This window comes from Ammospiza nelsoni, chromosome 8, assembly GCF_027579445.1.
Source record: "Ammospiza nelsoni isolate bAmmNel1 chromosome 8, bAmmNel1.pri, whole genome shotgun sequence".
In the NCBI taxonomy this organism is placed as follows: Eukaryota; Metazoa; Chordata; class Aves; order Passeriformes; family Passerellidae; genus Ammospiza; species Ammospiza nelsoni.
Window position 1 is genome coordinate 24,431,753 of NC_080640.1, and position 121,896 is coordinate 24,553,648.

The 121,896-nt window shown below is 39.0% G+C and overlaps 1 protein-coding gene across 3 annotated transcripts; it reads left to right on the forward strand.

Annotated features, from left to right (window-relative positions):
* Positions 1 to 47,435: 47,435 nt before the first annotated feature.
* On the forward strand, positions 47,436 to 121,418 carry RET (ret proto-oncogene). 3 transcript variants are annotated; one of them, XM_059477169.1, is made up of 21 exons: positions 61,049 to 61,093; positions 61,550 to 61,626; positions 87,893 to 88,144; positions 89,724 to 90,017; positions 90,478 to 90,719; positions 91,776 to 91,977; positions 92,435 to 92,634; positions 96,839 to 97,097; positions 98,265 to 98,390; positions 99,189 to 99,299; positions 101,791 to 101,910; positions 102,525 to 102,784; positions 103,879 to 104,026; positions 107,224 to 107,331; positions 108,837 to 109,051; positions 109,152 to 109,274; positions 110,949 to 111,019; positions 114,752 to 114,889; positions 116,792 to 116,891; positions 117,774 to 117,921; positions 119,804 to 121,418. In XM_059477169.1, exons 3-21 carry the CDS (start codon positions 88,138 to 88,140, stop codon positions 119,959 to 119,961), a joined length of 3,030 nt encoding a protein of 1,009 aa, XP_059333152.1. In that variant the 5' UTR covers positions 61,049 to 61,093; positions 61,550 to 61,626; positions 87,893 to 88,137; the 3' UTR covers positions 119,962 to 121,418. The 3 variants fall into 3 exon arrangements, with proteins under 3 accessions (XP_059333150.1, XP_059333151.1, XP_059333152.1); XM_059477167.1 differs by lacking the exons at positions 61,049 to 61,093; positions 61,550 to 61,626 and adding an exon at positions 47,436 to 47,611; XM_059477168.1 differs by lacking the exons at positions 61,049 to 61,093; positions 61,550 to 61,626; positions 119,804 to 121,418 and adding an exon at positions 47,436 to 47,611 and having other exon boundaries at positions 117,774 to 118,767.
* Positions 121,419 to 121,896: the final 478 nt, after the last annotated feature.

The window sequence follows — 121,896 nt, forward strand, 5'->3', positions numbered from 1 at the left end:
GATGTAAAGAAGCCAAATCCAATCTTCTCAGCATCAAAAGAAAACATTTTAGGCACATGTTCAGAGAAATCCTGCTCCTAGACTTAGAGCCAATAGGAAACACTTGTCAATGACTTTTTGATTTATTTTCTGCTTTATTAGTGCCTCCTGATGACCCACTTGAAAGGATCCTTGCTAAGAATTTTTTGGGCAATGCTGGAGACTAAAATGAAATTTGGCTTTTCTCTCTTTGTCTTTAGTATGGCTCCCAAAACTGCACATATTTCTGAGCTGTCTGTTAGTATAGGATTTGGGCACTATCTATAGAATTTTACAAGAATGACCATTTCTGGCATATGTAATCTCAGCAAATTAAAATTTCCACTAATAAGAGCCAGAAAACAATTATAATAACAGTCTGTTTACAAAGCTGAGACTCTCCATATCAAAGAGACAAATTGTGACTTTGTGAAGCTGATAATAGCGGAAAAAGTTTGGCTATAGCGTAAAACAGGAGATTATGAGGAGCTGTTGCCATTTAGAAAAATATTTCCTTTCTGTTCTTTACATGAGGAGCTGTAAGTAATCAGTATCTATAAAAATGGGCCTTCCTGTAGTTCTTTGCCAAGGTGGTTCACTTGCATTGCTGTTGTACCTGCTCACTGTAGGTCTGTGGATACCCTTTCTGTAGCACCATTAGCAAAACACGCTTAACCCAATTAATTTAATCTATTTCCATCTGGAAAGTAAGTAGATAATGTGTGGAGGGAATGAACTTCTATCAAGGCATAATTGAGAAGTGCCTCACCATTTCCTCTGTCTATAATTCTATCACAAATTTGAAAAGACTGGTTTTGCCTTTTGTGCTAATAGAGGCACAAGTAGTTGTCCCTGTGGGTTTGAGAAGTGCTTTAGGATATACAGTTGATGCATGCATGTTGGAGCATGTTCTGTTTGCCAGGACCTGTTTCAGAGAGCTGCTTGTCTGGCTGCACCTTGGGGAAGGCCAGGTGCCCAGGCTGAGCTTACACAGCCAGCTCCATCTGGGGTAGCCCCACACTCCATGCACAGTCTCTGTCACTGCCAGCTGCTCACCCTGCTCCTCCTGTGCTCTGGGTGTCTGGATCATCATGTCCTGAACGTAGAACAAGGGACCTCATCCAGCCTAAGAACTAATCCATCTTACCTGGCCAGTTTGTGGTTCAATCAGGCTCCTGATCCAGCCATGTAATGGTGGTGTGGTCATCAGTGTCAGCCCAAGGTAGGAGCAAACTGGAAACAGGTGCTAAGGCCACATTCTGCATGGCAGCTTATAATGGTGTTTGATTAAGATAACTTTTTAATCCTAATCATTACTTTTACACTTTCCTTAAATACTAACCACGTTGAGTACTCTGTCATTTTGCTTGGATCTCACAAAAGCCTTTTATTATCTTTGTGTTAATGTGCATTTAATTAAAAATAATGATGCAGGTGATTGCTATGGAAGTCCCCAATGAGAGTGGATATGATCTGTTTCACTGGAGTCATATGTTTCCTTCATGCTCTTTTCTTGCACTAGTGAGATTTGATTTCCTCTGATGCTTAAATCCACATATTCAGATGGGTCTATTGCTTCCCCCCTGCTGTTTATTGTTTTTTGGTATTTTTTTAATTCCACTGAGGCTGTTTATGTGTTTGTTCAGTGGTTATATCTGAAGTTACTGAATTTTTCCTTTATGAGTTCCAGTGCTCTGTTGTGAATCCCAGAAAGGAAGCAGGGATGGGCTGCCTCTATTCGGAACAAACTGATTGTTTTTTAATATATTTTTCCCTGAGTGCCTTCCCTGTGATTCCATACAGAACTCTCCAGCATTCAGCAGAAAAACAATTTCATATTTCCTTGCATTTCTCTGCCAGCACTGCCCTGGACTCTGACTAATGCTAACCAGTGTAATTATCTGTGACTTTCCTCCTCAGCTTTCCATTTCCACTCAGGCCACAGAACGATGTTCTCCAATCCACAGCAATTATGAGCGTGATATATGAGACAGCTGAAAGAGGGTATTGAGGATAAAAAATGAGAGAGTAAACAACAACCACTGCTAAGCCAAATGCATAGCAAGTCTCAACTTACACTCTCTTCAAAACTGCTACCAAAATCATTGAAGATTCTGCCTGCATGTCCAATGCTTTGATATTTATTTTTTAGTTATTAATTCTGTGTTTGGACTTGGCCCACTCTGCTAAGATATTTGAAACACATAGTTCTGAGTTGTCTTTGCTCTTTTGCTCGTGACAACCAGGGCCAGCCTGGGTTTTTCCCCAACAGATGGAAATGAGGTCCATGTTTATATAAAGATATGTGGAGAACCATGGGAAGGTTTTGTGTGAGTATGTCCTGAAATAACATCCGCATTTGATAACTGGGGATATAAGATAGAAGGGGTGGTGGATTTCTGCCGAGGCCCCAGGAAAACATGGTTTTGCACTTCTTAAAAAAGGGGGTCAGGAGTCTGGGTAGTTGATGTCTCTTGATACCGCGTTTGCTGGATGCCAAAGTCCTTTGAAAGCATCTCCTGCAGGTCCCCTTCAGCTCAAACTGTTTCTAGCAAGGGATGCACAGATCCCGGAGGATTAATTACCAATCTCAGATAGTCTGTACTCCTTTTTGCTTCCGTTTGTGCTGAATTTTACAGTTTTGTTTATCCATTTAATAGAAATATGTAAGAAAGTTTTCTCAGTTTCTTTTGTGGGTCTCTGACCTTTGCTCTTGCTGTTACCTTTTCATGAGGAGTCCACAGGTGGAAGGCAACACAGCTGAGGTAAACAGGCATATTTTATGAAGAGATTGTGCATATACTATATGTGCCAAATAGGTGGGGTATAGAATTTGCTGATCTCATAGAAATACTGGAATTATAAGGTATACATATTGAAAGATTATTAGCAAATTATGGCAAAACAAGTAATGCAAAGGCCACTGTTTATTGAAATAAACATGATTTGCATTATTATTTGGATATTTGTCTTGTTGTGGGAAATACAAAAAAAGAAATGTGAGAAAAGCTGGATATTGAACAGTAAAGTGTGAGGTTCTCTTTTTTTTCTTAATTTCTCATGCAAAGCTTTACATTTTGATCTAATTTTTGGTTTCTTTTACCTTTTTTATTGTATTGACATAGAGAGGGTTGCAGTCATTTAATTGTACTAATCCCTTAATTAAGACACCTCATACTCAATTTAGCTGCATATCTTCTTGATCCAGGAGTACAAATATGCCCCTGAAAAATAAGTTCTCTGTATTTTTGGCTGTTGAAATAAGAGCATGATTTTCAGAATTGTTAGGTATACTCTGCTATTATCATAAAAAATCCTTAGAATGAGAAAATACAATAAAAAGAGTAAACCTACAAACTCCTCCTTGTTAAGAAATACAACTTTTAAAAAACCTAAATCTTAAATTTTTTACAGTAATTTGTGGAAAGACTTCAACCTGGTTGAAATATTCTGAATAATTAAGAGTGGTGGCCCAAAATTATTTTAAAATGCCATCTGTTTTGCAGTACATTTTGGAGTTTGATTTTGCCATTTGAATTCCAGAAATAAATGGTATCTAGTATCAATGGCATTATTTGATATAATGTTCCAAAACATGAATATATATGTGAGAGAAATTATCTACTTGTATTTCTAGTCTTGATTCCATTTGAAAAAAGTTTAAAAAAATTTAGACTTCTTAGTTTTTTATGCAAAATACAGGTTCTGTTTCTTCAATGTTTTTAATTTAAATCTTATTATTCACCCTAAGTCTGCAAGTAATATTTGCTGCAACAGTGCCTGCCAGTTTGGATTGCCTTCTGAGCTGTGCTGCAACAGAATCAAGTGTTTGGGCAACATTTAGGGAAATAATGAGTGGTTTCCATGGGCTTAAACTGTGACTCACTGTGATCATCAACTCAAAGAGCTCCATTTTAGTGTCTTAGTGACATTGGTCACCTTTGTGATTCGAAGGAGATTTGAGGATGTTTGTAGTGAGGTCAAGAGATACAGTATACAAAAAATATTGATACTTTAAGCTCTTAAGCCCCCTGTGTACACACAAGTGAGTATTTCACCTCTAACTCTGTGAATGTGCCCCCAGTCTCAGTGGAGAAAGATGTGACTGGAGAGCTGGCGATGGAGTGAGCACAAATGAGCTGCTGAATGAGCCTCTCGAGTTGGAGGGTACCTTATCCCAGTTTTCCAGGAGGCTACTGATTTTGTTTGCCTGCAGAAACAGGAAGATTGCACAGTATTTAATGATGCTCTGAAAGTTGTTTTGCAAATGTTAAACCCAGGACCAAAATTCTGCTGCCTCATTTGTCGTGTAAGGAATTAAGTGTTCATGAGCTGCAAAAACATCTACTGCTCAGAGACAGTATGGGAGTGTAACAGCAATAAAATTGAATTCTGTGTTTAATAGTTTTGGAGAGACAAAGGACATAGTGTGTTACAGTCCTACTTTAGACCTATGTTTAAGTTCCACTTTTTAGCACCCTTTGAGTTAGAATAATGTTGTCAGTTCCACTGAAGCTGAAAGTAGCTTTTGTGGGTTTCACATGGAATTAATAGGGCACACAGAAAGTCAGCATATGCAAGATTCTGCTCTTCATTTTTTTTCCATGAACAAATAAGAGTTTCTGCAAAGAAATAAGAAAATAAACTGCACTTTATTCAGTTACCTCAGGTTTTCTTGTGTGAAGAAACAAAAAGCATACTTGTATGCCCCTTATCAATTAGCTAACTCTTACTTTTTCTTGAATCATGTCCATTAATGTCTGGTTTAGACTTCTGATTTTATTTATTTATTTATTTATTTCCAGGCTGAGAAGGTTATCCTGTTGCATTGTAAACAACCACTGAACCTTCAGAAGAGATTTCTCATCTGGGCTGTTTTGCTGGTGAGTTGCTTGAAGCCTGATGCTATAAAGATAATAGAATTAGGAGACCTAGCAGGCCTCATTATTTTTAATTACTATTGCTGCTGCTCACACACTACATGTAATTCAGTAAAGCTGGAGTGGAGTGAGGGGGGGACACAACAGCTCTGCATTTCAAAATGGGCCATCAGAAGCAGCAGTTGTCAAATATTTCTGTGAATTATATGTTTTTCAGATGTATTATTCTAATAATATATTGAACAAATCTCAGAAATTCAGTAAAGAAGAGAAGACAAGGGAATGTGGGCCTTAAATAGGTCAAAATCTAAGTACCTTCAGCTCGCTTTTTGGTTCATTTATCAAACCAAATCAATTGTTATTATTAGCCTATTATCATCATCCGTCCAGTGAGCTGGTTTCATTTCAATCAATATTTCTAATTAAATTACATCAAATGTGGGTTTAAATTGTAGCAACTTAGCTTCATGTAGGCTAAATTTATATGCATATCTTTATCCATTATTTTCATTCTCTCTTTATTAATTTAAGGTATTTCTTTACAAATAAACAGTGAGCTGCTGTATTGAAGCAGCTATACATCAGAGTTGAGAGTGGACCACCTGCTATGCTGAAATGCCATTTGTCTTTTATTTGTATGGACTATATGCTTTAAATAACTCTGAAACTGTCATTGAATTTTCCAGTCACAACCCAGAGACACTGAGGACCAGTGCTCTGGGCCATGGTTTTCACAGGCTCCTTTTGGCTTGTAAACTCACCATTTATGGATACAAATGACACAAATACCACTCCTTGGTAGTTTCTTTTCACCCTGCAAGTATCTGCTCTGCTCCTTCAGCTACCCAGCAGTGTGTGCCTCAGTGCTCTGATTCCCCTTGGTTTGGTACTGCTGCTTTGTGAATGCAGTGCTAAAATCAAAAGTGGAGTTAGTCTTGCTTTCGTATCTTGCAGTGTCCAGAGCAGGAATTTTACAGCTTTTGAGAGAACAACAAAAATGCACTTACTTAATTTGTTGGGGTATTTTTTATTATGGCTGCCCATTAGAAGGCTCCGTGGATTGTCCTCTTCTTCCTTCCCATTAATACAAATACAGTAACTGTTGAGAATAATTGTTTTGCTTCCCTGCAGGGATTTAGACACTAGTAAATCATGCAATAGCAGTTTCCATAAGATGTACTTTCCAGAATGATCATGTGGTTTTAGTTGAAGCATTCATGCCTTGGAAGTATTCAATATCTGTGCGTCTGTGCTAGTTTAAGGCAGCAAGGCAAGTCTTACCTTTATTATGTTTTTCATAAACGTGTGTGTGGATGGGTGTTTGCACGCTTGTTTATGCATGTGAGTGTTTGTATATAAAAATCAGAAGTCTTTCTCTGGTGGCCAATGAAGAGATTACTGGGTGAAGCCTAATCCTGTTGCCAGTGTATGGAAGTCAGTCTGAACAGTGAGGTCCACAAGTTTCAAGGCATGTTCAATTCCTTCTTCACAAAGTTTCTCCTTTCTCTTTCTTCTTAGGTTAATGTACAATCTAACACACCCACAGCCTAAATTAGGCAGGTCTCAAGAAGGAAAATATTTGGAAATATATTTAAAGCACCTGTTCCTGTGCCTCACACCACCTCCTTTTGTGGGATGTTTTAAAGGATTTATAAAGTTCTTAAGAATGCTTTCCTCCATGGTATAAAACATTCCTTGCAATAAGAACTTCACCAGTGCCTACAGTTACTCTGCTATCACAGATGTTACAGGTGTTTGTTAAGGATTGATTCCTGTCATAAGACTTTTAGTGTTGTATGTATTTTAGAGTACTTTCTTCATCCATAGACATGAAATAACAGCACTTTCTCATCTGATTGTGCTCTGTAATTTAGAAAATTATAGTTACTTGTGTGTGAATTAATCTTAATACTCTAAAACCAGAATAATCGAGTGCTTAGTGAAACATTTTCCCTGTAAAATTTGATTAATGATTTTGTCTAAGCTGTTTAAACATCTATTTTGCATATTCCAAACATATTCCTTATACTATCTGGTATATTTAACTGAGCTGTTGCTGACATATTGTATACACACCAAAACTGATCAAAATCCTTCCAAAATATTGTGGGGTGTGGGGAGAGAGGAGGGCTCTATGAGGATGGATGGAGTATACTGAATACTTAAAGAATATAACATGAATGCTCCAACTGTAGCCTTTCACTCCAATTTCAGTTGTTGCATCCATATGGACTCCTTCCCTCATTTCTCCCTTTAATCTGCTGATGGGATATGTGAGGTGACTTCTGTGACAGAGGAAACCTGTGAGGCTTCTGATACGTGTAAAACCAAGGTCTTCTCTGTAGTGATAGCCTAGGAGAGTAGCACTTCACTTGCAGGTCAAAAGAAGTATTTTGCTACTGAAGTTGTTGATGTTTTCTGCAATAGCTGATCCCTCTAACTCTTGTCTCTCCATCAGGGGGTTCCTTAGAATATATTGTCCAGGTGACTGAATCAAATGGAGTCAACACAAAAACCAGTTATTTGCTCACTGAGCAAATTTTTTTTTTTTTGTGAGTACTGAAGCTGTGCAAGAAAAATACTTGATTTTTAAAAAAAATAATTTTTGGTATACAGATCTTAAAGCACATTCAGAAGAAGAGTTAATAGAACTTTTCCTGACTGATGTACTTACAAAGAGGTCATGGCACCGGGCAGATGTGGCAATGAAGACAGCAATATAAGGACCTTTGAAGTATAGGTTTGGCATAGGACAAAAGACATATGGTGAATCAATCTTTGTCCAGTTAACCATGTGGTGAAACTGGTGGCCTGTTGATGTACTTGTCACAGTATTCAAGACTAGATAGGTCATTTGCTGTCTTGCACTTCACAACGCACAGACATGCTCCTCTGAGCACAACTGAAATCCTGCATTTGTAAGGAAGGCTGGTGATATGGAATATGGACTGGAGTTCAGTTATGTGGTAAAGGGACGTGTAGAGAGAGTCATGACAATTTTAGTATTTCATGTGATGCATCTTTCTGGGAAAATAGCCACACAGTGACTTGTGCAGCATTCCCATTCATATCACAGCTGAATAAAATCATGGCAAAGTAAAGTTTTATAAAATTTCATTCTGTGTTGTGAACAGAATAAAATACTAGAAAATAGTAGAGACAAAAATGAATATTAATCAGAGAACGGATGTTCAGTATATGATGATTTTCCCATTCGTTTGCTTCTGCATTTTTTCCTTCCAGGCTTTCAGATGCTGGGGTGATTTTAGGTGCATCTTTATTTCAGAAGCTATTTAAATACAGATTTGCATGTTTATTTGTGGCTCGGGTTAATTAAAGGTCAGTTTTGGGAGGGATTAAGGGGTACCTGCAGTTTCCATGGGATGAACCTCAAAAAGATACCAGTGATTTATCTATCCATATGTGTGTGTGTGTGTGCATATAAGGTATGGTACTTAAACATCTATTACAGAAAACAGCACCCTGGGGATGTGGGTAATAGATCATTTTAATGTATGAATAGGTTACATCCCTAACTACTAGTTGGGAAGGGTTACTTCTTATGGGAAGGGGGCTAAAGTAATTGGCCAAGAAAATTTATAGTGTTGCAATTCAACAAAAATATTGATTAGAAGATGAGGAACTCCATTTTTATAAACTTAATCAACACTGATTGTTTGATTTCAGCTAGTAGTCTGTCAGGGAGAAATAAGAGCTTTGAGCTTGGAGTGGTGCAGCGGGGGAAAGGAGCTGGCAATATTCTAGGAAAAAAAAGTACCAAAAAACCTAAATCCAAAAGCACTAATGTAACTTTCCAGAAGATTCAAAGACTAAATATTTAAAAGGGAATAGAAACGGGTTTTGTTTGCACTGCCATATATTTCCCTGACTGGAAATTATATTTCAACAAGCAACTGCTGTGTTTATTGGCTTATATTTTATTTTGCTAATATTCTGCTAGTGTCCTGTATTTCCATAGTAATAATGTAATAATCTGTTCCACAAAGTAGTAGGTTGCCAAGATCCATTTGGAGCCGTGAGTGCTGTGGCCAAAGGTCAGTGCTGGGGGAGCTCTGCTGTTCAGTGTGCAGGTGCCACTTCCATCACAGCCATTAAGCAGGAAACTAAAATCAATTTCACTGCATCTTTGCAAGCTGGCAAACGCAGGAGTCACTTCAGCAGAAAAAATACCCGACCTAACTGGCACACATGCCTGGTGGGCCTTTATAAAGAGTTGGAGAGGACCTGAAAGAAGTTTTGGAGAGCCTGTAACTCTGGCTGTCTCTAAAACCAGCTGTTGTATTGTCTCTGCTGCCACCACTCAGGTCTTCTCTGCTGCATTTTTATACTGTGTTTGAAGTGACTTGCCAGCAACAGTTTGATTAATGCAGTGAGGTTTACAGTGGGACCAAAATTGTCTCAGAGTGTGGGCTTCTGATCCTGGATTTAAAATTACAACATGTGGCTCCTCCTCAGTATGTGATCCACTATGACTGTATGCTTTCATTGCCATGCTAGAGATTCTGTACTACCTCCTTGTTGAAAAATTGACTTTCCTTCCTTCACTGGTATCAGAGAGAAGACAAACATTTAAGAAGCTTTTCCTCCTGTACTTGAGATGATTTATGAGGAAGATGACAATGCTTTTCAGGTAATTTAGTGAAAGGGCACCCAATTAATCAATATCAATTTTGAAAAATCAGTTGAATACCAATCATTTGCCATAAAATCTTTGTTACTTTAAAGTAAAAGTCTAATTCTTGGTGAATTTAACAATAGGGAATTAAAATCCTCAACCTGTTTGGCCCATGGGTACAGTTCAAGTTACTGTTTAAGATTGTGTTTGGTTCTTTATATGAATTAGTTTGGGGTTTTTTTCAGAAAATGGTATCCTTATTGCTTCCATTCATCAGTGATAAACGAGCACAGTGGTATATAAGGTTCTGAAGTACCTGTGAATGGCTCAGCCTTCCAAGATTCTGTCATACATGCCATAAGTACTCATCTTTTACCCGAGAGCCTCACGTGCTTTGAGGGCCCCAGGCTGAAGGAGGTTCCTGCCTTGGCACAGCAATCTGGAGCAAGAAGGAAGCTGGAATTTTGCCTGGAGGTCCTCTCCCTTTAAAACAGTCCTTGGCCTGGGGAGTGATCCATGGCTCCAAAGAGGAGTGAGCAGCTGCTGCTGAGGAGCACCCTGTGGGACAGGGGCACTCTAGGATGTGTCTCACCCACCCTGGCTGCCAGGAAAGCTTCTCCCTGCTCTCATGGGCTTTCTTGGTTGTGGGGTCACTGCTAGATCACTTCAGTTTCTGTTTCCTTCAAGCTTCTCTTGGGCAGGATGACCACTACCGAGTGCTTTTACTTTGACATTTTCTTTAGAAGCTATCAACATCCCTGGAAATAACATCTGTCAGGGAGGTGGCAAGCTGGGAATTGGGTGCCTGCCCAGCCATAACATAACAAGGCCACAGGGCACAATTGACTGCAGTGAACAAGGAAATTTCTGAGCCATTGATCCACAAGCCCATATAATGTGTGAAATTGGAAATGTAGCCTGTCAGAAGCAGCTGGCCATATATTTTTAGATTATCTTAAAGAACCAGTAACCTTAACTGTTGCTGGGTAGAAAAGAGTCTGTTTCTTTTTTCTGAAGACTGTTTTAAGAGGAGTTTTGGTTGGTTGTTGTTGTTTGGGGGTTGTTTGTTTTGTTGGAGTTTTTTTTGTTGGTTGTTTTGGTTTTTAAAAATTATTTTCTACTGGTAATGATTGTAGGATTTTCTTTCAAAATCATTTTAATGGACCAGCTTCTCTTTCATATCACATAGCTTTGTGCGAGCACTTATACAGACATAGTTGTTAACGTGAGTGGTTTTCATGAGAGGCCATAACATGAGAGGCCAGCACTAAGAAGCATTTTGCAATATATTTCTGGATGGTAGAACTAAAGACCTGGAAGTACAAGAAGGAGTGCTGAGACCAAACTTGCAATGCCACCAAAATGAATGTGTAACTGCATCCTTAGGAGAAGTCTAATCTCTTTCTACTTACTTTCTTACCTATGCTTGCAAGTATCTCTTGGCTTCAGTGAAATTATTTCTGATCAGCATGTATGTGAAACCACCCTAGAGGCTATCATATCTTCCTCTTTTGTCAGTTTCCCCTCTTTTTGAAGGGTTATTGCTGTTCTGTAATTCCTAAAAGAGTTTTCCTACTAGCTGTGAAAAGTTTGTTGGAATCTGCAGCATGCCTGCTTTAAGTAGTTTCTCATTCTGTGGATGGATTTTTCTGTCTCATTTGCCAAAAGAATATAGGAAATAAGGTGGCTAGGCTGGGACAGCGCCTTTCAGCACAGCCACCCCCTTGATTAGTCCATTCACTCCTACTGAGCAGTACAACTACTTCTTTCTTGAAGCTTTTTGTCTTACTAGGTAGGACAAGAACATTAGCTATTCAGAAAATTGAATGTTGCCATCTCTACCTGTGAAGGAAGAGACGTGAATGCTGTTTGGGCATTGACTGCATTTTCATGGTTGCAAACCTCTTCAAGTTTAGGAGATTATCTTCTGTGCTCTGTGCCAGTCTTCTGCCAAAGCCCTGCAGTGTACAAAATTTTATTCTTTGTCAGCTTAAAATCAAGGTAATGAACCCTACCTATAATTTTCTTTTTAAAGCTATACACAATTTGAGAAGTATTTCTTTATGATGGGTATAAAATAAATTTGAAGCAATGTTTCACAAATTACTATTTAGTAGCATCTCTCTCTTAAGGAAAAAACCCCATCACCTTTACTACGTGTTTAGTGTCAGTAATGGCAATTGCACAGAAGTTTTAAAATGGAAGATTTTCCATGACCCTCACTAAAGAGCAAGCAGATCATTCCTGTAGGGCCCATTAACTTTTACACAGATTTGAGAACAAAGTGCAGTTAAAGACCTTCCATTTGTCTCTGAGATGAGAAAAAAATTAGAGTTCTGAGTCACCTAGTAGCTTAAAGAGTTGGCCAATGTAAAATGAAACTAATGAACTGTGCTGCTGTTTTTGTAAGAATTAAAAACTGAATCAGATCATAAGTGTATATAGATTTTTCTACCATATCTTATAAGTTTCCCTACTTTTGGTCACTGAGGGCAAATGTTTTTTAACTGGTAGTCCTGTAAATATTCTGTATTCTTGGTAGCAAACTAATTAACAAGAAAAATATACAAAGTTATGACCTAATGTCCCACTTTATTGCTTATCCAAAGCACATTAAAACCAGTTTCACAAGAATTAGACAAATCCAACGTGTCTAAAGTTTGCTCTGAAGAGAAATATTACTGTTTAATTAAAGTTAGTAAATTTATTAAAAAAGAGAAGAAAAATGTCAATGAGATAGCCTCTAAATGCAATTATTCATTCAAATGGGAATCTTCTAATATATATTAAATCTAGGATAAATAATAGGAGAAAGAACCTTTGGCAAGAAAATTTTGACATTTCCTTCATTGTGTACCAGCAGTACTCATACTCCTTAGCACATGGAGGGAAAAAAGCTGTACTTCTAAACATAAAAATATTTACTGCAATTATAATCTAGATAGAAAATCAACAAGACACCCATGGAGTTCCTTGTAATTTTATTTAAATTTTATCTTCTAACTTTTTTAATATATGCAGCCAAGCTGAAGCTTATTTGTGCACATCTCTACCCCATAGCCTTTAGTACATCTATAAATATTAATTTTAATACTATCTCAGTGTTTCCACTATTGCTGGTTCTTGTAGCAAATTATGTTCTTCATAAATTACATCATTTTTGTTATTAGCCTCATATAAATAAGTAGATTTGCCTGGATTTTAAGATGTTCAGTTTTGCTTGAGAAATTAAGTGGTAATACTCATTTTTATTATTTATCCCTTTTCCAATAACATATCAGACATTTTGCAGATGCAGAGCAAAACTACTCCTGTCCTCAAATACTTTATAACTTAGACTCCATTATTTTCAATTTTAAGCTTCTCAGAAAATATTGAAGTAATTTTTCCAAAATAAAACATTTCAAACTTGATTCACAAATTCAGCTAAAGACTTTCTCAGAGCTAGCTGAGTTCTGATAGTAAGATTATTTCTAGCATGAGTTCAAACACAAATAGTGATGCACAGGGCCATATGCAGTTTTTGCTGGGTTTTCATATTATCCTATCCATTGGCATTGCACTTTTATTCAGGTGGTCAACAGGGCCTGTTGAGCCTTTTTTGATGCTTTTATATATATATGTTTATTCTTTCATCCTTATAATCCATATCTTTGTTCTTTGAAGGACAGAGTGTCAAATTCCAACAGCCTTACAGGAAGAACATCTAATATATGTCAGATAGAAGAGAGAGGTATGTGGACCCTGGCTAAGATATTAATTTATTGTTGTTTCAATGATTCATCATTCTGTCTGATCTTGCCCTCTTAGAGTCCATGTCATTAATGAACATCGGCATGACACAAAATCAAAACTAATTTCATTTTGTAAGGGACACCCACAGCTGTGACTCTTGCTGTAAATATGATCATGTTGTTTTTCTGTCACAATGATGAGTAGATGTGTGTAATGTTAATAAGATAGCCTTTCTAGCAGTGATAGGGGAGAAGGAGTTCAAACTGAATTGTGTAAAGCTTGGAGTTTATATGAACGGGCCAAGAGAGAGATTTCTAGCTATTCATCATTCTAAGATAGTTCACAAATCAGGTGGAGAGTTCTTTGCTTAGTTTGAAACTGTTGGATTAGATATCTAAAAACCTAAAATCAATATTTTGAATCATGAAGGAAGCCTACTATAAGGCTTTTCTACACCAGAGTAGGAGAACAGCTCTGGAATTGTGCACAGTTTGGGGCTGAAATGAACAGTTGGAAGCAATTGCTTCTGTTCATTATCTAATTACAGCATTTCCATTCTTTCTCTCTGTTGTACCTCAACCAAAGGTTGGATTTTGAAACCTTTGTGACTATTATCAAAAATGAAAAGCCATCATTTTGACAGGCCAGAATTAACTATTTCAGTACCAACCACTTCTTGTTCTCAGGTTATTGCTGCAAACAAAAACTAGCATTAGTCTCAACCCTTCATAGAAAAGAAAAGAAAAAAATTCTAGGAAGGAAAATTTTCATTTTTTTTTTCTGGAACTCATAGAGTTTAGAGTTCTCTCATAGACATTACCATCGACACATTTTATCTAGGCCATGAAAAAGATGCTCTTGTTAAGCAGTTTCATTTTCTCTTCAATGTACTATGGTTTTGTCAAACAAGCTGTTGATTACCACAATTAAGACAAGCAGAATAACTCTTTAGCTTCTAATATAAACAGTAATTACCTAATATGTCTGAGATTTGAAAACTGATACTAAAGAAAAAGTTCTGGATCTGTGGTTTGTAGTTCTGGAGTGGTAGTCATAGTCTTCATTAAAAGTCATTCTTGATCTTTAAGTGTTTAAGGATTGGTTTTCTAAGTTTAAGCTTTCAAATATGCTTAATAACTGAGTAGGAAGAGAGGATGGTGATCCAAATGGCATAATGGTCTACAGAGCCCTGAAACTTTCAATATAATCTTTAAGAGTATGATAGAAGAGGAAATGTGAAGGTAGAGTACCATCATGTAACTTGTTCAGTTCTGTACTGGCCTTGTTCCATTAGACTGGCTTCTGGAAACCCTTTAATTTTCAGCCTGATCCTGATCATAGGTGTTCACCTCAGGACAGATGCATTACCTCTCTTTGCAGGCTTCTGAACACTGTGGCTGCAGGCTGGGAAACTGGGAAGCACTCTGTAGTCCCTGTGCCCAGCACCTCAGTGGGGAAAGAAGCACCCAGGTATCTCTTCCCCTGCTGCCTAAGCTGTGCCCATGCCCATCAGCACCAGCAAACAGTGCTCTCAGTTAAACAGGGGGAGTTTTCTCTGCCTTTGGTAGTTACTGTTTGGGCAGATGCTCATGAGAATGTTTAATATATTAACCACTATTAATCCTTATTTCTAAGGCCAGCTTTGAGTGAGAAGGGGAGATTAATCCCAATCTTCTAGTGGTCTTAGCTTGTACTTCACAGGAATCGTTCCCATTTTTGGAGCATAGTACATAGGCATTTTTCAGATTCCCTTGTCTTCCTCTCCCATCTGATTCATGTTTTCAAGATTACCTTTGCTATTCATGAAAGCCTCATACAATTTTGAGAGAGAATTTTTAAAAAACAACAAAACAACATAAACTCAAATCCAGCAATATGGAAAGATTTTTACTGTGTTTGGTATGCTTTTGGGTGAGACTGTAAGCCACTGCAAGGGATTCCTATTTGATTCTTCAGCCTTGCCAGGACAGGGAATGACACTCTTGCTTGTTTCCTTTGATGAGGCAAGTCCATCACTCTGCACTGTCTCTTTTTAACCTGAGAGCCTGAAGATGAAAATAAAGACCAAGAGCTGCATAGCACCCTCCTGTTCTCCCATGTCACTGTGTCAGACACAGAGAATCAAGGGCAAAAATCTGGCAGTTTGCAGCAGGCAGCTCCCCAGGCACTAAATCCACTTGCATGGGCCCATGGCTGAGGTGGTCAGCCTGCTCTGGGAGCTCCACCTTACACACAGCTAGAAATTGTTCCTAAAGCAATTTCTAAGTCACTTGTGTTTTCATTTGGGACATATTGGCTATTTGAAAATATTTTTATTTCATTTTTTCCCTTTCTCCTTGATCCCTTTGAAAGGTCTAAAGGTGAATTAAGACTGTAAAGCTCTAGACAGCCAAAAGCAAGTTGTTTTCTGTTTGAGGCACTGCTTGTCATGAGAAAAATCCAGATTGCTTGTTAGTACTGAAGCTTGAACTTCAGAGGAAACAATTACCCTTGTTAAAAGAACTCTGTTTAATGTACAGTGTATAATGAGAGGACAACAGGGAGGATCATTTCACTACTTAATGAACTACAATTAAACTTTAAGCAAACTTTTGTCCTCATTTTCACCAGTGTAACACAGGCCAGGATTCTCCTATTACTGAACAAAATATGAAAGGTATAGTTCTGCAGCTGCTTTGTTTCTGTGGAAAGTTTCCTGACAGTGAAGCACTGTGCAAGAAGCAGCTGCAGAATCAGGCCCTTTGTACACATGTACTCGTAGTAATCTTTAAAGAAATAGAATGGGACAGCTATATGGCACTTCAGCTCAAAGAAAAATCCAACGTCTTCCATCTGCTCCCTGATCTTGCAGCTGCATTGAATTATGATGTGCTGTCACATTTATAGGGTGATTTCATCAACTGATTTATTTAATTAATTTAGATTTAACATTGTACAAAGGGTATGTGATAAAGTGGTGTAACTCTTTCCTCAGCTACCACAGCAGCCAAGATTTATTTTGAGTATCCTCTGCCTCACTGTGTCCTCCCTTGTGCTTTTCAAGCTGCAGCCAAGGGAGAGTTCAAAATATCTGGTTGGACCTAAAGCTGCTTAACTAACAGTGCTGCCATGGGGCAGAAATGGCAACTTGAATCTTGTGCTGTGATGTTAGAGTAAAACATCCATATAGTCTCTCCACCAAAAAATATCACCCTGTTGTATCCCCAGTGACTCCTGAAGGTGCACAATGTTTCATGTAGAAGAACAGAGGCACCTGGGGCCAGGTGGATCCTTGAGGTCTTAAAAATTTCAAGATATGCTTCTTTAATACCCTTCTTGGATATAATCTTGAAATGGCTTAGCCTGCACTCTTTTACTTTGTTTCTGTAGAATAGTGAAATCTGTAGGTGCTAATAGATAAAATCAGTAGCATTATAAATCCACAGTTGTGATTTGGTGGCATGCTGGTTGCAAAATAAGGGACTCTTTCCTGTGATGGTTTCAATAGTTCTAGTGCATTTATAGAATGCTACTACATAATGCAGATATGGGGAAATCAGGGCACAGGTTTTGGCAACAGCTGTATGCAGACTCTGGAAATCATGATCTCTGTGCTGAAAAACTTTGTATCAAAAAGGTGAGATAATAGAACAGAGGTATTCCTTATTAAATATACTCTGGTATACATTTATATCTGTGTGTGTGTGCAGGAGAGTGAGAAACAGGTGTTTAATTACTCTTCTTGGCTGGGTGGACAAGTCTGAGAAACCAGAGGAAGTCACTGTTTCAAAATTTTTTGTCTTACTGTTTCTCCAGTGCTCACTTTGAATGAGGGCAAGGGCTATGCTGAGTAAAACCCCAGAAAAATACCAAGAATTGTTTAACTGAGTCAATGCAAAATATCTACATTTCTAGCACTTATTTTGTAGTATTGATCATGCTGCAGTTATGAGCCATAAAAATTCAATTATTCTCATATATAAGAAAAAAAATCAATTATTTTTGGTGGAAGAGAGAGTGAAAACAATCAAAAAGGGACTGGATATTTATTACAATGTATACAGAGTAGTAGTCTGGGCATCTTTTTTGTACGCCTGCTTTATGAAGCCAGAGACTATGGAATTATCTTCTGTGTTTCATTTTCATTTGTCTTGCTTTGTTTTTCATAGTCCTGAAAAATATTCAACCTTTTGCACTGTATTTTGCTGATTGATTTTCCTATAAATGAATATTTGCTAGGAACATAGAGTATTTCCATGGAATGGGACCGCAGAAATAAATTTTTTTTTTGTTAGTAGCAAAACTGTAAAACAAAAGCTCAGTTAAAATGCATGTGCTTCATCTGAAAAGCTTCGAAGTTCTGTTGGCTGTTCTGATTTCACAATATTGGATAAAATCAGTACAAAGGGAAAAGGATTATTACAGAAACTAGGCTTGTTTCCACAATGCTAGAATTAGGATTGTGACCCAAGAACTTTAAGCAGCATTCAGCAAATAAAATTGAGGAACACCCCAATAGTTTCTGGTATTAGATAATCATAAAAAGGAGTCATCATGTGGTAGTTTGAAAAAAAATGAGTCAAAACAGTGTAGGAACTATATCTTAATTTCAGAAATGATCAGAGTAATTAGAATTGAGAATGTCATTGTGATAACGGCTCAGAGTTTTTGGGAGTTTATTAATCAAAAGCTGGAGATGAGAGGGAGAAAACAGCACAGCATGTTCAGTAGTACAGAATCATGAGCTACAAATAAATTACACAGAAGATCTATTTTTGTAATAATACCCATTTCTAATTATTTTTTACCTTGTGTCTACAGCTAAAAGTGGGTGTTTGTGTCACAATCAAATCACCTTTGCTTCTCTGTCAGTATAGTTAATCTGAGTAAATAAAATTCTACTTCCCCCTTCCCCCACCTAGAGTTTGTGTAATTCTTATGTTGCAACAGACCCACATGTAATATCAGAGTTGGTTCTCTGTCACTACTGCACAGATTAACTGCTGTTCTTATTGAGCAATTCACCTTTTGGTTCTCCAATCAATACAAACGGCTTGGCAGGGATGCTGCTGCCTCCCTCCACTGCTCTCTTTCTTTTCTGTGATTTCTACAGTGGATATTGCTTGTCATGGACCCATGTCCTCGTTCCTCTCACTGAGGGGATTATTTAGGCTGTCCTAGCTGAATACATGTGAAATTAAGGATTCTTCCTTGTAGAAGACATCTCCACTAAGTGCTTTTAAATCTGAAGCAGGATCATGTGAGTTGGTAGTTATGGGGAAATATACTAGAAAATACGATGTTTAGCCAGAAATTTTATCTATTATTTTTGAATGAGGTGTTGATTTTTATGGGTGTATCATGTTTGGCAGATTCCGCCAGGGCTGTACTAAAATTTTTGTCAGTTTTACTTTTTCCTTTTCTTCTTCCTGTTAATGTTCAGCTTGAAAACTATCACCACTTGCACCACTTCCAGACTGAGCTGTGGTTTGTCTAGGAAGTGAAAATGAAATGCTTCTCAATCAGAAGTCTGATCTCCATATGGTTTCTCTCAACATTAATAAGAAGCTAACAAAAAATCATCCCCTTTTGTCAAATGCAGAATGTTTGACTTTCATATCCACTTTTTAATTAGAGAAACATGTCTGAACCTGGGAGATCAAGCAGTTCACAGACAGCAAGTTAATCCATCACAAATCTAACAAATCCACATTTAAAAATAGTCTCAATGCTATCCCTTGGTCAGTAACAAGCATTATGTTATTACTTTATTATTAATGTTCTTTTCCCAGTAGTAGTCGTGTGAGATGTCTTCATCAAACTGGACATGATCTGGTGAATGATGGGAAATATAATATTGGCCCTAGCCAGCAGAAGAGAGAAGTAGCAAAGAAACATTTTATTTATCTTTACTTACATGAGGCAAAATAATGTTGAGACATTTTGTGAACAAATCAAAATGTTCTCTGTTAGACACATTTACAGATTCAATTTTTTTACCCTAAACCACTAGAGAAGCTTATAGAGAAAAAACTTGTTGAAAGTTTTCTTTATTGAGTCCATTAATTGCTGTTGGATTGGAAAGAAGTAATAAATTGCTCCCACTTCAAAAAAGAATATGTCTGCTGGGATAATCTTCTGCTATCCCAGCAGAAGACTAGATCATAGCTAAGAAAAATTTCTAGAATCAATGCAGTGAATATTAGTGAGAAGCAGAAAATATTTGAAATCACTGCTCATTGATGCGGGTTAGCATCTCATTAGGTAGCAGATTAAGACCTTGGTCACAGTAATATCTTCCAAGATGAAGTAAATGATACAATGTGTGCTTACTGTGCAACTTCTTACCAGACTCCTCTGAAGAGAAGTTAAGATCCCTGTTTGAGCTCTCTAGTGTACATTTTCTAGCAGCACTTTTCTCTTTCCAGACACCATTTTTAAGCATCCTCGCCACCCAGGTAGACTCCTTTTTCCACTCCTAGCCTTTTCCTGTCTCTCATGCTCTTTATGGCTATCTTCTGACTCCTCCTGCATTTTATGCCCTATATCCTTTCTATTCAGTGTTAGCCTCTGCACTATGTGATCACAGTTTTGGTCTGCCTTCAAAAATCTCATCTCCCATTGTCAGGCTTTTTAATTCCCTAGCTGGTTATATATCAGTGGTGAAGGGGCCATCATCTTTCCTGAGAAAAGTACACCTTTCGTGGCCTGTAGCCATGTGAAATGGTAAAATCCTTTTGTGTGCCTGCCTAGGCTGTAAGCATGCTGCACCTAAGCAAAAGGACTCCAGGCATCACATCAAAAACAAGAAGAATGCAGTGAGTGTTTTGGTCATTTGAAACAGATGAACAGATCATGAGCAAAAACACCCTCTAACCAAAATCAAGAGTAAATGCTGTGAAAATTGTGAACTACATAATGTTGGAAACGCTTAAATATTACAGTTTTGTGGATCTTTCTACTTGTTTGTCAAAAACACCATCACTATGTCTCCAGAGATTTATGTGATCTCTTGTCTCTTTTTACCCTTACTGGCTTTTCTTTGACTTTCATATTTGAGCCTTTGGAAGAGTACATAATAAAATTCATCCCAAATTGCTAAGATTTGCTTGGTTTCACATGAAATTATATGAAACCTCTGCGTTCAGCATAATTTCAACCTGTAATCGTAAATCTGCTCACAGTCACTCAGCCTAGGATCACAGAGAAAATTTTAGAGGGTCCAAATGGAGGTTTCATAATTAACCTGTCGGCAGGTTTGGGTTTCATTAAAAACAATTTGAACAGTTCTTTTACAGAAGCATGCATGAGTAACTGGCTAAAAGACCAATCAGAACTGAGTTGTGCTATCACCAGAAGGAAGATATTAATTTTGTCTACTGATAATGGAACAAAATGCTAGTAATATTCACCACTGGTCTTCTTTTTGGGCAGAACAAGTCATTTAGTGGTACTCAAGATCAGGATTTTGGCAACTAGACTAAAAACTTGGAGAAAGTTAGCCAACACAGCACAGATCCTATACTGTATAAAGGCCCATGAGAAGGCAAAAAATGCACCATAAGCTATCAAACCATGAGCATCTGTCTGTGAAGCCAAAGAAGACAGCAGGTTAATGTCGTGTGTTGAGAACTGCCTCCTACAGAATTAGCAGAAGCCATCAAGGCTGGAGCTCCTCTGTCGAAGCATTCATGGCTTTTTGATCAGTATTGAGAGGAGCATTAAAGAAAGAATAATTCTAAAGACTTCTCTCTGTTAAGAGCTATGCTGCCATTTTTTAAAATTAACTTTTTAAGAAAATGACAGGACTGTGAAGGCCAAAATAGCTGATATCGTTTAAAAATGGGGAAATTATTAAAGCCATGAATAGAATTTGAGAAATTGTCATGAAACTGCAGCATTCTTGCAGACATATTGTCCATGCTCAAGATATATGACAGGACTCTGGGCACCTATGTGTAATATATCTTAAATGACTTCCTAGAAAGGTCTTGCTAAAAATACTGCTGTCTGTCTTCATAATTGAATGGCTCTAATATGTGCCTTTTAAAATGCTTATGCCCAGAAATTTTACTAAGGCTACTATAGTTCTAGAAGTTCCTAACATGTGAAAAAAAAAATCAAGTATTTTAATGTGTTATTGATTATAACATGATATATTAATTCAGAGTGTCCTTCTGAATTTTTATTTCTTTAGTGAATAAAGGGAATTTCTTTTAAGATATTTCTTTTATACTTTTCATGAAGCACATGGAAATATATGTCTCTTGATTGAGAATTAACTATTCTTAAGACTTGATGAGTTTCTTTGAAATATCTATGTGCTATTTTCCAGTCCTTTACACTAGGTATTTAAGTAAAATATTGGAAGAAGGCATGATGGTTTTAAAGGAGGAGGAAAAATCAATAGGCAGCTACTTAGAGTATTGCAGTATGCAGATAAGCAGCTTTGCTAAGTCTGATCTTTGCACAGCAACATCAATACAACTTGTAGAACAATGAACTTCAATACAAATGCTGTGGAGGGAGAGTGGGGAAATGCCTCTTATGAACAGAGCTGTAAATGGTGTTAATGCATGCTGACAAGAGCCTGCTTGAGTAATTTACTGTGTTCAAATACTTTGCAAACCAATTCTTAGCAATAACTGCTTCAGAAAAAAGGCCTGGAACTGATGTGGCCTATTTGTGTGAAATGGAGCCTTCCACCACTACATAACTGACATGTGTAGAAAGGCTTCATTTCCACAAGGTGTATTAAGAGAATTGGGATTTTTTTTAATTGTATAGAATTTAAATGTCTGTATACAAAAGAAAAAAAAATTCACATGTTGTAAATATTTCAGTATAAAAGATTTGAAGTATTTTGTGAATCATAGCTTCTTAAGTGTGTGCCACAAGGATTATATTGGCATGTGTCCTGGATGACTGCATTACACTTATGAGTGGTGAAGGCATGACTAAGTTATTGGTTACACTAAGGAAAGGATGTGGTGAGTGAAGAGTTTTAAGTACCTACTCCTTATGCCTCAAAAAGTAATTCATTGCATATCTGTAGGGGTATAGGATATAAGAAAATAAAGATAGTGTGGACAGTAATCTCACCCCTAAGGAGTTGCAGCTGGGCCAATTAGCAAAGATTAGGAGCAGGCCTGACTTTAACAGGCCACAGCTGTAAGCAATGAGAAGATGCTATAAAAGAGTGGGGTGGCTGGATGAGAGGGGAGCTGGAGTCAGTGCCTGCTTTGTGAAGAAGAGTCAGTGCTCTGAGGAGATGTCCACGAGAAACACCAAGAAGGTATGAAACTTTTATGATAAGGAGACAACAGTATAGAACCCTGCAATAAGATGGCAACACCTACCTGGCTATTCATTCAGCTTTCTAAAATGCAGTGGTGACAATGATCTAGCCTTCAGACTTTCCAAGCACTAAGGGAGCTGAAGTAGTAATTACAGATGTAAAAGAAAAATACTTCTGTCAAATTTCTAGGTTTTTTGGGAAGGCTGGCTTCTAGGAAGTTCTTGGGCAACCCTTTGGAGAACTTCAAGTGATCGTTTGTCCTCACACCTGTGTCTGGAAGGTATAATTAATGCTTTGTAGACTCCTGGTTTCTTATTTCTGAGGAGCATCTCATAGTTTTCTTACTGAGTTTTCCCTGTCTTTTAGTATGTACATAGAGGATTAATACAATCCTGGTGATGGCTGGTTTGAGTTGGTCAAACAAATTGTTAAAATAATCACTGGTCTCTGAACTAGTAGCTAGAAATTGACTTCAGAAAGCTCTGAGAGTCCTCATAGCTGCTGCCTCCTTCTCTGTAACTTGGAGCGCATGTCTGTTGTTGGGTGGCAATTGGGTGTGCAATTCTTTTTCCCTGCCCTTGTTTTGTTACTCCACAAGTCCACTGGCAAAATCAGATGACAAATCAACCTCTGGTTAATAATATGAAGAATTAATTTTCAATTAAGGAAATCCTGGACATTCTGGTAATGTCAATATTTAGTTTTAAAATGCATAGCTAGAAAATCTATGGGAAAATAATATAATTAGGGTTAAAAACCAAACAGTATAAGTATGGGAAACAGTGATCTGAAGAGTATGCACCTTGTTTTGATTCCTAGAGAAGTGCGTCCCAGCAGAACCTTCTGACTGTTAAGTAGATGAATTAAAAGTGGAAAGAGTAAATATGTTCACTTTTATGAAAAGGAACTGGTAAATGTTTTTGCTATTTACCTATTTCTACACTTTATGATCATGAATATCACAGTAGTGGGAAAAAGTGGAAGTGAATGTCATTTTAATTAAAAACTTAACAAAAATTGACACTTCATTGCAACATAAGCGATTTCAGCTACTCTCATTTAAATGTTCAGATCTGTTTTAATATCTCATTTTTAGATAATTGTAACTTTCTCAAGATTGCATGATTTCATACATTGATCTTCACCCAGAAAAAAACCCCAAACTTTTAGCAAGGAGCCTTCAGTGTACAAAGGAAAAAATAAAAGGCTATGGTGATGTAAGATGCCTGAGATCAGATCCAGGAACACAACTTGGTATCTCTTTCAGTCCTTGCAGGTCATTTATTGCATCATCACCTTAGAGGCACTAAAGATTACAGTTTTTCTGGCCTGATGTCTCCCAAATGTCACTCAAAAATTCTTCTGTGTCCAGAAGGTAAGGTAAGCCCCAATTCAAAATGCTGGAGGTTTTAGGTTAGTTTTTGTTTATTTGTTGGGGTGGTTTGTTGTTTCTGTTTAGTTTTTTTTTTTTTTTTTTAATTTGTTGTTCAGAAGAATTTATCATAAGACTTTAAACTAACGTGATGGTATTACAAAATGGCCAGCTACAATTTCAGCTCTGTCTTTCCAATCCTGTGATACCTCAGAGTCAAACACATTAATCGTACATGACAGGAAGAATCAAACTATTCTTGTTGCCCTTCTGTCTTTCCTGGATACTTAAAAGTCTATCCAAACTTTAATGCACTGAAATCTTTACTGTTATATTTCTTTTATTGTAAGTGTTTTTAAAATAATGGACTTACCAAGAGCTGAAAGAGCTGGTATGGTTGAGAAATGCACTAAAACAGGCAAGATGCTTTCTGCAACGTTTGGTACCCTTTATATCACTTTCTTTTGGGGACCTGAATTACATAATTTAAGAGAATTTAAAAATATTTTAGTATTTCTGCTTCTAGTAAAGTTGTATGAATATTTTTGCTCACGGTGTCTCTGTTAGCATGAAAAATATCTAACTTTTCTTGCCTCAACGTAGTTTTTTCAGCTAGCTGCCTATGAGTTTTGGTTTTGCCTCACTGACCTTTGTTACTGGCACAAGTTGAAGCTCACTGTATAATTTTTCCCTAAGGGTGAAGCATTCAGCTCCAAGGAAAATTTCTTAGCCAGTGGGAAAGCCACACAACTCTACTTGCCCAACTGCAGCAATGGTGCGGTACATCTGCTCAAAAATCCACTCCCATGCATTTTGCAGGTCTTTTCAATGACAATGAACCAAGATATTGCTACTGTGCACTTTGATTGTTTCCTGCACTTTTCTCTTCTGTAGTGGGAGGTGTAAATCTAAATGTGACTTTCAACATTCTCCACTCTGTCTGATGGGGATTTTTTATTTGTCACATCTCTGCCCTCTGTGACTACAGTGATTTGTTTCTTCTCTGTCCTTCTGAGAGTAATGCTATGTGATGTTGATTTGAAGAACTGGCAGAGAGGCCAGTCGTCCATTTATCTCGGGGAGGACATTGGAACTAAATCATTACTCAGCTGCTGAAGTAAAGGAATTGTGCAGGAGCTGCTCAGCAGGGAGGACTGCAAGCTTGTTCCCAAAACAGTCTGTCTTACTGAAAAGTCACTGCTGTGTGAATGAGGCCCTGTTCATCATCCAAATAAGTGAAAAGACTTTTTTTCTGATGCATCTTAAGTGCTTACTAACATGAACCTCTCAGAAAATAGGGTGTATATTTCCAAGGGAAATGAGGGATCATTTCTGATCATCATTTTTGCTTAATTCACAATCTCTGGACACATTTGGAAAAGCTCTACTTCATGGATGTCAATTTGAGGTTTATGAAGCTGTGATGCCAAATGTAGTGTTTCTGCAGTAGGTCATAATTCAACATTCTGAGTACACAGCAGTGTGCTGTTGATGCTGAGCCCCAAGAGAGGGGGTGGGCAAAATATCTGAATCTGATTTCCAGGACTGACTTCAGCAAAGGAAAATGTAAATAAACTGTGAGCTTTTAAATCTTTTGCAACAAGGGTTGCTTTCCTCTTTATTCCTCTTCTCCTGTATGGGAAATAGGGCTTTTTCTGCATGTTGCTGCATGCCATCCTTTAATGATTCCACTTCTAAAGACTTTTTCTTCCAGATTTTTCATCTATTAGGTTTGCATATGCAGTATTATTTAATCCCAAGAAAAAGTGGTTGATTTTCATAGTTTTAAGATCTGAATGTTGTCGTATTGGGGTGTCTACTTACCTTTTGATTAGGGAATGAAGTTTCCAAAGTTTACATGTTCAGTTCCTCTTTCCAAACCTACTGGGTACATCTATCTCAGATGCAGTTATATTTTGAAAAACTACTACTTCATATGGAGGAGAATAAACAGCAAATAGCCAATGATTTATTTTGCCTCTTGAGCTTCAGTGTTTGAAGATATTTGTTATCTGGGAACAATGACTCAGGTAATGTAACTGGAATTATTAATGAATTATGGATGATTTTAAGCTCTTTTTATTCTGTATTAGTAAGAAAAAAAAAAAGACCAATGAGACCTTTAATAAAGCATAAGTTTAATTGCCTGAACTTCATGAGGAGCATTCACAATTAACATATGACAAAAGCATTGAAATTGGGGGTTCCAATGTCAGAAGATTACAAATAATGCTTCATAATATAATATCTCCTCAGCAGTTTGGAAAATGGACATGTAAATATGCTAAACATATTTAAAAGATGTGATGCCAAAGAGTTATGATGAAATGCAAACCCAATGCACAGGCTTGGTTCACCAGCATTGGCTTTTTTATGTATCAGCAAGCTGAGTCAGATTTTGGAGACATTTAACTTTATGCTTATTGTTTTGAGGGTTGGTTTTGGGAAAAGAGTAACAATATTCTTTTTAAATGTGGTCTCAGTACTTAAATTTTGTAGGACATAGGACAAGTAATTTTAATTTTACCATCTACATTGTTCTCAGTAGTGTTTTCCATACTGCGTTTGCTAAGCAAATTCTACCTGTGATAAATGTAAGCAGAGAGGGATGGAAAAATATTCAGGATTTGAAACTTGTTCTGCAATGATTTCTCACCTCATCATCATTATGTTTTTTGAGAACTGTCTCTGAAATGGAACTCCCTATAGAGGCAGTCACTTATATGCGTTACTAACTCATGTTACTTGATTTTTCCCAAGATAAGAAATTGGGGGAGGAACATTGCTGCTTAAATTTTATTCAAACTAATCAATCAGAACAGAAAATGAAGACATTACTAACATTCAAACTGCATTTTCACATACCACAGACATGTTTTTTATTATTATGACTGTGTTAGCAGTCAGACTAGACATAGACTCATTGCCAATTAATATAAAAATTCCTTTCTTTGATTTACTAGGAGAGACTGAAGGGACAGAATTGTTTTATTTTAGTTAATGCATTTCCTTTCCCCAGGCTTCACCTGATTGAGGTATTTGCTCTCTGTAGGTCAGTGCATTTTAAAGTTATTAATTACTTCACTTCAATCTATGATACTTAATTAAAGCTTTAAACAAAAATAAATTGGTTATGTTTGGTGAAAACGTTGTCAGTCAGATGGGATTTTAGCACCACAATAGAGCCGATACATTTGTTTTGTTCATAGCGATACTGAATGACCTTGAAGTGTTCATCTGGCCAATGTGGACTCTTTAAGATAAGAACCCAATTTCTTTTCTTCTCTTTACCTGGGTTAGGATTAACAGTCTGCATTATCAAAAGGATATTAGTACATGACAAGCCTACAGATGTTTCTTCCTTTACTTTGCTTGCTGTCACTTAGAGCCAGCATGAAGGCACTGTCAGCAGAACTCACGTATTTGACTGCAGCTCTGGCTGAACAGAGAAGATGGTAGCTTTAATACTTACCCTCCAAGATCTGTTATTGCATTTCTTAAAGTTTCATTGTGTGACTGACCGAACGATGCTGTTGTTCTGTTGCTCTGAGAGGCAGAATTCTGAAAAGAAAAAGTTATTAGATTGAAACAGGCATTTCCCTGCATCCTTAGAACAGAGAGCAACCAGATTAAGAGTTAGGTATTAAGCTCTTCCAACCCTCTCTCCTTTGCTGGAATGATTAAAGTCCAGAGGACTTTGTAGCTGGTATCATTTAAAACCAGCTGGGCAAGTAAAGCATTTTCAACATGCCACAAAATATTCTGCCCTTTTCTAGACATCAGGGATAGCTACTCTGCTATTTCTATACTTTTCAGTTGCCAGCCAGGACTAGGAACACATGTACTTTCTGTAATAAAAATAGAAACATTTCAGTAAATAACTCTATTATAAATTACATTTTTATCCCAAATTCCGCATTTAGGCAAGATACCATGATGTCCTAGTTCCCATCCAGTTGTTTCCCTAAGGTTAATTCTCTGTGAACAGAACTTACTTTTGATATCCTAGAGAGACTTTTATACATTTTGAATAACCTAGATGCTGTTTTCTTTGGAATAACTACTATGGTCTTGTGAGGTGCTTCCTCCCATCTTCCTCCCTTCTGTAGTACAAATGCACTCCTTTAAAGGCAGCATATGAACCAAAGTTGTCTCCTGCTTATATAAAACCAAATGTTAAAAATGAATTTTAAAAAGGTCAATGTTTGGGCTATGAGTGCCAATCTGATATAGATGTTACTCAAAACTGAACACAGGCAAATGCCCTTTTGGCCAAGATCGAATTTAGCTCTGGTTTAATATCTGATTTATCTTACATTTAGCATTTTCTAGGTTAAACTTAAAAAAAAATGGTATGTAATTTTCAGTAACTTTTTTTGTTCTGTGTACTTTTGAAGTTTTGGGAACCAGCTTTTGAGATGTATTTGAGTATGTATTCACTGTAAGTTGAAAACTCTTACAACTCCAACATTCACTAGTCTGTAAACAACTGCATGGTATCACAGCTTGCTATCCTGCTGATCCTGAAAGACAAACCTTCTCCTTATACCCTGATATTTTCTGTGTGTATGATCTTCACACTGGGAACACTCTGGAGGTTCACATTGTCAATATGTACCTTGCTGTTGGAAAATGCTGTCTCTGGGCTCCCGGGACTGCTAATGCTCAGGAAGCAGGCTGAGCTGAAGCACTCACAGGCACAGAGGAAATACAAGGCAAGGAGCTGAAAGAGGAAATGGAGAGACAGAAAATGCATGAAAATATTACCCTCAAAGTTATATATTTGTGTCATGTGGAGCCTTTTCTGCACAGATTTGGCAGGGCCTTTAGTGGAACCTATAGCTCTCTGGCAGGAGGAGAGGCATAATGTCAATTTGTCTGAGTCAAAGAACCAGTTTAGTGGAGCATGAATCTGCAGTGTACCTGAAAGGCTAGCCATGGATATACAAGCAGAATTTCTTGTTTATATTCCCTTTGCATAAGAGAGATTTTCATAGAGATTTTATTGCATTCAGTAGAAATTCCTAACACAGCAAAGTCTTGCACAAGGTATGCAAGTCCATGGCTTCATTGTGTACCTGGCTGAGTTACTGAATATTAAATATTGTGTGTCCATGGAAGCACTAAGAAAAGAGGCACAGAGACACATAAACCTAGGTATGTAATTTTTGCATCTGCAGATTTTTCTTTGGTGTTGAGAATATAGTCTGCTTTATTTTTTCAGAAAATATAGGAAGTTGGAAAATAATATAAGCACCATACAGTAAGGAAAAGCAGACAGTATGCAGCCAGTCCAGAAAAATTAAACTCCTGACTGTGAGAACTTTTAAAAATTGTAAGATATTTGTAGTGGTTCAGCCTGTGCAAAACAGATAATAAATTGAAAAGATGTTGCTCAACAAAATCTTGATCAGTTCAGGTTTGCAATTATATTTGACTCAGTAAGTACATGACTCTGGATCCTTTCTACCTGTCACATCCTCTGACAATTACTTTACATCCCTTAGTGTCACAAGGTCATATCTTAAATTAGTTGATAATGACTTTGCTAGGGTCATATCTTGCATTTTGTAACCTGTTTCCTATTTTGCTTCTCTAGGGTGGACCTCATGATACTGTGTAATGTTAATGAATTCCCTTCAAATTTAGAATCTCGACCTGTTTGGTTCATAACAGTGGCATTTGGGTGTTTATGAACACCATAACCCAAGTGACATGTAACAGGGAAATATAGTGAGGCTGTAAAGAATTTGGTTTCATTAAATATCTTAGATATCACTGAGACTTTACTTTTTATTATTTGATTCAAGACCTTCAGATTGCCTAATTTAAAATTTACATAGGTAAATTTTATTAGTCATATTCATTTTCCCCATGCAGTCAGTGCTTTACCTTTCCATGACTCTCAAACCAGGGAAGCAGTAATCAGTTTGTGAAGAATAATACCCTCAGCATATCTGAGAGAGTCACATGCAGAGGGCCTCAGTTATTTTAAGCCCATGCTTTTTCCCTAGAAGAAGTAGACCTGCTGTGAGGAAGTTGATTGTTATGGGAAGTGGATGCCAGTGGACAGCAATGTGGGTAAAGGTGTTAGGAGAGCAGCATGGCCAGGTATTTCTCCATTCCCAGGGTGCAGGAGCAGCACTGCTGCTGGCCAAAGGCTCAGGTGAACACTCTGGTGTTGCCCATGTTCTGGCTGCTGGCTTTACAAATCCCACTGTGTTGACAGAGGGGTCAGTCCTCTGAAGGTGCTGACATATGATAGGGGCTGCTGACATTACCAGGGCTCCCCGAACAGAAGGCAATATGTGGGTGTGAAGTGGGCTTAGGGAACATAAGCTCTGTACAAACACTGTGCTCTTTCTGCAGGTTAATCAGGTCTTTAATAAAAGACCATGAAAATGTCAGCAGTCTGAACAAATAAACCAGAATTGTAACTGAGCGTTCATTCAAACAAAGAAATAGAAACCCTTTTTTTATTAATGTTGTTCGCACAGAGAGAAAATGGGTTAGAATTCTACTTAGAAAATGTGTATTTCAGAAATATTAGCTATAAATTTCATAACAAAACTCAATATACATTACACATTAATCTTAGAGATGATCACCCTTTAGGCCTGCAGTGCTTATTTTGTAATGAAAAAATTTTCTTGGTAAACAGATTAAATAAATAGAAGAATTAACTAATTAAGCAACCCTCAGTATAGGATTGAGAGATGATAATGACAGGAGAGAAAAGATGATAATTTTTTGCATAAAGAAAACGGCCAATCATTTATACTTCTGGTCAGAAATATAAAATGCACTTTAGCCAACCTTTTCTTGCAGGTAGTGGTGAAACACAGTTATCCATGGAATTAATTTTTTCTGAATACTGGATGATAAGACTGAATGGTGAGTGGTCTTAAAAGATGCCACTATTGTATCCTGAATTCTATATTAGAGATAACTAATTATCTTTCCAGTTAGTCTAATACCCATGACACTAAGGGGCTGGGGGAGGTTTATGTGTGTTGGTTTTTTGTGAAGGTTATTTTTTTAATCATATGAAAACTACCTGACAAGCTAGTTTGTTTGCTTGCTCTTCTTATAACACTTCTCTCACTATTTTTTAAGTATCGTACTAAATTTTCTTTGGGCTTGCTTACCTGCAAAATAAGGTTACTATACTGACATATGTCGTAATCACTGGAAAGTAGGTTGAAAGACAGGAAAGCTATGGACTTTGTACACTGCAGATAGGTGGAAATAGAGTTGGTAAAGCAAGATGGATTAAATTGCAGTGAGGGACATTTACATTTAGGGTAAGGAAAAACATCCACTCTTTAATATGGAGGAGGTGAAGCATTGGAAGAGAAAGCCTAGCCAAACCTTGTAATTTTTATTTTTTTCCAGAACTGGTAAGACAAATATTAGGAATGACAGTCATATCTGATCTTTCTCTGGAACTGGGGATCAACTGTGTAACCTTTGTAGAAGAATGAGTGTGGAAGGAATCATGCATCACCTATCTAAAAAGACTGATGAGGAAGTCAGTATGCACTTCATCATATTTTACTGTATGAAATGGTTTCTGCCTTGTTTTTTTTTCTTTCTTTTCATTGTTTCCAGATGAAATGGAACAGGGTTTCCTAGACTCTATCATTCTATGGATGTCAAAGTTGATCATACCTGCATAACCATGACCACATCTTCTAGATCCTCCCTGTGCTCTCAGATTTGCCTCTATTTGTATTTTTCAGCTGGAGGTAAGGTTAAAAAGAAGATTTATACTTAGTAATGCAAGGTTAAGTCTATCTGACATCTTGTTTTGGCAAGGCTTCTCCTCTTACATATGCTCAGCTCTAAGCTCTGGGTTTTTTTGTGTTTTTTGACACAGGTGTGGTGTAGTGCCATCGTGTGGATTCAGGATGGGTGGAGGCAGAAAACTGGCTTGAAGGACAAAAGCAGGTGAGGGGTGAGTATGCAGGTACTTTGAACCACCACAGCCAAAGAAGTGGCAGTGTTATTCTAAAGTATCAGGTTCTGAATAGCCAGTCTTCCAATATTTCTTGAACAATGAGCATAATTCCATCTAGTAAACTGTAGAAGTAATAAAAATATATAATTGTAATCCAGAATTTGTCACAAGCAAAACTAGATGAAGAATTCTTTGTAAATGCTCTTCTCCTTTCCTAAATGCCTTATTTTGTTGCATATATATCATGCCTATTGCATGATCAGTGTAGGCTGGTATACTTGCAAAAAAGTTTTGTTCTTTGCATGATAGGCTCCTAACTAAGCTCAGCAGCATAAATAGTGTTGATTATGCCAGGACAGTGGAGTCCAGAATGGGACAGAAAAAAGAGATAAACAGTTGTAATGGAGACTATCAGCTGCTTTTTACATGGAAGCAACTAAGTCTGGAATGGGGCTTTGCAAGTAGTCTCCTAAACTGGACGATATTTTGCAGAATATATTAAAGAAAAAGACATAGAAGACATCACCAAGTGGTATGTGAATTAACATATAATGTGATACATTGTGTTGTAATTGCCCATGGAAGACAAATGCTTTATTTTTTGCCATGTAGAAAATAGCAATGCATACTTTGAAACTTTGTAATGAGTTAAAATAACAGTCTGTAATTCATGCACCAACAGCTTAAAACCCTTTAATGCCTACATGGTTAGATGGGTAAGCTGCTGTTGGGTAGCTGATTCAGCTTGCTGAGTTTGGACAAAAGCATAAGCAAGTTTTCATCATCATTAGTCTTTGCAGAAAGGTGTTTGAGTGTCTAACAGAGTTCCTGTTGGGTACTGTCACTGTCATGAACATATTATCCAGACATTAATGTTGATAGCTTTGCCAGTGTGTTTATGAGAAAGGCCAAAATCTGAAGAGGCACAGACTAAACTAAGTCCTTCCTTCCTTCCTTGTTATGTCCTCGATACTGTACGTGAATAGCAAACCTGTTATTACCTCGGCAGTGCCTGTCTTATGGATTAATAGCAGAATTTAGCCTCCCTGCATGTTAACATGCACTGCTCTCTCAGCAGCAATAAATTCACACAAAGGTACCAGCAGTTCACCAAAAACATTGAGTCCTGTGCTCTTTTGTTTCACCTCAGGTGCACTATGCCTGAGATTTCATATGAGTGAGTCTGCTTGATGACTGGTACAAGAGAGAAGCCACATTGCTGCTTTAATTACTTATAATGAAGGATCACGGGATGGTGATGTCATCATCTTAAGGCTGGCTATGTCTAAGTGCACTGCCAGGAAGAGGAAAGTTGAATGATGATTTATGTACCTTGGACAAAATTCAGGTAAAAACCACTTCAAAAATGTTAATTATTTGAGGTCATTTTCTATTATATAGGATCTGTTCTTTAGAATTTCTTCCAGGTTAATAGTGTTCAGCCTGAGCTGGTTTCACAAGAAAAAGCATCAACTGTGTGGGGGGAGGGAAGAGAAAGAGACAAAGGGTGTGATTTATCGATGTGCACTTTGCTATTTGTGACTAACAAAGAGATGGTTCACAAATGTCTCAGACTCAAAGCTGTGATCTGTCAGAACTGCTGAGCTGGGGAAATACTACCACTAAGTAAAAATAGATTGGTCAGCAGTTGCTGACTTATCTGTAAGCAGGTCATCCCATACTATCTGCATGTGCAGCAGGCAGACCATGTGTTTTTGCTGGGTTAGGAGTAAGCTAACTTTGTTGCTGTGTTGTGCTTATCAATTAATGGTTTTAATTAGTCACATCATTGACTAATAAAAACCCTCCCTGATTGATTTTTTTTTCCTGATCTGGCTTACACTTGCTTTATTACGAAGTGATTTTTCATTTGAAATAAATATTATCAAAGCGCAGAAGGTTTTTGTCACTTCTGAGGGAGTGGAGGAGTAAAAGTGTGCAGAGGCAAAGGAATACTGACATCTGTCTGGAAAAAAGATATTAAAGGTACTACTGATAAATCCTAGTCTGATAAAAAATATTTGAAGGCTCTGTGAAATAGTTGTGAGGGTCTCCACATTTTTTTGAAGTCTACTGCCACTTGCAGAAAAGCAACCTTTTTAAATGATGAAAGGGATTTGGTTTAATACTATAAATATTGTAACACTTCTCATATGCTTTGTGATAATGTTGATTGCATAATTTGTAAACACTCGTATATTTACTAAACAATAAATCTAATGCTTATTTAGTTTTCTTAACACCTCAACTCCAATACAGTTTTATATATATATATATATGTGTGTGTGTGTATATATATATATATACACATCATAGAATCAGAGACTGTTCTTAATTGGAAGGAACCCAATCTTGGCCCTACACAGCACCATCGCTAAGAGTCACACCATGTGCCTGAGAGCATCAACCAAATGCTACTTGAACTCTTGAAAAAGCAAACTATTATCACGGGTAGTTATGTGCATATAAATTTGTTCATCATAAGCCTGAGGCAAGCTTTGCTGTGGTTAGCAGATCCCATCACAGTAAACAAGTGGTGGCATTGACTTGGCTCATGAGATCCTAATCCATACATGTATATGTCATTATAGCTATAGTTACAATATCTCTGGAGTGGTAAATACACTGTATGTGTCACAGGAATGAGCTTGTAGAATGTCTGGAAACACTGGAAGAGCATCCTGACTAAGCTGATCAAGACTTGCAGGGAAAATGGACTGAGCTGTATAGTACATGTTGGGTTGTAGGACTTTGGAATGCTAGGCTGGAAAGTGTGAGCCTTGCATAAGAGTCTAAGCAAAGGAATTTCTCCTGGCACATGGACCAGGATCTAGTTTTATTTTTCTTCATCTCAGTGGCTTTATATTGTTCTAGCATTTAATAAGTTTATGTTTCAGTGTCTGTCATTGACCATGTTGGCTGTTTCCCTTGATTGAGAAAATGTTCCTGCTTGCTTGTCTTGAGAAAAAAAAATTATTAGACTAGTGACCCAGAGCACCAACAGAGTAATGTGACTGCAGTTCTCCAATGACTATTGTGGGTTCATCTGCAGGCCCAGAAATCTGACTAATACCTGCAGGATCAGAGTGAATTACACATTTATGATTTTCAGAGAATAGAGATTTAATGAGAAAACATGAAACTGACTGAAGATGTAGCAGCCTGTTAACTGATTGTGAACCAGGTCATGCAGTGGGTGTTTAGTGGTGACTGTGCGCTGCAGGGAATGAGCAATGTACACAGCTAAGCTTACCTGGGGCTCCCTGCCACCTTCCAGCAGACAGGTAAAACTTTCCTTTGAGTCCTCCTGCCTGTCAAATACTGTGGCCTTGGTGTGTATGTACTGACTCTGAACCCTGTTCCCAGCTAGTGACTCTGGACAGCTCACTTTGTATCACAGACCACCTCTGGGGTCTCTAATTGCAAATGTGTTTTTCAATGACTCCCTTTTGAGATGAATAATAATAATGATAATGGAGAGCATGTGGTTAATGTTCATGCAACACTAAGAGAAACAGACATGAGTTATTTCCATGAACAACTCTGTATTTCTATTACAGAAATATAAATTACAAGCTTATTTTGCACTGGAGCAACAAAAGCAAACTATGTTCTTCTAATACTTGCAGTGAACTTTTTTTCTGGCATCGAGATAGAAAGTAGTTGAAGCACTTTTGCTGCAGCAGCTATGCAAATAAGAAACACTCCATGCCTGCTAAGATATCATAGCTCTGCTTTTTGGTACCTGATGGTTTAAATGTCTATTGTTAGCCAAAGGTTCTTGAGCCAGTAGCTAATGAATTGCTTTCTGCAAAGGAGTAATTCTAATACGTGTGCAATATTTCCAGCTCTGAGTCTTTGCTAAGCTTTAGATCACCCTTATGCAAAAACAGTGAAGCAGGTGATGTGCAGAAGGGAGAACTGTCTCTGCCAGACCCTGTGCTTCACAGCATGTCCACTCACACACTGGAGACACTGAGCAGCTGCCTCAGCCGGCTCTGAGCTCAGCTGGCTGGTGACAAAATCACTGGGGCTCAGTACAGCTCATGAAACCCTCTCCTACTAGCTGTGGAGTCAGCATACACTATGCAGGGGGAAAAACGTTGAACAGGAGACACTTTCTATTTGGGGAAAACATTTACTCTGTTGTCTTTACCTCTAAACTCGGTCAAGAGTCCTGTCCCAAATGTTGCAAGCTCTGACACCTGGGACTGGCTTTAGATGCTGACTAAGGAGATTGCAGGCTGAGCCATATGTGAGCTGCTTGCTGATTTGTATTGGGTCATGGATGGGAGTGAAGCAACTTTCCCAGGTTCATTGCCCAGCTTGGAGCAATAAGGCCACTACTGTGGGCTCTATCAACAGCAGCTCTGGGCCACTCTGTCTGCCACTCTACTCTGTCACTTGTAGCCAGTCTGTAGCAACCAGTGCCAAAGGCTAGAAATAATGTGGGCTGGGGACCCTAATTTCCTCAGGAAGCAGATCCTGGTGAGCCCTATGCAAGTAAGACATCTAAAGTCAATCCTGACATTTCACTCAGCATTTGTGCTGGAAAGGTGGCTGTTGGACAGGACACTGACAAGGACTGAGCTTGTCCTGCCCTGAGTGTGTCCTGAGGAGCAATCACTGCTCCCATGCAGTGAAGCATGTCCTTAGTCCAGGTCCCTTCTCTGTGCCCCATGCAAGCCCTTGTGCTTTTATGTCTGTATTACACAGTCTTCAGGGAAGCACTTGAACACTTGGTTGCAAAAGATTCACACGCAGACAGAGAAATTACACAGAGAGGTACAAGATGTAGACAAGAAGAATGTGAACCTCAAAGTTCAGGGAGGAAGTTGAAAGTACAAACAGAAAAAAGTTCAGAGGACAAATCTTTAGTGTGATCTCATAGTGGAGATGTTTAGAATTCCAACTCATGTAGGATTGTGTAGTGACATTAAGTCACCCTGCTTAAGTTCTGAGTCATCTTTATGAAGTCACTGCAGGTTTCTTATGGCAATAATCAATAAAAACTTCTTTACAGTCTTATTTCAAGCATTTTCTGGAGGGAAAACTATTTTCAGGAGTTCTCTCTCATGGGTAATGACAGGAAGTTTGAAGAGGATAGGTGTATTGCTTACACAGGTACAATGGCATTTCAGGATGTATTTAAAAAGACTGGATTAGATTCACAATGAGTGCACAGAGCAAATTAACTTTGTCAGAAAACATCCAGCAAAAATAGTTTGACTAATAGTGTAGAGCAAGACTCCTATGCTAACAGCCACAAATTTGGGATCTGTGGGACACTTAGGTAAGGTTACATCTTTGACATCCAAAATGGAATATGTTGAAGGCAGTAGGTGCTTTAAGGTTACTTCTGGGTTGTGATTTGAGGTTCTTTGTTTAATAGCTTAGAAGAAGCTATTACTCTTAACTTCACGCTCTGATAATGTGGTTCAAGTTGGTTTGTGCTAGCGCCTCCTGTCATTCTGTGTCTGTTTAAACTTCAAGTTCCCAGTGACTTGGAAATCAGTTCTGACAGAGCAGGCATTCTTGTTTCCAGTCTTCTACAAAACAAGATGTCAGCAGGTGACAACCAGTGTTTCCTTAATATAGTTAACAAGGTTCAAAGGACCTAATCCATGGCCCTTTCTTGTGAATGTCTTAGTATTCTGACACTGTTTCCCACTAGCACCTTAGGCAGTGGGTATTGAGGACTGTCAGCTTAATGTCTGACATTGTACTTCAATGTAGATTGCTTAATTTCATGTCCTCTAATCTGTGGAATCTTGTTAAGAATTATTGTGTTAGGCATGCAAAATAAAGCAGATTCACCGAAGGCAGTACCCGCTTAGCTTCTTGGAAGACTCTATTGAGCCAGTCTCAAGTACTTTTGACCTGTGCTGTTCTCTTGTTTCCTGGCCAGTGGCATAGAAAGCTATGCATGCTTTATTTCAAACAGGCAAGTTTTTGTTTCATTTGATTTGACATTAAGCATCTTTTCCATGTAGATATACAGCAGCCTCTGAAAAAAGTGCACACAACACCACCTCTACAACAGATCCCAACAGAGCTGGGATTGTGGTCAGTAAAGATAAATTCCCTACACAATAATGTGTAAATAGTTACTATTACATAGGGGGAACAAACTGTATTATACATTATCCTTTATCACTTTAAGCTGCTTCTGTGATACTCCCACAAATTGTGGGGGCACCTTCAGAAGACCCAACCTGCCAGTGTGGCTGAGGACTGCACTGGCTGCACACGCCAACACTTTGTATGTCCATACCCCTACAATTCTGCTCTAGGACCTTAATTCTTAAAGTCTCCATGATTGTTGGTTAGAGGCATTGCTGCTTTTTAATATACCAGACATCCCTTTCATTCAGAGATGCCTTATGCAAAGCATTTGCTGCGGAATCAGTATAAAAAACTTAAGACAAAACCACCTTCCCCACGGGAGCACTTCCTCAGTACATGTTGATGAAATATGTCAAGACTCTCTAAATTGACTTCCTAGGTTCACTGAATGGTTTCTCTTTCAATCACAATCTTTTGTCCTGTCTGTGCCTTAGTTGTATATATTTTGTTACTCCTTCAATGGTTGATTTATTGGTGGAGAGACCAGCTGTGCCTAGTTTACATGAACTGTGATATAGGAGGCCTGAAAAGGTCTGGTTTAACTTAGAAATATTGGAGCTGTAAAATTGATGATTGCAGGTTGACACAGCACTGATTTACCTGAGTTCTGTTCACCTGGATCAGTTCAAACTAGTTTCCCCCAGGTGTTAACTGACCAGTGTAGAAAGTGTAATGGAAAAAAAAGCCATTTGAAGTTGCATCTCGTGAATTTTGTTTGTCAAAATCTAAGGGACAAAGGCAAATATTTCCAAGTTTTCTCTTCCAATTATTGAGTGGTGACCCTGCTCCACAACTATTGCCCTGCATCAAACACCACTTTGTGTGGCCTTGCTTGTACTCACTGAGCTCTTAGTTTTGGTTAAATGCTGCTGTATGTGCTAACAAAACTGAAACAGCTGTGTTGAATTGCTCTGAGTTGCAGTGGTTAGAAACAATAACTGTTTCCATCATATATGCAGCTCCAGAGAAACTCCAAGAAAGACAGATATCTCTGAGCTAAAATACAGGGTGCACCACAGCCCAAACAAATAGAAACAGACTCTGAGTAGCTGAACTGCCCAAGATAACTTAGAAAAGAAACTGCCTAACTGTTGATAATAGGAGACACACATGACTGTCAGCTCATCTCGTAATACACATAAATTAAAAATATGATGGTAACCTACTTTTGCTTAGCTGCTTTAGGTACTTAAAGTTTCTCTTGTCTCTCTCCCCTGGGCTCTGGTTCCTGCTCTTTAAGTTCATGCAAGTCAAGGCACAAAGGAATAGTACAATGAGCTTCTAAGGGTTTATATTATTTCTATGTATGTGTGTAAAGGTAGGCATAATTTCACTAAAACAGAAATAGATCATTCCTTCTATCTGAAAATGAGAAAAATAACTATGAAATTGTCTTTGGTGATTTGATTGCAACACTAAAACAAAAAAAAAAAAAATCCAAAAAACTCTGTTATTTTTAACCTTTTAAACATATATTTTACACTGGTAAGAGTTCTGTTTACTGTTATCTCGTACTGTTGCTGTTTTTACTAGGGAAAGTGCAAGTCAGAGCCTTGTGCTATGTAATGGGTAACTGGGCAGAGACCCTGTCTCCTCTCCTTAAATAAACCCTTTGTAAGATTTTGCACTTACATATAGGTAAGTGTATCTTGTAGAAAAGAAATGGTGTCAGTGTATACTATGGAAAGCTGCCATGACCTGGCATTTTGAGCAGGGACCTCAGGGAAGAGAGGTTTGTTGCCATTTCCTTGAAAAATCAATCCACATCTGCCTGTGCATTAAGCCTCTAACTAAAAGAACTTGCACCCTCAGCACTTTCTGAAGACTTTGTGCTAAATCTCCAGAGTGGTCCGTTTGACCAACGTGTTCTCCACTGTACAGAGCCTCAGGGCCATGCAGGATGCTGGAGGGTCAGGGACCTCATGCTACAGGGTGAATCCCTACTGGGCTGGCCAAGACTTAGCCCCCCTCATTTTGCTTTTTAATTGCCATGATGATTTGGAGAAATTTCTAGTCCTTTTAAAGTTCAAATTATGATCAAATTCTAAAGTTAAAGAAAAGATATAAGTTATGGCATTGTTTTTGCTGTGTGTTATTCTTGTTTTGGGACTTGTCTTCTGTTTGTTGCTTTTTTAGGAAAACAAGGTTGCACTAATATGCTTGGCATCTTGGTCATAGTTACCAATTGTAATGAGTACAAAAGATTCTTTTCCTTTTAAATAGTTGTTTTCAGCCATTTAAAATCTTGTTGTAACTTATGCAGCACTCAGTGTGGCTCCATGTGGTATAATCCTAAAATTTTAATTTTAAAAACCTTTAGGAAATTACATACTGGAAAAGCCTACGTTAAAGAACAGTATCATAGTATTAGGCACTCAAAACATAAATTTTACCTTTTCAATCTGTATTAACCCCCTTTGTTCAGAGTGTTTGTACATGTAATTGTATGTTCTTGCATTTACTGGACTCTGGGCTTACTCAATGCACAGGAAAAATAAGAATTCTTCATTAGTCTCAGGCATGTTATTTTGAGGTTATATTTTTGGGTTGAATCCTAGGAATTCACAAGTTCCAGCACTAGTTCTGACATATTTGTGGCTGTTCCTGAATGAGACTTGTAAGGCATATCAGTGAGCAAATAAAAAATGCATGGGGCAATCTCAGTCTGAACATTTCCTCACAGGCAAGCTCTTGATTTCATTTTTAATGTAATGTTCTTTAAATGTAGAGACCATGTGCATGTGTAATAGAAAAACACATCCTGTTAGATCAATGGAACACGGGGGCAAATGTGCCTCTATAAACCATGGTGCAAATGAAGGTGTGTGACCTATCTGAGTGCTCTCTTTATGGCCATGATACCATATATTTAAAGTTACAGTACAGTGGGAATCCAGATCTCTGGAATTACCCTAGGATCATATTTCCTGGTTTCTAGTGATTACGATTTAGTAACATATGGTGCTGAAAGTAAATCAGATTATGTAGATCATTTTACCCAATACAGGTTAACTTCGAGGTGAAGTCCCTTGTAAGTCCTGATTCTGATATTTTTATACTAATTCCTATAATGACAAAATTAATTGTTATTCCATTGATTGTGATCTTCTCTTCATTAACTTTGGTGTGCCTTCGTGCTTGAAACAGAATAATGGTCATGATTTTGTCAGTTCTTCCCCGACAGCATTTGACCTGATGATTTTGGAGACTGAAAACTCTCAGGTCACCATTTCCCCTGATGGCATTGGGGCTAACCCACCAGTAACATGAGTTATGGTGCCTCTATTCTGAACCTATGAAAGTTTGAAAGAAATGAGGCCCTCTCATTGTCACCATGGCATGTACTGAACCTTACTGTGGGTGGCAGGAAGGGCAGCACTGCTGGGGAGTCTCTTGGCTCCCTCATGCAAAGCTGGCTGTGCCTTTTCTAAGTAGTACTGAGACAAAGTTAGACCTGACAACATTTTGGAGCTTAGTTGTTGAACAAGCATAGGAGATTTGATACTGCTCAAGAAAGACCTACTTTTTTCAGTTGAATTTAACTGCTTTTCATACGGAAACCAAAATATTTACATATTTTGAGTTAGTTTCTCTACCTAATTAGTTATTTCTAAAATTATGATATTTGAAATGTCTTTTCTACATTTGCAGACTACATTTGCTTTTCAGGTTTGAAACTTCTAGGGTTATAGTGTGGTTATGTTTTCAAGTTCTCTGCAGCCAAGAGTAATAAGGAATGAAAAACTAAAGCGAAAGCTCAGCTTCACAAATATTTACTGGTCATTTAGGATGTCTCACAGCTTTATCTGGCTGTTACTATTTTTAATTAAGTTGGTAATGGAGTGTTTTTTAAGGTCACCAGCAAACTTCAGAAATAGTTGTAGTGGGTAAATCTGACTGTGCCTTGGACAGAAGCACTCTCCAGCACATTCACCTCCCCCAGGTCACTGTAGGGGTACTGCAGCTGGCAGGGAGCAGGAAGCTTGCCTTGGTCATAACCCAGGCTGGAACTTCATGAACTTTATGAACAAGTAGGGAATTGAGGTTACACATCTCTCATGTGGGCTGTTATATTTGACACCAAATTCTAAGAAACTAGGATGAAAATATTTTATTGTTATGATCACAGTAGTGTATTATCTGCTGGAAATGGACCTGGAGAAGAGTCAACAAAGGATGTTTTCTATTTTGTTAGCTGGTTTTAATTTATCAGCTGCCAGTTTCAATGTATTTCTCAAACTTTTGTTGGAAAAGTATCTACCCCCTACCATTCAGATTCTGATGGGGGCTGTGTGAACATCCTGATGTGTGATCATAACATTTCCAGGCAGATCCCAAATATTTGTTTAAAAGCTAGAAAAATCCAGCCTTCAAAGTTCAGAACTTTACTGCTCATACTGATGTGAAGAGATTCATTGTGCCAATATCTGTTCATATCTCAGGGAAATTAATGCCTCTTGAGTAATGGGATAAATGTTGAGCCTCAATGCCAAGGTGCCTGTGGGTTACAACTGTTGGGTGTATGTTATAGCATGGTTCCAGGCAAAAAGGATTGTCTCTGCAGATGAGATAAGCATGAGTCATCAGGCCTGCTGCTGTCCCTGCTGCTAGCTGGGGATATTCCTGCGGCGGTGGAGCGGCAGCTGCCGGCACAGCTCTGCTGGATGCCCTGCTAAGGCACACCAGGGCTGCAGGCTCTCTCACACCAGGCAGTGCTCATCATCACAGCCAGAGGTTCACATCCTCATGCACTCACACTCCTGCAATCCTGCTGCTCCACAACAGTACAGAAATCAGAACTTGGGATTTCACTCAGTTTGGAACTTACACACTGTTGTACTTTCAGTAATGTATCACAGTGACTTACACTCCAGATGCCTTTCTGACATAACAGCTGCATCCATGGCACCTCCAGGACAATCCTTAGAACAATGACATGAAAACCGAGCTTTTATTTCCTGTCAGTTTTAGAAGGCTTCTGTAACAAGATAGATGCAAGATGACATGAGATTCTGAATAGAATTAAAACAAAAAAGCACCTGTTGTTTGCAAATATTGGGAGAATTTATTTCCTCTCTGCATGGAAATGCTCCAGCATAGTTCTCCTGTGCTTCATGGAAACCTGCAGCAGCAAAGGCAAGCATTTGAAAATTTCAGATAAATGGTTAGAGACCTATTTTGGTACTGACTTCTGATGGCACCAGACATTGTGATTTATGATTTCATGATCATTTTGATAGTTGAGTTGAGGCTTTCAGTCAAACAATCTGATGGCCAGGAATCAGGCATTTTTTGTGGATTAATGTATTTTCAAAAAGGCTTTGTGTTACATTTACAGTGACACAAACTACTGTTGTTGGAGGAACTTAGAATTTTATTACCTAGCAGCAGCAAGGTCAGATGAGGGCTTTCCTGGTGCAGCTAGCTCCCAGGAGGGATGGTTTTGTCAGGTCTCCAAAGGACATTGATTCCTCCTGGTCCTGGCCCAGGCTCATAGTCTCTTCTGCTTTCCCTCATACAGCATCTTCACTTATGCCAGTCCCTTATCACTGTTTTCACAAGAATCCTGGTTTTGCCTTGAAATCTATTTATTGGACAATCCAAAGCTCTTGCTTAAACTTCTTGTTATCAGGACAGTCTGTGGCACTTTCTCCACAAGAATAATGTCTTTCTCCTGACTTGAAAGAAATAGCTTCTTGGTTCCCTTCTCTAGGTGACAAGCTGGAGACATCTCCTAGCACAGGTTTGCTGCTTCTTCATGGTAGTCAGTGTTTCTGGCCAATTCATACCACTTTTGGATGAGTATTTTGGGAAAACACACTGCTTTTAGCTCTTTCAATGCTCTTAACAAAAAATTAAATAGATAATGTGGATCCTGTGCAGTTTATATGTTACCAATATCTAACAAATAGAAAATGAAGAAATTGACAGAAGGATAGGAAAATAAAGCCCAGGGATTGTGGAAAAACGTGTATATAATAACTTGAATTAAGTATGACATGCAGATAAATTCTTTGTCACTGTCAGGATCAAAGTTTAATCTGTCCTTTTACTATTAGATCTGCCTCAGGAAGAATATCTGTTCAGTGCCGCCGTAGTTTTAACTGTTTGAAAGACCTGACAGTTTGATCAGAAAATAGCATTGAGTGTTAATAACCTGTTTTTGTAGTTTTAAAATACTATTTTTTTCCACATGATCAATAGCAGCACCTCAGACCGAGTTTTTACAGTAGCCAACCTCCTAGCATGGGGGAAAAAAGTATTTAAGTCCTGAACTGATCAAGAATTGGATTTTAAATACAATATTCTAGGATGAGTTTTACCTGAAAATATTTCAGTGTTCATGCCTGAGTGTTTGGAAAACATGGAAAGGTAGAACAGTCCTCAAGTGTCCTGCCCTGATGCTAAATGAACATGATCTAAGACTGGTGATGAAACCAAGAAACAGTTATCAATCAGCATCAGTTTCAGGAAGCATTATTGTATCGAGACATCTCAGGGTGCCTTTATAAAAGAAAAACCTACAATAATTTAATAGCTCAGCCTGCTGTGCCAAATAAATGAGTCAAAGTGGGGGGGGAGTGGGGAAGAGAAGGAGTATGAGCCACAGTTTCACAATTGCACTAGCCTGCAGGAAAGTGTTGATTTACATCCAAAGTATTTCTGCTGGGAGAGTGATGGGAGATGTCACTGCAAACCTTGAGCTTTTCTGGGAAATTAGGGACGCCTCAATTTTTTTATTCCCCATTTACAAGCAGTGATTTTCATTCAGTTTTCAAAAGGCCTTCAGACAAAGAAACCAAGTGAATGACGTGAAAGTGTATTTTATGCACAGTGGAGCAGAAGTTAGCTGTTGGAAGGAGATGGTTGCTATAGGCTTGTATGGCTCATGTAAACTCAAGGGCAGATGGTTCACAGCCTGTGTTGGGACTCTTCAAGGATATGGAAACCAGGCTGGGCAGGAAGGGTTTAAGTTTTTTTCTCCTGAAGTTTGAATTTCAAGTGGAAAATTTAAAATGCCTCCGTTTTGATAGGCTTTTGCAGGGTATGAGAGATGCTGCAGTTATGTTATTTTTGTCTTCTCTGTGGTAGGCTATGTTTCCTGGATATACCACTATGTTTCCTCAATATACCACTGCTGAGCATAAAGGCCAACAGCTTCAGGAAGAACGGTGGCTAGATTAACATTAGAGACATGACCACAGTAGCTGGAACACAGAAGACACCTGTGTTTGGTCCTGTTTTCATCTGAGTTGTCCAGTTTTTTCCAGGTGTGTTGTGTGTCAGCTACAGTCCTCTGAAAACACATAAAACTGCTTAGCTAAAAAGCCTGGAAATCAAATGAAAAAATTATTCTGGTGACCTTACTTCTGTTCCTTGCATGACGAACATGATGGCATCTAAAACCAGTTTTAGTGTGCTGGAGCAGAGCCTGAAGCTGGCAGAAGAGTACAGCTTTGGCTTCAGTTGCTGAGATGCCAGAAGAGATTGTAAGTCCTTGAAATTCTTCCAAGAAGTCACTTTGTCCTGGATGAAAACTGGCATTTATCAGTGCAGATGATAGTGGTGTATTTTAGATGGCATCAATATTGATTTGTATACTGCATGAGCTTTTAAATATGATTTAAGATAAAGCTTAGCTTAACGTAAGACATTTCTCCACAAAGCATTGATTTAATGTTAATGTTTTATGTGTTGCTTTCTTTGCTATAGACTTTCCTTTGGTTCACAGAGACTTCCCAAGTAACCTTCTCAGTTCTCTATTTCAGGAACTTGCAAAAGCCCCACACACACTTGACACGTAAGTACTCGAAAGTTTAATTTATACTATCTGACAGGCAGCTTCAAAAGCAATTAATTAATGGTGGTCATTATTGTTCATCTCAAATGCATTATTACCCTTCTAGTTGCTTCAACTTGGCTTATTGTTTTCCCAAGCCTTATGAAGACCATAGAAGAAGATCTAACTTGATTAAGATCTAACAGAAAAGTTACAATAGGTTAGTTCTTTTACCATTCCTCTAGGGTAATTTCTGATACTTTGCCTCCTAAAGTACTAGGTATTGTAAGCACAGTCCTTACTAATCTAGAGAGAGAATTTCTTATTTGACTTCTATTTAAGTAACCTACAGCAATTCTTGCTAGGTGCAACGGCACTGAGTATCAGTCTACTCTGTGTGTCTACTTGACCTTGCTTGGGCGCTTCAGAGTGTGAAGGCTGGGGAAGCCGAACGCTGTAGCTGTTGATCTGCGTCTGAATCCTGACGACCAGATCTGTGGAGCAGCGCGGCTGTGTGGAAGCAGCATCAGCTTTCGGGAGAGGAGTAGAGAACATCTCCTCGGCAGGTTGGAGATGCCCTGACAGGGGAGGGGCTGGGAGAAGGGCAGGGTTTGTATCAGCTGGCAGTCGCTGTGGCCCCTCCAGAGCCTGCGCGGGCGGGGTGCCCGCGGGTGCCGGGGCTGTGCCCGCGCCATCCCGGGGCTGCCCGAAGCTCCGGCGCGGCTGCGGCAGCCGGGGCAGGGCGCGGGCGGGCCGGGCGCTGCGGCGGGGCCGCCGGGCGGAGGCAGCCCCGGCAGCGGCGCAGCGGGGGCTCTGGGCGGTGTTTGTGAGCGGCGGCTTTTTCGGAGCGCTTTTCTCGGCGAGCCCGACCTGTTAAAGCGTATTTCAGCTTTGGCTCGGTTAGATTTCCCACCCCCCTCCCGCTTGCGGTTTAAAAGTGGCGTTTCGCCGCTCAGCGGGACGCGTGCGTTCCGGGTTACTTTGGTTGCCTGCCAGGTAGCGCACATCTTCTACAGCATCCTCCTACCATCAAGCAAAAATTGTCTGCTCTCCTAAGGATTAATTATTCAACACGTTTAATGTGTTTCGGCTGACAGGGAAGACGGCCACTCGGGTACATCCTGGTGCCGCAGCGCCTGTCCCCGCTTTGTCTCGCACCTGGTGTGTTTGCGCGGCTCGCCTGCCTTCCTCCCCCCGAGCCGCCGCCTCCCGCTCCTCCCGCCCGCGCCCCGCTGCTGCCCGCGGGGCCGGGGGACGCGGCCGGTGCTCCGGGACCCCGCGGGGCCTCCGCCCGGCCCCGCACCTTGCCCGGGGGATGCGCGGGGCGGGGCCGGCGCTGCGCCCCTCGGCGGAGGCTCCGCGGGCGGGGCGGGGCGGCCCGGGCAGGAGGGGCCGGGGGCTGGCCGGAGCCGGGCGGTGCCGCCGCCCGGGGAGCGCGGGGGGCTCGGCGGCGGAACGGGGGCTTCGCTCGTGACTTCGCTTCTCCCCGCAGAGCCCGAGAGGAGCGGCGCCGCTGAGGGAACGAGCCGCTTTCTTCCCGGCCGGTGGCGGCGGGGCGGCACCGGACCCAGGAGCACCGAGGGAAGGACCGGCGGAGGAGCATCCCGGCGCGGGCCGTCCCGTCCCTGCCCGGCTCTGCCCGGCTCCGTGCGTCCCATCGCGGCCCGCTGCCGCCGGCCCGAGCCATGGGCCGGCCCGACTGAGAGCCCGCGGAGCGTCCGGCAGCCCGGCCGGTGCTGCCCGGAGCGCCGAGGCGGGGCCGCAGCGGCGGCGCGGGGAAGATGCGCTCGGCGGCGCGGCCAGCCGGGTTCCTCCTGCTCTGCGGGGGTAAGTACCGCCGAGCCCGGCCCCCCGGGAACTTTGCGGGGCTTAGGTGCCACCGGCGGCTCGGGCCGGCTCCCAAAATCTTGCCACAAATACAGACAAGATATAAATGATCCTGATACGTTTTCTTCGTTTTTTTAAAGCTAAGTTAGAACAGATGTGAGTTTGCTTTTCTTTGAATTTATGATGTGAAAGGGAGAATATTAAACTGTATTCCCATTTTAAGTTTTTAAAACACGATTTCTTCTGTGCTCTCTCCCAGAGCTGTTTGTATCGTAAGACAAAATGCGTTTTGGATTGGTAAATGAAAATGACCACAATATGAATAGTGATTGGATTGTAACTTAGATGATGCTATCCACAGATGTCAAGTTTCTAAAGCAAACAGAAAATCCATTATATCTCTTTTTCTTCCATATGGCTTTGTTTGCTGATGGATTTCTGACGTTTACATGAATAAATCAAAGTTGTATGCTAGAGAATGCAGTACAACCTTGCACATTAAAAATGCACTGTACTTTTTTAATGAAAAAAAGTAAAGCCCAAACTAGTTCACTGGTTGGTCTAACAGTGAGTAGAGTGCAATATTAATTCTGCCCTTGTGATTCCTCACAAGCGTGTGATGTTTTCCTTCTTATTATTAATTCAGATTAACTGCATTAATTTGCACCATTTTAAACTACTTGCTGTACTTGCAGAGATTATACAGCTCCTATTTAATTTTTTAATTTTTTTTTTTGCTATGCTAAAATACTTTCAGTTGTTCATATTTTTTCTTTTCTTAATACCTTGTTGTTAGGGCCTGATCTTTGTAAAATTGCACTAGTAGTGAAGTTTAGGATATAAGGAGATAAAATGTGTAGGATATACTGCATCTAAACACACATCTAGTAAAAAAAAATAAAGTGGGTTGTATCCCAAGACATTTCACTGTCAGGAAGAATTAGCCATACTTGTATTGCTAATGGATGATCTATCATGCCTACTTTGCTTTTATCTTCGGCAAATCCATTTTCTTTAATGTTTTTGGCAGAATTAGGCGAAATGTAATTTACGTAAGTTCTTCAGCTTGAGGGGTATGTTTTCATTAGCCAAAATGATTCACATGCATTTGCTTGAAGATGACTTCCCGTGATTTCTGTTTAAGCTGGACAGATGAGCTTTCTTTGATTCATGCTGTGATACCCCAGGTTATTGCACATCCTGAACTGTGTTAGGAACTCCGGAGCTGCTCTCTCAAATGGCTCTTTTTCCCCCCTGCACTATTTCCCTTTCAGTTGGACCACCATTTGATTTTACTTTTAGTTGTACAACTTTACATGAATTTCATTCTGAAACTCTCAGATGGGAAAGGGGTTCTCTCTACTGAAGACAGATATCTAAACCTAAGTATCAGACCTCAGCAGTTGGAAATAGTTTCAAAGACTTTTTTTTTATTAAATGTAGCCCTAAATTGTTAACTTTGAGATCTGCCAAAAATATATTTGGAGGAATATTACAGGAGCTAATTTATTTGGGTAGAGTAGGCTGCCAAGTAGGTTTTTTTTTGTATACTGCTTGCTTATACTTAAAGTTGCAAATATTTTGCTTATGCCCTCAGCTTTGACTACTGAGGCTTAATATTTGGTTCCTGTTAGTTTCTGCTAAAACTGTGGGGAAGAAAAGTTGTGTACATTTATGCCCACACTTTAGGGTAATTGTTTTCATAGTTATTTCAAGAAGTCCAGTGTATTAGCAATGTTCTATGGGTGTTTGTTGTTAGAGAAACACTGCTTCACATTGTTGAGGTGTGTGACACTAATTAGCTTTTATGCAATAAGAGCTGATTTTACAGCAGGGGTAGGATGAAGTGTTATGTCTTGGAGGTACTAGCAAAGCCCCTGCCTGCACAGAGTTGCAGTTTAGGAACACAGCTCTCTTAGGAGTGATGGTGCATTCCCCTGGTGGGGAGCACAGTGAAACTTCAGTGGGCTCCATCCCGGGTGAGAGCCAGGGATTCTGCAGTGGTAGCTGGCATGCTCCTGCCAGGTGTTGTGCAGGAATCTCTTTCAGCTGGGCCAGGCCTCATCATAGAGGGCTGCCACCCGAAGTTAACCTGCAGGGATACCCTTGTACTCAATTGCTGTGTGTCTTTGGTTTATCTAAAGGTTTTGGAAAGCTTAGAACTGCCGTAGTTCATAAAACATGTGCTCACTACAACCCCAAAGGCATTTACTAAATGAGCTGGCGTAGTCAGTCTGGTGAGCGTGCTGTTAGTGGAAAGGATTAGATTTGGTTATTTTGTACTGGTGGGCTGCAGGAAGCACACTGGACCAATTGCTCTGAAGCAGAAAGGCGCAGCCGTGGCGCTTTTGCACCACAGGCAATGTGTGGGTCTCCTGCAGGCACTGTCCTCAACGTGCACTAGCCTAGAAATAGCAAAAATAAAAGGAATGTTTCTTCCCAAATTAAGACTTCTGTCTCTTTTACCAATCAAAAGAAATGCAGGGTTTATTATGGAGTGTGCACATGTCTTTTTCCAAAGTTTTACACCTTGTCAGTTGTAGGACTTCAGGATGTTTACTTGCCTGGCTGTTCGGTGCTGGAGTTTTGATTCTGAAAGCTCACTGATATCACAGGAGGACCTTGTGCAGTTAAATGTAGAAAAGAGTGCCTGTGGCAAAGACTTGGTAGGATTGTCTTGTCTAGAAAGTAATTTTTGTTATTAAAGGGAGTACTTTTGATGAGATAATTTCTTTTCCGTGAATAAAAAACAGTTTGTAAGCATTACATTATGCAATTTTTTTTTTTTAATTGGAAGGGAAACCTGCTCATGGAAGTAATCCTACTTCAATTATGTGCTCTTGAATGCAGATTATTCAAACTTTTTTTTCTAGTTTATTGACTGTGATATAAAACTTCTGATGAATGTACTAGTTTTGATATTCATTTATGGACTGTTTGGGATCGATTCTTAGAGTGCATTTCCCTGCTGCTAGGATTGCTGCTCATGTTTTGACTGGTTACAATTTAGTGCAAGTCCAGGCTCAAGTCATGCATCCAGATCCAGGGCAGACCAACTTCAGAAACCAACTGCGGATACTGACATTCTTCTCCTCCAAGTGTGGATTATTTCACATAATATTTGTATTTCATGATAGAAAATGGGTGCTTTCTCTAGGAAAAGAATATCTATGTGATTCTGTCAAAGTAAAGATTTCCTGTGTGCTCATGCTTTTAGATCAAACCAGTGCTGATGAGGTCAAATGGTGGAGCACAGACCATTCATTGACTTGTGTCAGGAACTGGCTAGGACAGACATAATTTTTGTGCCTGTTTTTTTTTAAACAGTTATCTGTCAGATAATATATGATCAGGATTTTACATTGTAAAGTAAAAATTATTCTGTTTTATTATTACCTTGACTATGGGTAAAGGGAATCTGTGAAGGACCATGAGAGGCACTTCATTAGATCTTATATGTCTTAATCAGGAAAGATCAGAGTTACGTGGTAATTTCACACCTTGCTGCTCTTTTTGATAGGAAAAGAGGTATTAATCAAAATCACAAAGTTCCTTCCTATTTTGTTGTTTTTCTCTGCCCAGAGGTTCATCATCTCACCTTGTGGCTCTTCTCCAGGTGGCACTTGTCCTGTCTCTGGTCACCTGCAGCTGCCTGCATTGGACTGTGAAAGTGCTGCTTCACTCGCACAGCACTCACCAGGATTCATCCCAGTGCTCCTACCCGTGAAGGAGCCTGGGCTCTCTGTGGCCCTCTAGGCTTGATGTCTCCCCTCATTTTTCTCCCATTGTCAGGTCCTTCACCTTCTAGTTTCTTCACAAAGGAAATTTTGCAGTGAAGTTCACCTCCTGCAGCGTTTTCCCTTTCACGGAAAGTAATTTACTGTATTGGGTTTTTTTTTTAAATTCATGCTAATTGGATCCATATTTGTGTTATATTTAGTTCCCTTCTTATTGTTATGTGCTGCCTTCTCAAGGTGTCAGGGCAATATGTGCTATTGGCTTGATTATTTCTGCCAGTCAGTTGCAGCCTTGGTCCTTGGCTTCATTCAAGGATTTTGCTACTATCACAGAAACAGTATAAAGGAAATGAATTCGAAGATAACAAAAAGCCAGCATTTTAATGCTTAAAGCTCATTTGTTAGTCTTTGATTAGCAGACAAGATTTCTCATAGCATTAACATCAGCAGTCAGTCTGAACAGCAGTGTGGGTTCAGCACCTGAATGCAAGATACATATTCAGTAGCATGCCCACCATCGGTTTTCTATCTCTATGTCATGTCACAGTCTGTTACATTTTTGTTTTTTTAACTGAAATGACAGACTGGCTGGTGCAAACCCATGTATTTTGTTAATTTTAATTTTTTCCCTTTTCCCCAGTTTGGCCCCTGGCAGGAGGGAGAGGATTTGTTCACTTGTTGCTGTACTTTCTTGCTTGGCTTGGCACTGCTGGTCCCGCTCCTCCAGGCTGCTTTCTCTCCCATAAAGCAACCTAGAAAACACAGATAGGCCATGGGTTGGAAGGAATCCATACTGAAGAAGCTTGGTGTTTTCTGGAGAGCCTTGTTGTGTAAAGGTCATTTAGAGCCTGTCTGCAGTGAGGAGAGTGTTTGCTTTGTTCAGACATTGGCATCCTTCAACTTTCCGGCAGAGCTGGAAGTGGTGCCAGCTGGTGATGGACTGCAATTATCTCTTGGTTTTGAAATGTAAAAATTGCCTGACAGTGCTTATTGAGCATGGGTATTTGTTTCAGGAGCAGTGCAAAACTTACTTGAACACGGGTGGTGGTTCCTGTGGGAGCAGGGTGGATGTGAAGGGCATCTTCTTCCAGGATTGAGGCACGTTCATGCTGTGGTCTGTTCTTAGCTCTTGCTTTCTACTTTTGTTTGGTTTGGCAGAAGCAAAGCTTAAAAATTCACCAAAATGTTCTAAAGAAACTTTGGAATTGTTTATTTTCCAGATGATTTTTCTTTTTGTAACTGTCTTGTATTTTGGAAAGCAATCAACTGAAGCATTGCAAGGATAAATACAGCAATTACTGCAAGAGAAGGACAGATTTGAGGTTTGCATATTAGTTTGGTTAGATCAGGGTTCAAATTCAATTGACAGCTGTGCTACACATTTGCTCGTTGCCTCACACTCTCTCTCTTAGTTTTCTGTAAAGTACCACCACCAGTTACTTTATCCTTAGAATATCATGTGCCTTGTTGATTGACTAATCCAGTTCCAAACTGGGTGATACTGGAGCTGATGCAACACAGGGAAAACACAATGGGAAACCTTACAGAATCTCTAGAGTGATAATGCATCAATGAAAAATAGCGTTGGAGAAGCTGTAGAATGAAATCTATTCAAAGGCTTTATTTTCACAATGTGGTTTTTCTTTTATCCGTGACATATACTGAGATAATCCGCAATGTTTTGGCAAAGTCATTATGAGCCCTTTAACAAGTTTTCATGTAGATATGTTGCTAATTAATAAAGTTATTAAGAAAATTTTTTTAACAAAATAGGAAATCAGCTGAGGTGTGAAAAACCAGATGGATTTTGATCCTTTGGGAGCTTAGGATTTTTTTGAAATTTGTCTATAGCCATCTCTTTTTTTCCCCACATAAGAAGAACACAAAGCTGTTTTTTTTAAAGATTACTTCATAAAGATGACTAAATAGTTTCAGATTTCTGGATCTTGAAATGAGACCATAAACATGCTAGGAACATTTTAACCTAAGAGATGCTCTGTAAATCTGCTGAAACGAAGATGATCATCAGTGCTTTAGAGCCTAAGGGAAAATTACAGTGATTGCAGTCAAAAAAGAGAATTGGAAACTTTGCTGGGGTAATTGTGCCAGAAATGTTGTTTGACTGAATTAGTTTAGAAATTTGGCTGATTGTAAATCAGGTGATTGTAAAAAGAAAATGGATGTATTACTCCTAATGGCTGTCTAATGGCTTTTCAGTGTATGCATTTAGAAAACTAATTAAACAATATATTTAACTGATATAACAAAGTTGCTTGTGTTGCTGTAATGGGTGGTTGGGTTTTGGTTGTGGTTTTTTTTTTTTTATTTAATGTCCATTATGGCTTTTTTCTAAGTGAGACAAATTTCAATCTCAGATAATAAAATTAAATCTAGCTTTTCCTCCTAATTCAGAGGCACCAAGTTTTCTGATACGGACAATTCCATTATCTGTTGTTTTCACTTGTGAAATGGAAAGACTCATTTTGACATGAGTAGACCAGAATTTCATCTATCTCCAAAGCCCCTTAAAGGCTAGTTTTGCCACTGAATTAGAGCAGGCATCCTGTGGTCCTGTCAGTGCCATTCTCAGGGTGTCTTGGAGATGAGACTTAAATCTCCCAGTGGCTTAAAGCCACAAGCAATGCTTTCTCTGGATTTGGGAGGAGTAGAAGTTTGGGTCATTCTCTACCGTTCCTGCATAAAGAGCTGACTGATACTTACAGTTTGGCCCCTAACAAGGATGATGTAGAGCAGCTTCCTTTGACTCCCTTAAGAGGTGTCAAAGGAAGTGTCACCTTAAGAGGTGATACTTCTGCACTGGTTGGCTTCTGGAGATGTTTTGTCTTTGTTGATGAGGTCCCCTTCCATATCCTGTCATCTTAAAGTAGACATCGAAAAGGATGTAAAAAATATCAATGGTTCACAAGATGTTGAGAATGGATTTGATTCTCTAGGTTCTCTTTCCACCCCTGCCACTGTGCTGCTTAAAACTTGCCTCGTGTTAAAAGTAGCTCTGCTTGTTGCTGCTGTGCATTTGGAAGGAAGGTACTGATCACCAGGTTCTGGCTGTTTGATCAAGAAGGGGAGAAATAATTTGCATTAATGCACAGAAAATGTAACGTAAAGTCAAAGAAAAGCTATTGTGTACTGAAATTTAGCCCATAACAATTTATGACTTTAAAACGTTGATTAAAAAAAGTTAGATTAATTAGGTCTATTTAGATGGGAATAGCCAGTATAGCATGATTAATACATACATTTATGGCAGTCAGTCATCTCAGAAGACCAGAGGGTTTGGAATGTATATGTACTCTAGGGCAGCAATCAGGCTTTCTTTTACACAGCATAAAAGTAGACACTAGAAAATTATATGAATGCATTTATATTGCCAGATTGTGGTGTGCAAGACTGTAAGTGAAAAGTGTGCTTGCTGTTCATGAAATCTGAATAACAGCGAGGGGAAAGGAAAGAATCCAAAGAATTCTCATCAAGAAAAGGCCTCAAGTTTTTATTTTAATGGGAAAAGAAGTTTGTTTTTCAGAGGGGAAAAAACCCGCAAAAATTAAAATCGGGAGTAGTGGAAGAGAGTGGATTTGGGTAGAGGGCATTGGCTGCTGAGTGAGATTTGCACTGTGATGACTGGGGAGTTCAGCTAGGACCTTTGGAGGAAGTATCCAGCACTGATTTTTAACAAAACAGAGTGCTGCTTCTGCCCCTGCAGTGAGGAGTTGTATTTTGTAAAACACTTGAGTGGATCCTTCTCACATCTCTGAAGTACTCAGGCATATTCTTAGTTTATCCTGCATCAGCAAAGTGTTTTTAGAGTGGGACTGCTGCATCAAAGCCCCATAAAGAATTGCACAGTTCCAAAAGTTAAAACACTCTGGCAGTACATTCAGGGGCCAGATTTCTCTTTGCTCCCATTGGATGTCAAGTTCCCCTTTTGTGGTGTGTGCTATCTAACCATTGAGATGGCTCTGAGGTGCATCAGCCAAATTCTGTGTGTGCTTTAATGAGTAGCCTTAATAGTCTAACTTTCCTCAGCTGGACCAGGGGAGATGCCTTGAAGCCTTTCTGTAGGACTCGTTTCCCTGGGCTGTAGATTTTTGGCAATGCTTTCTGGATGCTACCTTGGCTTGGTTCTGCTACCTTTGAACTGTGAGTTATGCATTGGGTGCCCCATTTGTATTTTGATAGTCACAGTGTGTGTTTGGAGAGAAATACAGGAACAAATATGAAAAAAACCCAATTGTCTGTTACTGCTTTTCAGCAATTCTGGGTAGAGCTTTCTCTAGCTGAGCTCTTGGATGCCAGTGAAGTAAAAAGGACTGAGGATGATGATTGTGTAAAATGGCTCATCCCAATTGCTATTATGAGACAAAAAAAGCAATGGGAGTGTTTAGATTTTGGGTTTGAACGTACACATACATAAATGTTTTAAAGTAATGAAGGGGAAACAATATGGCTGTAATATAAATTTTATTGCACATTTCAATTCAGCATTGCTGACACACACTAGATGAGAAGGCATTTTAAACCGTTTTATTGCTTTGGTAAACTTTTGCCTTTGTGAAGATTAGAAAAGTTGTCTTAAATTGCTTTGCTGGGAACTTTCTGGCTAGTGAGAGAGTTTATAACATGTATTTTGCAGATTTTTATTATTAAAAAAAGGAGACAAAACCCAAACCTTCAAAACCTAGTTTCTGTAGATTTCAAAACAAATAGGATCATCCTTAGAGGCTGTGATAGATCACCCTTATAAGCTCTGTGAAAACCAGAAACATTTATAAAATAATTTTTTCCTACCGAGGCATTGAAGTGAGCCTGTTGTTGGAAAAAGGGTTTTTTTAAACTATTTATTTTCTTAGATTCTAGTCTAATAAAATTTGAAATTAAAGTTGGACCAAAGGTTTTAGGGCAGTAAATATCTAAAGAAAATAAGCAATAATAGCCCAAGGTTTTACTTATCTTTTTTATGCTGCCCCTCCACCTTTCTTTTTTTTTTTCAATCTAGCTGTTGTAGACTATTTTTAGTTGTGTTTTTGTATTTTTTTCCAATAATTTTTTAATCCTTTTTTTCCTGGCATCATGCAGTTGGGTGTGATTTTTTTTAGTTTATTTGAAAAATTTTGTTCTCTATCTTTGCACAGGCAATTTTGGCATCATGGCAGAGCCATCCTTAGTACCTGGCAATTAAAAAGCAAAGGGGATGAATCTGTGCAAGTCTCTGCTTCGGCCTTTCAGAATATGTTTGTCCTAAATACAACTTCCAGGAGACAATAAAGGAAATGTACATTAATTAAATATTTAGATTGCTCATCAAAACCTCAGTTTAGATTGATTATAGTAGTAACATTTGTCAGTGCAATAAGACTGGTAGCAAAGACTTTTACTTATTTTATAAAATGTTCTGTTGCTAGAGAGTCCTTATGACAAAAGATTTTTTTCTCCTTTCCCTGGTAAACCTTGGTAATGGTATGTAAGATAATGTAAGAATTACTAAATAGAGTCATACCTGACACAATAGTTTATTTCCTGGTGATGCCTGGCAATACCCAGTTTTAAATGATGCATTTTGGTTTTCATACTTCTTGAAATGAAAAGGGTAGCAACAAGAAACGTAGGAAATGCTGGTTTTGAAGAAAAATATAAATGAGTGACAATATTTATTTACAAAGACAACTGAGCACAGAGTTCAGATTTTTCAGTTTAAGCAGAAGTAGTACAAAGGTGGATGTACTGGTGGATATTGAGTAATAGTGGAAATTAGAACTTGGGACATAGCAAGGGGTATTAGGGAAACATTTTGGTAGCAGGGAGCTACAAGGATTTTTGTCTGCAGTCATTGTGGGGTTTCTTTTAATTGGGAATATCTTAAGAACAGGTGGGACAGCAGTGTGTTCATGTTGGTTATTCATCATCAGTCCTACCTTGGATGAGTTAAATGATGTCTCTTGGAAACTTTTGACTTCATCGTCTTACGGTTTTGTGCTCAGGGTGTTAAAAACAGGACAAATGCAGCCTTTGTATGTCTGCTGAAGCTAATGTCTGGTGTTTGGTCAATCACGGCTCCTTATGAGATCATGATAACTTAGTCTGCAGTTAATGTAACTTGAGAGTTAATATCAAAATACTTATATTGTTAATCATTAACAGCTGAATAGACAGGAGTTAGATGCCTTTGATGTCAAGATGAGCCTCTGGAGTTCCTGATTTTCAGAATATCCCCAGGGATGTATTTGATATATGGTGGTCTTTGTCTTCTCAAAAATCAATTTCTAATTCCATGCTCAGCATTCTCAAATCCCAGGCAGTGAGCTGGGGACCTCACACTGCCACTGAGCATTTCCAATTAAGGCCTTGAAAAAGTCTGTATACATATGGCCTAACCTTGTCACCAAGAAGAGTAAAGAGTGCTGCTCTCTTCAGATAAAAAATTAAATGCGTTGGAGCGATGGTGTTTGCTGAAATAGACACAGGGTTTGAGGATCCATTTTCTCAAGAGTTAAACTGGATTTATGATTTGGTAGGCAGTTCTTGTTAAATAAGAACTTAATGATTGCAGAGAGACCGTGAAAAAAATTAGCACTGGGATTATAACTCTACTTTCAGTATTTTCCACCCTGAATCCTAAATTGCGATTGCCAGTACCATTTATCTGTCTTTGACATCAGCTGCTGAGAACTCTCCCTTTTATCAATGCAAGGCTTTGTTAGATTTTGAACTTTGAAGAACTGCAGCTTGTGTTTTTCTACTGTTGTTTCTGTTTCATAGCATCTTCCATTGCATTCATTATAGTTTCACATTTTCAATTTAAATGTTTGTTTAAATATACATAATTTAAAATGGGGTTTGGGACATGAGATACTTAGCTACTATTGGTTAGCAGCCCTGGTCTCTTCCACTGGAAAGAGCTGGTGATAAGGTGTTTTACAAAATTCCAGGGGCATATAGTGCAATCCTATGATGTTACCCTATTTCCCATTCTTAGAAGATTTTTGTTTACTCTGTATATTGCCAGCATTACATTATCCCGCTCTGAATGCGAGAAAGACAGAGGAAATCACTATGAAGAAGAAAAAGACTATTGTTCCTTCTTTCCAAGAACTAAACCCAATCCTAGCTAGTCTTGATTTGAAGCAGAATTGTTGCCTTTTCACCTTTTCTGGCATTTGGACAGCAAGTTACAAATGTGTGGAACTGCCATTGCAGATGAAATTGCACTGGGTGCGTGATTACCTTTCCAAATGTCCTGATAGACAGAGCAGACACTATCACAGCATCTGTGATTGTTTAGGCATGTGATTTTGTCTGGGAGGAATGTTTTATTTGGATTTTTGTCCACATGTAACTTTTGAATAGCTTGTGGGTCCAATCTGTCTCCCTATAGAATGAAAATATTAAGCCTTTGCTCTTTCTGCTTTCATTAAGAAGATAGGAAGGAGCATTATCATGGAAGAGGTGATTCAGAGAAATGCAGAACCTCATTTTTGCCTTTTCACACTAGGCAACTCTTTCTAACAGCTTTAATTATGAGTGCCCTTAGATACTGCCAGATAATGGGTGTAGATGCACCCCTGGATCAGGGAGTATATTGCCAATATGGTAACAACACTGAAGCCTTTTGTGCAATGGCCTGCCTGTACCTTTTTTTGTTAAACATCCACATGGATTTAGGATTGACCCAAGTTCCAAAATATAACCCTATTTAGAAAGAATGAGCTTTAAAAAATTTTCAATGAGATAAGAAATTAAAATAATGAAAAACCACAATGAAATTAATTCAGCTGCTACATTCCAGCTTCTGTACCTGTTTTGTTTACCTGGGGAAATTTCAGCAAAGTGAGTGTTAAAATGCTTGTTTCATTTCTGTTCCTTATACCACTTTTATTGGATGAATGAAAACAGACTGAAGCTTAGGAAAAACAGGAAACTGTTAATGTAAAAGTACTGTCAAAAGCAGAATGGGCAAGATTTTCAGATAATGGTTTGCTTCTATGTTTAATGGGTTCATAGTTTTTTCTAGCATTACTTAATGAAGATGGATTTCTCACCTAGATTTCAGGTAACCCGGGGACTGTAAAATAGTTAAAACAAGAATGCAATTGTCACTATTATTAATAGTAGAGTTTTTGCTGTTTTTTTTTCATTTGAAGATACTGTATTTGCTCCTGGAGAGCACAATGGGATTTAGTTTCTATTCCTTTTACCATGGTGACTTTTCCCAACATCAAGTCATGAAAAGCACATTTAGTGACAATTGCAGAGTTTCCAAATCACTTCGGAAGAAAAACTGTAGGAGTGAGGGATTGTTCCCTTTATCTCAATGAGACATTAACACTGAAATCTTAAAGCTGTTTAAGTGTAGTCATTGGCAGCTTTCTCACTGCTGATGTTTTTGTAGAGTTGTCTGGGTAAACGATTTTGGATTGTTGTGGGAACAAATGGCCTATGATGGGCCATAGTGATCTCTGCCCAGAGTTAGGACAATATTTAACAAGGTCTTCAAGCCCTAGTCAAAAATCACCTAGCAGTCCTACCAACGGAGTGTCACGCAGAAATTTTGCATTTTACTGTTTTAAGTATCCAGGGATCTTTTTTTATAACAAGATGTTGATATGGTGATATATGAAGTGTGAAGTTGCAGAGTGACATAAAATGAGTACCCTGGAAATTAAATAAGCCACATGGACTGTTTTGCTGATTTTTATCTCCCTAAATGATGTTCCTGTTATTTTGCAAATGCTGGTGGAGAATCAGGTACATTTAAGGCACTTTGCATTTTCAGAAGTCTGTGTTTCTCATTATGAAATTAAGAGGCTACTTACCATCAAGTACACAGATAAATATACACAAGTTTATTTGGGTTTACTCTTTCTGGAGTGCTTCTTCTCAAACTGTGGTTTCCTTCAGTACATGGTTGACATATGGTGGTGGTCTTTGTCTCAGTGTCAGTCTTTCTCTATTGTGCCTCTGGCAGCTGAATATCCATGGGAAAATGTGCTACCTTTTGATCACTGGTTTTTGAACTGTAGGTTTCTGATGGACTGTCACCCATGGTAAAGATCTAAGATGCCTTATTAAACAACTGTTTCAGTAGTGCTTGCAATTAAAGCCTTGATGGTAAACATGTATTTGGTCGTAAGAAGGTGATGAGGATTGAGAGATATACAGTGATACAAAATGCTGGGAACTCCTCTTGTGACAATCTTCCATAAAAAAAAAATTGTTAAACAAATTTGAATACACAACTGCTACTTCCTTTCTTTGTTTTTTGAGAGGGTTTTTATTTTTTGTGGAAAAACTCAATTATACGTATATATTTATATGTATATGAGCATGTGTGAAAATAAAAAGTTGAAGAAAAAAGTAAAAGCAAAAAAGCTTCTGACTGTCAAGTAGCTGGAGGACATTTGCTGCTATTTAAGCACAGAAAAGGACTTGTAACTTTCTGAAACAATGGACATTTTCATTATAGGAGGCTTAAAAAATAAGCTTAGAATCAAGCCTTTGTCAGAATATATCCTGTCTGCAGCTGTTAGGTTACTTGGTTTGTTTAAATATGGAAGTTGTGAAGTCAGGATTATTCTGCTGGATCTGTAAGGTAAGGATTTCCTCTTCATACACTCAGGCCTGTCAGATCTGGTCTGGGCACTGATGTCATACTTAATATATTGTTTTTTAGCAGTGGTTGAAGAGCACCAATTCCTGTCAGCAGAGCTGGATGCATTTGTCAGGGGAGAAGGTGAGAAACTGCCGTTTTGCATCACACTGTCACATCTCCCAGCGCTTGTGGTATTATGCCCTGCTTCCCTCATGCTCAGTATGCAGAATGAATGAGGCTGTTTTACTATGACTTCTGTTTTTATAGTTAGCTGAACTTTGAAATTGTCTCCTAAATCATCCTTGCCAGTAGCATTAACTACCCCTTTGCTGGTAGTCAGAGATTATTCTGCAGTAAGTTAAAGGGTAACTCATCTTCTTTTGTGATGACAGGAAACATGGAGGGATGTAAAAGATAATGGCTAATTCAAAGCAGAGCACTCCACTCTGCTTCTGAAAATCCATCAACTCCATTCAAACACAGATCTGAAATCTTGCAACAAACTTGGAAATCTCTTTGCTTTTCGCTGCTTCAGTAAATTGTTATCTGGGGGAGGATGATGCAGATGCCCATGAGTTATGATGCCTTTCATTACAGGGGGGTGAATTGCACATTAGCCTAGCATTCAGAAGCCTGGAGGTTTCTGCCACTGTGCTGTTGGTGTTTCAAAAGAGGTAAAAGCGTGATGTAAAGTAGATAAATGAAGTGGTATTAAAGAAAGGTCTTTATCCTTCCTTCTCCTTTTGCAGCACCAGAGCCCTGAAAATAGCTCATGTGGAAAGGTTCTCGTGCAGAGATGAGTCATGGCAGCTGTATGGCTGGGCCAGGTACTGAGTGACAGGGCCAGGTGGAGCAGAGGAACAGCAGGTGAATTGATCCTTGGGTAAACACCTGTGTTTGCTTTTTTAAAATTTTCTTGTTGAAGACAGCTGCAGCAAGGGAACAAGAAAAGTCTAATGTAATAACAAGCCATGGAAGGATATTTCAGAGAGTTACTTTTTTTCTGAAACAAACTGTATCTATCTGGCTCTCTTCACATGGCAGTTCCCTCCATGCTTCCTGTTCATTACCTGGGGTTGCTTCTGCTAAGTAAAATCGTGCTGTTGTGGTTGACAGACAGATTGTTGTTCCCGTTATTAGCTGCTTCAAAGAAATGACATTATATTCTGCAGATGGAGGAGTGGGATCAAGCAAACATTCCTGCTAAGTCAAGAGCATTACCTTTTCATTTGCTGTGTTCTTCTGGAGCAAAGCATTTTGTAAGACCTTGAGCAAAACACATGAAAATTCTGGATTAGACTGTTTGCATGGGGAAATGTGGACAGTAAAAAGACTGGGTGGAAACAGGAGCAACCCACTTTTTAAATGTTCTAAAAAACCTTAGCAAACACTGTGTCCAAGACAGATTTCAAGACATCCCTGTGCTCTGGGGAGCTTTGGAGATGGAGGAAAAAGACCAGATTCTTCTGTTAACAGCCACTCTTAATCCTTGAGTATAGAAATAATTTACTTAGGCAGCATTTAGGTATGGCAGTCAAAAGCACTATAAAAAATTATGAAGTAGATTGGTTTTGTTAGACTGTGATTATACTTATTCACAGCTCTTGATAGGTGTCATGTACTGTGAAGCATTTTTAATTTCCTGAGAACAATGTAACTTAAGATACCTTTCTTCACCAGGCCATTTGATTTATTAGAAAACTGCAAGATCCATGTAGTGCAGGCTCTATTAGTGATTGGTGTGTACCATTCCCACTGTGAAAAAATGGAAGCATGGTAGCTTGCATGTGTTAAATTGATGCACATTTTAGCATGCTACATACAGTATACCTTATATATGCTACATACATTATATATTTCTATATAAGTTCTGTCAGACATAAAGAAGACAAATATTCAATGTTATCCCTCCACAGTCATTGTAAAGGAGAGTAGGAGTTGTCTTACTGAAGTGCTTTTTTCTTCCTGTGCTGCCACATGCAAAAGAGATTTATGGAAAAGAGAGAAAACAACACTGATGAGAGAAACAGATTTACAGTGAAATCCACTATCACAATATAGCTGCACTGTTTAGCAAACACCTTATGGAAGACAATACAATGTGCCAGCAAGCTGCTTTTATTTTACAGTATTTCTTTACAAGCTAATAGACAGTGTGCTCGATAAAATAATCTTGTTATGATAGATGTATTGCCATTGCAAGTAAGTTTTACTAAATGAATTAATTAGTTTCATTTACCCCTTGCAAAGTCAATATGTTACTGGAGAATTAAGCAATTCTTTACTGTCAGTGTATTAAATTATTAAGAGGGGGGAAGTAAATAAATAAATGACCTAGTAGGAGATAAGATAGGCATCCACCAAAAAGAGTTTAAATTTTGTCCAAACATTGACAAGCACTGCTGCCTTCAGAGGGCTTGGATCAATCCTTATGACTCACACCCTTAAGAAAAAAATAATAAAATTAAAAATTTCTGAATGTTTCTAGTCACAAGCTTATTATCCATGATAAATCAGGGAAGGATATTTTGCACAAAATCACTTATTGTCAGAAAAGTTTATAACTGTTTAATAAAACAAGCAATTGGTATTATTTTGTTGCGAGGATGCACTTTTTTTTTACAGATAGTAGGCTTGCATGGTTCTGTCTTGTATGGTTCAGGTGCTTTTATTGGCAGCTTTCATGATTTATGGCTTGCTGAGTGACATTTTATTTCCTATTCAAGACAGCTTAGAGTCTTCAATTAATCACTTTTATAAGTAAAACTGCACTGGGTATTTCTAGAGCAATATTCAGGGCAGGTTCCTTGAGAGATCCAAATTGCCAAGAAAACCATGTGGGTGATCACAGCCTAGTGCATGCAGATATGTATGAGCCAGAGAGGATTAAAGAAGGAGGCTGTGGCTGTAATGTCTAGACTAGCATTTGTGGCTGCTAATACACTGCTAATATGGGTCTGGTTTTTCAAACAGAGGTGTTCAGAGGGAGCTTAAGGTCCATTATGAGTTTTCCTCCTGTGACAGAAGTGAAATAACTTTGGGCAGGATCAAGCTTTGTGGACTTCAGCTGCAAAACTCTCATTAAGTTTCATTTCACCTTTTGTGTTGGTTTTGAGACCATGTCAGAATTGTATTTGGCACAGAGAGAGCAGTGAATTCATTGAAGAAATACAGAGTTTTTAAAAGCATGATTGCTTTTACAGTCTCGTGGTGTGTAGCCTGGCAGGACAAGTGTCTGTGCCCAGAGACTCTGTAGTTCATGTCCCTGTATTGATGATTAGATTTAATTTCTGAACAAAAACATTAACTGTGGTTTCGAGAAAACATTGCAGTGAGATGATTAGTGGTGGAAGGAAAAAACATTCTCTTACTGGAATTCAAGTGCCTTCCTCTGATTTTAAGGCACACAGTGATGAATGTGCTGCTGCTAATGTGTGTTTCTCACTCCTAGCCTTATAAGTAGAGGAACACTGAAGAGGGGTGAATATAAAAGCCTGAGGAACTAAACTGGTGTGGATACCTGAAGGGAGGTTTGTTCATACTTGGGACAAAAAATGGCAATGAATGAACAGGTTATTGTCAGAGCTTCTGCATATGAGGATTCTTTTGTGGAAAAGAATAGCCTCCACGATCTCATGGGATTTTGGCTTCTGAGAGGGCAACACACTGGCTTGTCAAGAAGGGCTTGATGGGCTGCAGGGGACAAAATGTCAGATGAGGAGTTAGGAAAAATGGTTTCCTTTTCATTTCAGTTCTTGGCAGAATTTCTTCCACTTTACCCATTATTTCCTCCTCCGATTTATGGCGATGGAGATGCAATATTGTAAAAGCTCTTTGTGGTCTGTGAATGGAAAAGTACTCTTAGTTCTAGTAACTAAATATTAGTCTTCTTGTTTGCAATTCTCAAGTATTGCTGTAATTTTTTAACTATCTCAGTATAAAGGTTAGTGAAGAATCCTATCTTTGTTTCTTTGAAGAGGTATTTCTGATCGATTTCATCATGTGAGACGCTGCAGCATTGAAGGAATGGTGGAAAAGGATAACTGCTGTTAATCCAGTCTTTTGTTGGTTTAAGTAGGATTCTCTCATGTGTATTGCCTTCATTTGGAAGAATCAGGCAGTCCTTTTCCTGTTCTAATATGGTGTTTGTTTAAAGGCAGGATTCCAAGTATGTTTGTTGGCTTTTTTCCTGAATCATGACTGTAACAGGGACATGGATACCTTAGAGAGCTAAATATCCTGCAGTCTGGTTTGCTACTGATGTGCATACATAATTTCTACTGACAGTAATGGGAGTTACATGTGTATAGAAAACAAAACAGACCCCTTAAAAATGCTGGTCAAGTAATAAAAGAAAGGGTAGAAGTATAGAGTGGGAGGGAGATTTTTTCTCTGTTTTCAACTTGCTTTGTCTTTTAACTTATCCTCACCCTGCTCATGTTAGCTTAATATTATATTTATGGATTCCATCCTGATCTAATATGACATGAGGGGTAAGACAACATACATGTGAACTATGTAAGCAGAAGAACATTTTAAAGTATATTTGCTCCCTTTCCCAGCTCTCAGAGGAGTGAGAAGTTTCCCTGTGTAGGGGTGGTACTGCAGATGAGCCTGCCCTACCCATGTGCTGCTGAAACTTTTTATTATGCAGGAAATTGTAGCGTTGCCCCTGCAGCAAAGGCAGGGCTGCAGAGCCCCCTGCCACTGAGAAAGCACATCCCAGCAGCATCCAGCATCCAAAGGGTGAAAGTGGCTGCCCCAGTGGGTTTATTGGGAGCTCTGCTGTCCTTTGCATGCTCTGTGTTATTCGGAATTCTGAAAATGAGAAATGTAACTTCTTTGGAGGCTGTCAGGACTTGGAGTGTTTTCCTGGAGCTTCATTGAGAAGGGAGAAGCAAATTCCTGGATAGTTAGACCCAGTGCTCTGCAGTCTATCCCTTAATTAAATTCTCTGTAACCTGTGTGTTTTTCATTGTTAATCAATGGACATTTGTCCTCAGAAGTAACTAACTCTGGGGAGTGTAAGAAAGAATAAAACTCTTCAAAACCCCAAATGTTACACAAAGGGCATAAAAATAAAATTGTCCTTTTCCAAAATAGCTGAGCGTTATGGCATCTTGATAAAGGGAGTGCTAGAATATGTTCTCCTAATAAACCTCAGTAAAACCTCTAAAAATAACTACACAGATATATTCTAAGTTGATTACCAGTAATTGAACTGACTTAATGTAGTTGGATGATGTCATGTAAAATATTCCTCTAAAGTAATTTCAGTAGACATGCCATTTGAAGTCCTCTTGCAGGCAGCATAAACATCTTCATGTTGCTAAACTGAGCACTGGACTAAAGCACTCAGCGGGGCAGCTCTGACATCTCTGTGTTTTATCTCCTTCCTTTGAGCCACTCTGGCTTGCCTGTTCCAGGCAGCTTTGCAATGACAAATGTCTCGTCCTTGTTTTAGTGAAAACCTGGAAACTCTGTAATTCAGACCTGTTAGTTGTAGAATAAGAGAGGCTAAAGGTGGAAAGGGCTTTGGAAGTGTCTGGCTTCCAAGTTTCCCTGCAGTATGCATTTCCAGTGTTCTGTCCAACTTCAGCCTGCCTGAGCAATGGGGACTGTTCCATGGCCCAATTCATCTCATGAGAAGCAAGCTTGGAAAATGATTTTCCAAGGTTTCAGTCTTGTTTTTGCGTTTGCTTATCCATTTCCTTGTATATTGGCTCTTGTATTTTTATAGCCTTATAAAGCTTTGTAGCTGGTTAATGCCGATAATATCATCTTCCAAAATTTGTTTAGCTTGGATTGTTACTTTTATGGAAATGGTATAGCAGCATGGGGGGTTTTTTGTGTGTTTATGGTTTTTTTGTTTTATTATCTTTTTTATTGTCTGTTTCTTTGTTTGTTTCTCTTTCTTGTTTGTATTTGGGTTTTTGGTGTAATTTTTTTGGTTGGCTGTTTGGGTTTTCTGTGTTTTGAGTTGTCCTCTGAGGGCCAATATATCCATGACTGATTCAAGTGTTCAGGGTGCAAATGTGGATTCTACAGAAATAAAGTGCTGTGTCCCTGCTCTGAGATTTTTCTATTTACTGATCTAGCTTGGTTCAGTATAGAAGCACCTCAGAGTTTTTCTTCATCAGCTCTCAGTATTACTGGGAATTTCCTTCTTCAAGCCCTGAGGTACTGGCATATCAGTAATTCTTGGGCAGTTTTGTTTACTGGGGCACCAGTGCGTTACTTACTGAGTAATCATTCTGCTGATACAATGGAGAAATTCAGTCCAGGATTTGCAGATGCTGCTCTTCCCTTTACTACATCTGGAACAATACCCTGTGAAAAAATGTCATAATTTTGCTGTTTTTTTCCCCTAAGGCCACAAGGTTGGGGTTTTTTCCTTTTTTTTTTTTTTTATCCAGAAAGGTTGGTCGGTGAGTGATTCAGTGAAGCACTGATGTGCAAATCCTGTCAGAAATTTGCACTAACCTCCTGAACCTGTCAAAGTGCCAAAGGCACTGTTAGTTACGGTGCTGCCCTTAATCAAGAGGCCTGGCAAGGCCAGAGCTGTGGCTTCTGTTCTGGTATTATTAAATATCAACAGCTAATAGCATGCTTAGTTAGTACTAGTTGATTCTTTGAATGATAGCTTATGGGGGAAGAGCACATCCTGTGTGTGAGGGGAAGAGTCATTAACTTCCCCTTGAATAATGACATTTAGGAGCAGGCTTCAGCATGCCCATGGTTTGCCCCTTCCCCTGTTAGCCTTTGAAGAGACGATTTCCTCCTTCTCTCCTGCATTGTTTTGCCAACTGTCCTGGCTTGCCTGCCTGGAGCATTGAGTTCTTTTTCCCCAGAGGCCTTGTGACATGTTTTCCTGCTGGAGCATGAACCTAGCTGGCTGAATGAGTATCCTTTTTAAAGCCTCTGTTCTCTGTGCACTTAAGGGACATGTCTGATGTAACCTTCTGCAGAATCAGATGCTTGCCTTGCAGGTTTGAGAGTTGCTGGTGAAAGCTATTGTCTTCCTAGGCCTGGAATGCCAGCAGGACATGGACTGACAGATTTTGGAGTCTTTCTGTCCCTTAAAGACAAGTCTTAGTCGTTCAGATCAGGACTGAACCTATAGTGTTTTGAGAGCGGCTGACAATGCCATTTTTATGTGCAACAGTGCACTCTCTATTCATCAAGGAAATGACCGCAGAAATGTGTACCCAGCTGTCTCTGTATCAGTAGCATCTCTGCATAGCAGCTGCTGATGTTTGTGATCATTTCCTATCAGGCCCTTCTTATTTTTTTGGATGAGCCTCAAAATAATTAGTTAAAATCTTGGAACTGAAGGACACCTACGAGCCAAAATCAAAGCCATTTCTGTAACACTACTGTTGCATTGCCTTAATCCTGTACATTTAAGCTAACGATGAATGATGTCTCTCAGGGAGTTGTGGCAGTATTCCCTGCAGTCCTTGTCCTTTAGTATCCCCTGCTGCAGCCCTGGTCCCATGGCACTCAGCCCAGAGGAGCCTCTGGGGTCCCACAGCACGCTCAGGCCCGGGTGAGCTCCATGTGCTGCGTGGGTGTTGGGTGCTCACGTCTCCAGCTGCTCAGGACGTGCCCGCGGGCTGGGTGTAGGGCATGCCTTGGCCATCAGCAGATGCCATCTGAGCAAAGTCCTGCTCTAACACTTAGATGTTTTGTTGACATTTTTAAGTCTTTGTTGCTGCCTTCATAAAGAGACCTTCTGGCTCATTTAAAGCTGTTTATGAAGGTCTTTTTTGAAGGTCCTTTTTCTACAATTTTACAGGAATCAGATTATATCGTGGGCCGGGCTTTAATCTATTATTTATTAGACTTCAATTAAATGAGGTGCATGTGACAAAGAGGGTGCATGGTTTTGGTTAAGTCCCCTGGGTCCCTTGGTATGCAGTGTATCAGAACTGTCAGTGCAAAGCACTCTTAGAGAGGAACTTTCTATTTGGACATAAGCCCCTTACTACTTCCAGCTTCTCTTTGCAAAGGAAATTGTGTCTTTAAAAGCAGATTGTAGGTGGATTAGGTCTGTACTGAAGAGACATCTGTGTTAGACATTTTACCTGATGGACATAGTTTTGCCATTTAAATATATCCTTAACCTTTCTGCCCCAGTTCCCCAAGTGTAAAACGGGGATAAGATTCTTGACGACTCAAAGAAATGGAAATACATTAAACATTGTGAGACCACTTAGTACTACAGTGATGGGGAAGAATTCTCTAATGAGGAGATACAATTTCACATTTATGTTTTTAAGTGCTTGGCAGTACTTATCCACACAGAAACTGCACCGCAAATTTTTGTCCATTATTCTGTGAAAACCTGCTGCAAAGGGGGAATCTTTTGCAACTTAGAATAGCTAAGAGCTGTTGTAGACCTGCGCAGTCAGACTGTCTTGTGCTTTTCTGTTTGGGCCCGTAAATATTTCTCACCTTAGTGTTGGAACTTCTTTATCTTGTCATAAGTCAGGAACTATGAAAAGAGCATAACGTCTGTGGAAAGGATGAAAGAAATATGCTGGTGATTCAAAAATTTTGTTTCTACCAGCAAACAGCCAGGAGTGTGTAAACAAACATTACTTCTCTTTGTTTTCCTCCCTGTTTGTGTGATTTTAACCCAAGTAAATACTTACCCAGTCAGTACAAAAAGTATTCCATGGTTTTGTGCTGTTGGGGTTTGGGCAGGAGATGATGTGGACTGGGAGACTTTGGACATTGAGATTCTTTGTGGATATTTTGCTCCTCAAAGCAGCAGTCTCCATCAGACACTTCTCAACAGCCTTAGTTTTTCAGTAACCTTAATCATCTTTCAATGGATGTTACTTTGAGAGCAGAACTAACACACTGAGTACTTACAGGGGAAGGAATGACATTTAAGATCAGGTTTGCCTTTTTTCCAACCCCTTGACAGTGTACACAGAACTGATGTAGCTGACAGTGGTGTGATCCAGGAGGCCGCTCTTAAGTGCTGCTTTTTCAACCACTTGCTAGGCTCCCAGTCTGGGCTTTTCTTCCTGAGCCATTGAAGCCTTCTCTGTCAGATCAGTGACTTGGAACAGTGATCAGTGCAGCAGGTTTCTCATTTTGCATGGTTTCCTGACAGGAGGTGGACTTGTTTTATTTCTAAGAGTTGATAAAATCAGAACTCAATTGCAAGGCTCCCAGTCTACATCCGTGTCAGCTGTGTATTAGCAGGATAGCGTTGTTTTCTAAGGTGTTTAGATGGGTCCCAGACATCCCCAGTGCACCTCACATATTGTACTGACAACAATTCTAATGAAATACTCATTTACTTTGGCCCTCTTTTTTTTTTTTTTTTTTTTTTTTTTCTCGTGAGTAATACCAAGCCAATACCAACAAATTGTCTGAATACTTCAGCTCCATGGTTGGTTGGTTGCTCTTGTTTTGGAGTTTTTCCCTCTAGTTATTTAAATAGTTGCAGTAGTTGTCTTTATATGGAAAACAGGCAAATTTGTAGTTATTACAAATAGTCAGAGAGCAAACTCTTAATAAAAGGGAGGTGCTCAGCACTATGCTTCCCATGTTTTCAGAATATATAGAAAAATGCAGACAGAAGATTCAGGGAGAAGTTATACAGGTAGTGTATGCTGCTTAAACAGAGGCACTTTACTATGCAGGCATATTCACTGATGATTTCTGCATGTGGCCACCCAACTATAAATCAGTATCTTTTGGATGACATACTGTACTCTTTGCAATTACCCACAAACTTTAGGAAAAAAAAAACCCAGTTAAGTAGAATAGTGTACAGAATATAGCATTTTCCTGCTCAGACTGGTGTTTTACTATCAATGAAGATTGATTTAATGGTATTTTCCTCATAAGAAGAGTTCAAAACACCAATTTCCCATTTTTTCCTAGTATGTTGTCCAGGAAAACAGAATTGGAGTGAATTCTGTTAAAGTTACTGGAAAAGTCATGGAGGCTCTCCTCCTGGAAAGAATAATGGCAAATTTCATTGGGACATCTGTTTGGTTATTTGAAAAAAAAATTTGGCATGATGTTAGCTTGACTTTTTAAAGAGTGGTTATTTCAAATATTATTTGGTTGAAAATAAATATTTTGGGTTTTAGTTAAAGGTATATCCAGTGCTTTTCTGGGTGCACATGTTTATATACATGCAGAGAAGTAAAAATCCTTGTCTTACTTAGCTGCTCCTTTCTGACACAGTTTTATTCCATTCATGGAGGAATAAGTAGAGAAAATGTAGTAATGAACTTTATTGTGGTTAATGTCTTAAAGATTGGAAATCATCTGGAATCTGTGATCAGATTACTAACTATTATTATTTTAAGTACCCATTTTCTGTTTCCATCTAAATAATGATGGTCAGTGGGGAGCTGCTACATTACTTAGCATGTTCATGAGCAATTTTTCCTTTTGATAGGGCTTACATTAAAAAAAAAAAAAGGGGGTGGGGGAGAGGTAGGAGCTGATTTGGATTACGTTAATAATGGTATTTCCATTTGGAATGTTCAGAGGAGCAAAGTAAAAACCCAAATTAAACTGTGAATTCAGCAGTTTTCAAGGCTGAAACAAAACAGAAGTTAAGGGTTTTTTTGCATGTCTCTGTTGAATTGTGATAATTTCATGAAATTACTCTGCAGCTGATCTGGGCAGGAAACCAAACTTCTCAGTCCAAAGTCTGATCCAGATCTGTAACTCAGAGCAAATTTATGAAGATGGAACTCGGTATCACCTCTTTGCTCATTCAAAAAAAATTTAATTAAGGCATCTTTTTTGGCTCACTTGTAATTTCAGAAGCTTATTCCCACTAGTTTGCTCATCTGCCTCTGTATCTTGCTTTTACCAGATTTATGTAGCCAATTATGCTCAATATAATGAGACAATAAATAATTTAAATTATTATAGAATTCATATGGTCTGACCAGCCAGAATATTTTTTAGATACTTAAGACATGTTTTCAAAAAGTACTTCATAAAAATAATCTAACAATCTCCAAACTCATGCTACCTTTGAGAAGGAAATCTCTGTATTTCCTGGAGTCAGTGTTACTAAAATGTAATGTAGACAAAAGAGATGAAACTTGTAAGAGTGCAGTCAACTCCTGAAATGCTCTGGGAATTCATCCTTAGATATTTGCTGGAAACTGCTATGTTAAGGTGAGAAAGGTGTGAGGTAGCTGTGTAGACTGACATTTGAACAGCCTGTAGGTGCACTTTGCCTTATTCAGTCTCTGCCTTTCAAGGTCTGATGTCCTCTCTGGTGGAGTTCATTTTTGATGAGCAACTACTTTAGTTGTTGAAACATGATGGAGAAGTCTTTATCCATTATATCCAGATGATGGTTTCTATTGTTTGTGCTAAAAATGTCTTCTACTAGTTGTGGCCACCCAGTTGTTGAATGTGCTTAACCTTGGTTTACTAGCTTCCAGTATTTTGTTTTGGATGGTTTTCTTTATGTGTTTGACATAAAAGCACATTCATAGATTTTTTTCAGTGCAGCTGTTTGGTTAAATGTGTTTCCTCCATGTGTGATTTTGTAGGTATCCAAATGCACTGTAAAGGATTTGGGTGTTTTGTCTATTGTTTGAAGTATAAGAGCTGTAGTTTGTTCATTAGGAGCATGAGGTTCAGAGTTGCAGATTAACCAGCTGCACTGCCTGCATTCATGTGGTCACAACCTTCCAAATTTACCCCATCATGAAAGGAAGAATTAATTATACTCCTAATTGACTGTTTCCTTGGATATAAGCAGGAAGGAACTGCTAGGAGGCAAAGTGAATAATCAGTTAAGCTAGTTACATCAATCAAATGTGTGAGAAAGTTCATCATCCCAAAGGCAGAGTAAAGTAATGCCAAAATACAAAAGCCATCAGCTCTTTCATTGGGGTTTTGCTGTGTTTCTTTTGTCAGTTTTCCGAGGAATTGCAAAAAAAAAAAGAATAAATAAAAACACATGGTGATTGACCCAGTCTGCTTGACAATCTGTCTGGATTATGGTGGAAGAGGTAATGCAGCAATCTGTTCTCTTATCAGACATTGCATGTAGTCCTCATTAAAAGACCTTAGCATACGTTTTTTGTGCAGATGGACAAGTCACACGTGTCTCCCAAACAAATAACTCGGTGCCACTATCTCACAAATCCTGTCAGTTGTTGTGCCAGTGAGATGGAGTCTCTTGGTTGCAGCCTTGGTGAGGCACTACCCACAGAGCTTGATCTAGTGAAAGCCTAAAGCTTTAACTCACAGTTGACAGTGCTTCAGAGTGTTCTCCCGGTGTCCCCTGGCTGCCAGCCTTTCCTCCCCTGGGGAACATGTGGCACCTTGAGGGCAAGTGAAAAAATTCTGGGAAATCCCTTAGAAGCATTATCATCCTCAAGTGGGGATATTTTGAGTAATTGTAATTGACTGGATTGTAAACAGCAGCTTTTAAAGAACATTTAAGCCTTCCTTGCTTTGGCTGACAGCCTCTGTCGGAGGGGAAGGGACAAGAAATGGGAGCCACTCATCTCCTTTGCTCTGGAGAGCTTTTGGGCAGGCGAGGCCCCATGGACTGACTTGTCTGTACATCCTTCCTTCTGAGCACAGTTGGTTTAAGCCCAGCTTGCTCCTTTAGTCACACACAGTTCCACAGTGGGAGGGAGACACATCTGAGATAATGGGGTTGGAGAGAAGGAGGCCAAATGTGGGTGAAAACAGCTTCTGCTGGCCTTGCCAATAAATCAAAGGTTGTGGCATGGAGGTCCCAGAGCCTCAAGGCACGAGCTCAGTGCAGACCTTTGCTTCAGGAGCCACTTGTGTGCTTATACAGCACATGAACTGTATTTCCAGGACTGGAAACTTCATTGGCATGCATTATTTTAGGAGACAATCCAGTTTCACTCACTCTTCTCTGTCTGTGCCTAGAAGCTGATAAATAGAAGGCTTTCGGTTTGCCTGAGCTCTGGAGGGCTGTGGGTACCAATTGTGTGATGATTGAAGGAAACCTTGGGAAACAGCTGTGCAGGAGGTTAGGAGGGGTATGAAACTCGGAGAACAAACAGACTTCTGTAAGTTAACACTGGAAAAACTCAGTACAATTCTGTAAGGTCTACTGGAAGTAGCAATGTATTCAGATACAAAATTTGTACACAATATCCTATCTAGAGGAAGAGCGTATGAGCATTTATATTGTACAATTCTTGATTGTCCAAAAGATTAGGGTTCAAGTTCGTGTGTGTGTCTGTATTACTACTGTCATTAGTTTTTCACAGATCTGTATTTAGCTTATAAATGAGCATATACTAGTACATAGTGTAGTTTGTGCATAGCCAATTTGAAACTCAAGTGTTGATATGTAAATTATTTAAATCAGAAGAGAAATATGAGCATTATTAATCTTGTTCTTGCATTGTGTCTGTATTTGAAACATTGGACTTTGTAATGAACATATGCTGAATGTTAGCTAACAGCTTCATTTATGAATGAGCTTTCTAGGGTAAATTAATTGTTTTAGAAAACAGGGTGTTCTCCATACTTAAGAAGAGACAGATTTAATCCAAATTGCACCAGAAAAAAACATGATTGCTGGTTAAAGAAACTATTTGAATTTTTCTTTTGCCATTATAATTAAGGTCTAGGCAGTGCAGTTTTTATTAGCATATATATTTATTGTGCGGATTCTATGCATATTGATTTTGTTTGCTTTTATAAATATCGAATCCATAGCAACTTTTTAATGCAGCGGCTTTTAATCTTTTATCATTGTGCTAAATTCTTGGCAGATGGCTCTTATTTTGTAAAAGGAAACATTTCTAGGAAAGTCAACTTCCACTTGTGCACTGCTTGATTTTCTTGAATCAAAGGTGACGTGTATGAAGTGCTATTGTGACTGCACATGTCTCAGTGTGATCAAAATGCCTTTTGGCTGGCATACTTTTGGGCTTGGCATAAAAAAGGGTTATAGGACAAGTGGGTTTAGGTGGTGTTGCTTGAGTAGGAGAGTTGGACCACATGGTCACCACAGGTCCCTGCCAACCTCAAGCGTTCTGTGATATCTTGTTTTTAAGAAATCTATAGCACAAGACAACTGTTTCTAATCAAATACCATTTTTTGGGTCTTTTCAATTTTCCTTTAGAAGTGGAAGAGGTACTGGTAACTGTATAGGCTTGAGAGATGGCCAGGGTGTCTCAAAAATGAACTAGCCTCCCATGATTAGGGTGGTGCTGGGGAAATGGAAATGCTGTCTGCAGGTGAGCAGGTGAATCCAATTTACAATGAATGCAGGACACAGAGCCTTGGGGGCTGCCCAGTCTATTCTGGACTTCACCCTCACAAGCCCAGAGGCCTGATGTATAACTCTACTCTCTGTCTCCTGCTCCAGAAGAGAGTTATATTTTGCTCGTACAGCTGTATAAGTGGATTTGCTCTGCCTTTTTTCAGAGAAAAGTGGATTAAACCCATAATGAATAAATCTAATTTTAAAATTACATTGTTGATCTTCACTGCAGCAACATGTGAGATCCTTTCTGAGGTTTGCCAATCAAATGTGCAAAGACAAAACAAAATAATATATCTGCAGCTAGGCATTCCCATTTGCAGAGTAAGAGCAATGTGATCTTTGTAAAAAGTCGTATTTCAGCAAAAATTGGGTCAGCCAGAAAGCTTTGAGTAGGTCCACAAAGTCATTATGGCATCCAATAAAAAATAGTGGGCTTAATAATATATAGACTGACTGACTCCACTGGGCTTTTTGGTAAAGTAGCATTCATTCAAATGGATGGGGATCATTTAAAAATTACCATTGATGTCCTGCATTAATTTTGGCTTGAAAGAGAATATTGCCCAACCTTAAAAACAAAATATTGCTGAATTAAAGCTACAGAAAACCACATTAAACTCTTAGAATAGTGTTAATAGTCCGAATACTATTTTGAACCTAAATTCTAGACAAAGAAGCTTAAAACAGCATTCATCATTACCCAGGGAATTGTAGCTGAGTCTTTTAAATACGTTTTCCTTAGCATAAGTTCTTAAAATGTAGCACTTTCTCATTCTTTTTGACTAAACATTTTTATGCAGTAGTCCCTAAGCATGCATATTTCTCTCCTTAGGTGTAACCCATACTCTCACACGTTTATGTCGCTGTGGGTATGATAAAATTTGTCTTCTTATCCTGTCAGCAAGTATTTGCAGAATGTTGCCTTGTAGTCTCAAAGCTGGTGAAGTCTTAGAGGGTTCTTGACCTCAGGAACTTTGGGTGAGGCAGTGATTGTATTAAAAATAGGTATTTTTGTGAGATGTGCCTGCAGCTGTCAGTTGTTCTGAGCCTGTAGCCTGGTGCAGGCTCAGCACTGCTTAGGCAGTAGCATGAGCTGCTGTTGAGGAGCATGAACCAGGTTTTAGCACATGGTTTGTGTGCTCTGGATGTGAGCTCTCTGGGGAGAGCTGGAGCGCTGCACGTCCAGCTGCTCCTTGTGAGTGTGGGCAGGCTTGGCTCAGTGGTGCCAGCTGTGCTATCACAGAACTGGTAGGGCTGGAAGGGGCCTCTGGCCATCATCCAGTGCCACCCTCCTGCCAAGGCAGGGTCACCTGGAGCAGGTGGCACAGGGACATGTCCAGGTGGGTTTGGAATCTCTCCAGAGTGGGAGGCTCCATGATACCCCCGGACTGCCACTTCCAGTGCTCAGTGGAAAGGGACTAGGGAGTAGTCACTGGGAACAGCATTGCCTTCAAAATGATTCATGTAAGCCCAAAGCAAGAATCTTCTCTTTCCTTGAAGCCAGTGTTTATTAAATTGATAATTGCTTTAAATTAGAGAAATATGGAAAGGAATGACATTTATTTTCCTTCGACTGCTTTCATCTCTGCCAGCCGGTGTGTGGGAACTCCCAGGGAGGGCCAGCAGAACTTGTCAATGTTCATTCCAGAGCAGAGCAATTGGAAAGCCACAAAATACTTTTAAGCAAGTCTGTCCTCACTTTTCTAGCACTGAAGTCTGGTTAGCAAAGTGAACAGTTACCCAGTGGATTTTACATTGCTCAGAAAAATATTAGCACATCAGCAAAAGAAATGTGCGCCAAAAATATAAAAACATACACCTGTGGTTGGGTAATGCTCTGGGAGGTGGCTTTAATGCTCATCAGGGGACCTCTGTGACCCGAAGGTTGATTTATACCCTGAACCTTTTATTCTGTAGCCTGAAACTATTCCCAAAATTTCCTAGGTAACTGGCATGGTTGTGGTGTGCATTTTGCATCATATCTGTAGTGGTAGAGTCTAAAAGCAATGTGGATCCATGTTAAAACTGAAACTGAGTTTTTGAATATAAAGATTTACACAGATAACGTTTTGTTATGGACTTTTAATTATATTATAGAGATCATGCTGCATTTCCTTCTTCTCTTTCTCAATTTTTCTAATTGCACCAGCAAGCTTGAACTTCAATCTGAAATTTCCTAAGCCAGCTCTTTTTAATCCCATGCGGCATGAGAAGCCCAGTTTAGTCCAGCAGGTTGTTTTTTGTTTTTTCCATTTCTTGTCTTTTTGTTAGACTGACTTCACAAATTCTAGGAACATTTAGCTTCAACATTGAGTCCTGAACCTGTTGATAGAGGAGATTTATGAAAGGAAGAGTCAGCTTTTCTGTGAGCATTTTCATGGTAGCTGTGGCATTGAAAGAAATCTGGAAGTTGTAAAGATTTGTATATTGTCATCTCCTTTTGGCATGAAACACAAGTGTCATTAATGATAAAATGAGAATAGGTAAGTGCATGCTGTAAACTTAAGCTTTGTTAAGTTTTTATGATAAAAAGCATCAAGCCAGGCAGCTTTTTATTCCTCATGCAGGGAAACTCTTTCATGAGAAGCATTCACAGAAAAGTCAACACATTTGAGTCACATACCATGACTTTAAAACCCAGCTTGGTTTGTTGATGACAATGTTTCTGGTGTGTGTGTGGGGTGTTTAAGGCAGAAGTAAAGAAAGGCACTTCCTAATGGACTCACCCAAGTTTTAAATTTGCATTTCTGTGGTATTCAGTTGAAATCTGAACTTGTGTTTTCGTTATATGTTACAGTCTACTAGCCTGTGAATATTGCTGCCTTGATCAGGAAAGAGGGGAAGCAGAGGAAATGAGGTTTTTTACTGACACTTAAATTTAAAACATGAGCTCTTGATGAAATAGTGCAACAAGCACCTTTGCAGAGGAGTTGTAAAATCAAAAGGCCTTGATAAAGTGTACATGGAGATACTGTGCTGTACCAAGCCCTGATTACTTCTTTGTGACAGGAGAAGCCACTGGAGGTGTTTTCAGCTCATGAGCAGAGCAGAAAGCGTCAGTTTCACCATCTGTGAAAAATTAAAATGTATAAACTTTGTGTTTCAATATTCTTTTTGGGTCGGGCTGCCCAGGAGCTAATAGCTAAGGATGGGAGCCCTTCCTTTGACTCTGGGTCTGTCACTTACAGTTTGTTTGTACATCAAAAATGTGTAATCACAATGACTGCTCTAGTAGTGTGAGTTCAGAATAAATGTCAGCATCAAGGACTATCTGTGTTTATCAGTGCAAGCCTGGACTTGGTGCAGACCTTGATGTAGAAGAAATAGCTAATAATTAAAGACAGTAAGAAGTTACCTGACAGAGAAGCTGCAGCCTAGCAGCATTAGCAAAATCTTCATCAAAAGTGACTGTATGAATCAGAGATACAAAGAATTGGTTCTTTTCTGTTGGCAGTGGAGGGTGTAAACATGGGGCAAAGTTTTAGCTGTTACATTAAAAATGTTTGTAAAGTAAAAAAGGCATTGAAGTAGTTATGAAATATATTTGACAAATTCAGTCTTTAATAATCAGATGAGGATTGTTTTGTGCATGCGCTTGCTTGGCAGCCTGTGGTGGTTTGGCATGCCCTCTAGCAAGAGACTGGGCTGGAACCCAGAAATTCACTTAAAGGAAAATAAAGCTCTTGTAAAGTCCTGTAAAGGCCTCTGCTATTCCAGATTTTCCTGCAGCTTTTACTGTTGTTTCTGTTAGACTTCTCTAGCTCATTCCTGTCCTTGTCAGTGCTGCCATGTAGTTCGTGACTGTCTCAGAGGCAGAACTGTCTGGAACAGGCAGCAGTGCCCAGCACATATCATTAGTGGTCTGTCGGCCCCTTTCCAAGCCTTGTCAATACAATTCTGCCCTTCTGCTGACAACATTTATGCTTTAAGACAACAGCATAATGAGTAGCTACTGTGTGGTAATGACTGAAAGTCCCCAAAGGAAAAATTCTCTTTTATTAAACAGGGATGTTCACAGTTGGGCTAGTGGGGGTTCTTATCATCATCTTCTTCTTTTTTTTTTTTTTTTTTTTAATTCAGTGATGGCAGGTGTAATATAGATTTTTATGAAAATATTTTAGAAGCAGTCTTCCTTGTAAGAGCTCTTGAGAAAATGTATTTGCCAGAGTGGCTGAAGGAATTAGAAATTCAAGTGAAGGTGTGTCTTAACAGTATTTTAGTTCTTATATGTATATGCATTAGAATAAGATAATAAAGTATTAAAAAATAATAACAGCATAAGAGCTTATGTTCTGCATTTGAATTCATATAAAAAATAGTAATCTTAACCTAAAATATAGTGATTAAACCTGAATGTTCTGTTAATTCAAGACAAAACTAAATAAATCAATAAACAAATAAGCTTGCAGTTACAGTGAGATTTCACTTCCTGGACTGAAAATTTGAACTGTAGGCTCATAGCTCCCTTGAGTGTTTGGAAAGAGAATAGCAGCTCTTAATAACAGAGCACTTTGCTGTGAGGAGTGGACGTTCATGTCATTACCATTTTTCTGGCAACTTTTCAACCACCAGCAGCAAAAGTTTTCATTGATTGCCTCCTGCTGTAAGGCAGTAATTATACTGCTCTGTGTCTCTTTCATGAGCTGCAGGAATTGGAGAAAATAAGGGAAGCTAGAGACATTAGCTATGGATAAAACGCAATTCAGGCTGAGCTATTTCCTATTTTACTGCATGGGGTCAAGCAGGCTAATTTTTACACATCTGCACTAAATATAGAAGATAGGTTTCCAGTGCAATGGTGGAGAATCCAAGGTAAAAATTCGACCCAGATGCTGTAAAGTCATCCACACTCTAGAAAATGAGAAGGTATTGCATGCAACTTTTCTCTGAAAATCAGACTCCTCTCGCCACAATACAGGTGCAGGGTCACTGGTGTTGATCAAGAACAATTAAACATTGTGCAATTATCCCAAATTGGTCCTGTTACATTTGGCAGAGGTTCTGTTCATTGTTGCAGTGATGCTGAGGTGAAAGAAGCCATTTGTGAGAAATATTGGTACTTATTTCACCTGAGCATGTTCCCTCTCTGAAGGTGGCTTAGGCAGAGGAAGTGGATGGAGGTGTTTGTGAACTGCACTGAGCTGTCAGAAAGTGATCCCTTATGTTTGACTTCATCTGTTTATAATTGACAGGAAGACTTGTGTTCATTTTGGTGATGCAGAATCAAGTGCAGCTGGAGGAAGAGAAATGGGGAAATTTGAGCTTAAGTAGTAATGGAATGCAGGAGTTTGTGCATATACAAATCTTTGTCATAAATCAACAGGTTTTAAATCAATTGGTTTTCATTCCTTTTCATGACTTGGGATTGTGAAAATGTAGTACTTTATATTTATTAAGGAATCAGCATAGTGATCTTGATCTGTATCTTAATGTAGGAAATGTTTTTTGAGGCTGATATCCTTTTAGCTAAGATAATTAATTTAAACTTGTCTTTGCCTTTAAGGATCTTTTCATCTTATCAAGTATGCTGAACAGTTTCTGCAGATAAGTGTCCTGTGATTTATGTTTTTATGAAACAAATCTATTTGGTTGTCAGTACTTTGTTCTCCAAATTGCTGCTGTAATGTTTATCTTCTGTGTGAGCTCAGCACTGTTAGAGTAAATACACGTGAAAGCTAATTAAAGTATAACAAGGATTTAGAGCACTTGTATGTCACTCCATTATTATTTGAGGATTGTATGGTTTTGATGCAAGCAGTGTGTCAGTTTTAGCACAGAACAGTGAGACACATGTCTCTGCTCTTCTTTCTCTAGCTTCTCATTATAGCAGTGTTTACATACACATAATACATAAATACATTCTAGAAGGCACATGAGATCATACACAGAGTAAATTAATTCTGTTAAGTATTCATTAATACAATTTGTCCTGCAGTACAATTATTTCCTTGTCTTACAATTCAGCTCAGTACTCCTACAGAGCAAAATTACATCCAGGTACTCTCCAACAATTAGGCCATATTTTAAAGAAATATTCAATCACACAAATAAGGAAAAGTGGCAGAATCAGGATCTGAAGAGTTTTCAGAAACCCCTGTAATGTCTCACAAGAAACTTTCCATGCATATTAATTTCTACAATGGATAGTTTAAATTCTGCTAACACTGGTATTTAGAACAATGAAGCATCAAAAATTTGTCCTTTGCTAAAGTAATAAAAAACCCCAAAACAAACAACAAGTTGTAAGAATGCAAGAGGAAGGAAGCTTCTAGACTTTGTGGCACTTAAAGAGGAATTTTCTCAAACTTACTTAGAGGTACAGCCTCTGGAAGGAAAGTGTAGGCACAGGTTTGACCTCAGTCTGAACTCACAAGTGAAGCTTCAGTAGAGCTACTGTCCTGTTCTCTGGTAGATCCTGAGCTGCACGGATTTTCCAGTGTTGAATTGAGACACAAATGAAAATCTTGGCAATTGTCACAAATCAGAATTAATTTCTTTTTGAAAACTTTAGGCTCTGTCTTTGATCTTGACATTTTTTATATTTTTGTTCAATATGCCTGACGTAGGAAACAAACTTTGTTTTTGTCAGATCCATCTTTTTGCTTCACAATGTCTGTCTTATTTTCCTATACCAGAAAATCTTTCTTGTTTTGCTGACTACCAGAATATTTAATACTTTATCTAAATATATATTTGTATCTTATATGTGTTCTATAATACTATATTTAATATAATATCTGATATAATATTTTTAATTTCTATATTTTCAGTCTAAAATTCAGGGTAATTTTCAGTATGAGTGTGGGAATCTGGTGAGGAAAATCGCAGGAGAGGCAATTAAGTTAAAGCAGAGCAGTTGAACAGGTCTGGAGTATATTCCAGTTAAGGACTGTTTCTGCTTACCATCACTTCATATGGACCTGTTTTCCCTGGAGGTACTGTGTTCTGTAAAGCACGTGTATTTCACTGAGGCTGCTGGTATTGAAATTTATTCTGTTGTTCTCCAACAATTGTGCTACATGTAAATGTACACAACAGGTGACATTGAGCAATTATGCAGCTCCATAAGTTTGACTACAACCACTGTAAGAAAATTCTGGTATGAATCCCTACAGTGATCTTTCCCCAATCCACTCTAACCTGGGCTCCAGAGGGGAAACTTTGTGAAAAAAAGGAAAAAAATTCATTTTCACTTGAATACAGTTTCTTATGGTCTTGGGTTCATACCACATCTGTTACAATTTCTGTAGTGGTCAGCTTAAAAATGACACCTCTAAAAGTAAATAACATCATGCTGCTGAGCTGTGTAAGTGGCTTGCTAGTCAATTAGGAGGATGCCACTTGTTCTCTGGCACTGTTGCAGTGACTCTGAAGCCCATCAGGAGTTACAGACCGGCAGGAGCACTGCAGCCTCAACAGCTGAAGTTTTTTGTATAAAACCAGGAGAAGTTTTGTGTCTTGTGCTCGTGCAGGAGGCAGTGTGCCCTGCGTGGTGCCTGGGAGCCTGGCTCTCCCTGTGCCTGGCTGGGCGGGCACTGAAGGCAGCTCAGGGTTCTGGTGCCACCACTGCTGTGTCCCCAGCTGGCACAGGTGACCATTGAATCCAAAGTAGTGTTTCCATACTGCTTTTCTGTCAGGTGACAGTGTTTTTCCTAAATCACGGACTTTTTGGTTCATGAGGGCAAGTTTATCTCCTAATTGTGTAGAGACTAGAAGGGAATTAAGTGGGCAAGTCCTTTAATTTAAAATAGTAAAGTGTATTACTGACCTTGTTCTCTGATGAGTCGAACATTAGGTATATTAACATTAGTAATGGAACATAATGGCTGCTTGTCAGAAGTAAAGATAATTATTTCAGGAACACAAAACTAAGCTTGACAGATAATTGCCTGTTGAAAGCTGATGCTGTGCAACAAATGGAAGATTATTAACAACAGACTCCCGTGTTCATCTGTTATATCATTAAATCCTGTATGTTACATTGGCAGGGTTATCATTGCATTGAAAGCATCTCCCTCTTCTTGGAGATGCATGTCAATTCTGGATTAAAGATTTTGGTTGCCTGGGGCTGTGCTGTTCTAAATAAATTGTTTTGTTTTCCTCCAAAAAGTTGAGAAGCTCTGCATAACTTTTGTCAGGTGTAGGTTATATAGGTGTATACTACTTGCTGAAGGAAAAACAACCACCATTTCCATTTTGCTGATTATTTTTTTCTTTTTAAGAAGCCACACTGGTTGTATTGTTTATAAATGCATATTCATCCAGCAGGCACCTTGAGATCTGTGAAGATTTTCATTTACTGGACAAAAGTGTACCAACAGGAAGTAGTGAAAAGAAGTTTGAAGGTTACAGACACTCAGGCTCGAGAGTGAGTTTTCATTACATCGGTAATGAAACCTAAAATAGCTTCAGTGGGTAATGTTATATTTCAACCATTTGATTTTTTTAAAATCAAGAGTATACTTTTTGTTCAAATGCCTAGTGTAACCTAAACCAAGCAATGGTCCTTCAAACTTTGAAGTTTGACTGTGAACTTCATAAGACATCTGCTAGTTCAAAACTGTTTGTTTGAAATCTGTAGTTGTACCTTGAAAGACGGTTACAGGCATTGTTTGGGAGAATGCCTTACAGTCAAGTCCTCTTCTATATCTAATAAAAATTTCCTGCTCCTTCATTTTGTGACTCAAATGTTAAACTGTGTTTGCTGTCATCAAGGTTGATATTAAGAATGTAATGTTGCTGTAGTCACTCTAATAGTTTTCATCAAGTGCTGCCCCCCATGTCTTGTCATGCTACTCAAGACAATAGTGGCAAGCATAAAAAACATTAAAAACAACTTAAGTTTTGTAGAGCAAATTGTGTTCAGAAAAAAATCAATTTGTATCAAAAAAGGCATTATTTACCTAATCATTCATGACTGGAAAAAGCCTCATGAAAAATTGCCTTATTTCAAAAGGCAATCATGAAGGCTTCAAAGTACATATAATCTCATTTCTCTACTCTCATTTTACCTGCTTTCTCTCCCTGCACTGGAAAACTGCTGTCATAACTGTATCTATTTCCTGTAGGAGCTATTAGTTAGTAGCATTACATCCGCTTAAACGTGATCACTTTTCTCTTCTGTGTGTTACTGATACGCTGTTATTATCCCATAATATTGCTCATCCATCAGAGCTTGCCATGTTTCCTGTGCTGATTGTAGTATGGAGAGCTGAAGTGTCCTCTAAAAAAATGTTCAGAGATGCCAGAATATTTTAATGATTCTGTGATGCTACATAGCTACAACCTTCTTGTGATGCATTTCAAGATTGCAACGCAAAATTTTTCTCTGCTTTTAATTCCTAAGCAAAAGCACTTTAACCATCAGTTTTGAATGTAACCATCTCAATTCCTCTTTATTTAAATGGCAGATTCATTAAAAACTCCATCTGGCTTCCATAGGAAGCTTACACGAGTCCTTGGAAATGGATTATTTTTTTTTTTTTCAGGACACAAGGAACTGTGGCCAGGATTAGAACCTCTTCCTCCTGCACCATATTGCCAGATGGCAAGTTTATTGAATCTGGTTTTAACTCACTAGGGCTTAAAGGAATGAACACACCTCTGAGAAGTGGGTGCTACATTTCTACTTCAAAGGTCTCCTTTGAAATTAGCCTCCAAAGATTTATATGCAGAGAGTGGTTGTGACCTGGGCAGTCTGTTGCGTATCTCTTATCTCTTTCATTGCTGAGTCTGAGTGACACAAACCACTTTACAAAATCCCAGTAATTTCACAACACTGAGTGAATCTTGCTGCATGGCTTAATTTTTTTTATAGAAATAAATATATTTATGTGTATAATTATTTGTTCTGCAGTATTTTAAAGACTCTTCAATTCAAGTACTTGTTTTCTAAGTAAAATATGAAAATTTGACATATTCACTGGCGTCACATAAAACTACCCTTGGATATTGTCCTCAGTTTGGAAGTCTGCTTTGTACTAAAAACTAACACTTCCAATTGGCAGAATTTAGTCTGATCAGTTTTAGGGTTGAATTGAGTAGAAAAAGAGCGTGTGTCTATTTAAATCTCTTACAGCAGCTTTTTCAAATTTCTTGAAGTGGCTTTGAAACTTGTGAAATACATTTCCAACTAATTAATGTGTAAATGCTAAATTATTTTATGGAGGGATCTTCCTCTCTTCAAAATACAAAGCATTATTTTGCATTTCTGTTATTTACAGAGAAATCAGATTTTTTATATTACAGGATTTTTGCCCTTTCTTTCTGACAATGGAGAAGACTCCTCCTGTGAACTGATGCCAAAGAACTTCAGAGTCTGCAGCATGAATATTAGCCTTTTCTTTCAGATGCAGAGCAGTGAGGATGATGACTCTGCTGAGATGTAGTTGTGTGCCAGGTTTCAGGCATTCAAGTGGCCATGTCTGTCATAATTATTTATGTGCTTGGTTGAACATGACTGTACCTGCGTGCAGTGTGAGCCCTCATTTGTAGAGCAAAGCATATAAATATTATCACACTTGTTTAAGATAAGGAAGCAATTAATTGCAAGTCAAAATACTCCATTTTTCTCCCTTTCCACTTCCCATGATACACATTGATATTGTTTATGTATACTCTGTATAAGCTCCTTCTGCTGGAGGTGATTTCGTGTCTTTGCAGTGGTGCTGGTTCTTGTACTGCACACGGGACTGTTCACCCCAGTCTTGGAAATAACAGCCACTGTTCTGTAAGACTCATTTGTATGCATTTGTGAGTTGAAAGTAACTTTTTAGTCTTGAGTCATGGATTTTCAGTGTTGAATTTTTTGTGAAGAAATTCCGTTGTTTTAAAATCAAGTTTTTACAAAAATACCTCAAGGGGGTTTATTTACTAGCACTGGGACTGGGCTTTGTATTTGTATATCACCTTGTTTCTCTTGTTACTGAACCCATTTGTTAGGAGTTCTAGCAGCAAATATTCCCCAGGTTTTCATGCACTTCAAAAAAGACAAAGGGACTGAAAAAAATATTTGTAATTTAATACAAATATTCAGGAATCTTACTTACAAAGAAGAGAGGGTGATAGGGCCAGAATCAAAAGTAATAATTTTTTTTTCTGGACAGAAAATGACAAGAGTTAATGCTTTCCTAACACTCTCAAAAATACTCTGGTGGGGTTCTCTTTGAATTAATTCCTCTGGAACGAATTCACCTACCATAGAACTTTAACACTTTATTCATATATTGCAAAATATGTAGAAAAAAAATAATGGGCCTCTGAAAACTCAATGGATGTAATTGCATCCAGGAATACAGATGATGTCTGAATCATTGCAAAGTACAATGGTTTCTGTGGTATTTCTAAATGAAATTAGAGGTCTCTTGTTTACAGTTTGTTTGTGGTGCACTCCATTCAGTAGAACAGTGTATGGATCCAATACTAATGTAGAATAAATATGTGCTACAGCCTGAAGCTATTTTGAAGATGATTTTATATTCCTAGTTTTACTTCTGCGTTGCCATCATTTTCAGTTGTATCTGGCTTCATTTAAGCTGAGAGAGCTTTGTATTAGTAACATATGGAGGTTGTTATTGTTTACATTTGTTCAGCAGATGTGTGAGCTTTTTATATGCCTGACTCCTTATCAGTTGGATGAAGTGATGCATAATTCTGCAGTAGTCAAGTATTCAGGCTGGATGAGAGCAAGCACTGACTGTCAGTGCATGTAAAATCCAGGAGTGACAATTCCAGTGTTTCAGTCTGTGAGCATCACTTTGTCCCCTCCTTGCAAATCGGGCATTCCCCTGTGACCACATCTGCAAGAAGGGAAATTGGAAGGGAAGCACTGCAAACAGGTAGAGAGGCCATTGCACAGTGACCTGGTGAGGTGAGATCAGCTGAAGAAACCAGCACCAAGGGGCAGTTGTTCCCCACTAAATGTCAATGCCTTCAGTGCCAGGGTGGGAAATGATCAGGTCAGTCACGGTCATTGTACTAAAAAAGAAACGTGCATTTCCCTTCTCCCTCACTTCTCAGCTTTCCCATCTGTCATATTTAAAATACTTAAAACACTTACAGTATTTTTTAAACTATTTTCAGTATTATTTAAAACCATTTTCTGTACCAAAGCTATCATGCTGGCCTGTTTAGAAAGGGGGGAGCCAAAAAGGGGTTTTGTGTAACTTCAGGAAAAGTGTGCAAGCCATTGATAAATTTTTGTGTTTTCTGTCAACAGAGAACATGTTTAAAGGCTTTTAAAGTGTGTGATTTCATCTAAGGTTTTTTTTTTCCCTTCTTTGAATATCATCTGTGAGCTGATGCCATTACAACTAAGAGCACCAGATTGGAACTTAAATAAAATTTGGCAAGCAGAGCTTCCTTAAGTCTTCATCTTAAACTGAGCCTCGTCTACAGCAAACAAGTTTTGCTTTCAAAAAGCAGTTAATTTTGTAATTGAACATAAACAATAGGCCATATTTTTGGTGGCTGTGTCCTTGGCCTCAGTGAAGTAAAACTGTACTTATTTACACCAGATGAGGATCTGCCTTTTTCCACATTTTTTTTAATGCTCCTTTACTTCTTAGAGAATGAAACCTTTGTTTCTTTGGAAACACATCTATTAAGAAAACAGCAGTGCCAAAATCATTTAACTGTGCCTGCCTCTTCTCTGGTGTGCCTTCCTTTGCAGTGGCCTTGGGTCTCTACTTCCCCAGGAAGGAGTACTTGGAGAATGTCTACCTTGACCAGGCGGCGGGAACGCCGCTGCTGCGCATCCATGCCCTGAGGGATTCACGTGAGGAAGTGGCCCACTTTCATCTGTGCCACAATCTCATAGCTCCTCGAACAAGACCACAAGAAAATAATTGGTTCCAAATCAGGGAAGAAACGGGACTTCTCTACCTCAGCAAAAGCCTGGATAGAGAGGACTTTAACATGCTGTGTAAGTATGAGAAAACCAGCTTTTCTTCTTGAGGTGCATGTTCTTAAAGAAAAATACATTCAGACAATGAGATCTCTCCATTGAAAGATGAGCATCAAATTTGAAAAAAAAACACGTCTGACCTTTTAAAATGAGGAACCAGACCCAGTGAAATCCACAGCAGTATGCCATAGCAGATGCTGACCTGGGACAGATCCTGTTGCTCACACTGGGAACTCCAGTAGGATGGGACACTTGCATTACTGGAAGTATTTTTTCTGCATTTCACAGCTGTATAGGTCACAGCTTTACACTGAAATTTTCAATTTGTTAATCTGCTGATGAAAGTTAAACCATGTCCATTGTGTTAGGGATTCCACGACACACGCTGTGAGAGTGGTTCGGATTCTTACATTAAATGATCCTTGAATTCTGGTGACTTGGATTCACAAATTACGATTGCATGTAACACCAAAGAGCTTTTAGAAGAAATGGTTAATTGTACCTCTCCCCTCTCTTGATATTTGGTTTTGTTAGAGAAGCTTACTGTTGAACTAAAAAAATTCATTATCTCAGATGTTTTTTCTCTTCTTTTATGCTCTAGCACTAAATTGGTTTTGGTGATTGTGATCTATGAGGAAATTAGTTATCATTAGATGGTGGAGGAGGAAATGGATGAGGAGTTAATGGCATACCACTGTGATCAGTTGCAGAAATTTTACTGTTGAAGAGAGTCTGTAGTAACTGTCTTCAGTTTGTAAGATCCATATATCAACACTACCTTCAGACTTAGGTGCCTTGATGTTGAAATTTTCAACTTCAGACACTTAATGCTTTATTTTTGAAGTGCTGAGTGTTTGATATTTCATCCATTTTTGGTACTTGGCATTCATGTATATCAAATATTTGTGCTGAACAAAGGAGGAACAGCTACTTAACACCCGAGAGCCTTGTTTTGTTCATACAGATCAAAGTGACCTAGAACTTCTTTTCAAGTGAGTTAGAGCTATTACAGAGATATTACTGTGCTGTCTGTAGTCAAGGGAATCAAAACAAGGCTTGAGGATGTATTAGGAGATGCCACAGGTTTGTTTTAACTTTGATTTTGTCTTTTTTCCACCTCTTCATATTTGAAAACGATGAAGCAATCTGTTCGCTGAACCTAGACAATTTGGTCCGTACTTTTGGAATGCTGTGACTGAAGTGTTAGTCCTGATAAGGATTTGTCCTGAGTATCTGTTGCCATCTCATGCATTATTTTTCCTGTTTCCACCCTGCTCTGCTCTAGTCTCTTCAAAAAGCAGTCCTATCAAAGAGTTGATTACTGCCAGTGATGTGTTTTTATGTCAGTGTCTTACAGACAGAATGCTGATACTGGTTTTGAGATTCTATAATGCAAAATTGGTGCCAAGCCCTGTAGTTTTAGGCTTATTTGGATTATTAAGGTATAAGGTCTTCCCACCAGCATCTAGCATATTGAAGAGTTGCTTTGCCACATAATAGGATTTATGCAATAATGGACTAGGGTAGAATATAGGGAAAAGAAATGTTGGCTTGTCTTCTGTAAAATAATTCTTAAGGTGATTTCTTCCTCCTGAAGCTGTAGGAAATGGGATGCAATTGGCCAAGGTGATGCTGTATGTCTTCCTTTCATCCCACCCTTTCCAAGAGAAGGAATGTGACTCTGCTGCACGCACCACAGTTTTCCTCACTTTGATCAATGCTACTGCACCAGCTTGCAGTTCCCTGACAGCAAGGCAGCTTTGCTTCACAGAAATGGATCTCTCCTTTCACATCGAGGAGAATAAACCACCTGGTACATTTCATCAGCTCCGGTTACCCTCAGTTCATCATCGGTGTCAGAATTTCAGCATTTCCTACAAATTGCTTGCAGGTAAAACTGGATCTCTCACGTACTAGCAATAAATTCAAACAGCTGCACTGTTAAAAGATCTCTTTTGTGGTAGACCATCTAGATTTGATTCTATAAAGGAAGTTCCTGTACAAACCTAAACTGAGCCTGAAGATTTTGCCTTTGAGATACATAGAGGAAATGGGAAGGAGGACTGTCCCCTTCCCTAAAGAAAAGATCAGTTTTATAATTTTTTATCTGCTAAAAGTAGACTGAGAATAATCCTGAGCTTTAAATTGTGCTGCTTCTAAACTGTAGAATCTTCCCATACATTCTGTGCTTTCTCCCTACTCTAATATAACCACACAGCTTCCTTCTGTTTCACTTCTGAATCTTTTATTGTGCGGTCGTGCTGTCCAAATGACTTTAGTGAACTGCAGCAAAGTATTAAAGCCATCAGAGCCGTGTGCAGTAAGTGATTGTGGCTGTGTGTGCTTTGCAGGGGAAGGAGTTCCCTTTCGGTACAACGAGAACACCACCAGCGTGCGGGTGACACAGCGCCTGGACCGGGAGGAGAGGGAGCGATACGAGCTCATTGCCAAGTGCACCGTCAGAGAGGGGCTCAGGGAAATGCAGGTGGAGGTGCCGTTCCTGGTGAACGTGTTAGATGAAGATGACTCTCCTCCCTTCCTTCCCAACGGCACTGACACTGCAGATGCTGTTGTGGAGTTCAACAGGAAAGAGGTAATGTTGGTCATGTTCTCCTTTACCTAGTCCCTGAAGTATGGGCACAACAGTGGGAGGCAGGACTCCTGGGAAGCGTAATGTTCTGCCTGGATACTGGATCTTGGCAACAAGCCCATCACCATACCATGCTCTGCAGATCCGTGATTGTAAAATGCTGTTGGTAGGATTCCTTTGCCCCAAGTTATGTCTTACTCAGGTCCCAAAGAAAGAGGAGTTTGGGTTAGTGATGAAAGAGTGTGAAGAAATTTGAGCAGTTTCCAAGATTGGGATGGACATTTGCTGAGTCTGTGGTCAGGATCACTGTGGGTATCTCCATACAGCTCTGCTCTATTTGTTATATTTGTTACGGGGTTGCTTCTCTCAGGGGATTAAAATTGTGTTGTTAGAGTAAGTGTTATGTGCGTGCCTGTCCCATACATGCAAATATGTGTAATGTATCAGGACTATGTTCAGAACATTTATTAGGATGCTGTAGAAGTAGTGGCTGACTTCTACAGACAAACCACTGCACCTGTGAAGTTTCCAGGCTGTTAATGGCGAGCTCCAGGATCTTGTTTTAATGGTGTCCTCCCATTTTTCCCTTTCTATGCCAAGCTGATCTTTCAAGAGGTCTGAATCCCTTGGTGTCTTTGATGCCCCTGTGCACACACAGCCCTTGCTTCAGTAGAGAAGTACACATGTGAGCTCTTCAGAGGAGCAATGACCCTTTTTAAGTTAATGGTATAGAGAAGACTTTTTTGGGGGGGGACATAAACGATGTGTGTTTCATGAGAGAGCTTCTGTTTCCTGACAACAAGATGTCTTGGTAGTCAATTTTCCCTTCAAAGTACATTTTGATCATATTTGTGTCTGGAAGGGATAAAGACTGATTTTAGGAGTTTGCTGCCATCTCCTGACTAGAACAAGTCTTGACAAGACACATATGAATACATTTGCCTGGGTTTCTGTGAAAGTTGTGAGGTGTTATTTGACCAGTATTTCAATCTCCAAACCAGTTATCAGAAGAAGAAAGCTTCAGGTCCTTCAGCAGTGCCATTTATTGTTTCCTACCAGGGCACTGTTCTTTCCACGCTGACTGTGTACGATGCAGACACCACACCTATTTATCCCCTTGAAAGCAGCAGAAAGAAATACACAGGAACCATCATTACTGAGGACCCCTGGATAAGTGAAACATTTCATGTAGAGCACATCTTTGATGAAATCCACTTCAGCCCAAATGGCAGCCAAGTGAGGGGAACTCGGCACGAGTACAGTAAGGACTCTTTCTTCAAATAAAGGACAAGTTGCTTTTTAGTAGATGACAAATAATTCTTGAATTTTTATGAGCATTTTGTAAGTATTGAGCCTAAGAAAGCTGAGAAATTTCATGTAAATAAAACATTGAGTTTTAAATATGTACTGAAAAAATGGAGCTTGTGCATCTCTGCAGTAGGGAGTGTATGTGATGATGATGTATAAACTGATAAGCAAGAGGTTTTGATTGTAGGATTCTTGGCTTGGTAGGTAGAAGGGAAGAAGGCCTCCCAAACATCTTGAATGACAGAGAGCTTAAGAACATATTTCATATTTAAGTTGCCTTCTGTTTCCTATTAGGAAACTTGGATGTGTATAATTAAATTTGGTGCATCTATTTTTGTTGGGCTTGCAATATTAAAAGATGCATTTGCAGATAATGTGGGTTGCTAATAGATGAATCTTTTCCTTCACAGAACTGGTACTGAATAAAAGCATTCCAGTCACAGAGCATCGTTCCTTCCAGCTGGATGTTTTGGTGAATGACACAGAATTCCACGGCCCAGAAAGATCGGTGATGCTCCATTTCAATGTCTCCATCCTCCCTGTCAGCATTCAGTTTTCAAACATAACTTACCAGTTCACAGTGAACAGAAATGCTGAACGTTTTGCACAAGTAAGAACCATGTTAATTATTCATCCCCTTTCTGATGGAGCTTAGGAGCTGGATCACTGGGGCCAGATGTGTTACAGCCCTCGTTGGTTTTACCTGTTTTAAGCAGAATCACTGAAAAATGTGTTATCATTGTGATTGTTGCTGGATGTAGAAAGTAACAGGTAGGCTGGGCACTACCTCTCCTACCATGTAATAACAGAGGATGTAATAACTTCCACACATGGAGAGAAATGTAAGATGTTGTGGACAGGAGGACTTGCGACCATGAGTGGCTTAGGCATGAATAACTGCAACAATGTCAAGGGCAAAAAAAAGAAATTAGTCTAGCTATTGGAGTCTCAGTATATTAATGGCTTTTCTTTAGGTAATGGCTAGTTAGTAATTCATGTGTTTCCTGATTTAACCCTTGTTTTAGCTTAATCACCCCCATTGCCATTAATAATGCTTTCCAGAGACACTTTCTAGCAGGTTGACGTTAGTCAGGTGAAAATTACAATGTGATTCCTATGAAACATTGTTCAATGCAGTTAATATTATGAAAGTGAATATTAAAAACATCAGTGAACAACCCTTTTGTGTCTGCAAGGGTTGTAAAGCATGCCTTGTAAGTATTGTAACAGAGAGGAGGACTGAGATTAAACTATGGTCATCCCAATTGCAGAGAAAACCAACTCATTAGAAGAATTTTAAGCAAGAATTAAGTTTTATTAATCTTCAGGCCTCTGGCTAATTTTAAAAAGAAAGTAAAAGAGAAGTTAGATATATTGCATGTTATTATATCTAATATGATGAAATGTGTTGCAGCTTGATAACTCTTCCGAGTACAGAACAGACTTTACTCTGACAAGGGACATTTTTTCCATAGTCTGCACTGAATATCCTAAATAAGCAAAAGGTACCAAGTGTGCTCCACTACAAAAGCTAGTCCATTATGACATTTCATGATGCCTTGTGGCTGCAGTTTTTCAATTTGCAGTCAGTTTAGAAACTTCAGAGGATAGTCTGTTCTTTTTGTGCAGATCAAATTATTTCTGATGTTAGGTTTGAGACTTTTGTAGCACCAGGCTGTGAAAGCTTTACCCTTGCTTGTTGCCTGGGGATGGGGTGAAACCTGGGTTTCCCCCTAAAAGGAATAATAGCACAGGTATGTAAGATACTCATGCAAGTCTAACTCTTGCATCTAGAGCTCTTGTATTTGTGTCACAACATGACTGCAATTGAAACGGATGTGGACACTTACCTGTTAGGTGTGTATGAATTTAGATTAATGCATTGGTTGGGCTGTTTTCTGTATGCATGTTTTTATATATAGGTGTATGCATACAATATTATTGTGAATGAATGAATTCCAGATTAATTTGGACAACCATGGTTATCTGTGCATACCCTAGATTGCTTGAACACTTCCGTTTTAAAATCTGAGCGTATGTGGATGTTTTTAGTTTTAGGGTGCAAAGCCAAAAAAAGCCAGTTGAATTTTAAAGCTACTGGTGTGGAATATTGTCATGAGAGTCAAACATGTGAAAAGGAATTTTAGGATCTTTGAAAACAGTGGCATTTCACACTGATTGTGCAGTTTCACTGGGTGGCAGTAGTAGCAGGGGAAACTGTTGCTGGCAAGAGCTCCAAGTTTCTGGGAGCAGATCTTTTTCATTGTGCTGCCTAAACACAAATTCACAAAGAGATTTTGTTCTGATTCTTGAGCAGCGAAGTGCAAAACTCATCCTGGCTCTGGAGGTGGTGTTCTCAGTTAGTTAAAGTGTCATCCACTTACTTGTGAAACTGGATTTGAATTTACAGTGTGCTCAGCTTGGAGCACAAGTCAGTGTAAGCAGCTTAGTCTCCAGCACTTCACATTATTAAGGTTGGCTGCATAATTAGCCTTGATGTGCCAGAGTAGTCAGGGAAAGTACTGGGCCAAATCAATATGAAGGCTGAACTGTCTCCTGCCCTAAGGAAAATGCAGGAGCGTGAAGAAATTATTAACTGCTGGGCTGATGCCATTTGTCTATTTGAGCAGCTAAATGAATTGAATAACAGAAGCATGGCCTGACAGTGCAGGCTTGCCCAGTGGCATTTAACTTATCAAAGGACTTAAAGCTCTATTGACATTTACTGAGACAAATGATGAATAACATTGGCTGAGATTTTAGAGCGGTTATATATGTCCAAATGTTCCTGGAATCCAGTGAAGAGGAACAGTATCATTATCCAGACTTTATTAAACATTGGAACTTGAAAGATGGATTTTTCTGTTCTTATTTCTAATAATGGTATTTTTATGTTAACTGTTGAGAGTCCTGCAAATTTGTAGGTTCCTCCCCTGTAAGCTGATGTTAAACCTGACTACCCTTGACACTGATTATTTGTTTTTTCACCTTTGTGAGAAGGGGGAAGTAGCTGTTTTTACTTTTTTCCTCTGGAGTTGTGCTCTGCTGCACCTGAGAGGTGAGCTGGCTCCAGAACTTGTGGAGCAGAGCGAAGTTACGAGGTCGGGCTTTCCTCAGCGGAATTAGGCAAAAAGAGAGAGTCTATTTTTCTCATAGAAATTTCTTGAAGGAGGCCTTTATAGCTTCTTCTCTAATTATATGGAGAAAGCAAAACTGGCCAATGTGCTATTCTAAGGAATAAACTGGCTGATCTGCTCTTCAGATTTTATTGGGTCATCTGAATTTACAGGGTCTTCTCCAACCCCGCTGAAGTAAATTACTGTGATGAAAAAGGTGCCTGGAAAGAGCAGTTGTGACAGAGTAGGCAGAAAGGGCAGTTCAGTGTGGTCTGTGCAAAGGTTGATGCCTGGATCATCAGTGTGTTCTCCTCCTGCAAGCAGCACCACCTGAGCAGTAGCAGAGCACTGCCAGTTGCAGTGTGGCACCAAAGCTGCGCTGACGTGCTTCTGGAAGGGACGTGTCTAGACCTTGTGTCTAGACAGAGTTTATGAACAGTGGAAATCTTGTCGTCTTCTTCCTGCCAGTCCCAGCATGTTGGGCAGAGGAGACAGCCAGAAAGAAATGTCATTGCTTTTGATGGCTTTAATAGTCTTTCTGTGTTATCCTGCCACCTAAAATCCTGACAGGAATGGTGCCAAATGACCCATCAGTGATGTGAATGGCAAAAAGTTAGATGAAGTGGGGTTATCCTATTAACAAAGTATGCTTCTAGAATTGCAAAGGCTTCTTCTCTGACCTTAAATAGTCCAGGTTCATGGGAAGAGGTCATAGTACACAAAAACATCTTTGTTTTATAACATTCTTTAGTAAGAATGCTGGAACCAAGATGTACAGATACGCTTTTACCAGCAGTGGTGTTTCTTGAAAACATTTCTTAACTGCAGCATTTGAAAATAATCCATCACCAAGTTCCTTTCAATAACACCCCGCCCTTCACATTGTGGTTTTTCCCTGCAAAGAAAGCCAATGCCTCTGGGCCTGATCGAAATCCCACTCTTGTAAATGGAAAAACCAAAGTGAGCTTTGGATCAGTTCCTGTAGGAGCTGGACAGGAGATGGGGCTTTGCATTCCTGTGCTTCTTAGATGATATGTTTTAGACCGAGGAGTGTTCTACCCTAGATACTCTGGCACACGGAAGTTTAAATATGGCAAACCAACATATTTTCATTTTTAGATTAAAATATTTTAGAATTGAAAATGGGAAACAATGAGGTTCTTATTCCTTTTAAGGCCTTCAGAGAGCTCTTCTGGCCAGAAACTTTTTGACTCTAATACTATAAAAATTATGTAATAGCAATTTCTGTGTTACTTGAAGAGAGTCTCAGCTTTGCTCATGCTGAGCCCTTTGATTTCTCAAGGATGACAAAGTTTATTCAGTGGTCAGCCTGAGACAGAACAGAGATTAAACTCAGAATTTCCCAAATCTCGGGGTCTTGTTCCCACTGAACACTGCTGCCCATCAGCAGTAGGCACCAAATACCACTGAGTCTGTGTCAAGGCTTTTTGCATTTTCACTGCTAGTCTGAAGACAACAGTTAATGCTTTATGTCTCGTTTTTACTGAGGATAAATCACATTTAAAGCATTTACATACTGCAATTGTAGGAAAATAACAAATCTGTAAACCCCAAATAAACACTGAATTTGGCAAGGTGTAGTATGCTCCATTTTATTTCAGATATTTTTGAGAATAAATATTTTTTGTGAAGAGTTTTGTTCCTGTCTGTGATTTCTTTGTTGGTGTTTGAGCCTAGGTGGGAAAGATCTGTGTTGAAAACTGCATGAAGTTCCGTGGTGTAAACATCACCTACAAGTTGCTGTCCCCCAACTCGAGCTGCCATCCTGTCAGCATTCTGCAAGGCCGAGAGGACAAATTTGGGAGCCTGTATGTGAACGATTCCTCAGTGCTGCGCAGACCTGAGTGCAAGGAAATCCAGTACACTGTGCAGGCCACTGACAAGCAGAGCAGGAAACACACCAAAACCCTCCTCACTGTTGTCCTGGAGGGGACTCGTAAGTACCCCTGTCAGAACTGTTGATTTATTAGCAAGTGTTACTGGTGTGAGGTGGTGCATTAGCAGGGTGACCTGTAAAATGATGGCATTAACAATGAAAATGAGTCTGAGCTACAAGATAATGGATCACAGAGTTTGGATTTTGAATTTTGATTTGTGCCTTCCTGTAGTAACTATTTGTTTGAAGAACTAATGTACAGAAAGGTGAGATATTGTATGCAATTCATAATGTTCATAATGACCTTTGATTAAGAAGAATCTTTAGTGTGTATGTGTATGTCTATGTGTAACCTTTATTTTGTATTTCACATATTCCTGTGGAAGAAGAAAAAAGGTCTATAGGTATATGTGTGTGTATCTATCTATTTGAAGAAAGAACTATATGGCCTAAGTATGTTTGTTCTCTGATTTTTCTCCTCCCTTCTCTACAATTTTTAAATAGTTTTCTTAGTATTCATATAGCAGTCACACTGAATTCAAGTTCTTAAGGGCAGTGTGATGACTGACCCTTACGGGGAAGGAAGTTAAAAATATCCTGTAACACCCACAGAGGAGGATTTCATTTGAAACAAACTCATTTCTCTGCAAACTATATTGCATTTTATGCAAAACCATACAATTGTACCCGATCAACACCTCTGTTACATTTTATCAGTTCAGAACTCCTATGCCAAGAGCAAATGGTTTGAAGAAAAAGAAACAAAAAGCTTGCAGTGGATTTTTCTTTTTGTACAAGCCTTATATTGTCTGAAAACACATATTTCTAGCTGGTGCTCTTTGGGTTACTACTGTGTTAGCCCAAGAACTAAGTATTTCCCCCTAATTCAATATTCTGTATGAAGCTGTAGGTATTTGTGCTCCCCATTCTTCTGTTATCAGTATGTTTGCACAAATCTATAGTTCTAGGCAGTGACAGTGTGCTGTCAAGCAGACATAACCATGCCTTCATGAGCTTGCTGTTCATCTTGTATTTCAAAGAGAAGGAGCACCTGGGCTTTTCTTTAATTGTTCACTAAGTTTACTGATAATTGGGTCAGTCAGTTTTCAGTCTTTCACTGCTTTGTTCATCTGTCTTTCCTTCCTATCTATCCCTAAAAACAGATTTCCTCTTCTGAGCTGACCTGCTTGTGTGCTCATTTCCCTTGTCCTGAATTTTTCCCAACAGTTTTAAAAAAAGAAGAGGACTGTCCTGACTCTTGTGCTATAAGTAAGCACCGTGCTGAATGTGAAGAGTGTGGTGGCCTGGGAGTGCTAACAGGAAGATGCCAGTGGAGACAGGGGAGTGGGAAAGGTACATTTATGTTGTGTGAAGTCAAACTTCTGCTTGGTTGTCATTGTGCCTTTGAGTTCCATAGATGCAAACTGATTTATTCTGGCTGGAAAACGTGGTATGGTGAACTACATAGAAGCTGGGGCTAAAAAAAATAATCATAATACCCATATGAAGTATGCACTAAAAAGGAAAATGAGGTGAAGTTGGAAGGGCCATTCTTTATCTTGTCCCTGGTGATGCTGAACATGGTAAATAAACCAGCAGGAAGTGAACTGAGCCTGCAGCAGTGTGACTGGAGCAGGTGCTGAGCAGGTGCACCCAGCAGTCAGTGAGCACAAAGCAGTGTCTCTTTCTGTGCTCTGGAGCACTGATCTGACTGGTGACAGCTCTCGACTCTTGCAGAACAGTGACTGTGTGTCGGTGCTTGATCCCTTCAAACTGCATAAGTGTCATACATTCTCTACAACCACTTGTAACCCCCTTATTCAAGTGGGTGAAACTGAGTAGAGAAATCCTCAGATGTGAAAGCTGCTCTTCACTCTCAGAGTGGTCAGCCAGCTCTTTTTCAAGCATGTTCATAGTAACTGCAAGTGACATGACCAGAGGACTGTCAAAAGCAGAAAAGATAGCAAAAAATGGTTTCTTCCATTTGCCTTTATTTGTTGTCTTGCCTGTTACTTTAGCATGTGTTTGTAGTCATAGATGTTCATTTTAAAAGGCACCATAACCTGTGGTTTGGAGTGTTAGTGTGCCCTGAGAAGATACAATGAACTTTCCTTCCTTGTGGTCTTAGTGCAGCTGTTTCTCTGTTAACAGGGATCACCACAAACTACTCCACGTGCACCCCGAGCATCAAGACTTGTCCAGATGGCATCTGTGATGTGGTGGAGGGCAGAGACCCGGCTGTGTGTCCCCAAGACTGCACAAGTAGGGAATGTTTTAGGATGGGCTTTTCTGTAACCTCTGATTACTTCTCAAATGTCACTTTCCCAAGTGTAGATACTTTTACAATCTCTGCATTGTCACACTTGAATTTGAAACATACAATTGAGTTAAGGTTATGGGGATGAATCTTGACCTTTTTTGAGCCAGGCAGGTGACACCCACTGGCTGACTGATGGAGGGGTAAGGTGTTCTCAGCAATGCCCATTCTCCTGCCTGTTCATTCACAGGTGGTGATTTTCCATGGAGGTACTTGCTGAAGAGGTTCAGGTTCTAGGCACATTAGTGCCCCACTTCCTAGCTCAGGTACAGTAAGACAGGAACCAGCCTGTTTGAGCTCCTGGGTAAATAAGTGAGAAGAAACGAATTTCTATTTACAATAAATGTGTTTACAAAAGATCATCTGGGGAAATGTAGCTGCCCTTTTTAGACAGGGGGCCATCAGAATGAATCAATGCCTTGCCTATTTGAAGATCCAGACAGATACCCATATGAGCAGAATTTATGAAGGAGGAATTTAAATGCGTTTGTGTTGGATCTTTTTACTTGATCATAAATTTGTACACTCCACTCGTGAATGCCTGCAAGTTCACAATTCATTCTGAAGATATACAGGGTAGATTTCTCTTGAGCCATTTCTGTCTTCTGAGAGATGATAATTTTTAAGTGGATCTTTTTATCTGACAGTCTAATTCAGGAATAAAGACACATGTTTCTTGAATGCTGCGTCTGACTCTGACATCATATACTTCAAGTTGAAATTTTAAAATGGAGTCTTAGAGGAACTAGCATTCTCTTAAAGCCTGGAACTTAATGTTCTTCTATAAAATTAATTACTAAAGAGGCTTCTTAGTATTTCTTACATGCAAGAATGGATTGTAAATTAGTGTTATCAGATAGATAATTATTTTACCAGAGTGTATAAAAACAATCCATTAAGTGGGAGAAATGCTTGAAGGAAATGCAAGTAACTTCTCTAATCATCTGAAAAGAATTCCCAATTGGTAATAGTTGCAATAATTTGTCATTTTGAAAGTGGAAATATTTGTGCCAGGGGCTGCAGTACTAAAATAAGTACAACATATGCATCAAATGTTTTGCTCAAAAGAAATACTGTCTTTCTGGATAATAAGCAGGCGAGTAAAACCAGTTTTCAGGATGTTATGCAAGCCCTTTTAACGCCTAAGCTGAATAATTGTGTACATGACTTGACACAATTGAGAACCTGGGCTGATGCCCAAAAGCAGTATACTTGCAGACAAAAAATGAGTTTGTTCTGGGAGCTCAGAGCTGCAGGAGTACCATTTTATCAGCTTTTACTGGCAGGGGACATTCCTTTGGAAATGGCAAACAATAAATAGGCCAAGACGTGTTAAGATCAAGGATATTCTTTAGGTTGTGAAAATACTTATTTCTGTTATTCATTTGTCATTATGATGGCTATGTCCTTGAGTCCCAAAATTGCTTTCTCACAGTAACACTATGAATATTACATTCAAGGGCACTCAACTGAAGCAGCTGGTGCTGTGGCTGTGCCTATCACTTAGAGGCAACCTAATTGCATTCTTAGCAAGAGACTTTCATGTAGTAAGCAACTGCTCAAGAACAGGTTAGGGAGGACTGGCTCATTCCCTGCTTCCATCTGCTTCCAGGTTTGCAAACATAGGCAGGTATAGATAAATGCGTACAATTTTCTGTGGCAAATGGAAACTTTATTTCATCACTTCTTCATGATGGAGGAAGTTGGCTGGGGAGAGGCAGGGAGGATAATGAGGAATTTTTGGGAACACCAGTGCTTTTAAGTGTCAGTTCAGAGGGCGGTGACTCAGCAGAGTCTCTTCCAAAATTAACCACCTGAGCTGCCTGTAAAATGCTCTTTGCGGTAAAGACAGTTTAGAGATAAAAATGTCCCTGCTAATAGTAATTTTTATGACATATACAGAAAAAAATTATTTACTTGGAAATGCAGTTGCTGTTACTCTGCATGAAGAGCTACTTGAAATCAAGAGTACGAGTTTCTGCAATTCTTTTACTAATATTAAATAATGCATTTTTAGATAGTGCAGGTCTTTTTTTTTATCACTTGCACTAGGCATATATTTTAGTGCTTTGACTAGACTGTCCTGTGGCATTTTGCAGAGGTGGTTAAGTGTTTGTTATCTCCATGTGACAGTGGAACCAATGATACCTAGAACTGACTTTTCCAAGGTGTGGGAAAATCAGCATCAGAGGCAGGATAACTCTAGAACAGCTAATGAGGACTAATGTTTAAACAGTGCAAGGTCCTCCCATTTCAGGATCTCAGAAATTTCATAATTTAGTTTTCCATCTCCCTTAGGAGTTCCTGTCATTATTCCTGCACTGTGCTCCCTGGTTCAATTTCAGATTCATACTGGGGTAAACCCATGGAAAACTGAGGCTTTTCTTTTCCCTTTACCGACATGTAAGAATCTTAGCCTGTTGTCTGTATTATTAGGTGGAAACATTATTGGTGGTCATGGGAAAGGCATTGGAAATCTTGGAATTAAGGCAGGACATGGGATTTGTTACTGCTTCCCAAGACAGAACTGTTATTGTGAGAAAGATGATATCAAAGGTAAGTCTAGCTGCTGTTCTGGTAGTAATCTTTTTCTCTGTATAAATCATGTGTACATATAAAACTCTCTACAGCTGTGGCCATGTTAATAAGCCATGTCTTTGGTCAGAGACTGCTAATAGAAAACTAGTGAGGAACTGGCACCTTGGCATCCACTATGGAGCCTGAAAATTTCCAGAATGTGTTATTTATAGCCATGGCTAAGGATTCATTTTTATTCATTGCTACTTGACAAACAAGTTGGTCATCCTTTGATTTCCAGCAGCATTTGCATTTCAGTGAGGCTTACCTGATATTTGCAGAGGCAGCTAGGAGAATTGGAATAATGTTTTCTGTTACTTTCAAGTAATTCCAGCTTCCTGATAATTTCTGAAAAATCTCAGCTTCAAAATGTCAGCGATAACCCTCACCCATGGTGTCAGGAGGAGGAGTGCATTATTTTTTCCTTGACCTTTCTGTGCAGTTGTTTGAAACAGATGATGGATATTTTAAATCATTTTTATTTTGCCTAATAATAAACATAGCATGAAATAGTTTGCATCTTTAAAACTGAATTGTTATGCAGAAGTAAGAGGTCACAAAGAAAGTTCTAAGAAGCTCTTTTTGGTCTGCAGAGCAACTGTGTGACGACGCGTGCAAGACCATGATCACAACAGGGGCAGTGGTGCTGTGCTTTGTCCTCTCGGTGCTGGTTTCCTTCTACTGCATCCACCGGCACCACAAGAACTCCCCGAAGGCGCCCATCGCCTCGGCCGAGATGACGTTCCGGCGCCCCGCGCAGTCCTACCCCATCAGCTACTCCTCCAGCAACGTGCGCCGCCCCTCCCTGGACTCCATGGAGAACCAGGTGGCTGTGGACGCCTTCAAAATACCTGTAAGCCTGACAGTGCCATTTGGCATGCTCTGTTTTGGTGTCAGCCTTGTTTGTGCATGCAGATGATGTTACAGGCATGCCGTCCATTCATGGAATCACCCGTTACCTTCAAATAGCAGCGCTGGAAATCATGTGCATGAAGATACTTCATGAGGGATTGGATAAACATTTCAGTTTGCTGTATAAGACCAGTACATTCTTCCTTTTTTATTATGCTTGAATACAGTGTAACATTTTAAGTTAATTTAAGCCAATGATTTTCACTGATGTAACTGAATCTGACAGTACTGTGGTTTTACTTTTAGCACTGTCCACCTAAGCACTAACCATCTAACACTCTATGATGTGCCAAAGTACTACAACAAGGCTAAGTTTTAACATTACAGAAAAATCCCTGAGATGACTGATGCACACATTGTAGATATCAGTTGGTGTGGGAGTTTTGCCCACATTTAAGGACTTTTGCCCAGTCACACTGTCATACCTTTACTTTTTCCTGCTTTGAATCACACACTATCCAGGATTTCTGTGTGATGGGTGTTTTCATGAGCCAGCATGGTAGAGATACACTGCTGCTTTATATGGCAGCATCAGATCTATTTTAGTGTTAGGTAGTGAGGTTTTCACAGACCTTGTGCTCTGTTTGCTTTAGTTTCTTGTCTGGTTTGTACATCTGTCCTAATTTTGCAACCTCAGAGCTTATTAGCACTAATTTTGTAAGAAGATGATTGTTGTCTCTGATCAATTCTTAAGGGAAAGCCTTATTCTGTGAGTAAAACTTCTCCATGAAAGTCACATGTTCAAAGTTACTCTGAAGGCAAGGATTTATCCTGTATCACTTCATTTTTCATTTGTACCCAATTTCCCAGACCTGTAAATATAATCCATTCTCCGTAGACTACCTGTACAGCCTGTTTTGAAGGTTTTCAGGTAAGGGAAAATAGATTTGCAAAATACCTTGATACCCAGAAGCTTTTATAAGAGCTCACTGATAAAAAGAGAAACCAAAGACTGCATGCTCAAGTGCACCTATTCCTGGGAATATCTTCTCCTTTCCTTGCTTCATCTCACAGGGTTTCTTTTCTCTCCTGCAGGAAGATCCAAAGTGGGAGTTCCCTCGGAAGAACCTAGTTCTGGGCAAGACTCTTGGAGAAGGAGAATTTGGAAAGGTCGTCAAGGCGACAGCGTTCCGACTTAAGGGAAGGGCTGGCTATACCACTGTGGCAGTGAAAATGCTGAAAGGTACCTGCCATTGGGGCTTTTGAAATAATTTGCAAACTATTTCTGGTAACCTCTGCATAGATTTGAAGAGGGGCTTGTGTGAAAGCAAAAGGCCAGCTAAAAACCCAGCAGTGCCACAGCCTCTCTTTCTTCCAGCATTCTGATGCATTCTGACAGTCACAATCTGCAGATCTGTGACTTTAGTAGTTAGCATCACATTGATCCAAGTAAGAAATTCTAAATCATGATCTGCAAGGAGCCTCTGTCTTAACATAGCAAATGTATTCAATTCTGTTTGGCATTGATGGGAATATTGTGAGGGTTTGTTAAAGCTTTCTGAGTCTTTTCCTCTATCCAGTTTCCATGGACAAAGCTTTTTTTAAATAAATCATGTGATAATCCTATGAAGAGACAGAACAGACCTGTTAACTTCCTCTCCTGATTTAGAGTTCTGTCTAGTTTTATCTGCTTTTCAATCACTAGGAGCTCTGTCAAAATGGCTTGAATAACCCAGTGCTGTCTCCTGCTGTTTTCAGTTTACCCTAAGACTTTAAACCTGGGGGAACAAAGTACGCCTAGATAATGTTAAGATGTTAATGTGAGACCTTGCACTGAACCATTCAGTGCTGCTTGCGAGTAAAATCATGTCATTACAGGAAAATGTTATTCTTCTCATTTCCATTTCTGTTACATTCAAAGCACATTTGCTCCTCCTTGAGAGGAAAGATGTGCATATCCCACCCCTTTACCTAAGAAGTAAATGCATTATGCAGTGAATGCCTTCATTGCAAGAGGTGTAGGTCGCATGGAGGAAGTTTAGGAGCTAGGATTTTTCAGAAGTGAAGATTTTTGAACTCTTACTTGTAATACTGAAGTAATGACCTGCATTGTATTACGTTCTCAGTACAATAGTCACTATTTCATCTCATGTTTATTTGTGCACTTAGTGACACTGCTTTTTCTAGCATATTTTCATCAACATGTGACTCAGTTCAGATTCTAAGACATAGTGGTAAGAATGTTGCTTTTACTTGCAGATGGTTTGACATTCAGTTTTCCCTATCTGTTATGAAGGACAGAATTGACTCAATTGACAATATGAAGGAGTAGACCTTTATTTTAAGCACCTTATTTTAATAAATTGATCTGACATTTACAGTAATACTTCAGGCTCTAATGAATCCCTCTGTAATGTAAATTAAATTGCAGATAGTCACCTGAAATTTTATTTTCCGGCTTGACTGTGAAGAGCATTTGTCATTCTGCAAATATTTATGTGCTATTATTGGCTTAACGTTACTATTCACACATGACAATTGAAGCATAAGGACCAGTGCATTAGCTTCAGTGGCCTTTGCAGTGCTGCCAGGAAGGACAAAGGGCAGTTATTTTGGATCTGGCCAGCACGACCCATTCTTCCCCTGTACCAGATGCAGAACAGGTCATTTGTCCAAGTGTTTGGGGCTGTTATACACTGAGTGATCTTTAAAGGGCAGTGCTAGGTACACCAGATTGTTATTGCCTCTTCTTGCAGGAAAGAGCTCTCCTGCCTGAGCTGGGTAGATGGGCACAGTCTGGGTAAGAACAGACCAGGGCAGGACTCTCCCTACTGTGACGACTTGGTGTTAGGTACTGTGGAGGGAACATGGAGCAATGGGCTGAGCCAAAATAGTCTTGGAGCTGTGGATGGAGGTTTAAAGGAACAGATAGGTAATTTTTTTCAGCCCATTATTATCACTTTTCTCATATTAATTAAATTTGGCCTCCTACCTGATATGAATACCCTCATTACAATAAAATTAAAGGGGAAAACACCAAACAATACATAAATACCAATTATTCACAGTTTTGTTAAAATGAGTGGCCTAAAGCTTTAGAGCTAAATGTCTCCATTTGAAGTTTTTTTTTTTTTTTTGGTAGACAAACAGGCATGGTACATTATTACATTTGCTCTGTTCTGTTTGTTCACATCACACAGCTCCAGAACTACAAAAATAGGACTTTTCTTACAGGCATTAAGTTGACATTCTTGATTTTTGTTTTACATAGATACGTGCTTTTTGTAGTCTTGATCAGTAGTGAGAGATCAGCTGATACTGTTCTCCCTGCAGTAGAAGATTCTCTACTCTGAGTGCAGATTCTGACTACAAGATAATATAAAGCAGATAGAAACATGTAGTTCTGATACAAACCTAACAGTAGAGCAGAATAACTGTTTTTATAAGGAGGTCAAACTGGTGACACATGAATAGGCAAATAAATCCTTTGGTGCTCCCAGCCTTTATGAAAAAAGCACACAGTACAGTACCAAAGGGCAGAAGCCAAAGGTTTTTTTTATTATCCTTAAGTCAGGATGAACACATCCTTGTCAATGCCCAATGATGACACTTGAGGAACTGTCCAGGCTGGCTGTGTGTGTCAGAGAGATTAAGGATGAGGAACAGGAAGGTTTATCTCTGACCTATGGTGTCTTTATGACTAGGGATCTTCAAGCCCCAGTGCACTCAAAGAGGAAGCTTGTCAGTCTGAAGAATTCTGTAAACAGGCAAAGCACTTGAAAGGCTAAGAAAGCCTGTTTTGCCATATGTTGCCACATGATTCTCACTGACATCAGTGAAGTCTGCATACATGTCCCTTGGTAAAATCAGTTTGTACTGTACATTTTTCTTCTGAACTCTAAATCTGGGTGTATGCTACAAGAGTAAACCAGTAGATTAGTGGATTTTTACTCTGTTGGAAAATGTATTTAGGAGAAGGAGTGAGTCAGTCTGTTTTTGTTTGATCAGTGTGAGAGCTTGGCTTTCATATGTTTCTGAAGCTTTTCTTGCACTGATTCACCCTAAGAAGTTGCTTTAGAACACCAGAAAAGGTCTGTAATAATTTCATGGCATCTTTAAGACATTACAGACTCTGCTCCTGATTCCTGCCTGAACTCCTTGTTCTGCAGTCACTAGTACCAGGGCAGAGCAATGCCTAGAGCAGGCTGCTACCAAGCCAGAGCAGCAGCAGTCACATTCACTTGGTTCTGATGTGAATGGCTGCAGGACACCAGAGATGGGGAAATTTCTCTCCTGTGGGGAAGTGTGGAATTTTCCAACCTCTTGGTAACCCTGGGAGAGAAGGCAGATCTCATATTTCAGCATATTTCAGACTTAAAATAGAGAACTCTCGAGTAATGCTTTCCTAACCAAAACTGTGTGTTTGGTCACTTTCTGCAGAAAATGCTTCACAGAGTGAGCTGAGAGATCTCCTGTCAGAGTTCAACCTTCTGAAACAAGTCAACCATCCTCATGTCATCAAACTTTATGGAGCCTGCAGTCAAGATGGTAAATACTAAAAGCTTGTTACTAAAATGAAACCATCCAGAAAAGAAATGAAATGCAGTTTGTTGCTGTATTTCAACCACTGCTTAATAATTGCTGAGCATCCTTTAAATTTGCTGTTGTATGAAAACAATATTTAAAACATTTAAAAACATTATTTAAAATATATTAAATTAATACAATACTAAAAATATTAAAAAAACAGTACTTGAAAGAAGAGGGAAATACTAATTCAGTGTAACTAAGCATTCTTCCTCGGGTTTTCCTCAGTGCGCATTTCGATTCTGAAGCTGATTTAAATTTAAATTAACAGGTCTCCTACAAATTCTCTTCCAAACAATATATATTTTTATGTCACTGTTAATAATCACTGTTTTCAAATATGAGTTATATTTCATGTTTAATTGAGTTTTCATTATTCTTGTTATTATTTATACTAAAGCAGTGTAAATAGACAACTACAAAGATAGCTGGATAGTTAGGTTGATCTTCAGTTTTGTTCCACTGTATCAAAACTGTTCACTCTGGTTATGAAATGGTTTCTAAAAGTGATAGTCATCAACAAGGAGTAAAATCTGCAGACACATGTATTATAAATTGCCAATGAAGCAAATTTCGTTGTGCATAGGAATTGCTCATTTTAAGTGAAGAGGCATGGCAGCATTCTCTTCCTTTTGCATCTGCAGTTGTGCAGCCTAAAATCACAGCATGGATTCTGGAACCTTGGGCAAGGGCCTGCCTTCTTTGCCCACCCAGTTCTGTTGCAAATGTCACTTTTTTGTTGTAGACAGAGAATCAAATTCAGGAGTGAGTCATCTCTGAGTCTTAGTAAGGTAATGAGCCAGTGGGGCTGGTTAGTTTTTTTTTCTTTTCAGTACAATGTATTTTTCATCCCAGAGGAAGTGAAATGTTACTGAGTCACAGGCTTTTAATAAATATCAAGTTAATTCATTAGTGTATGAGATAGGAGGGCTTTGATACAGCACAGAAATGTATTTATCATTAGATAGGTATTATTGAGTAGGTATTATTCATGTGGGTAATGGGGAGGAGAAATTAATGGATTGTAATGGTGGAATGTTTCGAAGCGCTATCAAAAGGCACCTTAAACACAGTGCTGGAATTAGCAGATTATTTGAGCTCAGTATCACAAACTCAAGAGGATGATTTTAATTTTAAAGTTTTCTAAGTTAGGCTGTTTCAACGATCTAATTTGTCTGAAGGTTGTCTGGTTTTTTGGTCTCAGGTTATCTAGATGAGGGATTATAGGCAAGAGCCAGCATTCTGCTTTGATTTAGCCTGAAACTCATTCTCTTTGCATTGAGGATCTAAGGAAAAACATTCTTATTTCATGGCTGACTCAGTGTTTTTTACATAAAGGGCAGAGGTGTCTGGACCCTCTGACAGTTCAAAACAATGTGCTGATTAGAAGAGACTTGTTTGAAAAAGACCCCTAAAATGGTTATCTGTGAATTGTTTAGTGACCTGTGTGTGTGTGTTTATTTCAGGCCCGCTGTATTTAATTGTGGAATACGCCAAATACGGCTCCTTGCGCAGTTTCCTCAGGGAAAGTAGAAAAGTTGGCCCGAGCTACGTGAGCAGTGATGGCAACAGGAATTCCAGTTATTTGGATAATCCTGATGAGAGAGCCTTGACCATGGGAGACCTGATCTCGTTTGCATGGCAGATATCCCGAGGCATGCAGTACCTCGCAGAAATGAAGGTAGGGCAGCCAGGGCTCATCTCAGCGTGTGATAGACATGGAGCAAGCAGCTGGTTCCTCCACAACAAGCATAAACTCTCCTGTTGTTTCTTTCCAAAAGCTTGTGCATCGGGATTTAGCAGCCAGGAACGTCTTGGTGGCAGAAGGGCGCAAAATGAAGATTTCTGATTTTGGCCTCTCACGTGATGTGTATGAAGAAGATTCCTATGTAAAGAGGAGCAAGGTACAGTGTGTGTTAAAAGCAGTAGTGGAAATTATTGCCTGATCAAGGAAGTTAATTTATACTCTGTGGGACTTGAGCATGGATGAAAAGGAGAATGGCTGTTTTTATAAATGTAAGAAATTATTTTAAGAAATAAAAATGACAATGAAGCAAAAACATGAGCTCAACCAGTGGGATAGAAATACATATGTATATATATATATATGTAAATATGTAAAATATGTATCATCTTTAAGTAACTGTTACCTCTTCACTCCTCATTTATGCAGTCTTCTCATTCCACTCCTTATTTATCCAGTTCCTCATCAAACTACATGAGAACACAAACAAAAAACACCATTTTTTTTCTTTCTCTCTTCCTATTTATAATTTAAAATATAAACTAAAAATACCAAAGAGCTGAAAAATATATAGACAATTTATATCAAGTTCCACACAACTTCCACAAGTCAGTCCTGGGCTAGACTGTGATGTTCGTGAGCACAGCTTCCCACTGACTGTGTCAAATAAGCAGTGGTGGTTCAGTTCCCTCTATGGCTTAATATGAAGGAGCTGCCAGCAGGATTTTTTTGCATGTGAAAATGTTAAAATTTTATGAGAAGATTTCCATAAATACCATGAATTTTTAGTTTAGCTTTCTCTGTTTTTAAGGGCCAGTTTGTGTGAATGTTGCGTAAGTCAGAATGATTTGTGAAGAAAAAAAAAACTTCTAGAACTCTTGATTTTATGTAAAAGGGCATTGCATGTTCATTTAGCTATCTTCTGATGGATGTGTTTTTACAATGATTTGTAAAAACACTTACCAGTTGCTCTGTATTTTAAGAGTAAAACCTATACATAAAGGCAATTTGGCAGTTTAGTTTTGTTTGGTGGGGCATGAGGTACTGAGTGGATATTTGCTCTTTACTTCTGAGACACTCATCACTGTAGTATTATTCAGATCCTAACAAGCGTCTGTCTGCTTGGATGGGGAGACAGGGAAAAGAAGAATTTGATAAGGAAGAGGAAGTTTCAAATCCTCCTGAAATACTATATATATGGATTTCATGAGAATGAGAAGTAAGGCATATGAATGCTAATCATTCTGGGAAGGTTATGAAACAGCTTGGAAATTTTGGATACCTAGATTTTCATGAATATTTGGGGTGGATTACTCAGATTTTTCTCAGTGAATTTCTGCCAGAGAAAAATAGCAACTTGTAGATTCCACTTAGAAACTAGTAACCAAATATGACTGTCCAGGTTCAGTACTGAAACCAGAGGTATCTGTAACGTCCAGGTGCTTCTATTTATGCATCGTCCCTGGTGTAAATGAGATAGTTCTTCGTCTTTAACCATCATTCCTCATCATTTTTGCATCTGCACATTTTCAGAGCTCTTTGTTAAGAGAAGAGTTGAGTTTATCTGACTTAAACTGGTGACCACCTGCAAAAGGCCACACCAGCTTATTGCATGTAATTAGATTGCTGAAGTATGTAAAAAGATATGAACTAGTTTTTTAAAAGACACTTAAAATTATTATTCTCGCTGTTTTTCTTACAAATTGCCAAATATTAGGTGCACTGGCAAGTGCTGTAGTATGGACAGACTTGTTTTACTATTTTGAGGATAAATACCTTGTTTTTTCACTTGGAAACTTATTTTTCTGACCATTACTGCTTTTTTACCTCCTAGGGTCGAATCCCTGTGAAATGGATGGCCATAGAGTCACTGTTTGACCATATCTACACAACACAAAGTGATGTGTAAGTGTAAACTCTTGAATGCTTTCTGGTTTGTGTGCTTGTTGATGGAGCTGGGGGAGGGAGCCCTGCAAGGTGTGTAGGAGCCAAAGCCATTACTCTTGCAAAGAAACATGAAAAAGTCTGGATGGCATCATCAACTGGCAGTGATGCCCAAGATTTTTGCTGTTGAATTAAATCTGAGTAAAATATTACCAGAGGTATTTATGTACATAATTCTTGTTGAAATGAGCAAGGGTTGATCTGTTCATGTGACATGTTTGACTTTGAATATAGACACGAATAAGTAGAGTTTGCTACAGGTAATGGTCATACCTGAACTTCTCTGTTTTGTTCATCATTTGTAACACCGAGTGGCAGGTGAGGGATGGAGTGGAAGAAAGGAAGCAGAATTTAATGTCTGAGCTCTGTTCCTGTTGAAATGAATGACAGAACTCCAGTCAACTCTGTCCAGTTTCAGTGCCAAGATACAAGCTTATTTTCATGATTAGGGAAACAGAGACCCTGAAGATGGATATGCTGGAATCTCCACCTCTGATGAAGAGGAGGCAAAGCAACCACAGCTAAATTATCCCCATGTCTGATAAGCATGGGCCAGGCAGAAGAGTGTTTGTAGACATTTTCAATTTAGGATCAGATACTTTTCATTTCTTTCTCTCTGGGGTGACCAATGCTTGTGACTAGTCACCAGGCAGACTCTAAAGCTAAAGATTATTTATTTAGGAGAAAAACCTCTGAAGGACTGTAAAAGCAGAAGTACATAGGCCTGATTTTCTGCTAGGTAGCATCTTGATACCTCCTAAGTTTGCCGTTACACTCAAATGGAGTAAAACGCCAGTTTGGGTCGTGTTGTACTTTGAGGGGAAAAACACTTTGATAATAGCAGGATGTCAGAACATGTACCTTTGGATTTGTACTTCTAAAATTATTACCATTCACTTTTACTCTTCTGTCTGCAAGTCAGAGCAGTTTTCATGAAATAAAATATTTTGCATGCCTTGGCAATTCCTTACAAAATGAATTTCCAAAGTATTTTCCTTTACTTTTTATCCATTGGAGTAAGAAAAAGAAAAAATAGGGATAATTCTTGGGAGAATGTCACTTTTACTTAGGTCAGCATACAGGTTTTTCTGGGTCTCTTATCCTCCTCAGAGCACCCATTGTGCTGACTTGCTTCTCTAAAATTACTTTTCCCAAAGAATCATTAAAGTTCTTTTTAAAACTTCTAAGCATATTTTTAATTTCTTCAGTTTTGTCACTATGGTTTGGGGCAGAACAGATTGTGTTGTCGTGTAACTGCCTCTTTTTTGATTGCTGATTGATCATCTGGATCCAATAGCATTCCTCCCATTCCTTTTTCCTGGTGGGTGCTATTAAGGAAGCCCAGAAGCGTGTTTGCTGTCAGTGGGATCCAGCACCATGCAGAGATTGCCCAGCTGGCATCAAACAGGCCAGCTCAGAGCCCTGGGCAGCACAATGTGCTGGTGCTGTGTCACTTCCCTGCCTCCCAGGGCTGCCTGAGGCTCTCCATGCAGAGCTTCCCTGGGGGTGCCTCAGGAGCACAGCATTGTGCCATGCACCTCTGCTCACCTCTGCTGTGTCATTGTACATGGAATAATCCAGGAGTGCTGTACAGCAGCTCCTAACTTAGCCAGGTTCCTGCAGAGCAGAACTGACACACACAGAGCTGCAGAGCAAATCCTCTCCAGCACCAGGTTCCACGGTGGCATTTCAGAGCAGCAGACTGATCAATGAAGTACTCCTTTTGCTTTGTTGTTACTTCAGATAATTTCACTCACTGAAAGTATTATCTTATGGATATTCTCTGTTGTTTGTGGTGGGGAAGTTATATTTTAGGTGAACATATTACCCCTCAACCATTCCAATATTCCCTTTTTTTCTGATATTCTGTTTCTGTTTTCCACCCTTTTTCTTCTCAAGCTGTTCTGTATAGTTAGTGGTTAGCAGAGTTTAATAACAGGACTACTTGCCAGCCTTTACGAAAACCCTATTTTTGCTTCAGAGGTCTATGAGATCAATGGAAAGCTAACCTGTCATCTTCCTCTTTGCGTACTTTTCTTTCCTGGATTTTTGTGATAATGCTTTTATTCTGCAATAAACATAATACAGTGGGAAATTCTTCATCCCTCATTTGTCCTCCTGTAGTACTTAATGTGTGTAACAGTCTGAAAATACTGCAGCATTCTACAGCATTTACTCTAATTTGTTCACTTACTGAACAACTTCAGTTAAGAAATTGTTCATATGATCCCTCCTTCCATAGTCTGTAAAATTCCTCCGAAGCAGAAGTGGATTTTAGAAATAAAACCTGCCATGCTCCAAGGTTTATTTGAATTAATCATGGACAGAATTGTAACCTGATGGCAGAGCATAATTGGCTTCAAAAATGGTATGAGGAGAAATATTAATAAAGTATATGAAAATGCTATAAATATTCATAAGCTTTCAAGAATGTGCAGAGTGATTAAAAATTTATTCAGCGAATGGCATTAGGCAGAAGAATGGCAGCATATCACTTGAGACCATGTGAGAGTCACTTTGACTTCTCTGACAATTTGGGAAGTTTTATTGCTGTACCTTTGGGGTTACTTTTGTTCTTTAAAATGTGAGAAGTGCAGGTAGAAGGGAGTCAGACAGTAGGTGAGGTATTTGGCTAACATTTTGAGATGGAATTTTCATAGGGAATTAGACATGGCTGTTTGGTTTGGCACTAGGTGTCTAACACTTCCTGAAATTTTCTTAAAAATGGAATTTACAGAGAAATTGCCCAAAGCCAGCATTTTAATAAATTGTATGCAATTTTGCTTCCAGATGCATCCCTTTGAGCAGCCCCAGTGTTGGCTGGTTTCCTTCCTTTCAAACATCCAGATTTTGTCAGTTGAGCAGATTTCAGGGTGATTTGTAGCTTCTTTGTGTCTCAAAAAGCCTTTCAGTTAGAAAAGAAAAACATTTTTGCCTCTTTTCTCCTGGCTTGCTCTCCAGAAATGGACTAATTTATCTAAATATTTCTCACCCATTATGCAAGGTCTTTTTGTTTGAGCTCAGCAGTAAAAGTAGGTTTAAAAATTCACTATTTCTTCTGTTCATTTCAGAAAATTGTTTCTTCTGTTCTGTGTCAAAGTTCATTTTAGGCATTTGGTATTTCCAGAGGAAATTCTTTCCTCTTCTTTCATCAACTCTAAGAAGAAAATTAAGTCCCGAGTCACTGAAATGGCCCAAGAGACCAGCTGAAATCAAAGGTGTTACTTGTGATTTAAATAAACACATTGTGTTGCCTCATAGTCAAGACAGCAAGCCAGTCCTGTGGTAACTCTGTAAATTTAATTTAGAGTTATTTCTGAATACAAGAGCTAATTAGGGAGGTTAGATTGCTGCAGGAGCCCTGTGCAGCAGAGGAGCAAGTCTTTGGTCTGGGCCACCAGAGGAAGGACTTCCTCTTTCTGCTGTCTAGAGAAGACGGATCTTCCCAGGGTATAATTAGCTTTTGTCAATGGATAAAAGAGGGGTATCTGTTTTCTCTCCTCTCTTGGTTGCTAACCTTTTCAATGCCCATGGGAACAAGATGCACTGCTTGCATCTGAACAACTGCTCTGGCATGAGGTGTCTGGAATTTTGTTGGGTTCTGAAAATACTAAAAGGAGATTTGTTGTGTAAATGCACACTAAGCTCCTGAAACATACCACTCTATTTAAAAGCTCATTTTGTCTTTTTCAGATGGTCATTTGGAGTTCTGCTATGGGAGATTGTTACTTTAGGAGGCAATCCTTACCCAGGTATTGCTCCTGAAAGACTCTTTAACCTCCTAAAAACTGGCTATAGAATGGAGAGACCAGAAAACTGCAGTGAAGAAATGTAAGTAACTCTTGATCTGATTAGATTCAGAAAACATTAATAAATGTACTTGATGGAAAAGGTTTAAATAAATACCTCATAAATACTATTCTGTATTTTGTAGAGATATAGTCAAAATATGTTGTGCTTTAAAGAATGTCATGAAATTAATGGACAGTAAAGTGAGGGGAAAAAATTGTCCACAGAATGCCTACAGCTATATCCAAACCATTTGTAGGCTATTGAATAACATGCTTGCCAAACAATTGAAAGAGTTTGTATATTTAAAACTTCTGAGGGTGGGGGAAGGAGGAAACTTCCATAAAACACAGTGGTAGCTGAAATATTCAAGAAAATGTCATAGTACTTTCTGCAACTGAAACGGATATTCCTGTGTATTTGAAATGGATATGTCCAATGCACAGTCATTGTCTATAAGTTTTCAGAGGAAAAATGGTACCTTGGCCCAGAAATCTACACCCTTGAAGATAAAAATTTATTTTCTGTCATTTGATAAGCCCAAGGCTTGCGAAGTACTTCATAATTTGTTAGCTGATTTATTAAAACACAGTCAGTGTGAAGTATCTTTTGTCTGTGATCTTCCATGGCATTTGGAGATGAGGAGTGATTTTATGTTCAGCCTGCAAATTTGATCATGGCTGTGGTATTTTGCAAGTTCCCAAGCTTTAAACATTGTGACCACTCCTTTGACTGATTTTCAGTTGGAATGATGCTTTGACCACATCTGGGCTGAGTAAAAAAGGTTTAAATAAATAATAGGTTTTTTGACATACAGAGAAAAACGTTAAGTATTTCCAAATTTAGGGGAGGGTAGCAGTTTACAAGAACGATTGGCAAATATCATCTAAGAAATGTATAATACTAATCTTCGTTTCATCTCAGTGAGGAGTACTCATTCCACAAACATTTTATGTCATTGATAATTATTAGTTTAGGCAAGCTGACCACATCTGAGTTTCTGGGATTTTTTTAATTGAAACGAAATCATGGTTTTCTGAGTTTTCAGATTTTATTCCGTTTTACTCAGAATTTTTTCTGACAGCTTGTGAAAGCCCAATTTAAGGACCACTTTTCTCAAATTGAATTCTCTCCCATACGCAGTCAAGTACCAGAGGGATCATGGATGAAGGTATAAAATGCAGTGCTTTTCAATAGCTTCCTGTAGTTCTCATAACCCACTGTTTCCACCATTAGAGCACTTATGGGGACAGATCCCTCAATCCTGAGAACAGCTGAGCTAGAAAAACGACATGAATGGCACAGGTTGGAGAGTCACACTCCAGAACTTGCCCATGTCTGTGTGATAGTCACTCAACTATAACACTTGAGTTCTGTTCCCTTTCCTTTCCACGATCTATGCTATAGAAGGCAATTAAAGAGAGAATAAATATAGGTTTAATCAAAAGAACAATAATAGAAGTCATCAAAAGAACATTAGTTTCTGCAAATAGGCTAGGCAAACATTAGTTTCTCCAAAAAGTTACAGAAACTTAAGAATTCGAGCAAATGAAAACCAAAATTCTGATTTTTGGTATAACAGCAGAGTTTTTCAGTTTGATTCACGAATTTCTTCAGTGTCATATACAAAGTGAAGTAGCAATCTGGCGTGCTGCCCTACATTTGAGGTGGTCCCTTGAGAAAGTGAAACCTGAGACTACAGTCCTTCAAGGGCAGCCAAGTGCATCATCATTTAAACTCTTGGAGACTCTTGAAAATAAAAGCCCATTGTTGTGAGTGTCAGTTGTTAATTCCAGGGAACATTTAGCAGTCCTCACAGCAGAGATTGATGTACTTGGGGATGGCCTTCATGCCACAGTTAAGGTCAGTGCTGTAAATCATTAGAGCAGAAGCATGAGCCATTTCTAACAGTTTGGGTTTTTTCCACCCTGTGACGGGTCCCAGGTACAGCCTCATGCTGCGCTGCTGGAAGCAAGAAGCTGATAAAAGACCAACATTTACTGAGATCAGCAAGGAACTAGAGAAGATGATGGTGAAGAGTAGGGTGAGTGTGGAAAGCATGGATTTTGAAAGTTTTTGTGGTCTTCTGAGCTTGAATGTACAGAAATAATTACTTTTTAATTTTATTTTAAAGTAACTTATTTTCATCAAGTCTTGAAGCATTTACATATATAGTTCCTTCCACATGCATGCAGCTTTTTGAAAGCAGTACTACCTCTTCTAACAGCTTTGGTGACTTCAGCCCAAAATGTGGATGGATTATCCTTAACCTATTTTCTTTAAACAATAGTAATAATTTAAAAACTATTGTGAGAAGTTACTCCTAAATAAATAATGTTAGAGAGCCAGAACTAGAAGAATGTAGTATTTCATGCATTTTAAATTAGTTGAAAATGCTTGGCATTCTTTTTTTTTTTTGCTTCAAAGCAATTCAACTACACAATAACCAATGAATTCTTATCAGTGACCTAAATATTTAGTTTTAGAACAGCAACCAAAGCTTTATTTGGCGATATTGACATAGTTATTTTATGCATTGTTATGTAATAGCTTTTCTAAAATGATTATGAGATATGAGTACCTTGTCCTTTAAGCATGCATATATATATATATATATATGCATGCAAATATATATATATATTTTGGGCATACATATGGATCAGGCACACCAGCAGCTGAAGGTCAAACAAAGCAGTTAGGACAGATTTTCAGTTTGCTGGGTGTTTTGTTGATGTGCAGAATTAAGTAGGGGAAGTATTCATATGTCTGTAGCAGGGGTGCTCAGGTGCCAGAGGCTCTAGAGCAAGGTGAATGCAGTGGGTCTGTAGTTCCTTGCTGTAGAGAAAGCAGGTGCACATTTATGCTTGTTACCCAAACAGCAACACTGCCACGTGCATTAATGCAGCTTCTTGTGTCCATTTCTCAGGACTACTTGGACCTTGCAGCTTCCACGCCCTCCGACTCCCTGCTATACGATGACGGGCTCTCCGAAGAGGAGACACCTCTCGTGGACTGTAATAATGCTCCCCTCCCTCGAACCCTCCCTTCCACATGGATTGAAAACAAACTCTATGGTAGAATTTCACATGCATTTACTAGATTCTAGCAACACACAAAAAAAAGTTGATTTTTCTTCTGCACTGTTCTCAGACTCTGTAACCCCATTACAGTGTTTCTTGTCTGAATGAAGCCAATCAAAAATTGCTTGGAAGCTTTTTTTGGGTTGTTTTTTTGTTTGTTTGTTTGTTTTTTCTTTTGGTAAATGTCAAAGTTTGCATCAGGATCATCCTTTAGTCATTTTGCAGCTGTGTCTAAAATAAACATTTTAAAAGGATGTGAAAATAAGTAAAATTACTAGATATCATACCGTAAAAGCAAAAAAAAAGATCAGGGAAGTATTCTCAGGGGAAATATAAAATGCTAATGAGTATCTAATTCAACTATCCTGTTGGGGGAGGCTACAACATTTAAAATATGTTAGATTCTGCACCTCTAATTTAAGCAATAGACTTTTTTTAATACTGTTTTTTGCCATAACTCAGTGATAAGACTCATCTGCAACATTTTTCATTTATTCAGAAGGATGTCTAAATTTCAGCTGCTATTAGTACATTTTGGATCTATAAGCTGAAATGTATGTAATGTATCATAGGATGAAAACAGATTATTATATACAGAAGGTAGAAATACTGTATATAAATATTATATACAGACTAAACTGACATGTAGAATCCTTTGAAAACTTAATTAACCATGGGCATTTTGAAAATATCAGCTGTTTTCACGTCCTTTGATTTGTTATGAACATGTTAGTACTAAACCTCAACTCAATGATGTAGCAAGTGTTTTTAAAAAGAACATATGCTTTCATATTGTGATGGTGAGATGGACAGTAAAAATGGTTCTTGCCAAAACTCCTACATTTTGTCTTCTGATTAAATATTCTACATGCTTTTAGATACTTACTAACATCAGATACTTTTTTCATTCTTCAAGCAGTATGACTTTTGAGAAGTTGGATCTTTTAGTTTAAAAGTTGCCATTAATACATGGCTTTGGGTCTATTTTTGATCTATACCTTAGCTATTATTTTCTTCATTAGGTTTTCTCAACTCATGTTGATTTTGGGGCACTTAGTGAAGTAGCAGAAAAAAGTTGCCACAAGGTTGGTGGCAGATGCTGAATGCTTAATACGCAACAGAATCAGATTTCTGTTTTTGAAAATCTCAACCCTGCGATGGTTCTGTGCTTGCACAGCTGAATCAACATGGTGCTAAGCGCTCTGCATCCATTTTGGTTATCACTTGTGCCTGAACACAGAAACAGTTACTGCACTCAATGCAAATAATTACAGACCTGAAATACAACTTGAAATGCTGAATCAAGACAGGAGTGCTCAGCACTTTGTTGGACTTTACTCAGTTGCACTCCTGGGATTTCCTGAAATTAAGCAGAGTATCCCTGGTGAGGGTGTGAAAATGTCCCCAGAACCTTACTGAAGCCAAAGGAAAAGCACCCATTTAAGTAAATGGAAATATTCTATCATTGAAATGGACTTTGGATCCTGTCCCAAATAGGTTTATTAATTCTTGGAGCATTTCCTGTACAGCAAGAACTTTCTCTTGCAAAGCAATATATTGCTACATGATTGTTAAATTATAAAATTATGGAAAGTTGGAGGCTTATGAGAAGAACAGTTCTTAACTTTTTATTATGCACATGTGCATGCATGCACACGATTTTTTATTGAGTAAGCACTTTAATTTATCCAGGTTTTTTGCCTGCATTTGAATTTCTGCTTCAGGGATTTCAAAACACCATTTATATGAATTGATTTGGGACAAAATCCAGTGGACTGGCTTAAAGTATTGAAGGGAGTTTTGCCAAGGGCCTTACTGTCTGCACGTGAAGTTATGGTTCTTCAGTGCAGAAAAAATTATCTGTTTTCATTTTTAGGCATGTCATACCCGAACTGGCCTGAGGAGAGCCCCGTTCCACTCACAAGATTCGATGGCACTAACTCTGTGTTTTCAAGATATGCAAATGATAGTGTATATGCTAACTGGATGGTTTCACACTCAGCGGCAAAATTTATGGACAAGTTTGATAGCTAAAATTTTCTTTGTGAAAGGTAATGGACTCCTGAGGAAAGCAAGGAGGCAAAGAGTGGGAAGTCCATTGACTTGTTCTTTGTACAATCAACAACGAACTTTAAAATTGGCAAATCCCTTTATTGATAGTTTTTCAAGTGTGTTATTTATGCTGAAGACTATAATTGGCACTCTCCCCTTTCAGAAAACATATCAGGCTGGATAAGAGTTGTAGTTCTGGTACTTCTTTCTAAGTTGCCAGTTTGCGTATGGTTCCATTTGGCAACTTCTTAGAGCAAATGGCCTTGCTTCATCCTCAGTGGTTTTTAGACTAACCATCCTGTGTTACAGCATTCTGGGATGGCAAAACGTACTTGAACTGCTACTTCTATAGTGGCTGTTAGCATACAACCACTTGATCTAAGCAGGAAGCACAAACAATATATAGAAGGGAGGAGGGAAAGAAGCTCCTAGATTACTGAACTTGCTGTCAAATGTTAGAATGTTAGAATGATGTTGGCACTTACAAAGCCAATATCTTGGTTTGGAAGCAAACATTTAGTAACTCAATAGAGGACTTGAGATTCAACATTTGAAGTCTTGTAAAATGTATTGTCTTGTCTTAATGAGAAGAGAATTTGTTTTATTAGTCTTAACTTCTCTTACCTTTAGCACAATGGAGATAAATTTGATACAAGATAAGCTGTATAGACTGATGGCAATCAAGAACGTTCGTCTGACACATTTGCTTTCCATCACTTTTCATATTAGTAATGTTAAAACATACAGTCTTGTACAATCATAGTTTCTTTTATGAGTTATAAATAGGCTACACAGGATTTTTAGACTGAATTAATAGAATAGAATAGTGACATCATAGAATGGTTTGTGTTGGAAGGGAACTTGGAGGTCATCTAGTTCCAACTCCCTGCCCTGCTGCCCCCTTCTGTGTTGTGGAGAGGCACACCTTCCACTCAGCCAGGTTGCTCAAATTCCCATCTAACCTGGACTTGAACACTGCCAGGGATGTGGCATCCACAACTTCTCTTCAACCTTTTCCAGTACCTCACCATCTTCACAGTAAATAACTTCTTTTTAATATCTAACCTAAACCTGCCTTCTTTCAGTTTAAAGCCATTTCCTTATCCTAACATTACATGCCCCAGTAAAAACTCCCAATCCAGCTTTCCTATAGCTACTTTAGGTACTGAAAGGTGGCTCTAAGGTCTCCCCAGGGCCTTCTCTTCTCCAGGTTGAACAGCCCAAACTCTCTAAGCCTGTCTTCATAGGAGAGGTGCTCTGCCCTCTAGACGGTCTTTGTGATCCTTGTCTGGACCCATTCCAACAGGTCCATGAAGTCCTTATGCTGGGGTGCCAGAGCTGATGCAGCACTCTGGGTTGGGTCTTACAAGAATAGAGTAGAGGGGGAGAAACCCCTCCTTGACCTGCTGCCCACACCGCTTTTGGTGTAGCCTGGGATACAGGGGGCTTCTTGGGTTGTAAAAATATATTCCCTGTTCATATTGAGCATCTCATCAATCAACACCCCCAAGTCCTTTTCCCCACAGGCTGCTCTCAGTCCATTCTCCAGCCATCCTGTCTTTGTGTTGGGATTCACCTGACCCAGGTGCAGGACCTTGTCTTGCTTGTTGAACTTGATGAGGTTTGTGTGGGCCCACCTCTCAAGCCTTTCAGGGTCCCTGTGGATGGCATCCCTTCTCTCCATGGTGTCAGCTGCACCACACAGCCTGGTGTCACTGAAAAACTTGCTGAGGGTGCCCTTGATCCTGCTGTGGATGTCGCCAACAAAGGTGTCAAACAGTGCCAGTCCCAGTACCGACCCTGAGGAACCCAGCACTGGTCTCCACTTGGACATTGAACTGTTGACAGCAGCTCTGAGTGTGACCATCCAGACAATTCCTTATCCACCACATGGTCCTTCCATCAAATCCATGCCTC

What these genes read in the sequence shown, in the direction of transcription:
- RET (XM_059477167.1), top strand. Translation starts at nt 47,566, where the DNA reads ATGCGCTCGGCGGCGCGGCCAGCCGGGTTCCTCCTGCTCTGCGGGG. An exon ending in TGGAGTTCAACAGGAAAGAG is followed by an intron (nt 90,720 to 91,775) that starts GTAATGTTGGTC and finishes GTTTCCTACCAG; the next exon opens with GGCACTGTTCTTTCCACGCT. An exon ending in GATTGAAAACAAACTCTATG is followed by an intron (nt 117,922 to 119,803) that starts GTAGAATTTCAC and finishes TTTCATTTTTAG; the next exon opens with GCATGTCATACCCGAACTGG.